Source organism: Amblyraja radiata, chromosome 37, assembly GCF_010909765.2.
Source record: "Amblyraja radiata isolate CabotCenter1 chromosome 37, sAmbRad1.1.pri, whole genome shotgun sequence".
NCBI classification, from domain to species: domain Eukaryota; kingdom Metazoa; phylum Chordata; class Chondrichthyes; order Rajiformes; family Rajidae; genus Amblyraja; species Amblyraja radiata.
The window spans coordinates 13794439-13924698 of record NC_045992.1 but is presented as its reverse complement, the minus strand read 5'-3'; the positions used below and the strand labels follow the sequence as shown (position 1 = coordinate 13924698).

Below are 130260 nucleotides of genomic sequence, written 5' to 3'. Positions count from 1 at the left end.
TATTTATGCCTACAATATTCTGTTGTGCTGCAGCAAGCAAGAATTTAATTGTCCTATCTGGGACACATGACAATAAAATCTCTCCCTCTCTCTCTCTCTCACTCACATTTACTACCCTCTGTGAGGTAATCTCTACACACCGTACTTCAGTTTTAAATGGCCGGCCCTTGCATTGTAGCTACGTCCGATTATTTATGACTCCCCCCATGAGTGAAACATCCCAACATCTACCCTGCCAAAGCCTGCTTAGCATCTTGTGAAGGAAGGAACTGCAGATGCTGGCTTAAGCCAAAGATAGACACAAAACGCTGGAGTAACTCAGCGGGACAGGCAGCATCTCTGGTGAGAAGGAATGGGTGATGTTTCGGGTCGAGACCCTTCTTCCAGTCTGAAGAAGGGTGTTGACCCGAAACGTCACCCGTCCCTTTTCTCCACAGATGCTGCCTGTCCCACTGATTACTCCAGCGTTTTGTGTCTATCTTCTGCTTAGCATGTTATCTGTTTGAATAAGGCCTCCCCTCCTTTCTTCTAAACTCCAGAAGTACACGTTCAAATCACGAAGGCTCTCTTGGTGGGATAACCTCCTCATCCCTGGACTTAACCTGGTGAATGTCCTTAGTATTGCCTCCAATATTACTACAGTATATCTATTTTTAGGTAAGGGGAGCAAAGTTGTAAGCAGTGTTCCAGGCGAGGCCTCAGCTACACTCTGCACAATGGCAACAACACCTCCCTATTTTTAATCTCCAATCCCATTGCAACAAAGGCCAGAATACTGTTTACCTTCTTAGTCACTTGTTGGAAGGACTGGAACCGCTTGGGAGATTGCTAGGTTGTGTTGGTGGTAGGGAAAGGGCTGCTGATCAGGGTGGCTGGAGAGTATGGGAATTGGTTTGTCCCATACGTGACCGCCCTTGTCCCGTATTTGACTGCTACTACTCGGGTTGAGGGGACTGTCGGGTCGGAGGGCCGCATCCGGCCCTGCTTCACCCTTCCCGACATAGTACAGCAGCAGAAGTGGTTTTTTTACACAGAGATGGTCAGTGCCTGGAATGTGTTGCTTCAAGCACTTAGTGGCATTTATTAGACTTTTGGATATGCACATGGATATGCAGAGAATGGAGGAATATGGGTTATGTGCAGGTAGATAAGTGATGGAATTGGCATCATGTTTGGGCCGAAGGGCCTGTTCTTGTGCTGCACTGTTGTATGTTCTGAGGTTCTCCCACCTGGCCTACAGGTGCTTCTGGCCGGTGCTTAGAAATTTGTTGATGGCTCTGAACAATTTCTAAGCCTTGGTCCTTTGGAATAAACTGAACAATCTCTGGAAGAAGAATGCCCCTGTCCCACTTAGGAAGCCTGAACAGAAACCGCTGGAGACTTTGCGCCCCTCCCAAGGTTTCCGTGCGGTTCCTGGAGGTTGCAGGTGGTTGCAGGTAGTGGAAGCAGGTAGGGAGACTGACAAAAACCTCCGGGAACCTCCGGGAACCGCACGGAAACCTTGGGTGGGGTGCAAAGTCTCCAGAGGTTTCCTTTCAGGTTTCCTAAGTGTGACAGGGCCAGAAGGACAGGGATGGGACCATTGGATCGGTATTTCCCGCAGCAGCCCCGGCACGGATGACTGAGTGGATTTCTCTCTTTCCCTGCGATTTCATGGAGGGAATTTTTCCCGTTTCATGCTTCTTTGCAGTCCTGCAATGTACAGAGTACAATGGTTAGTTGTTTACATTCCAGGCTCCCAAGCCTAAAGGCAAAACACTGTGATGAAAACAGCAGGTAGGAACCGCTGTTGGTGAAGTGCTCATGTGACCACCAAACAAGCTTCTTCCGCTCTTTAACGAGGACATTTTTAATGAGATACCCGCTAACATAAACTGGAGCGGCCTGAAAACAAGTTGCAGCAGGGTGGAATGTTGTCTCAATCCAGAGGTTAAACAAGCTAGGATTTTATTCCTTAGAGCGCAGGAGGATGAGGGGTGATCTTAGAGAGGTGTATAAGACTATTTCTATTAAGAGAGAGTTAGATAGAGCTCTATGGGCTAGTGGAGTCAAGGGATATGGGGAGAAGGCAGGCACGGGTTATTGATAGGGGACGATCAGCCATGATCGCAATGAATAGCGGTGCTGCTCGAAGGGCTGAATGGCCTCCTCCTGCACCTATTTTCTATGTTTCTATGTTTCTAAGACCATGTCAAGAATAGATAGCGTGAATGCACAGAGCCTCTTGTCTTGAGTAGGGGAATCAAGAACCAGAGGACATAGGTTTAAGGTGAGGGGGGAAAGAGGTAATAGGAACCTGAGGGGCAACCTTTTTTACAGAAAGGATGGTAGGTACATGTAATGAGCTGCCGGAGGAAGTAGTTGAGGCAGGAACTTACACAATGTTTAAGAAACAATTAGACAGGTACATGGATAGGACAGGTTGAGAGGGATATGGGCCACACGCAGGCAGGTGGGACTAGTGGAGATAGGTACTGTTATGGATGTTGGTTGGAGTGGGAAAGTTGGGCCGAAGGGTCTGTTTCCAAGCTGTATGACTAAATGACTCTATTACAGAGAACGGCAACATTACACTTGTTCCTGCATGTCTTAGAGCCAGTCAGGAAATTCTTATCGTGACTTTTCAAAGGGAATTTTTATTTATTATAGCACCTTTCACAGGCATATGGCCCCTCCGAATAATATCAATAGCAGTGCGTGAACCACAGTTCATCTCCAGCGCTCAGATTGAAACCTTTGCCCTCACTGAGATCTGTGATCTCTTGCAACCTCAAATGTATCCACACACTTTTATTTCGTTTCGTTTAAATTAGTGATACACCGTGAAAACAGTCCCTTCGGCCCACTGAGTCCGCGCCCACCAGCGATCAGCTGTGCACTAGTTTTATCCTACACACTGGGAACAATTTACAGAAGCCAATTAATCTACAAACCTGCCGTCTTAGGAATGTTGGAGGAAACCGGAGCTCCTGGAGAAAACCCACGGAGAATGTACAAATCCGTAGAGGCAGGATGGTGGGTGTACTCCGGATCGAAGCTGTGTCTCTGGCTCTGTAAGGTTGTATAATGCCCCTGTCCCACTTAGGAAACCTGAACGGAAACCTCTGGAGACTCTGGAGACCCAAAGTTTCCGTGCGGTTCCCGGAGGTTGCAGGTGGTTGCCGGAGGTTGCAGGTAGTGGAAGCAGGTAGGGAGACTGACAAAAAACCTCCGGGAACCGCACGGAAACCTTGGGTGGGGCGCAAAGTCTCCAGAGGTTTCCGTTCAGGCTTCCTAAGTGGGACAGGGGCATTAGTCTACCGCTGCGCCACCGTGCTGCCTCTTATCTATGGGCTTTGCTCGAGGCAAGATTTAGAATTCACTTTTTGATACTTTCTCCACTTATTTTTTAACCTTATTCCCACCTGTTAAGATACTTCTTAAATCATAATTCTTTGTCCAAGGTCTTGATCATCTCTCCAAATGATATCGTGCTGCCCTGAGGATTGCTTGCACCCAGAAGATGTTATTTCCCCCCCAAAACATATACATTATTCATCTACTTTGCAAATACTTACTACAGGACATTTCTAGTCAGCTGGTAGACAAAAAGCTGGAGAAACTCAGTGGGTGCAGCAGCATCTATGGAGTGAAGGAAATAGGCAACGTTTCGTCCCGAAACGTTGCCTATTTCCTTCGCTCCATAGATGCTGCTGCACCCGCTGAGTTTCTCCAGCTTTTTGTCTACCTTCGATTTTCCAGCATCTGCAGTTCCTTCTTAAACATTTCTAGTCACTGAAATTTCTAGTTTCTAGTTTGCCCTGGACGGTACAGTGGTGCAGCGGGTAGAGCTGCTGTCTCACAGCGCCAGAGACCCAGGTTACGATCCTGAGCTTGGGTACTGTCTGTGTGAAGTTTGCACGTTCTCCCTGCGACAGTGTGGGTTTCCTCCGGGTGCTTCGGTTTCCCCCTACATCCCAAAGACGTGCGGGTTTGTAGGTTAATTGGGCATTGTTAATTGTTAATGAAGAATTGTTAATTGTTAATTAAGAATTATACAACATTCTTAAGGGGTTGGACAGGCTAGATGCAGGAAGATTGTTCCCGATGTTGGGGAAGTCCAGGACAAGGGGTCACAGCTTAAGGATAGAGGGGAAATCCTTTAGGACCAAGATGAGAAAATCATTTTTTCACACAGAGAGTGGTGAGTCTCTGGAACTCTCTGCCACAGAAGGTAGTTGAGGCCAGTTCATTGGCTATATTTAAGAGGGAGTTAGATGTGGCCCTTGGGGCCAAAGGGATCAGAGGGTATGGAGAGAAGGCAGGTACGGGATACTGAGTTGGATGATCAGCCATGATCATATTGAATGGCGGTGCAGGCTCGAAGGGCCGAATGGCCTACTCCTGCACCTATTTTCTATGTTTCTATGTTTCTATGTCCCTAGTATGTAGGGAGTAGATGGGATAACATAGGAATAGTGTGACTGGGTGACTGGTGGTTTGCGCGGACTTGGTGGGCTGAGGGCCAGTTTCCAAGCTGTATTTTAAACTAAACTCTCAAAATTAAGACACACTGTTTCTTCTAACATGGTTCTGTGGCAGTGTGCCATGGGAAAGAAAGTCCCAGCGCAGTGGCTAATCTCAGGGCAATGCAGGGACTCCATCAGTGGGCAACTCTGGGGAGGGTAAAATCCTGTCCCCATCTCCATTGGCTCCATTTAAATTGCATGTCCAAGGCCTGTAAAAAATATCAATATTTTAATAAAATTATAAAAAATATGAGATGGCAAGATGTTAAATACACATATAAAAACAATTAAAAAGCCTTAATCTAATTTTATTAAATCAAAGAAAAATCTTCCCATGCATTTAGGTGGACCCATTGTACTGGCATCAATTGTAAGCGCCAATTGAACTGGAGGCTTTTCCAGCTGGAGAGTTGAAACCTGCAGATATCCCAGTGGATATCCAACATTTCAGCACTAACGCTGCATGAAGAAGATTCCCCACCCGAAACGTCACCTACCCATGTTCTCCAGAGATGCTCATGTTCTCTAGAGATGCTGGTCTTCTCGGGAGATCTTCTCCAGATCTTCTCGGGAGATATCAGATCAGCCATGATTGAATGGCGGAGCGGACCTGATGGGTCGAATGGCCTTATACCGCTCTTATCGCTTATGATCTTATGATGCTGCCTGATTGTCCGGCTGGTTGTGTCTAGCTGAGTGAAAGGATGTGGTCTGGCATTTGACTGGGAATGTCCAGCTACGGGCATGTGTCGAAATCTCGACCCGAAGTGAGACACATTAACCGTCAGCAACATGCTTTATTTTACTTGCCGCATTGGGTGGGCTCTTCAATCAAGGGCTGAGGTCCCAACTCAATGTTCATTGTACAGATATTTATACAGAAAAGTTCGCAAGTAAAGGGGCTGTCCCACTGCGGCGACCTAATTGGCGAGTTTAGAAGAGTTTAGGAGAGCTTGGAAAAGTGTCACATTGAAGACCTCCTTCGACCTCTTTCGACTGTTGAAGACTAGCTTCGACTAGTTTCGGGAAAATTGTACACCGAATAGTGGAGAGTGAAGACGACCTCCTTCGATCTCCTTCGACCTCCCTTCGACTATGTTGAAGACTATCTACGACTACCCTTGATTACCTACGACTAACATGCCGACCTACTACGACCTACTTCGACTAAACCTACGAGTTAAAAAAAATCGATTTTTTCCATGGCGACCTTTTTTTACTCGCGGGCATTTTTCAGCATGTTGAAAAATACGCCGTGACCTAGCTGAGGCCTCGAATACGCGGGGCCTACTCTCGAGCATGAAGGAGAGTTACAAAGACCTCCTAGGACCTCGTGTCGACCATGCTGCGAGTATGTCGAGAGCAAACTCTTCTAAACTCGCCAATTAGGTCACCACAGTGGGACAGCCCCTTAAGCAAGTTTATTAAGATTCAGAGTCAAATAGACAATATACAATAGGTGCAGGAGTAGGCCATTCGGCCCTTTGAGCCAGCACCGCCATTCAATATGATCTTGGCTGATCATCCCCAATCAGTACCCCGTTCCTGCCTTCTCCCCATATCCCCTGACTTCGTTATCTTAAAGAGCCCTATCTAGCTCTCTCTTGAAAGTATCCAGAGAACCGGCCTCCCCGCCCTCTGAGTCAAGGCATGTCCAGCAACAGATCTTTAATAGAAAATGGAGGTGGATGCTATTGATAACTTTCTACAATCATACAGCACCTTTAATATGACAAAATATTTTGAAAAGCCACTTCAGAGGAGCATTTCCAGGCAACATTTGACACTGAACGACATAAGGTGCAAATCTACTGTTGGGAGCTGCATGGAACCAAGGCTGATGGATGGAGCTATGCTGTCAGGTATGTTCCCAGTATTATAGTGGAGTGTGCCTGAAAGACTAAATGGATTACTTCTGTTCTTGAGGATGTATGGTCCATGTGTTCATAAGTTCATAAGTTATAGGAGCAGAATTAGGCCATTTAGCCCATCAAGTCTATTCCACCATTTAATCATGGCTGATCTATCTATCGTTCCATCTCCACCCCATTGCCCTGCCTTCTTCCCATAGCACCTGACACCCGTACTAATCAAGAATCTATCAATCTTTGCCTTAAAAATATCCATTGACTAGGTCTCCACGGCCTTCTGTGGAAATGAGTTCCACAAATTCACCACCGCACCACCACTGAATTACCTATAGTTGCTATATTTTGCAACATTTGGTCGACTCCTGATTTAGTCAAATTCCCTCTCCCCTGATTCTCAGTCTGAAGAAGGGTCTCGAACTGAAACGCCACCTATTCCTTTTCTCCGGAGATGCTGCCTGTCCCGCTGAGTTACTCCAGCTTTTTTGTGTCTGTCCCTGATCTAGTCAATGTCTCTTTGCTTGATTCTGAGTTGATTCTGACATGCCTTCTGACTTTGTAATCTTTTGCACAGAAAGTTGTGCAGGCTTGGAAGAATTTTCTTATCGAGGCATGTCAGCTAGTATTGATGCCAGCTTTTGCAGTAATTGTTGCACTTTGGACATGAACCAAAATCCCAAGCTAAACAACTGAGCAGCTCCAATCAGTGTGATCTCACTGATCGCGTTCTTTATGATGTTTTTATTTTATAGCACAATATGGATCCAAAGAATGGGAAAATATGTGCGCGAGAATAATGGATCATTGGCAAAAATAAATCGTCCTCAGCAGTTTTGCTGATAGGCATTTGCTGAGTCCGGCATTTAAACGCATACTCACCTGATGTGACATTGGTTTAGAGTAATACTCTGACACAGCTATCGTGCAATCTCAGTAAATTACAGCACCTGTTCACTTTAATCAGCATAAATTAGATATATTCAATGATCTAAATGCCTTGCACCTGGGAATCAGCACACAGATCTTCCATGGGGTTGTTTAGTCACATTCACTGTTCTCTGATAATAATGAGATTGGCATTATATGCCACGTAATAAGGTGTGGCACAGCAGGGGCTCAAATCTCACAGCGTCAGAGACCTGGGTTCGATCCTGACCTCTATGTGGAGTTCAAAGGTTCAAAGGTTATTTATTTGTCACATACACCAATTGTTTTTTTTATTTTTTATTTTATTTATTAGAAGTAAGTACAATACAGTATTACCTTTTATCAGGCGCCAAATATATATTGCCGTGTTACATTCCATGTACAGCTTTATTTTTAATTTATTTTTAAATGAGAGAGAGAAAAAGAAACTAGATAATAGAGAGTAGAAAAACGTGTAGTGTGTGAAAAGAAATAAATTGGTGTAGTGAAATGTGGATTGCCAATGCAGCACATTAAAAAGAATACAACATAATAATAATAATAAAGAAATTTAAACGTAAAAAACATCCCCACCACAATGGTTCCCATTATGAGGGAAGGCACAAAGTCCAGTCCCCATCCCCATGTCCACCCATAGTCAGGCCTATTGAGGCCTCCGCAGTCACCGCTACGGAGGCCCGATGTTCCAGGCCCTTCTCGCCGGGTGATGGTGCTCCGGCGTCGGGAGAATCCACACAGCGGCTTGGGACACCTGGAACGGCCGTTTCCTTACCTGAGACCGCGGCTTCCGAAGCCAACAAGGCCGCGCTGGATGGAGCTCCACCACTGGCGATCTCGGCGAGAGATCCCAGGCTCCCGATGTAAAGTTCAGCACCGCCGCCCGCAGCTGGCCGCTCCGCAGACCCGCAGCTCCACGATGTTTCATAGGCGGTCCCAGCATACTGGAGTTCCAGCGCGGTGACCCGGGCAAGGCATCGCCCGCTCCGCGATAGCGCTGTGCCGCCGCCGAAGCCGAGGTTCTGGCCGGTTCCCTCAGGAAACGTCGCTCCAGGCCCCGCTGGTAGGACACGAGGATGGGTCAAAGGTGCTGCTCGGAGGAAAGCTCGGAGGAATGTTTGCAGGTTCTCCCTGTGACCACGAAGGTTTCCTCTGAGTGCACCAGTTTCCGCTCCCCTCACAAAGACATGCGGGTTTGTAGATTAATTGGCCTCTTGTAAATCGCCCAGAGTGTGTAGGTTATGGATGCGAAAGTGGGAAAACAGAATGAGTGAGAGCAGGTGATGAATGGCTGGCATGGACTTGGGCCGCAGGGCCTGTTTCCATGCAGTATCTTTCAATCAATTCTATCATTATCTATCGTAGTAGCGTTCCTCAGAATGTCTGGAATGATATTTTTGATAATTATAGAATTGCAAATTATTGAACTTTTTCAAGGCCTTTCACTTAGTGAGGTAGTCGTTACCTAAAGTATGTCAGGAAAGAAGGCAACCTATTCCTCTGTGTGGAATCCTGGAAGAGTTTGGATAGGAAAGGTTTAGAGGGATATGGGCCAAACGAGGTCAGGTGGGACTAGTGTAGATGGGGCATCTTGCTTGGCATGGGCTAGTGGGGCCTGTTCACACGCTGTATGACTCTATGGCTCTTTGAGTAATTTAAAAGGAGTAAAAAAACATTGCAAAACACAGCAACGTGTAGCAGCATCAGTGTGTAGCAGCTCAGATGCTGATTGAACGCTGACAATCCATAGAGCACCAGTTGGACGTTCAGCTTGTCCTCCGGCTATGAAGCTGGCCTTGTTCACCGGCTGTAGACACAAGGAACTGCAGATGCTGGTTTACAGAAAGGGCACAAGGTGCTGGAGTAACTCAGCAGGTCAAGCAGCATCTCTGGAGAATATAGATTGGTGGTATTTGAAGTTGGGACTCTTCTGCAATCCATGTTGCATGGCTCCTTGATACTGAAGCCATCCCATCTCATTGCCATTGATTGGAATGACAATTAGGCACCTTCAGTAATATCTGAAAATCCAATGATATTTCAAACAGATTCTTGTTGATATGTGAGAGGGGGGAGAGTGGAGGGAGAGGGGGGAGAAGGAGACAACTTTTAAGAAGCCAGAGATACACGGCTGTGAAGCTCGGCGGACATTTAACATTACCGGTCGGTTATCCTTGGATCTGAAAACGACTGCTGACGTTTTTTTCCCCAATGAGCCAATGAAATTCACCGGTCAGCACCGGCTACAACCTACGAGAACCTTCGACCTCCTGGCGACCCACCTACGGCACGAGAAATCTCGCTACTCCCCATAGCGGCTTCATTCTCGTCGCCGCTAATTTTTCAACATGTCGAAAGATTCGTGGCGACCATAACGAGGCCGCGACTAGTTCTCAGAATGCGGGAACTCCTCACCACCATGAAGGCGACTCCCCGGCTACCACCCGCAAACATGTGGCGACTGCATAGACTCCTGCAGTCGCCTAAAAAGACGCCTAAGTGGGACTTAATCTAAGTGGGACCTAAGTCTCAATAAAGCTCACTTGAAATGACTGGAGCCGGCACAGTTGTTCTAGACTCTAGAAACATATGGAGATGGTTAGAGCTAGAATGTTTAACCATACAGTGAATAATGGCTACCCGGACGTGGCGTTGACGGACGAGAAGCCGAAGCAAAGAAGTGGAAGCCAAATAACCGAATGGAAACAAAGGCGAAACGCCAACTAACCGAAAGGGTGGGGTCGCCTAAATGCAAACTAACCAAAAGGGCGGAGCGCCTAAAAGCCAACTAGCCGAAAGGTTGTGTCGCCTAAAAGCAAACTCACCGAATGGCCGCTCTGCCGAAACGCCACCTACCCGTGCTAGATACAACGTTTGAGGCTTTTCACTGCCACCATTTCCAGATAGCTGTTGAAGTTACTTGTCCCAGTGTAGATTAGTCTTAAATATTTACCCATGCATCTCCAGTGAGGTCAGTATCTATATTTATTTTAAATTTCTCTTGAACTATCTTCTTGATCACACGTAATTATGGATGGGGATGGAACATAATAATCAATCTTCCTTAATGGAGGTAATTATACATTTTAAGTTATTCTTACCAAATAATATATGGCCATTTTTCAGGCCTGTTATCACTGCCCGCTCCCATGTACGCATTGGCATATCAGGCTGCAGCAGAAATTGTAAACTACATGGTGCTTCATTATATAATTATCTAAGCAGCTCTTTAGATATTTATATATATAATGCTGGTTCATTTTGTTAGTTCTTGAGATGTGGCCGGCACTTCCAGGGCAGCCTAGAAGGCAGTGATCATCTTTTTCTTTGAGACGATTCAGTGAGTTTGAGTTTCAGAGAATATTGTGATACGGGAAGCCGGAGTTTTGTCCCAGTTGTGTCTAAGAAACGGCCCAAATCAGGATATGCTGTGACTTGGTGATAAGGTTTTTTGATTCATTGTTGCTCGTATCAGATAGTGAGCAAGCTATGATTTTATTCTTTGGAGCGCAGGACGATGGGGGGGAGGGGGGGGGGGGGGGAGGGAGGGGGGTGATCTTATAGAGGTGTATAAGATCATGAGGGGAATACAATGGATGAAAGTACAGAGCCTTTTACCTTAGTAGGTACCAGGGTAGGGAAATCAAGAACCAGAGGACATAGGTTTAAGGTGAGAGACTTAATAGGAACATGAGGGACAACTTTTTCACACAGAAAGTGGAGGGGTGTATGGAATGAGCTGCCAGAGGACGTACTGTAGTTGATGCATGTACAATATTTAAAAGACATTTGGACAGTTACATTGACAGGACAGGTTTAGAGGTATATGGGACAAACACGGGCAGGTGTGTCTAGTGTAGATGGACCATCTTGGTCGGCATGGGCAAGTTGGGCTGAAGGGCCTGTTTCTGTGTTCTGTAACACTGTGAATATCAACATGCTGGTAAGAACAAACACTTTGCATTTTTTAAACCAAGATGTCACAGAGGAGAGTTTCAACAGACTTTCAAAGCAGAGGGCAGTGATGTACAGTTAGTGTTTCAGATTTCGAGAAGTATACAGTGAGGTCTCCGATAGTTCTTAGGAGGACCACTGCTCTCTTTGAAACGTGGCAGTGATCTGCATCTGGGTTTTCTTTTTGATGACACAAGGAAATACTAAGGTGTTGTATGCATTGTACTTGGTGGTAGCCTTCAGGAGCAGAGAAGCTACATGGTGAAATGGGCAAGTGCTGCTGTCATTGAACACAAAGTGTTGACGTTGGTCGGAAGCATGTGGAAAGCCAATCTAAACTAAACTGTACACGTAGGTATTTTAAAAGGTTTGATAAGATGAGAAATTTTTTGAGCTGTAAGGATTCATGTCATAGATAGAAACATAGAAACATAGAAAATAGATGCAGGAGTAGGCCATTCAGCCCTTCGAGCCAGCACCACCATTCAATATGATCATGGCTGATCATCCAACTCCGTATCCCATACCTGCCTTCTCTCCATACCTTCTGATCCCTTTAGCCACAAGGGCCACATCTAACTCCCTCTTAAATATAGTCAATGAACTGGCCTCAACTACCTTCTGTGGCAGAGAATTCCACAGATTCACCACTCTCTGTGTAAAAAATTATTTTCTCATCTTGGTCCTAAAAGACTTCCCTCTTATCTTTAAACTGTGACCCCTTGTTCTGGACTTCCCCAACATCGGGAATAATCGTCCTGCATCTAGCCTGTCCAACCCCTTAAGAATTTTGTAAGTTTCTATAAGATCCCCCCTCAATCTCCTAAATTCTAGCGAGTACAAGCCAAGTCTATCCAGTCTTTCTTCATATGAAAGTCCTGACATCCCAGGAATCAGTCTGGTGAACCTTCTCTGTACTTCCTCTATGGCAAGAATGTCTTTCCTCAGATTAGGAGACCAAAACTGTACGCAGTAATGTGGGCATGGGTGCTGAGCAATTCAAGAGACTTACCTGATCGGGGTATTAATCAGATGTCGCTTGAAAGGATGTTGGAAGCAAGTACAATAACAAGATTGAAAGTAGAAGTAAATGCACATGCAAGGAGGATTACATTTGTAAGACCACTGGGAAATGGTGGGGAATGGGATTCCTGGAATACTTCTTTCAAAGACTTCTCTGTGGATTGTCACCTTGTCGTGCTGGAGAAGCTTGTGTGGACCTGAGATCCTGAGAGCGATGCCGTCTGGAGCTACGCTACTGGTAGGGCCACCCATGATGGTAAGGTCGAGGGGGAGGTCCCTGACAAAGAGCAATCCAACCAAGACCTCAACGGTGGAACAGGCAGAGGACGATGGCTGACCTCAGTGGAGCGTCACAACGGCTGGGAAGGCGGATGAAGGCTGCAGCAGAAAAGGGTCTCCGGTCGTCTTGAACTCCATGCCACTGGATCCTGACCCAGATCTGTCAAGGACTGTGGGGTGGCTGCCTGTGCACCAGTCTCCCCACGTTAAACAAAGTCACACACAGGCGTCCTCCATATAGGGAATAGCATCCTGGAGACACCCATGGTCAGCCATGACCGAAGGGGGCCTAAGTAAAATAAAGTCTTTCAAAGACTCATCAAGTTCGAATGTGTTGATGGACCTCTCTCTTTGGCCTTATCTTTATGATTCTCTATCTGAATGCTTTGTTTTCACCGGAAAAGTAGTCAAAGTTGAGTTTGTTGTCGTATGCACAAATATGGGTTAGTTTAGTTTATAGATACACCATGAAAACAAGCTCTTCAGCCCAGTCTGAAGAAGAGTCTCTACCCAAAATGTCACCTATCCACGTTCGCCAGAAATGTTGCCTGACCTGCTAAGATACTCCAGGACTTTGTGCCTTTTGTGCATTAACCAGCACATGCAGTTCCTTGTTTCTACAATAGTGGTGTCGACCTGCTTCACCATGAATAGGGAACAGTATAATTTGTGGTGGTTTATACAGTCAAAGAGGATAGGGTATTAATTGATTTGTGTTTTGATGTTTTGGAGCATGGGTGTTCATGGCTTGGAAGTCATATTGAAGACTGTTAATGTGGGCATGGGGGCTGAGCAATTCAAGAGACTTACTTGATTGGGGTAGTAATCAGATGTTACCCTAGAGAGACTTGGTTGTCCCCCTGGGAGACTTGGAAATGACTTCATCTCATGACCCAGATGCAGTAATCCTCAGGGTGATGGAATACGAGCCACACCAGCTGAACCTCTGGAGTAATGAAAAATGACGTGTAAATGGTGTGTTTCACTCTGGGGGTGGGGTACGGTCGGGGGAATGTTTTCAACAACACTTTTTCGGGAAAGAAAGCACCTGAATTTCTAAATAAAATTACAGTATTGCGATCAGTTTTGGCCACCCTGCTTATAGGAAAGATGTTATTTCGCTGGGAAGAGTGTGGAGAAGATTTACAAGAATGTTGCCATGAGGGCCTGAGCTATAAGGAGAGGTTGGGCAAGCGCGGACTTTATTCCTTTGAGTGCAGGTGGATGAGCATTGATCTGACTGAAATGTATAAGACCACGAGGGGAATAAGTAAGGTAGATGCACAGAGTCTTTTACCCAGAGTAGACATGCAAGGAGGATTACATTTGAAATCAAGAACCAGAGAATATAGGTTTGAGGTGAGAGAAGAAAAATTTAATAGGAACCTGAGGGGCAACTCTTTCACACAGAGGGTGTGGGTAGATGGAACCAGCTGCCAGAGGAGGTAGAGGCAGGTACTATAACAACATTTGGATAGGACTTTCATATGAAGAAAGACTGGATAGACTCGGCTTGTACTCGCTAGAATTTAGAAGATTGAGGAGGGATCTTATAAAAACTTACAAAATTCTTAAGCGGTTGGACAGGCTAGATGCAGAAAGATTATTCCCGATGTTGGGGAAGTCCAGAACAAGGCGTCCCAGTTTAAGGATAAGAGGGAAGTCTTTTAGGACCGAGATGAGGAAAACATTGTTCACACAGAGAGTGGTGAATCTGTGGAATTCTCTGCCACAGAAGGTAGTTGAGGCCAGTTCATTGGCTATATTTAAGAGGGAGTTAGATGTGGCCCTTGTGGCTAAAGGGATCGGGGTTATGGAGAGAAGGCAGGTATGGGATACTGAGTTGGATGATCAGCCATGATCATATTGAATGGCGGTGCAGGCTCGAATGGCCTACTCCTGCACCTATTTTCTATGTTTCTATGAAAGGTTTAGAGGGATATGGGACAAACACAGGCATGTTGGACTAGGGTGGATGGGATGTCCTGGTCAGCATGGGCAAAATGGGCTGAAGGGCCTCGTTCCATGACTCTATGACTGAGTAATGTGAAAACATCTTTTTGCAGGAAATGATGGAAAAAAATCTCGCTTTGAAAGTAACAGATCAGATGGTTATTTTGGACTGATGTCAAACAGAAGAATAGTAACTTCTTATCTGACCTTTCACACAGTGAAGTCGTACACTGGCTGGCTTCCTGGTGAACACAACTGTTGAAGGTCCTTTAAGAGCGAGGCTATTGGCCCAAATAACAATTACTTTGTCACCAACAAGTTGTCCTTGAAAATTTGGATTCACAAAAAAATAAGCAATTATGGAGATTACTCCGTGTGCCTTTATCAGACAACATTAAAAAGAAAGTAATATTGGAGCAAAAAGAACAGAAAATAGCAGTAGGTGTCTGTGATGGTGCAGGACATGCCTCAGGCACAAAGGTGATACTGAAATATTACTTTAGATTTTTGCTCCAATGTAAAAAATGGGTTGGATTTCACTGGTTCTGCAGCTGGATTTCCATGTTTCAATAGAGGCCACGAGTTCAACAGTATCTAATTATCAAATGCACTGACAATGAAGCAATTAAACTGTCCCTTGTGAAGATAGACGGTGTGACTTGGCGGGACAGGCAGCATCTCTGGAGAGAAGGAATGGGTGACGTTTTGGGTCGAGACCCTTCTTCAGGCCAGCATCTGCAGTTCCTTCCTACACAAAATTCGTCCTTGCAGCAGCTTAACAGGCCTCTAAACCACAATACCCGCTGATAGTATATAATAATATTTTTTAAAATTTCACAAACGAATACAAATGCAATAACCAAAGCAATGAGTGCAGCCATCATTGGAAGTTCATGGTTGCTAATGCCCCTGTCCCACTTAGGAAACCTGAACGGAAACCTATGGAGACTTTGCGCCCCACCCAAGGTTTCCGTGCAGTTCCCGGAGGTTTTTGTCAGTCTTCCCTACCTGCTTCCACTACCTGCAACCTCCGGCAACCACCTGCAACCTCCGGGAACCGCACGGAAACCTTGGGTGGGGCGCAAAGTATCCAGAGGTTTCCGTTCAGGTTTCCTAAGTGGGACAGGGGCATAAGTGGGACAGGGGCATAAGGGTAGTGTGGTGGAGTGTTCAGTGCTTGAGATTGTTGGGAAGAAGCTATGGCCAGGGCGGTGTGGGACTCTGATGATATTGGCTGCCTTTTTTCAGGCAGCGCCTCCTACTGTTCACTTCGATTGTTAGGGAGGTCAGTACCTGTGATGGACTGGGCAATGTCCACCACTCCCTGTCATCCCCATCACTCATAGCTGTTCCAGATGCCAAACCAGGCCGTGATGCAAGCAGTCAAGATGTTCTCTACCGTATACCTGTAGAAGTTCACTAAAGCATTCATCGACATACCAATTCTCCTCAATCATCTCAGGGAGTCGATGTGCTGATGGGCTTTCTTTGTGAGTACATCAATGTACTGGGCCCAGGACAGATCTTTGGTCATATGCTGACCCAGGAACTTGAAGCTGTTGACTTCACCACTGTCTCTTCAATGAAGACATTGGCTTTCCCCCTCCTGAAGTCAACAATCAGATCCTTGGCCTTGCTGATGTTGAGAGTAAGATTGTAGTTCTGGCACTATGCAATCAGATGATCAACCTCCCTCCTATGCTCTGATTTATCATTACCCATTATTCGTCCAACAACAGAGGTATCCTCAACATATTTATAGGTGGCATTGGTGTTGTGTCTAGCAACACAGTCATGGATACAGAGAGTCTGGAGTAGGGAACTGAGCACACAGCCTTGACGTACTCTTATGCTGATGGCTTTCGAGAAGGAAGTGGTGTGTTGAGTCATATCAATTGTGGTCTGCTGATAAGGAAGTCGCGGATCCAGTTCCATGTGGGTGAGCAGAGACTTAGCATTCTGTGTTTGATTCTAAGTTTGGAGGGGATGATGGTGTTGAATGCCAAGCTGTAGTCGATGAAGAACAGCCTAATGGCTGGCCCTGATTGGTCCTGGTCTTTTCTCGTCCCCCCCCATCTTCAACTCCCCCCCCCCCCCCAACTTCTTTCCATCCGAGGAAGGTTCCTGACCCGAAATATCAGCCATCCCTTTTCTCCAGAGATGCTGTCTGGCCCGTTGAGTTACTCCAGCACTTTGCGTCTATCTTTGGTTTAAACCAGCACCTGCAGTTCTTTGTTTCTACATAGTGTTCTTATTGTTCTCTGGAGTATTTCCAACATTTTCTGGTGGTTTCAGATTTCCAGCATATGCTTTAAAATAAAACATTTTTTGTTATAACTGGTTGGGACAATGGGCATTAGATCCGATCCCTCAGTTGTACAAAGGTCATGGCTGATGCAACTGGAGCGGTTCCATTCATTTGAATTAGTCACTGACGTTTAAACATGTAAGCAGATGTTTGTGTCTTAACTTACACAAGTAAAGGGCCTGTCCCACTTTCACCACCTAATTCACGACCTTTTTTACTCGTGGACATTTTTCATCAGGCTAGAAAAACGCCCTGACCTACTTGATGCCACGAGTACCTACGACTAGCATCACGACCTACCTACGACCTACCTACGACCTCGTGATGACCATGCTGCGAGTAGGAGTCAAGGGCAAACTCGGTAGAGGTCGTGAATTAGGTTGTGAAAGTGGGACAGGCCCTTTAATCAAAACCAGTCAAATTTATTTTGAAGGTGAATATCATTTTCAAAAGCGGTTGAAAATTTGTAAATATTTCATGCTTTAGCATGTGTGTCATGTGAGATTTTTGCAGAATTACTTGGTATTTGAAGCATAGAAAGAGACCATTCACCCTAACTGATTCATCGGTATTTCTGCTGCATACGTGCATTCTTTATCCCTTATTGTATCTAACTTTGACAGCTTACTACTCTGTTAAAGAAGGAACTGCAGATGCTGGAAAATCAAAGGTAGACAAAAATGCTGGAGAAACTCAGCGGGTGAGGCAGCATCTATGGAGCGAAGAAAAAGGCAACGTTTCGGGCCAAAACCCTTCTTCAGACTTACTATGTTTATTTCTCTCTTCTGTGTTTATCCAGCTACTATTTTAATACATTTATGCTACAATATTTGCATAATTACTCCTTACAATAACAAGGTCCACATTTTAATCATTCTCTGGAAATTCTTCCTAATTGTTGAATGTACTTAATCCATAGCTGTGTTCTCTCCTTCACTTGAAACCCTATCTTCATTTAACTTTTTAAATTTTAGTTATCACTCTCAGATTACCTCTTTTATGTAGAAAAAGGAACCCCAAGCCGGTTCAATTTTCTTAATAGATATAATCTCTTTGTTCTAATATGTTATTCTAATAAATCTTTCATCTTCTGTCTTCAAGATTACTATTTCTTTCTAACAAGGGATTAGAAATGTTTGCAATGCCCAAGGCATAATATAGCCGAGGTTTTATTTATTATGAATGTTATTTTTCGGCATGAAATAATATAATCTCAACCTGATTATATTTTGAGATAATATCTCAATTTATGTATTTGAATGAGTAATCTGTTTTGCATTGTGTTTTGTGGTACAATATTAAAGACACACCATCACACACAATGCACTATCTTCTCCACATCCATCCAGACAAATGACTTGCCAAGGAGGACTACAGTCGTAATTACTATCCCTTGAATGTTGGTGCAGTCTAGGGTTTTAGATTAGTTTAGAGATATAGCGTGGAAACAGGTCCTTCGGCCCACCGAGTCCGCACCGACCAGCAATCCCCGCCCATTAACACTACCTTACACACACTAGGAACAATTTACATTTATATCGAGCTACAATTAACCTACAAACCTGTACGTCTTTAGAGTGTGGGAGGAAACCGAAGATCTTGGAGCAAACCCACGCGGTCTCGGGGAGAACTTACAAACTCCGTACAGACAGCGCCCGTAGACCGGATCGAACCCGGGTCTCCGGCGCTGCAAGCGCTGTAAGGCAGCAACTCTACCGCTGCGCCACCGTGCCGGACAAAAAGTAATTAATTAATAAATCTAATATTAATCTTCAGAACCAGAATCCTGATAACCAATTAAACTAAAAGTTTAAATTTCATCACAAAACTTGAATGGATTAGCTGATTAATTACTTTCAATAATTGGTTTGTAAAAATGGAGATTTGTTCCATTAGATGCAAAAATGCAGTACTCATCTAATTTAATGATTGGATTTGCAGAAAACAAAGCAATTTGAGATTATTTCTGAAATGTCAATGCTTTTAAGTACTTATTTGATGAGGAGACTCTGTGGTTAGGGTTTTTTCGATATTGGGCAAAGGTGTGATCATTAATCTTTGACTAATACTGATACTAGTCAACTTCCTCAATATCACCCCACTTTTCTGACCTTCACCAAACAGTGAGCTGACGAAAGCCCCAACATCACATGGCCACACACCCGGTTTCCATTCACCAGTGGATGCAGTGTATCTGGACTTTCAGAAAGCCTTTGATATGGTCCCACACAGGAGATTAATGGACAGAATTAGAGCACATGCTATTGTGGGTAGGACATTGACATGGATAGAGAATTGGTTGGCAGACAGGAAACCAAGAGTAGGAATAAACGGGTCCCTGTCAGAATGGCAGGCAGTGGCGAGTGGAGTGCCGCAAGGCTCGGTGCTGGGACCGCAACTATTTACAATATATATTAATGATTTAGATGATGGAATTAAATGTAACACTAGCAAATTTGCAGATGACACAAAGCTGGGTGGCAGTGTGAACTGCAAAAAGGATGCTAGGAGTTTGCAGGGTGACTTAGGCAGGTTGAGTGAGTGGGCAGATGCATGGCAGATGCAGTATAATGTAGATAAATGTGAGGTTATCCACTTTGGCAGCAAGAACAAGGCAGATTATTTTCTCAATGTTGTCAGATTAGGAAAAAGGGAAGTGCAACGAGAACTGTGTGTTCTTGTACACCAGTCACTGAAAGTAAACATGCAGATACAGCAGGCAGTGAAGAAAGCTACTGGCATGTTGGCCTTCATGACGAGAGGATTTGAGTAACGAGGTCCATCTGCAGTTGTACAGTGCCCTGGTGAGACCACATCTCAAAGGTCAAAGGTATCAAAGGTATTTTATTAGTCACATTCACATACACCCAGGTGTAGTGAAGTGAAATGCTTTTGCCATTTTGCAGCACACAAAAAAGAATACAGACATAACACCAATAAGAGTCTTAAACACAAAGAACATCCCCCCACAATGACTCCCACCATGAGGGAAGGCACAAAGTCCAGTCCCCAACCCCAGTTCACCCATAGTCGGGTCCATTGAGGCCTCCACAGTTGCCTCTACGGAGGCCCGATGTTCCAGGCCGTTCTCGCCGGGTGATGTTGCTCCGGCATCGGGAGAGTCCTCCCAGCAGCCTGGGAACTCAGGAACGCGGCTTCCAAAGCCAACAAGGCTGCGCCGGTTGGAGCTCCACAACTGGCGATCTCATCTAGAGATCCCAGGCTCCCGGTGTAAAGTTCAGCGCCGCCGCCCGCAGCTGGTCGCTCCACAGTCCCGCAGCTCCGCGATGTTTTCCCCAGCGATCCTCAGCTCACCGGAGCTCCAGCGCGGCGACCCGGGCAAGGCATCGCCCGCTCCGCGATAGCGCTCCATCTGGAGTATTGTGTGCAGTTTTGGTCTCCTAATTTGAGGAAGGACATCCTTGCTATTGAGGCAGTGCAGCGTAGGTTCACGAGGTTAATTCCTGGGATGGCGGGTCTGTCACATGAGGAAAGATTGGAAAGACTGGGATTGTATTCACTGAAATTCAGAAGGATGAAACTTACAGAAACATATAAAATTATAAAAGGACTGGACCAGCTAGATGCAGGATAAAAAATTCCCAATGTTGGGGGAGACCAGAACTAGGGGCCACAGTCTAAGAATAAAGGGGAGGCCATTTAAAACTGAGATGAGAATAAGCTTTTTCACCCAGAGAGTTGTAAATTTGTGGAAGGCTGTGGAGGCCAATTCACTGAATGAATTTAAAAGAGAGTTAGATAGAGCTCCAGGGGCTAGTGGAATCAAGGGGCATGGGATGAAGGCAGGCACGGGTTACTGATTGTGGATGATCAGCCATGATCATAATGAATGGCGGTTCTGGCTCAAATGGCCTCCTCCTGCACCTATGTTCTATGTTTCTTTGATTCTTTGACATTAGGGTTTGTTTGATGTCACGAGTTTGTAGTTGTCAACCATTTCGGTCACAGACCGGAAAAAGATGAAGCAGATATAGCAACTTCACATTTCTAGATTAGGAACAGTCCCTAACCTAGCAATACAGCAGTGCTATGATGTGTATACAGTGTGGTCAATGCATGATGCGCCTATGACTATTTGTCTGTGGTCTTCTGTTGGAAACTTTAAAATTGCCCAAAGGCCCAAGTCCTGGGGATAGGTAGGTGATGTTGTCGAGGGAGGAGTGTTATTGGAGGAGTGGGGGTTATGGGGATCCTTAGAGGATAGTAGTATGATTAAATGATTGCTACATTAAGCAGGAGATATAAGTGGTTGGTGAGGTAATGTTTGTGGCTTGAATCGATGGGAGGTTAGTGGATAGGCCAGCGGTTAGGTCGAGATAGTGAGATAGGTGGTGGATTATACACATGGGTAGGATAGGGTTCGATACTATTGCCGTTACTGAAGGATAAAAGATAATTATGAGATTTAGGGAAGTCTGAATCCAAGAAGCTCTGTTTGTCATAAGATCATAAGATCATGTGACAGGGGCAGAATTAGGCCATTTGGCCCATCATGTCTACTCTGCCATCCAATACTGGCTGATCTATCTCTCCATCCTAACCCCATTCTCCTGCCTTCTCCCCATAACCCCTGACACCTGACTAATCAACAAAGGGCCATTGGTCCCACGGAGGCCAATGACAACTGCTCCCAGGATGTGATTGTAGGAACAACGTCATTGTGCTTCCTATTTAAGTTTTCATTCAGCGCAGAAACAGGCCCTTCGGTACACTGAGTTTGAACCGACTGCCGATCGCCGCAAAGTAACACTGTCCTACACACACTGGGGACAATTTACAATTTTACTGAAGCCAATTAACCTTACAGACCTGTATGCCTTTGGGTTGTGGGAGGAAACCGGAGCACCCAGAGAAAACCCACGCAGGTTACAGGGAGAACATACAAACTCTGTACAGAGAGCACCCATGGTCAGGATCGAACCTGGATCTCTGGTGCTGTAAGGCAGCAACTCTACCGTGGCACCACCGTGAGGCCCATTTGATTTGGAAATTGGATCATATGCGCAAGCACTCAGTCGAAAAAGTAAAAACCTGTAGTAACCATATAACCATATAACAATTACAGCACGGAAACAGGCCATCTCGGCCCTACAAGTCCGTGCCGAACAATTATTTTCCCTTAGTCCCACCTGCCTGCACTCATACCATAACCCTCCATTCCCTTCTCATCCATATGCCTATCCAATTTATTTTTAAATGATACCAACGAACCTGCCTCCACCACTTCCACTGGAAGCTCATTCCACACCGCTACCACTCTCTGAGTAAAGAAGCTGCCCCTCATGTTACCCCTAAACTTCTGTCCCTTTATTCTGAAGTCATGTCCTCTTGTTTGAATCTTCCCTATTCTCAAAGGGAAAAGCTTGTCCACATCAACTCTGTCTATCCCTCTCATCATTTTAAAGACCTCTATCAAGTCCCCCCTTAACCTTCTGCGCTCCAGAGAATAAAGACCTAACTTATTCAACCTTTCTCTGTAACTTAATTGTTGAAACCCAGGCAACATTCTAGTAAATCACCTCTGTACTCTCTCTATTTTGTTGACATCCTTCCTTTAATTGGGCGACCAAAATTGTACACCATACTCCAGATTTGGTCTCACCAATGCCTTGTACAATTTTAACATTACATCCCAGCTTCTATACTCAATGCTCTGATTTATAAAGGCTAGCATACCAAAAGCTTTCTTTACCACCCTATCTATATGATCCACCTTCAAGGAACTATGCACGGTTATTCCCGGATCCCTCTGTTCAACTGCATTCTTCAATTCCCTACCATTTACCATGTACGTCCTATTTTGATTTGTCCTGCCAAGGTGTAGCACCTCACATTTATCAGCATTAAACTCCATCTGCCATCTTTCAGCCCATTCTTCCAAATGGCCCAAATCACTCTGTAGACTTTGGAAATCCTCTTCATTATCCACAACACCCCCTATCTTGGTATCATCTGCATACTTACTAATCCAATTTACCACACCTTCATCCAGATCATTGATGTACATGACAAACAACAAAGGACCCAACACAGATCCCTGAGGCACCCCACTAGTCACCTACCTCCAACCCGACAAACAGCCATCCACCATTACCCTCTGGCGTCTCCCATTCAGCCATTGTTGAATCCATCTTGCTACTCCTGCATTTATACCCAACAGTTGAACCTTCTTAACCAACCTTCCATGAGAAACCTTGTCAAAGGCCTTACTAAAGTCCATATAGACAACATCCACTGCTTTACCCTCGTCAATTTCCCTAGTAACCTCTTCAAAAAATTCCAGAAGATTAGTCAAACATGACCTTCCAGGCACAAATCCATGTTGACTGTTCCTAATCAGACCCTGTTTATCCAGATGCTTATATATATTATCTCTAAGTATCTTTTCCATTAATTTGCCCACCACTGAAGTCAAACTAACAGGTCTATAATAGTAAGATTAAACGAGAACTTACCAGTTTGAAGTTTGATCTGTATTTTATGAGGAGTTACGATGAGGGATTACGTGAAGAACCCCGCCACGACGCATGCGTGTCATTCTTCAAAGCAGCGGTGTGAAATCACAGATAACTGTAATGACTAATCATAGTAGGATTAGAGAAGAGATACCAGTTAAGTATATGATCAAGGGTGGGAGCGGAGGGCACGTAATCCCTCATCGTAACTCCTCATAAAATACAGATCAAACTTCAAACTGGTAAGTTCTCGTTTAATCTTACTATTTTACTTCGGAGTCACGTGAGTGACTACGTGAAGATTTTAAAGCTCTGTGATTTCATGCCGTGGAAACGAGTCCATGCATCACGTCTGCCTTGATGACTGTAGGAGTAATTGTGTTAACATAATTTGGACATGAATTCGACATTGAAATCATAAAATTTATTAACACAAATTTATAACCCCTTTTTATGGGTTTAAATTAATTTACAGAACTTAAATTTGTTTCTGCAAACGTTCCAGGTTTCATTACTGGTTTATTGTAAAATAATTGGAAATTCTTTTTCCCCCAGACCATCCTGCTGCCTTGAGGATTTGGTCCATTGGTACATCCAACTGTATCGCTGCCAATGTAGCTGCAGCCCTGGTGGAATGAGATTTAAAAATATTAGTATCCACCCCAGCCTGTGTTAGCACCTGTTTCAGCCATCTTGAGATGGTCTGGACCGTCACTCTTTTGTGTGGTTGCTAGTGGCTGACCAAAAAGTGCCTTCTCATTGCCTCTTAGGATTTTCGTTTTCTCCATGTATAACGACAGATGTCTTATTATGCACAGACGGTCATCTGTTTGGGTATGACCTAAATTGTATATTGAGGCCTGCTGATCCCTGTCTGTTCTGCTTATTAACTCATAGATATGAAACGTAATATTTTCTGTTGAGGAAGTCATGTTGTCCAGTCTTAGTTTATGCAGTGACTGTACCCTCTGTGCCGTGACCAATGCCATTAGCATGACTGTTTTTAATGTCAGTCTGTGTAGGGACAGAGCTGTTGCTGGAGACCAATTCCTGAGCATCTTCAGGATAACACTTACATCCCATATTTGGGAGTACCTGGTTCTTGGAGGATTAGTATTAAAAATTCCCCTCATAAGTTTTGTTACCAGTGGGTGAGTCCCAACAGAGTAACGCTCTGTCCCCTGCCATAGGTAAGTCGATAGGGCACTTCTGGCGCAGTTGATGGCACTGTAACTGAGCCCCTCATCATAGTGGAGGCCTGCCAGATATTCCAGAACAGACGGGAAGTTCATGTCTCTGTAGGTGATGTTGTTTTTATGGCAGTGCATCGACCACTTCCTGATATAGACCAGATACTGTTTTTTGGTTGACTGTCTTTGGACCGCCGAGATCATGTTCACTGTTCGGTCCATCAGTCCCAGTTGTAGTAGAGGTGTTTTAAAAACTCTACAAATTAATAAGTTCAAATGTTTATGGCATGGGTGGCTATCCCTTGTTACGGGATGTAGCAATAAATCTGGTCTATGTGGGATGGTGATACATGGTTCTAATACCATGTTTAATACCACTGGGAGCCATGGTTGAGTAGGCCAATCGGGTACTACCAATACCAGACGCAGAGTCTTGTTGTATTTTCCTTAATACCCGACTGATGAGGCAGGAAGGAGGGAATGCGTAAATAGACAATTTCCCCCCCAATGCAGCGAAAATGCATCTGTCGCCGCTGCCCCAGGGTCTGGTTCCCATGAAACATAATTTGATAACTGGTGGTTAAGTCTGGATGCGAATAGATCGATATCTGGTGTTCCATATTTTGCTGTAATATCAGCAAATACTTTTTTATTCAACATCCATTCGGTGATTTCATTAAATTTGCGTGACCTGGTGTCTGCCACTAAATTTAGTCTTCCTGGTAGGTAAGTGGCTGATATCCAAATATCTCTCTGGATACACCATTGCCAAATTGTATTAGCCAGATTGTCACATAATGTCGATTTGTTTCCACCCATGTGGTTAATGTATGCTACCACGGTGGTATTGTCTATCTGTAGTCTAACATGCTGGTGATATGATCCAGTACAATATGACTTTAGGCCATGGAATGCACCCAACATTTCCAGGTAGTTTATGCCCAGTGTGAGTAATAATGATGCCTCCTGAGCAGTCCATCTACCTCCACAGCTGGTGATGGTATTGGTGGCTCCCCACCCAAGTGCACTGGCATCAGTTTGTAGTACCATGGAAAGGTTACTGACAATGATTGGATTGGAACAAAGCCAGATGTTATCTATCCACCATTTTATTCCATTTTAGCTTGATTGGTAGTTTCATAGGTCTGTCAAAGTGACCTGCATTAATTTAGAGTGCTTGTATTTTTGCTCTCTGTAAGTTTTGGTAATGTAGATGTCTAAATTGTGTGGCTGGAAAGGCAGCCACCATTTGCCAATTACTTTTGCTACCAATCTGATGGATGGTTTGCTGATGTCAATGAGGTTATGCAAGCCTCTATTAAATCTCTAGCCTTTCCCTTAGGCAGAGTCACCGACATGTGAACTGAGTCAATGGTGAAACCCCCAAATAGTCCATAGTAGTGGAAGGCGTTAGTTTAGATTTAACTGGATGGATAATAAATCCCAGTTTTTCAAATAACTGTTTTGTGGCTGTTACAGTTTGTTTGGCCAATTCCAAAGTTTTGCCCACAATGAGTATGCCATCTAAATATGCCATGACCATGTGTTTACGTTTCCGTAGAAACGCTAGGGCTGGTTTCAAAATTTTTGTGAACAGCCTGGGGCTGATGACCCATTTGGCAGTGCTTTATACTGCCAGAGTTGCCCATCCAGTTGAATTTTAAGTAACATCTGTGGTCACCTCGTATAGGCACTGAATAGTAAGCATCTTTTAAATCGATGCTGGCCATGAAGTAACATAGAAACATAGAAACATAGAAATTAGGTGCAGGAGTAGGCCATTCGGCCCTTCGAGCCTGCACCGCCATTCAATATGATCATGGCTGATCATCCAACTCAGTATCCCGTACCTGCCTTCTCTCCATACCCTCTGATCCCCTTAGCCACAAGGGCCACATCTAACTCCCTCTTAAATATAGCCAATGAACTGGCCTCGACTACCCTCTGTGGCAGGGAGTTCCAGAGATTCACCACTCTCTGTGTGAAAAAAGTTCTTCTCATCTCGGTTTTAAAGGATTTCCCCCTTATCCTTAAGCTGTGACCCCTTGTCCTGGACTTCCCCAACATCGGGAGCAATCTTCCTGCATCTAGCCTGTCCAACCCCTTAAGAATTTTGTAAGTTTCTATAAGATCCCCTCTCAATCTCCTAAATTCTAGAGAGTATAAACCAAGTCTATCCAGTCTTTCTTCATAAGACAGTCCTGACATCCCAGGAATCAGTCTGGTGAACCTTCTCTGCACTCCCTCTATGGCAATAATGTCCTTCCTCAGATTTGGAGACCAAAACTGTACGCAATACTCCAGGTGTGGTCTCACCAAGACCCTGTACAACTGCAGTAGAACCTCCCTGCTCCTATACTCAAATCCTTTTGCTACGAAAGCTAACATACCATTCGCTTTCTTCACTGCCTGCTGCACCTGCATGCCCACTTTCAATGACTGGTGTACCATGACACCCAGGTCTCGCTGCATCTCCCCTTTTCCTAGTCGGCCACCATTTAGATAATAGTCTGCTTTCCTGTTTTTGCCACCAAAATGGATAACCTCACATTTATCCACATTATACTGCATCTGCCAAACATTTGCCCACTCACCCAGCCTATCCAAGTCACCTTGCAGTCTGCTAGCATCCTCCTCACAGCTAACACTGCCCCCCAGCTTAGTGTCATCCGCAAACTTGGAGATATTGCCTTCAATTCCCTCATCCAGATCATTAATATATATTGTAAATAGCTGGGGTCCCAGCACTGAGCCTTGCGGTACCCCACTAGTCACTGCCTGCCATTGTGAAAAGGACCCATTTACTCCTACTCTTTGCTTCCTGTTTGCCAGCCAGTTCTCTATCCACATCAATACTGAACCCCCAATGCCGTGTGCTTTAAGTTTGTAAACTAATCTCTTATGTGGGACCTTGTCGAAAGCCTTCTGGAAGTCCAGATACACCACATCCACTGGTTCTCCCCTATCCACGCTACTAGTTACATCCTCGAAAAATTCTATAAGATTCGTCAGACATGATTTACCTTTTGTAAATCCATGCTGACTTTGTCCAATGATTTCACCACTTTCCAAATGTGCTGCTATCCCATCTTTAATAACTGACTCTAGCAGTTTCCCCACTACCGATGTTAGACTAACCTTTGGAAATTAATTGTTTAGCAGTAACAAAGGTATCCATTTTGTCAGATCTATGGTGATGCGACAACCACCATCTTTTTTGTTTTTGTTAAACATATTGGACACGAATTCTAATGGTTCGTGTTGAGTTTTCTCAATTACACCTTTTATGTAAAGCCGCTCCAGTTCAGCTTGCGCTTTTGATTTTTCTTTATCAGAAGGCACGAACATTCGGTTCGGTATATGTTGAACTGGAGGGCTGTACTTGTGTATAAACTCTATTGTATATCCCTGGATACTGCTTAAGATGTAAGTATCGGTTGTTAACATGCTCCATGCATCCAGAAAAGAGTGTAGTCTCCCCCCCAACCTCCATGCTCCCTGTATTTTGTAGGGAACCAGGCCCACCTACCTCCATAGCTACCAGTGGCAGGTTTACTTCTTTTTGTAGGTTCTTCGCTGCTGTTGTTGCGCTGGTGTCTGGATTTTCGGTTTGGTTGGCGTTGGAGGTCCCCGCATCTTCCAAGAAGGCCGGCCTGAGCCATGGCCTAAAAAGTTTTGAATACCGGGCCTTCGAGCTTTCACCAGTTCTGCTGGTGGGTGCATAGGGGTGCTGTCTTTGGCTGTAGTGTTTGTTGGAGTCCATTTTATTAGTCCAGTAGGTTCTCTTGTTCCTGCACCCCTTGCACACTTGTCTTTCCTTCTGCGGACCCCTCTTCCAGGTCAGCCCAGAACTGACCCGCAATGCTCCCCTCTGATGAGGTAGAAGCACTGTGCAGCCCTTCAAGAGGTACTGCTGTGGGTTTATCATAGGGCCCACAGTGACCCGACTCCATCTCCCGGAGTCTGTCACATTGGAGCAAATGCTCCACACACCGCTCCATCCGGCTCCGGTGCTCTCGGTCGCTGGCCGCCCGCGGTTGTTCAAAGTCGGACTCCTCTGAGTCCACGACCTTGTTTGTTTTTGTGTCTAGCCTTTCCGCCCGGCTGCGTGGATCTGGCCGGTGCGGAGGCGACATCGTGCACAGCTGATCCCACTATCGGTGATCCAAGTGCCGCTGGCTGCTGCTGGCTGCCCGCTGCTCCGCGGTCCTCCCTCACCAGCTTTGTCCTTACTGCCCTGCCGTGGAGTGGATCTGGCCGGTGCGGAGCCGACATCGTGCACAGCTGATCCCACTATCGGTGATCCAAGTGCCGCTGGCTGCTGCTGGCTGCCCGCTGCTCCGCGGTCCTCCCTCACCAGCTTTGTCCTTACTGCCGTGGAGTGGATCTGGCCGGTGCGGAGGCGACATCGGGCACAGCTGATCCCATCTAGCCCACCAGCTTTGTCGCAGCCCGTTGGTTTCTCCACCTGTAATTAGCATGGTAAAAACACAAAAAGACTGCAGCTCTTACCTGCAGGTCCAAGTTAAAATTGTCGCTACGGGGGAACGTCGTTCCACATCGTCTCCTGCCGTTTTTGACTTGTCCAAAAGTCGACGGCTCCATTTGAATAGTCTCCCGCCCGGCCGTGGTGTTCTGGTCGGCGCGGGACCAAAAGTCGGCACAGCTGATCCCTTGTGCCTTCAGCTGCTGCTGGCTCCCGCAACTTCGCGGTCCTCCCCAGCCAGCTTTACTCGCAGCACTTGTGGACACTATTTTGTCCAGCTTCCCCCCCTGTGTAAAAACAGCGCGGGGACATAAACTACCGCAGAGTAAATCACTTACCTGCAGGTCGCGGTTTCAAACTTACCGCTGCGGGGGACACTCCACCCCGCCTGTCGTTTCGCAAGCGTGAAGCGATATGACACGCATGCGTCATGGCGGGGTTCTTCACGTAGTCACTCACGTGACTCCGAAGTAAAATTGTTAGGTTTACTCTTAGAACCCTTTTTAAACAATGGAACAACATGCGCAGTACGCCAATCCTCGGGGACTATTCCCGTTTCTAATGACATTTGAAATATTTCTGTCATAGCCCCGGCTATTTCTACACTAACTTCCCTCAATGTCCTAGGGAATATCCTGTCAGGACCTGGAGACTTATCCACTTTTATATTTTTCAAAAGTGTCAGTACTTCTTTTACTTTGAAACTCATAGTATCCATAGCTACTCTACTAGTTTCCCTTACCTCACATAATTTAATATCCTTCTCCTTGGTGAATACCGAAGAAAATAAATTATTCAATATCTCCCCCATCTCTTTTGGCTCTGCAGATAGCTGTCCACTCTGTCTCTCCAATGGACCAATTTTATCCCTCGTTATCCTTTTGCTATTAATATAGCTGTAGAAACTCTTTGGATTTACTTTCACCTTGCCAAAGCAACCTCATGTCTTCTTTTAGCTTTTCTAATTTCTTTCTTAAGATTCTTTTTACATTCCTTATACTCCTCAAGCACCTAATTTACTTCATGCTGCCTATAATTATTGTAGATCTCCCTCTTTTTCCGAACAAGATGTCCAATTTCCCTTGAAAACCAGGGTTCTTTCCAATTTTTACTGTTTCCTTTCAACCGAACAGGAACATAAAGATTCTGTACTCTTAAAATTTCCCCTTTAAATGTCCTCCATTTCTCTTCTACATCCTTCCCATAAAACAAAATGTCCCAGTTCACTCCTTTTAAATCATTTTGCATCTTATCAAAGTTAGCCTTTCTCCAATCAAAAATCTCAACCCTAGGTCCAGTTCTGACCCTCTCCATAATTACATTGAAACTAATGGTATTGTGATCACTGGACCCGAAGTGCTCCCCAACGCATACCTCCGCCACCTGTCCCATCTCATTTCCTAACAGGAGGTCCAGCACTGCCCCTCCTCTAGTAGGTACCTCTGCATGTATTGCTGCAAAAAACTATCCTGCACACATTTTACAAACTCCAAACCATCCAGCCCATTTACAGAATGTGTTTCCCAGTCTATGTGTGGAAAGTTGAAATCTCCCACAATCACTACCTTGTGTTTACTACTAATATCTGCTATATTTGCTCTTCCAATTCTCGATCCCCATTTGGCGGTCTATAATACACCCCTATAAGTGTTGCTACACCTTTCCCACTTCTCAGTTCCACCCAAATAGCCTCCCTAGATGAGCCCTCCAATCTATCCTGCCAAAGCACTGCTGTAATATCTTCCCTGACTAGCAATGCAACACCTCCACCTCTTGCCCCTCCAATTCTATCACACCTGAAGCTACGAAATCCTGGAATATTTAGTTTCCAATCGCACCCCTCCTGCAACCATGTTTCACTGATCGCCGCAACATCATACTTCCAGGTGTCTATCCAAACTCTAAGCTCATCCACCTTTCTTACAATGCTCCTAGCATTAAAATATGCACATTTAAGAAACCCCCCGCATCTTATTCTCTGTTTATTTCCTTTTTCTTCTTTCTCCTCTTGTGTCCGAGTGCTTCCCTTTTCTGCTTCCTGCCTCCCATTCTGTCTACTAGCTTTCTCTATTTGAGTCCCTCGCCCCAACCATTCTAGTTTAAAGTCTCCCCAGTAGCCTTTGCAAATTTCCCCGCCAGGATATTGGTCCCCCTCGGGTTCAAGTGCAACCCATCCTTTCTGTACAGGTCCCACCTTCCCCAAAAGAAGTCCCAATGATCCAGAAACTTGAATCCTTGCCCTCTGCACCAGTCTTTCAGCCACGCATTTATCCTCCACCTCGCTCCATTCCTACTCTCACTGTCGCGTGGCACAGGCAGTAATCCTGAGATTGTTACCTTTTTGGTCCTTTTCCTTAAGTCTCCTCCCAACTCCCTAAATCCTCCCTTCAGGACCTCTTCCCTTTTTTTACCTATGTCATTTGTACCTATATGTACCACGACCTCAGGCTCCTCTCCCTCTGATTTCAGGATATCTTGGACGCGTTGAGACATGTCCGAGACCTTGGCACCAGGGAGGCAGACCACCATCCTGGTCTCCCGACTGCGTCCACAGAATCGCCTATCCGACCCCCTAACAATAGAGTCCCCAATTACTATTGCCCTCTTCTTTTCGTCCCTACCTTTCGGAGCAACAGGACCGGTCTCTGTGCTGGAGGCCCGTCCGCTGTCGCTACCCCCGGGCAGGCTGTCACCCCCATCCGTACTCAAACAGGAGTACTTATTTGCAAGGTGTACCGACATTGGAGTACTCACTCGTCCCTGCCTCTGCCCCTTGCCCTTCCTTAGCGTGACCCACATGTCTCTCTCCCGTGGTTTTGGAGTGACCACCTCCCTATAACTCCTCTCTATGACCTCCTCACTCTCCCTGACCAGACAGGATAGATGGCAGGATAGTAACAGGATAGATGGCAAATTGGGATAAGCAAGATAAGTTGTAGTATTTTAAGTGAACTTTCCCCTTCACTTTTCTTGCCTTAAGAGCTGTCTATAAATTTCCACTGTGGAAAAAAAACCTTTAACCGACATTGACCCTGAGCACTTCATCTCCGATTTTAACCACATATCACCTAAGAATCAGACAGCATAGAAATAGGCCCTTTAGCCCAGCAAGTCCGCCCTCATTAACATTAGTCCCATTTATTATCCGCATATTTCCAACAACTCCCCCCCCCGAGACGATTTATATCATCCTGTAGTGGGCTCCCACAGCAGACAAAAATATTACCTACTCCCCAGTCTCTCAAATCTTTTAATTGGCTTAAATACTTCTATTAGATTTCCTTTTAATCTTTTATTGCAAAGAAGATTTGAGGTAATCCAGTTGAGGTGTTAAAGATGATTAAGGAGTTGATACTTCAAAGGAAAGAAAGTGAGAAAGCAACGCTCATCAGGAAATTGGTAAAGGTCACAGTTTGCAAATACTTGAGTTGCAACCAAAAGAATCCTATTCACCACCCATTGGGTAAATTAGATTGTGTTCCATCACTTATCGGAAGTGGGAAGATATCTATTGTTGTTGCTTCTTAGTATTGCTTGGATTTTAAGTTATAAAATCATAGGGTTTTACAGTGTGGAAAAATGTCCTTCGGCCCAACTTGTTCACACGGGCCAACATGTCCCATCTACACTAGTCCCACCTGCCTGCATTTGGCCCATAAATCTCTAACTCTGTCCCATCCATCTAAAACCTCTGTCTAAATGTATCTTAAACATTGTGATAGTGAAAGTTAATTTCATTTAGATTTAAGGAAATATAAATAGAATAGTTCCCCTCTCCCTTGACTGTGAGTTTGAAGAGGAGGCTCGACCTGAAACGTCACCCATTCCTTCTCTCCTGAGACGCTGCCAGTCCTGCTGAGTCAAGAGCCTGTCCCATTTGGTGATTTTTTCAGCGACTGCAGGCGCCATATCAGAGTCGCCAAAAGATTTTCAACATTTCAAAGTCCAGCAGCGACAAAAAAAAATCGCGACACTTGAAAAAGCACGCATGACGTCATACGTTATCCTGCCGTGTCACGCCGCATCACGCCGCATTATGGTGCAAATTTTTCAGTGACCTGCTACGCCAGTCAATTATGCCGGCAATCGCCGAAAAAATCGGCAAGTGAGACAGGCTCTTTACTCCAACATCTTGTGTCTATCTTCAGTCACAGAGGGCTCCTCCACGACTTGTTTTCCCCTCCAGGCAGCAGTGACCCATCCACCGGAAGAAAGTTGAGGCTTTGGAAATGGTGCAGAGGAGGTTTACCAGAATGTTGCTTGGATTAGGAGGTATTAGCTCTAGGGAGAGGTTGGGCAGACTATATTGTTTTTCTCTGGAATGCTGGAGGTTGCTGGGAGACCAGATTGAAGTATGTAAAATTACATAGAGTGGACAGTCAGAATCTTTTACCCAGGATGGAAAAAAACAAATATTAGAGGGCATAGATTTGAGGTGAGAGAGGCAATGTTTAGAGTGGATGTACTAAGGCGCTACACAGGGTAGTGGTTGAAGTATATATGTTAGCGGCATTTAAAATACTTTTGCATTGGCACATGGATACTCAGGGAATGAAAGGATTTGGGTTATGTGCAGGTAGATAAGTGATGGTATTAGCATCATGTTTGGCACAGACTTTGTGGGCTAAAGGGTCTTGTGCTGTATTGTACAATGTTCAATGTTTTATGTTCTAACCCTTGGTGTATCAATGTCTATTTCTGCCTCCTGTTTGCTTCTCAGTGTCCAGCTGATGGCGCATTTGATCCATGCGGCTGAGAGGAGTTGCAAGCGAGCCCGAGCCCGAGCTGCAGTGCATGGGTGTGCAGGTCTAGCACCCTCTGCAGTCAGCTAGTGGTTCTTTCCCTTTAAAGTGAAGTGGAAAAGATTTAATACTCCATTCAAGGTCCCAAGCAGTCGTTCCAGGTGCGACAAAGGTTCACCTGTATCTCCTCCAACCTCATCTACTGCATCCGCTGCTCTAGATGTCAGCTAATTTACATCGGTGAGACCAAGCGTAGGTTGGGCGACCGTTTCGCCGAACACCTCCGCTCAGTCCGCAATAACCTACCTGACCTCCCGGTGGCTCAGCACTTCAACTCCCCCTCCCATTCCCAATCCGACCTCTCTGTCCTGGGTCTCCTCCATTGCCAGAGTGAGCAACAGCGGAAATTGGAGGAACAGCACCTCATATTCCGTCTGGGGTCCTTGCGCCCTTATGGCATCAACATTGAATTCCCCCAATTTGGCTAGCCTGTGCTGTCTCCTCCCCTTCCTTCACCCTCTAGCTGTCTCCTCCCACCCTCCCATCCGCCCGCCCTCGGGCTCCTCCTCCTCCTCCCTTTCTCCTTCTTTCTTTCCCCACCCCCATCAGTCTGAAGAAGGGTTTCGGCCCGAAACGTCGCCTATTTCCTTCGCTCCATAGATGCTGCTGCACCCGCTGAGTTCCTCCAGCAATTTTGTGTACCTAAGATTTAATAGGAATCTGAGGGGTAAAGGGCCTGACCCACGAGCATGCGGCTCCATGCAGCAAGCGCGACCTAAAGGGCCTGTCCCACGAGCATGCGACCCCATGCGGCAAGCGCGACCAAACCAGAAGCGGGAGCCGCACGGAGGTCGAGTGAGTGACATGAAGTTCGAGCGAAGTCCGCGGGAAGTTCGCGCGTGACGTACAGCCTCGAGACGGTGCGTACGGCGTCGAGGTGGCTGTGGGCCGGCAGGCCGTTGCCGCGCGGAATTTTTTAACACGGTCAGTTTTTCGGAGCCCCGCGCGATGTCGGTACCAGCTCCGCACAACTCCATACGGCTCCGGCGATAGAAGTGGGACCGGCCCCGCGAGGCTGTACGGCTCAAGCGACCACGTTAGGTCGCGCTTGCCGCATGGAGTCGCATGCTCGTGGGACAGGCCCTTAACTTTTTCACACAAAGGGTGGTGGGTGTATGGAACAAGCTGCCAGAGGAGGTAGTTAAGGCTGGGACTATCCCAACATTTAAGAAACAGTTGGACGGGTACATGGATAGGACAGGTTTGGATGGATATGGACCAAATGCGAGCGGGTGGGACGAGTGTAAGTGGGACATGTTGGCCGGTGTGGGCAAGTTGGGCCGAAGGACCTGTTTCCAAACTGCATCACTACATGACTGTATGACTCTAGATCTGCCAGTGAGCTGTCGGTATGTTTTAGTCCTTTGTTTACCGTCAATCACCTTTCATCCTAGCTCATGAAATGTTATCAACCTGAAACATTCGATGTAGATACAAGGAACTGCAGATGCTGGTTTGCAACAAAAAAAAAGACTCAAAGTGCTGGAGTAACTCAGAGGGTCAGGCAGCATCTCTGGAGAATGTGAATAGGTGACGGCTAAATGAAGAATAACACAAAACTATCGGGCAGAAGTTATGTGGCACAGCGGTAGAGTTGCTGCCTTACAGCGCCAGAGTCCCAGGTTCGATCCTGACTACAGGTGCTGTCTGTACGGAGTTTGCATGTTCTCGCTGTGACCGCACAGGCTTTCTCTGGGTGTTCCGTTTTCCTCTCACACTCCAAAGATGTGCAGGTTTGTAGGTTAATTGGCGACTGTCAATTGTCTCCTTTGCGTAAAATATAACGAGTTTGCGGGTTGTCGCTGGTGGACTCGGTGGGCCGAAGGGCCTGTTCCCACGCTGTATCTCTAAACTAAACTAGAGTATTCCTAAACTAAGGTGACGTTTTAGGTCGAGACCCTTCTTCAGACTCAAACATCAACCTGAAACATCATGCCAGCTTTTATCCCTTCAGATGCTGCCTGGCAATAGACAATAGACAATAGGTGCAGGACCAGGCCATTTGGCCCTTCGAGCCAGCACCGCCGTTCAATGTGATCATGGCTGATCATCCCCAATAAGTACCCCATTCCTGCCTTCTCCCCATATCCCCTGACTCCGCTATTTTTAAGAGCCCTATCTAGCTCTTTCTTGAAAGCATCCAGAGAACCTGTCTCCACCGCCCTCTGAGGCAGAGAATTCCACAGACTCACCACTCTCTGTGAGAAAAAGTGTTTCCTCGTCACCGTTCTAAATGGCTTACTCCTTATTCTTAAATTGTGGCCCCTGGTTCTGGTCTCCCCCAACTTCGGGAATATGTTTCCTGCCTCTAGCGTGTCCAAACCCTTAACAATCTTATATGTTTCAAATATTCAAATTCAAATATTTCAAACACTGGCCTGCTGAGTGTTTCCAGCGTTTTCTGTTTTAGCAACGATCTAGTACTTGCAATGCTCCAATCAAAGCTTGGGGAGCAGGCTGCTGGCCCAAACACACCACATGTGAAAACCTGTGTAAGAAGGAACTGCAGATGCTGGTTTAAACCGAAGAGAGACACAAAAAGATGGAGTAACGCAGTAGGACAGGCAACATATCTGGAGAGAAGGAATGGGTGCCGTTTTGGATCGAGACCAGTGTGAAGAAGGGTCTCGACCCGAAACATCACCCATTCCTTCTTTCCAGAGATGCTGCCTGTCCCGTTACACGTGGAAACCTGCTGGGAATTTGGTGCCATTTTTATAGTGAATAATTTGGTTAGTGCGCCCTCTTGTGGGCGCTTGTCAGCAACAGCCGACGTAGGAAACCGTGAGTCTGAAGAAGGGAGGTACACAAAATTGCTGGAGAAACTCAGCGGGTGCAGCAGCATCTATGGAGCGAAGGAAATAGGCGACGTTTCGGGCCGAAACCCTTCTTCAGACTGATGGGGGGTGGGGGGGAGAAGGAAGGAAAAAGAGGAGGAGGAGGAGCCCGAGGGCGGGCGGGTGGGAGGGTGGGAGGAGACAGCTAGAGGGTTAAGGAAGGGGAGGAGACAGCAAGGACTAGCAAAATTGGGAGAATTCAATGTTAATGCCATCCGGACGCAGGGTCCCCAGGCGGAATATGAGGTGCTGTTCCTCCAATTTCCGCTGGTGCTCACTCTGGCAATGGAGGAGACCCAGGACAGAGAGGTCGGATTGGGAATGGGAGGGGGAGTTGAAGTGCTGAGCCACCGGGAGGTCAGGTTGGTTATTGCGGACTGAGCGGAGGTGTTCGGCGAAACGATCACCCAACCTCCGGTTAGTCTCCCCGATGTAAATCAACTGACATCTAGAGCAGCGGATGCAGTAGATGAGGTTGGAGGAGATACAGGTGAACCTTTGTCGCACCTGGAACGACTGCTTGGGTCCTTGAATGGAGTCGAGGGGGGAGGTGAAGGGACAGGTGTTGCATTTCTTGCGGTTGCAACGGAAAGTGCCCGGGGAGGGGTGGTACGGGAGGGAAGGGAAGAATTGACGAGGGAGTTGCGGAGGGAGCGGTCTTTGCGGAAGGCAGACATGGGGGGAGATGGGAAGATGTGGCGAGTGGTGGGGTCACGTTGGAGGTGGCGGAAATGGCAGAGGATTATGTGTTGTATTTGCCGGCTGGTGGGGTGAAAGGTGAGGACCAGAGGGACTCTGCCCTTGTTGCGAGTGCGGGGATGGGGAGAGAGAGCAGTGTTACGGGGTATGGATGAGACCCTGGTGTGAGCTTCATCTATGGTGGCGGAGGGGAATCCCCGTTCCCTGAAGAACGAGGACATTTCCGATGCCCTGGTATGGAATGTCTCATCCTGGGAACAGATGCGGCGTAGGCGGAGGAATTGGGAGTAGGGGATGGAGTCTTTACAGGGGGCAGGGTGGGAAGACGTGTAGTCCAGATAGCCATGTGAGTCAGTGGGTTTGTAATGTATGTCGGTCAGGAGTCTGTCCCCTGCGATGGAGATGGTGAGGTCAAGGAATGGTAGGGAAGTGTCGGAAATGGTCCAGGTGTATTGGAGTGCCGGATGGAAGTTGGTGGTGAAGTGGATGAAGTCAGTCAGTTCAGTCTGAAGAAGGGTCTCGACCCGAAACGTCACCCATTCCTTCTCTCCAGAGATACTGCCTGTCCCACTGAGTTACTCCAGTATTTTGTGTCTATCTTCATGCAGGTGACACTCTGGCTTTTAAAAACGAATTACTTACATTTAAATTGATCGTCTGCTATTCGAGGATTCACATCTGTGTCTCTATATCAACGGTTCATGCTTCTGCAAATGTTTCCATTAATGTTAGCAGAGGCACAAGGAACTTTACAGTTCAGTTTAGAGAAACAGAGACGCATAGAAATTAGGTGAAGGAGTAGGCCATTCGGCCCCTCGAGCCATTCAATAAGATCATGGCTGATCATCCTAAATCAGTACCCCGTTCCTGCTTTCTCACCATATCCCTTGATTCTGTTAGCTCGAAGAGCTATTTCTAACTCTCTCTATAGTTTAGAGATACAGCGCGGAAACAGGCCCTTTGGCCCACAGAGTCCGTGCCGACCAGCGATCCCTGCACACTAACTCTATCCTACACCCACTAGGGACAATTTACAATGTTACCGAAGTAATTAGCCTGCAAACCTGTACGTCTATGGAGTGTGGGAGGAAACCGGAACACCTGGAGAAAACCCACGCAGGTCAGGGGGAGAACGTACAAACTCCATACAGATAGCACCTGTAATCAGGATCGAACCCGGGTATCGAATGCAGATGTTGGAATCACGAGCAAATCACAAAGTGCTGGAGTAACTCAGCGGGTCAAGCAGCATCTGTGGAGGGAATGAACAGTAACGTCAGTATGTTACCATCCTCGTAATGTTACAATGGATACAAAGTGTTGAGGAAGGAACTGCAGATGCTGGTTTAAACCGATGCTAGACACAAAAAGCTGGAGTAACTCAGCGGGTCAGACAGCATCTCTGGAGAAAGTCTGAAGAAGGGTCTCGTCTTGAAACGTCACCTATCCCTTTTCTCCAGAGATGCTGTCTGCCCACTGAGTCACTCCAGTTCTTTGTGTCTATCTTGGGTTCAAAGTATTAGTCCTCTGATCGGAGAATGACAAATCAGAGTATTTCCTCAGAGGTGTGAAATTGCAGAGGAGCAAGGAGATATTGGCGTACATGAATCTCAGAAATAACGAACAGATAGAAAAATGGTTAACAAAATATGTTTTCTTTTCCTTTGTGGTTTTGCGGGGCGGCTGGAGTGTGGAAAACAAAAGCCTGGAAGTTGAATTCCAGTTGTACAGAATGTGTTGGCAAATGCTCCTTGAAGAAATGGATTAAATTTGGGGTTCAGAAAAGATATATTGCAACTCTGGAAGGTAGACAAAAATGCTGGAGAAACTCAGCGGGTGAGGCAGCATCTATGGAGCGAAGGAATAGGTGACGTTTTCAGGTCAAGACCCTTCTTCAGACTGATGTGGGGGTGGGGGGGCGGGAAGAAGAAAGGAAAAGGCGGAGACAGTGGGCTGTGGGAGAGCTGGGAAGGGGAGGGGAAGGAGGGAGAAAGGGAGAAAACTATCTGAAATTAGAGAAGTCAATGTTCATACCTCTGGGGTGTAAACTGCCCAAGCAAAATATGAGGTGCTGCTCCTCCAATTTGCGGTGGGACTCACTCTGGCCATGGAGGAGGCCCAGGACAGAAAGGTCAGATTCGGAATGGGAGGGGGAGTTGAAGTGCTGAGCCACCGGGAGATCGGGTTCGTTAATGCCAACTGTGCGGTGGTGTTGGGCGAAGCGATCGCCAAGCCTGCGCTTGGTCTCACCGATGTAGAACAGCTGACACCTAGAGCAGTGGACGCAATAGATGAGGTTGGAGGAGGTGCAGCTGAACCTCTGCATCACCTGGAAAGACTTGCAACTCTGGAAGATATGTTGCCTTTGGACAAGCTAAAATGCTAATTTCCATTAAATTGTACCAGAGATTGTAAGGTTATATTTTGAGGACAGGTTTATTGACATCATTTTTATGATTAGTGATATGCAGCCTGTCAATTTTCATTGCACTTCCCCATTCTATACAGACAATAAATGTAATGCAGCATAATATCCCACTAGACTTCAAACAAGACAACACGAAAAGATGTGACATTGAGTCACACAAAACAGATTTTGGAACCACAGTCAAAGTTTAACAAGTTAACAAAGTTTAAGGTAGACAGACACAGAAAGCTGGAGTAACTCAGCGGGTCAGGCAGCATCTCTGGAGCATTGCAAGTTCCACATTTCCTTGATTATCATTGCTTTCTGCATATCTGACATACATTTATCCTAAGTACCATCTATATCTCTTGTCCCCCTGACACCCAGTCTGAAGAAGGTAGGCGAAAATGCTGGCGAAACTCAGCGGGTGAGGCAGCATCTATGGAGCGACCCGAAATGTCACCTATTCCCTCGCGCCATAAATGCTGCCTCACCCGCTGAGTTTCTCCAGAATTTTTTTGTCTACCTTCGATTTTTCCAGCATCTGCAGTTCTTTCTTAAACAACCCAGTCTGAAGAAGATTCTCGACCTGAAACGTCACCAATTCCTTTTCTCAGGAGATGCTGCCTGACCCTCTGAGTTACTCCAGCTTTTTTTTTGTCTGTCTTTGGTTTAAACCAGCATCTACATGTACTACATACTGAATTTCACTGTAGCCCGTTACATTGGATGCATAAAGTCCCATTGAACCATTGCCCCTACAACCTCTGTGCTTCGGTGTAAACCAGCATCTGCAGTTCCTCCCTACAACGTTTAACAAAGTTAACAGTGTGTCTTACAGGAAGAGTGAAAGATGGATGGGGAGTAGTAGAGACCCTTCTACTGGTAGAGAGTAATGGAGAAGGCTTTCCCTCGTACTTCAGTAGTTTAGTAGCTTAGTATCTTAGAATAAAGGGGAGGTCATTCTTAGAATAAAGGGGAGGTCATTTAAGACTGAGGTGAGAAAAAACTTTTTCACCCAGAGAGTTGTGAATTTATGGAATTCCCTGCCACAGATGGTAGTGGAGGCCAAGTCACTGGATGGATTTAAGAGAGAGTTAGATAGAGCTCTAGGGGCTAGTGGAGTCAAGGGATATGGGGAGAAGGCAGGCACTGGTTATTGATTGGAGACGATCAGCCATGATCACAATGAACGGCGGTGCTGGCTCCAAGGGCCGAATGGCCTCCTCCTGCACCTATTTTCAGATCTGATTCAGATTCAGATTCAACTTTAATTGTCATTGTCAGTGTACAGTACAGAGACAACGAAATGCAGTTAGCATCTCCCTGGAAAAGCGACATAGAATATGAGCAATAAATACATCTATTTACATGTATACAGACATAGTGTTTTCCTGGTGGGAGGAGTGTCCGGGGGGGGGGGGGGTGATTGGCAGTCACCGAGGTACATTGTTGAGTAGTGTGACAGCCGCCGGGAAGAAGCTGTTCCTGGACCTGCTGGTCCGGCAACGGAGAGACCTGTAGCGCCTCCCGGATGGTAGGAGGGTAAACAGTCTATGGTTGGGGTGAGAGCAGTCCTTGGCGATGCTGAGCGCCCTTCGCAGACAACGCTTGCTTTGGACAGACTCAATGGAGGGGAGTGAGGAACCGGTGATGCGTTGGGCAATTTTCACCACCCTCTGCAGTGCTTTCCGGTCGGAGACAGAGCAGTTGCCATACCATACTGTGATACAGCTGGTAAGGATGCTCTCGATGGTGCAGCGGTAGAAGTTCACCAGGATCTGAGGAGACAGATGGACCTTCTTCAGTCCTCAGGAAGAAGAGATGCTGGTGAGCCTTCTTGACCAGAGTTGAGGTATTGTGGGTCCAAGAGAGGTCATCGGAGATGTTGACCCCCAGGAACCTGAAGGTGGAAACACGTTCCACCTCCATCCTGTTAATGTGGGTGGGGGTGTGCGTGCCGCCCCTAGACTTCCTGAAGTCTACAATGAGCTCCTTGGTCTTCTTGGAGTTAAGGGCCAGGTTGTTGTCAGCGCACCATGCTGCTAGGAGCTGGACCTCCTCCCTGTAGGCTGACTCATCGTTGTTGCTGATGAGGCCAATCACCGTTGTATCATCTGCATACTTGATGATGGTGTTAGTACCATGTACAGGTGTGCAGTCGTAGGTGACGAGGGAGTAGAGGAAGGGGCTCAGCACACAGCCCTGTGGAACGCCGGTGTTCAGGGTGAGGGTTGAAGAGGTGTGCTTGTCTAACCTAACACACTGGGGTCTGTTGGTTAGAAAGTCCAGTATCCAGTTGCAGAGGGAGGGGTCGAAGCCCAGGTTACTGAGTTTGGTGATCAGTTTAGAGAGTATAATGGTGTTGAATGCTGAGCTGTAATCGATGAACAGCATTCTTACGTAAGTGTCTCTGTTGTCGAGGTGGGAGAGGGCGGAGTGAAGTGCCGTTGAGATGGCATCCTCCGTACTCCTGTTCTTGCGGTAGGCAAACTGATAGGGATCCAGTGTGGGGGGTAGGCAGCCTTTGAGGTGTGCCAGGACCAGCCTCTCGAAGCACTTGGTGATGATGGGAGTAAGTGCAACTGGGCGGAAGTCGTTGAGGCTTGCCGCAGTGGAGTGTTTTGGCACCGGATAAACTTTGCTCTGATATTCCAAGTATTGTTTTTTTTAAATAATATTTTTATTAGAAGTAGACATATTATAAAGTATAGTTGCATATTATAGTAAAAAAAATTTTCATATACATCAGTCATACATTATAAAAAATTTCAATTGTCGATTACTTCTACATCTAGTGGGGTTTTTTAATATAGAAAGAGAGAGAAAGAGAGAGAAAGGTTACAAATATCAAAAAAACCCCAAAAAGGTGGAATGGATTACTTATAATACGTCATTGGAGATAGGTTCGTAGATTATAAAGTATGACTTTTCATCTAATCCTGAGTTCAGGTTTCAGTTGGGTTTTCGTGCCGGGCCAATCTATCCCGTCAGATAATTAATGAATGGAGCCCATATTTTATCAAAAAGTTCTTGTTTGTCCATTAAGACAAGTCTAATTCTTTCTAGATATAGGGTCTCCGACATTTCCACAATCCACATTTTAATTGTGGGGGTCGTAGGGCCTTTCCAAAATTTTAATATTAATTTTTTTCCAGTTATTATACTGTAGTCGAGGAAATTTCTTTGGCTTGTTGTGAGTGTTAAACTTTGCTCTGATATTCCAAGTATTATTAATTTTGAGTTTGGATCCAGTTTTGTATTAATAACTTCTGAAATTATTTCAAAAATATCAGTCCAGAAATGTTTAATTTTTATACAATTTGCAAACGTATGTGTTAAATTAGCATCTAGATGTAGACATTTATCACAAATAGGAGAGATTTGTGGGAAGATTCTATTTAGTTTTATTTTAGAGTAGTGTAATCTATGTAAGACTTTAAATTGTATTAAAGCATGTCTGGCATTTAACGAACATTGATGTATATGTTGTAAACTTTCGTCCCACAAATCTTTCGTTATAGGATGACCTAATTCATTTTCCCATGTATGTCTATATGGTTCCGTCGGTGGTACCTCGTTGTTTAGGAGGTTGTCGATGGAGGTGGTTTTAAGGCACGTGGGCACAACTGCTTGGGCAAGTGACAGGTTGAAGATGTCAGTCCAGACGTCTGTCAGCTGCGCAGCACAGGCCATGAGTACGCGCCCGGGGATGCCGTCAGGGGCCAGCAGCCTTACGTGCATTAGTCCTACTCAGTGCCACGTACACGTCATAGGGGGTGTGTGTGAGGGGCTGATGATCGGCAGGGAGCACAGCCTTGATGGCCATCTCTAGATTGTCCCTGTCGAAGCAGCCATAGAAGTGGTTAAGCTCCTCAAGGAAGGAGGCGTTGCTGGATGTGGGGGTGGTATTGGTGGGTCTATAGTCCGTGATGGCCTGGATGCCTTGCCACATGCGTTGGGAGTCGGAGTTGTTGTTGAAGTGCTCCTCAATCCTGAGCTTATGGCAGTGCTTGGCCTTCTTGATGCCCCTCTTCAGGTTAGCCCTGGATGAACTGTAGGCTCGGGCATCGCCTGACCTGAAAGCGGTGTCCCGTGCTTTCATCAGTAGCCTGACCTCGCTGTTCATCCATGGCTTCTGATTCGGGAATATGGTCACCCGTTTGAGGGAGGTGACACTGTTGATGGCGGAGTTTATAAAGTCCAGAACAGAGGATGTGTAGGAATCAATGTCCGTGTGTGAGTCAAGGGTGGCCTGGGCTGCAAACGCCTTCCAGTCAGTGTTTCCAAAACACTGCTGAAGTATGGAGTCTGCCTCCTCTGACCAGACTTTAACTGTCCTCACAGTGGGTTTAACCCGTCTGATGAGTGGGGAGTACTTTGGGAGCAGGAACAATGAGAGGTGATCAGACTGACCAAGGTGGGGGAGAGGGACGGCTTTGTAAGCTTCAGCCATGTTAGTGTAGACTTTGTCCAGTGTCTAGTGGCGAAGGAGACATGTTGGTGGAATTTGGGGAGTACAGTCATCAGGTTGGAGTGATTGAAGTCACCCGCAACAATGAAGGCTGCCTCGGGGTTGTGCGTCTGTTGTTTGCTAATGGCAGTATGCAGCTCTTTCATTGCAAGCTTGGCATTAGCATCAGGAGGGATATAGGCTTCAGTCACAACAGTGGAGGTGAACTATCTGTGCAGATAGAATGGTCTGCATCTAACCAAGAGGAACTCTAGGTTAGCTGAACAGTGACACTCGATGATGGAGGAGTCCGTGCACCATGCTTTATTTACATAAATGCACAGACCCCCACCTCTGGTCTTACCGGAGTCTGATGTCCTGTCCGCTCAGAGTAAATAACGCCCCGTTAGCTGGATGGCGCTATCAGGAACGTCGATGTTGAGCCAAGTTTCAGTGAAGCTCAGGATGCTGCCGTCTTTGATCATGTTGTGGGAGGTGATCCTTAGCTGGAGTTCGTCCATTTTGTTTGCCAGTGAGCGCACGTTGGCGAGGAAAAGGCTAGGAATCGCTAGCCTGTGTGGGGTTAGCTCTAACCTGGCCTTTAACCCACCTCTGCGTCCCCGGCGGTGCTTTCGTACGCGTCGCCGTCTGTTGGTGCTTCCGGTCGGCTGAGTTGGCTTAGTGCGCACTGGTGTTCTGCCGCTCCGTTGCTCCACTGGCGGTCTCCAGCCCCGCGGCTCCGGTGCTCCGCTGCTCTGACTAGCTCAGGAGCGAGAGGGAGATCGCCCAGAAAGTTGTTGCTGCCGAAGGAACCGAAGTCCAGAAGTGCCTGTCGGCTGTACGAAAGGGATACAAGACTGCTCCATGTGAGCAGCCTTGAGACAGGTAGGGGAATTGTCGCTATTGCCCAAATTCTTGGGAGACACGGGGCGTCGCGATGCCGCCATTTTGTAAGCAAGATGTTCTATGTTTCTGTGTTTCTAGTACTTCAGAGTTTAGTTTTGCAGAATCGGTTATGGTGCTTTCATCACTGCCAACTCGGCCTGGATAGGTTTGCAGTGTTTGAGTTTGCAGCAAGAGTTTGGCTTCTCGTCCTTGTGGAAATACATTTTGCCAAACTCGAAGCAAGCTGTGCACCATCAGCTGTCAGAACGTCAGGGCCAAGGAGATCTGGACCTTGAATTTATTGAAGTCATTTTTCCAAATGAGCTCAGCATAAGATTTGGCGTTTGTTTGGCAGATGGTAGCCAACTTTCTCAAGTCTTCTTTCTCCAATAAGAGATTCTATACTTGACAAAAACCAAAGAATGTTCATGTTTCAGGCTCATTTCGTTCAGTGCCATTTCCTCCATGTTGTTAGTGGCCATCTTACTGTTAAACATCTCATTACAGATGTAATTCATATTTTCTTTCTTCTAGTTGATCTTATCAATTTGTTCCTTTTATTAATCAGATTTTCCAGATTCTTACTTCTTCGATTTCCTCAGAAATATTTTCTATTTGTTTTTCAAAACTCTGGCATGTTTGAATCTGTGGTTATTCTCACCATTTCCACTGGTTTCAGTGCAAACAGTGTTCATTTGAAGCTGTGTAGCCCTGACATTGGTCTATAAATGCCATAATATAAAATATTATAAAATTATACTTCAACCTGGCCAACTTAGATGTGCACACACACTTTTGAAAACATACTTACGTCCTTCTCTTGGATTAGTTTAGTTTAGTTTGGAGATATAGCATGGAAACAGGCCCTTCGGCCCACCAAGTCCGCGCCGCCCAGCGATCCCCGCACACTAACACTATTTTACACACAATTTACAATTTTACCAAGCCAGTTAGCCTACAAACCTATACATCTTTGGAGTTTGGGAGGAAACCGGAGCACCCAGAGAAAACCCACACAGGTCACGGGGAGAACGTACAAACTCCATACAGACAACAACCATAGTCAGGATCGAACCCAGTTCGCTGGGGCTGTAAGGCAGCAACTCTACCACTGAGCCACCGCTGAGCTTGATATTGATAAATAATTTAGAACGACAATTATTAATTCCTGCAAAATGTACAATTGGCGTTTGCTTCTCTAAGAGGAGGTAAAATAGAGCATGGTCCAATTGAATGAGTAAGAAATCCTCTTGGTGTCCATATTATGCCTCCTTCATTCAACGTAAATGAAGATAAAACAACAGTAGATATTTGAACAGTAGATCATTTCCTTCATTTTTTGTCTGTGGGATCTTCCAGCAGGCAATTTGGCAAATGACCCTGTCTTATAGGAAGTACCTCAAAATAATAAAAGGCAGATCGTGCTGGAGTAACTCAGCGACTTAGGCAACATCTTGGATGGACCTGCTAAATTGGTGGTATTGCATGAGCTACCTGTTACATGCCTGCTTCCATTTTCAGTTGGCCAGATGCACAATACTGCGCATTTACTACATTAAGGCATGGATTCAGGTTGGTTTGTTCCATTAGTCAAAATGAACGTATTTTATATTACAATTTCCCATTGTCTTCACTTATCCACATTAGAACTTTCTCCAAACCTGTCTATTCGATAGAATAACATGGAGATATATCACTTGACCCAACTTGGCACAGTGTAAGGTCTCTTCCTGAACGCTCTCAACTATTACTTAACGTGGCTCTGGTGAAAGGTTTCTGACTCAAAACATTAACTTTGCCCAGTTTTGATGACAGTTCAGGGGACACAGGAGGCTGCAGATGGGGTAGCTTGGAGCAAAAAAAACCCAAACTGCTGGAGGAACTCTGCAGGTCAGGCAACATCTGTGGAGGCAGAGGCATGCTTGGCGTTCCAGACCCTGCATCAGATCTGAGTGCAGGGGGAGAGGATGGCTGGTATGAGGAGGGAGGAGCCATCTTGGGGAACGGCTGCTAACCAGCAGCCGTCCGTTTAATCCATTTTTTTCCCAGTTTTTAGTAAGTCTTGTTTTTCGTTTGTAAGAGAAATGGACTTCTTAATGTGGGGGGAAGGAGGTAATCTTACTTCTAGGTCCCTACCTGGTCGGTGAGGCAGCTTTTTCTCCGGGCTGCCCGTCGACCCGTCCTCGTGGCCTACCAGCGGGCTTGGAGCGCCGTTTCCTGGCGGGGACCGGCCAGCACCTCGGCTTCGGTGGCGGCACAGCGCTGGGGCGCTATCGTGGGGCGGAGCGGGCGATGCCTTGCCTGGGTCGCCGCGCTGGATCGACGCGCTGGAGCTCCGGTGAGCTCTGACCGTGGTCGACCGTGGTCGACACCTCCGGGCTGCGGGTCTGCGGAGCGGAGCGGGCGGCGCCGACTTTAACATCGGGAGCCTGGGAGCTCCAACCCGGTGCGTCCCTGTCGGCTTCGGAAGCCGACAATCCCCAGCTAGGAAGCGGCCCGTTCCAGGTGGCCCAGCCACTGTGAGGACTCTCCCGACGCCGGGGCAACACCACCCGGCCAGAACGGCCAGGAACATCGGGCCTCCGTAGAGGCAATAGCGGTGGCCTCACTAGGCCTGACTTTTGGGAGAACTGGGGTGGGGACTGGACTTTGTGCCTTCCCCCACAGTGGTAATCATTGTGGGGGTATTATTTTTCTGTGTGTAGTTACTATGTTAGTCTGTGTCCAAGATGGCTGTCGGAAGGGAGAGTGGACGCTGGCACGCTTTAGCTGCCGCTGCTCTCTCTTCACATTGTGTTTTTTGATTTTTTTGATTTTGTGTCTTTGGAGCGATTTCTATCTTTAATTTGTATATTGAAGATGTCCTTATTATTTATTTTTTTCCGACTATATGTTTTTTTCTCTTCTGTTAATCTTTGTAAGGTGTCCTTGAGATTTGAAAGGCGCCCGAAAATAAAATGTATTATTATTATTATTATGAGGAGGTGAGTGGGAGAGGTGCAGCAGATGAGAAGGGGGAAGGTGAGCAGATGGAGCCAGCTGGGGGATATGAAGGGTGGAGTTAGGTGATAGATGATCTTGGCCTTCTTCACTGCCAGGGTGAGATCAAATCAAAATAGAAGAACACCTCATCTTCGCCTCAGTAGTCATAGTCATAGAGGCTAGAAATGGCCGTTCAGCCTAACTCGTCCATGCTGATCAAGATAGTCCGTCTAAGCTAGCCCCATTTGACTGCATTGGGCCCATATCCCTCTAAACCCCTCTTTGTCATGTACCTGTCCAAGTGTCTTTTACCTGCCTCAACTACCTCTTCTGGTTGCTCATTCCATATACCACAGTGGTATCCATTGTGGGGGGATGATTTTTTTGTCTAATGTAATCCTGTAAGTCTGTGTCCAAGATGGCTGCCGTGAAGAGAGAGTGGACGCTGGCGCGCTTTGGCTGCCGCTGCTCTCTCTTCACAGTGTTTTTGATTTTCTGTTTTTGGACTGAATTCTGTTTTTAATTTGTGTCTCTGTGATGTCTTTATTACTTATTTTATTCTGATTATATGTTTTTATTTCTATGAATCTATGTAAGGTGTCCTTGAGATGTCTGAAAGGCGCCCATTAAATAAAATTTATTATTATTATTATTATTACTATATACCCACCGCCCTCTGAGTAAAAAAGTTGTCCCTCAGATTTGTATAAATATTGCCTTGTTCACATTAAACCTATGTCCTCTGGTTTGAGATTCCCCTACCCTGGGTAAAGGACTGTGCATTCACGCTATCTGTTCCCCTCATGCAAACAAATGGTATGAAAAAAGAATGTTCCAATTTCAGTTTGTCCAATCCCTCCACCAATGCTGTCTGACCCACTGAGTTCCTCCAGGACTCAGTTCCTCTAGCACTTTGATTTTTGCTCAAGATTCCCAAATCTGCAGTTTCTTGTGTCTCCACCTCTCTCCTCACCTGGTTCCAACTATCGCCTGCTTCGCCCTGCTGTACACAGGCTAACCTGACATTGTTGGTGGCACGGTGGCGCAGAGGTAGAGTTGCTGCCTTACAGCGCTTGCAGCGTCGGAGACACGGGTTCAATCCTGACTACGGGTGCTGTCTGTGCGGAGCTTGTACGTTCTCCCTGTGACCACGTGGGTTTTCTCCGAGATCTTCTATTTTCTCCCACACTCCAAAAGATGTACAGGTTTGTAGGTTAATTGGCTTGGCATAATGTAAATTGTCCCTAGTGTGTGTCGGAGAGTGTTTAATGTGCGAGGATCGCTGGTTGGCATGAACTCGGTGGGCCGAAGGACATGTACCTCTAAAGTAAACTAAACTAAACTAAGCCCCTCTACACTCAGACCTGATGAAGGTCTCAGCCGATAATGCCAGCCAACCCTCTGCCTTCTCAGATGCTGCCTGATCCACTGAGTTCTTCCAGCAGATTATTTTTTTGTACTTTGACAAGGGGGCTCTGATTTGATATGTTAACTCCATTTCTCTTTCCACAGCCCCGACATGCCGAATGTTTTCAGCATTTTCCAGTACTATGACAGATTTCCAGCATTTGCGATTTTTAGATTTTCAGATTGTGTTTTAATAATAATTGAGACTCTTGAAGAGAAAACAAAACAACATCGAAACATATGAGACGTCTTCATACCGTGTAATTTTTTTGGTAACACAATACTGGCATTGTACTCCTTAAAAATATAAAATTATAACATTAATTTAACATTAACTAGCCTGGAGGACATTTAGCGTAAATTTCTGATGAAGTCATGCCACATGGAGAAATATTGTTTACTTTGAAACTTGGATAACAAACCAGCCTGAAATAGCCGGACAATCCTTTCCAATAATGGGTCAACGTTATCCAGTTGAAGTGACTTGCAAACTAACTTATTTTAATGTTGTACCCAGGTAAAGATGCCACAAGTTTAATATTACACCAACCATTGTGTGAGAAAGCTACAATTTCAGTAATGTTGGATCGCCTGTACGCTAGTTCTATGTTATCCCTGTTTTGTGTCCTAAACATTAGGGATAATTTACTGAAGCCGATTAACCTACAAACCCGCACGTCTTTGGGGGAAACCAGAGCACCTGGAGAAAACCATGCGGTCATAGGGAGAATGTACAAACTCTGCACAGAGAGCAGTTGTTGTCAGGATCAAACCCGGGTCTCTGGCACTGTAAGGCAACAACTCTTCTGCTGCACCACCATGCCGCCCCATTCTTAAAGCATTGCTGAAACATAAGTCTGCACCCGAAACGTCACCTATTCCTTTTCTCCAGAGATGCTGCCTGCCCCGCTGAGTTACTCCAGCTTTTTGTGTCTCTCTTCGGTTTAAACCAGCATCTGAAGTTCCTCTCCACACACCATTGTTGTGTGGTTGGTGTTTCAGTTATTTTTTTGCAAATTTCCACATGAAATTAGCTGGAAATGTTTGCTCTTTAATAAATAAACATTTGAGGGAATGTAAAACATGCATGAACTGCAGAATAGAATGAGCCTTGGGTTATTTGGCTATACTCCCGCCTGGTTCAGGAAGCAAAAGATTTGAAACCCACTCTGGTAACAGTATGTGAAGACCAGTGGCTCCAACTCTGAATCCTGCTCTGATATCCCACAGGATTCTGGGGATATTTGATGGAGAGGGAGAGGGAAAGGAAGCTGGGGGGAGCAGTTCTCACCTCATCACGTTGATAGTGGGAACAAGTAACACCCTCACATTGAACAACATTTACCTCGTAATGGCTTGTGTGAAGATGGTTATACCCATCAAAGTGGTGTCTGCATTAGGTTGCAATCCTTGCACCATTCCCAATGCCGAATCCAATTTACTGCCAAGATATCTTCATCTTAGTTGGCATGGGCAAGTTGGGCCAAAGGGCCCGTTTCCATGCTTTATATCTTCAATTCTGGGCATGTAATCAACTAAACATTCCTAAACAAACTCGTTGTCTCAAAGTATTTCTAAAGCCCAAAATGACAGATAAATGTTGCCAATCCAGAGAAGCCCAGTGTCCTTTTCTATCTGATAGCTGAGGTCAGGATTTCTGGACTCCTTACTGTTAACGATTGAGTTGTAAAGGAAACGATCAATAGATTGCATGTGGCGCTGTTGGTAATAGCATTAGTTCTGTTCTTTTATAATGCATTATATCTGGTCATTTCTTCAAATGTCCATTCCTATCTCAATGGACTTTTGGAAGACTGACCTAATTCCCCCCCCCCCCCCCCCCCCCCCCCCCCCACATTAGCAACCTGCTGCCCTGGCAATCCACTGTCATAATATTCCATCCCTGATTGTGTTCCTAGCATTCACTCCTTGTTGGGGAGTGTGGATGGGGGAGCAGAGTTGCTGGAGTGGTGAGTGGTGGGATAGTGTCAAGGATGTTGTGGGCTTCAGGCGATGAAGACTCGATGCCAGCAGTTACGTCATCTACACAATATAACATTTTAATTCCCATTGTTCTTGCCTCTTTTCCATAGCTTCAAGTATTGGTGGTTGTGGCCTTTTGTGGCACAACATTTCGGAGTCAGGTTCAGTTCAAAGCCCTCATTTTTGTAAAACCTCAGTTGACATTACAGCGCTGCACTCTCACACTGCCACATTACTGGAGGTGCCTTTCAGCCACATGTTTAAGCAACATTTTGTGTTGCATCTCAGGTGAATGGAAGGAAATATCTCATTGCACAATATGGAGAAGAGCAGAGAAGTTGCCCACTAGTTGGCCTGCATTCATCCCACAACCAACACCCAAACTAATGGCTACAATTGAATGGAGACACAATGAACTGCAGATGCTGAGATTGTGAGCAAAACACAAAGGCTGGAGAAACTCAACCGGTCAGGCAGCATCTGAGAAGAGAATGGACAGGTGACGTTTCAGGTCAGACTAAATAATTAATTGTTGTACGTGTGATTTTGTTGCATACATCAGATTTGATGATAACATCTTACTTTGATAAATGCTTTCAGGGAGAAACCCAGCACTAAGGAATGGCTACAGACACAAAATGCTGGAGTAACTCAGCGGGACAAGCAGTATCTCTGGAGAGAAGGAATGGGTGATGTTTCTTGTCAAGACTCTTCGTCAGGTCTAATTACATTAGCCAACTCTTTTGCTTGTTATCTATCAAGCTGTAATATGTTGTGCAAAGTTTACTTTTATGCAAGATACACAAAAAAGCTGGAGAAACTCAGCGGGTGCAGCAGCATCTATGGAGCGAAGGAAATAGGCAACGTTTCGGGCCGAAACCCTTCTTCATTATTTCCTTCGCTCCATAGATGCTGCTGCACCCGCTGAGTTTCTCCAGCTTTTTTGTGTACCTTCGATTTTCCAGCATCTGCAGTTCCTTCTTAAACAATTAATTTACTTTTATGCAAACTGATGTAAAAACACTGTGTCTGTGCTGTGCATTGCCTCATGTTAACTAGGGTCTCCCATTCCTTCTCTCCGGAGATGCCGCCTGTCCCGCTGAATTACTCCAGCTGTTAGTGTCCATCTTCAGTTTAAATTAGCATCTGCAGTTCCTTCCTACACTCGGGAACGGCTATGGCTATTGTCCATTGAGGTCCCCATTCACCCCATCATTCCCCAACTTATTGCTTTCCGCTATGGTCCAGGTAACCTGATTAACATCAATTTACTGTTTAATGTTACTCCTGGTTAATCAAATTACAAAAGATAGACACAAATTGCTGGACAGGCAGCATCTCTGGAAAGAAGGAATGGGTGACGTTTCGGGTCGAGACCCTTCTTCAGACTTACGAAATCTATTTACACAATACAACTAGACCATATTCTTAAAGTAGCAGCATTGTCACAAGAACCTAGAATGTATTTATTCATTGGAAATACTGTATTAATTGGTCTAATTGTATTAACCAACTCTTCTGCTTGTTATCTATCAATCAAGAATATGTTGTGCAATGTTTATTTTATGCAAACTCTGTACTTTTTATGCAAAAAAGTGTCTGAGTTGTTACTACATGTTGTGTATTGCCTCATGTTAACAATGTTGTAAAGTCATAGAATCATACAGTGTGGAAACAGGCCCTTCGACCCTACTTGCCCACACCGACCAACATGTCCCACCTACACTAGTCCCACTTGCCTGCATTTGGCCCATATCCCTCTAACCCTATCCTATCCAGGTACCTGTCTAATTGATTCTTAAACATTGCGATAGTCCCTGCCTCAGTTATCTCCTCCGGCAGCTCGTTCCATTCACCCACCACCCTTTGTGTGAAACTTCTGTATTTTTTTTAACATGCATTCCTCCAATTCTGGCTTGAACTATATCCTCAACTTCCTTCACTCTTCACGGTGGTGAGGGCGGCACGTTGGTGCAGCAGTAGAGTAACTGCCTTACAGTGCCAGAGACCCGGGTTCGATCCTGACTACGGGTGCTTGTCTGTACTTAGTTTGTACGTTCTCCCCGTGACCTGCGTGGGTTTTCTCCAAGATCTTCGGTTTCCTCCCACACTCCAAAGACTCCATAGACGTATAGGTTTGTAGGTTCATTGGCTTAATGTAAATTGTCCCTAGTGTGTGTAGGATAGTGTTAATGTGCGGGGATCGTTGATCGGTGTGGACTCAGTGGGCCGAAGGGCCTGTTTCCACGCTGTATCTCTAAACTAAACTAATCTAAACTCCAGCTCCGGACCTAACTCTAGAATTTCTTCCTTAAGTTGTTTAATCTCTCCTCCTTAATCTCACTCTTTATTTCAGTGACAATATTTTCTCTTCTCGTATGGTCTCCTTCCATCGCTCAGTGTTGATTAGACTTTAGAGAGTTACAGCGTGGAGACAGCCTCTTCAGCCCACCAAGTCCGCGCCGACCAGCGGTATTATCCGACATACTAAGGGGACAATGTACAATTTACTGAAGCCAATTAACCTTTAACCCTGTACATCTATGGAGTGGTGTTTGATAACACTACTTTGAGGCATATTGAGATTTTCGTGTAAATTGCTCTTGGATTAGGCATCATAGAATGGCAAATCCCAACAATGGCCAACCACGCCTCTGACCGTCTTTCAATGTCCCTCTGTTTCTTCCCATGTTAAACTGTCAAGGTTGGTCTTATGTCCAGGGGAAGGTGGTCCTGAGTGGGTGGGGGAAAGGTGGTGTGGGGAAGCAAAGTGGATTATGGTCAAAATTGGATCTGTATATGACAGCGTGAAAAACAAGGTGAGGTCTCAACTGGGGAGCAAATGCCAACATCTATCAACACGTCCTTGTCTTATGTCTTTTACGTTTAGCTGCATTATCCGATAAATACCAGTGCATCTTTTCAAAGATGAGTCACTTCACTCAAATGTATCTATCAAGTAGAACTCTTTAATACCCCAAATCAGACAGTGTGGTAAATATAGGCTCACTTTTGGGCGAAATTGTTGGTATACAGGGCATTTGCCGACTTTTAGTCTCGAAAAGAAGCTTCCAACAGGTGATGTTATTTGTACACCGTAATTAAGATTGATTTCTAGGTGTAACAATGAGAGTTGGACAAGGGAATACATGTATAAGCTAGCCAAATGTAACATGAGGATTTATACTGGGAGGTTCTTACAGCGAGTGGGTGGAGGAAAAACATGGGCAAGAAAGCCATCTAAACAAATGGCCCCAACAATAAGTGAAGTACAGTCTCTTTCAATGGCCTAATGAAGGTAGACCTGCCTTGCCTGCAAGTAAAAGGAAGAAGGGTCTCGACCCGAAACGTCACCCATTCCTTCTCTCCAGAGATGCTGACTGTCCCGTTGAGTTACTCCAGCATTTTGGGTCTACCTTCGATTTAAACCAACATCTGCAGTTCTTTCCTACACAGTAAAAGGAAGAGTTGTTTTTGTATTAAAAAGTAAAAATCTGCAGATTTCAGTAACCTGAAATAAAAACAGAAAATGCTTGGAGTCATCGGCAGTCGGGGAGCATCTGTGGAGACAGTCGCAAGAACCATTTTAAGCTGATAAACTTTTAAAATGAATTGGCCACTTTGATTCAATGCGAGAAAGGCTGCTCATCTGGAGTTGTTCCATACAATTCATGAGGTCTGTAAATGTGGCGAGTCAGAAGATCTATTTATTTATTTAATTCTTTATTTTGAACAGAATAAAAGAATAAAAAGCAAGTGTGAAACAGTATACAAAAACAAAACAAGAATATTTATAAAGTGTCATAAACAATATCTATAAATAAAGCTTATTAATTCCCACCCCTTATTCAACTGCATATAATTATCTTATACAAATTTAGCAGCAATATGTACACCATATGTACAACAGCAGCTATATGTACACCAAATTATTTACATTTATACACTAATCAAATATGTACAAAGCCATACAAGAAAGAGAGAAACAAATAAAAAAGAAAAGAAAAAAGCCTCATATACTATACAGTATCTTAGTCATATATACAAGATGAGATCAGTTGAGGGAAGAGTGTAAAAGAGAAGATAGACACAAAAAGCTGGAGTAACTCAGTGAGTCAGACAGCATCTCTAGAGAAAAGGAATAGGTGACGTTTCGGGTCGAGACTCTTCTTCAAAAGTGAAATTGGGCTTAGATTTCATAGAATACTAGTCCAGCCTCTGTGAATCACGTATTCATTTCTGATCACTGAATTGCAGAAAGGATGTGAAGACGTTAGAGAGGGCACAGAAAAAGGTTATAAAAATGGTTCCTGAGACTGCAGCTAAGGATAGGTTAGAGAGGTTGGGACTGTTTTCTTTAGAGAAGAACATGTTGAGGGGAGAATTGATAAAAGTATGTAAGTTGATGAGGGGAATGAAAAGAATGAATAGTGGAAGTCTGTTTACTTTCATGGAAGATTAGAAGACTAGAGGTCACAGAAGTAAAATTCAGAGGAAGCAAGTTAAGAATGACATAAAGAATAAGATTTGTATCCAGTGTGTGGATGTAATCTGCAATTAATTGTCTGTAGATGCGGTGGAGGCAGATTCCAGTCTGGCCTTCATACAGGAATCGAATGGATATATGATTTGGGAAAATTTGCAAAGCTACGAAGGTTGTGTTGGGGGAGAACCCAGTGAGATGCTCTGGTAGAGAGCTGGCATGGCCATGATGGTCCAAATGGCTTCCTTCTCTATGACCACCATTCCAACGCTATATGATCATCCTTCGTATGGTCATTCAGTGCTGAATGACTTTCTTGGGGTCAACTCTGTTAGTACTTTCTTAGCACGTTGGCGTAGCTGTAGAGCTACTGCCTTACAGCGCCAGAGACCCGGGTTCGATCCTGACTACGGCTGCTTGTCTATACGGAGCTTATACGTTTTTTCTCCGAAATCTTCAGTTTCCTCCCACACTCCAAAGATGTACAGGTTTATAGGCTTGGTATAAATGTATAAATGTAAAATTGGCCCAAGTGTGTGCGGGGTAGTGTTCACGCACGGGGATCGCTGGTCGGTGTGGACTTGGTGGCTGAGGGACCTGTTTCCGCGCTGTATCACTAAACTAAACTTCATCCTCCAACTGTGATGCAGGTACCTAACTTCATCCCTCTTCTCCTTCGGTGTCCACTGATGTGAGCACGTGCGCAATCTGAAGAAGGGTCACGACCCGAAACGTCACCCATTCCTTCTCTCCAGAGATGCTGCCTGTCCTGCTGAGTTACTCCAGCATTTTGTGTCTGTCTTCAGTTACATGATTACTTCCTGACTGCTTATTTAAGCCATGATCTCCTAACTGACCAGGCATCTGTATCTTTCCCTTTGCTTCTATTAGTCCTGTTGCTCTAGGCTGATAGCTTCTGTTACAAATGTTGCCTTAGGTGAGACATCCATTTATCAGTCAACCATTTTTCCACGTGAATTGCAAGCTATCCTTCATGTTCTCTATTTACCCATCTGGTGTCAGAAGAACAAATCTTCATATCTGTAACGTTGCACCTCTGACCATGCAGCACTCCTTCAGTTTACAGAGAAATCAAATATCTGGTCTTGATTGTATGGTCAAGGTTTTTAGGTGAGATCTTGAACCCCAACATTTTCCAACTCAAAGATGAACGCTAAAACTGAGCCAATGTTAGCCGCCATTAAGTAATCCAATCAGAGTTGCCCATCCACGATTCTATGAATCAGTTCAAAAGGCATTTAAAATATTTCAGTTCTGCTGAAAGAACATCTCCACTATTTTCTTATTTGATTTCAGATCTCCGTAGCCCCAAGATGTGTTTGTCTATATTTTTATTCCTCGGGGTCAATCTCTCACTTTTGACGTTCATCAGTATATTTATGTTGTATTGTATCTCGCAGGTCCCTAGTGGGAGACCACTTTTCGGCGCTCCCGCAACGGCAACTTCTCCCGCTGGAATCGTGGGGTTTGAAGGACTCGGAGCGGGGCCTAACATCGCCCCGCATGGCTTAAATGGCCACAGGACTTACCATCGCCCGCCGGGGGCTTTAACATCGGAGCCCCAGTTCACCTCGACGCTGCAGTTGGGCTGCTGGACCGCGGGGGAAGAACAAAAGGAAGAGATAAGACTTTGCCTTCCATCACAGTGAGGAGTGATGGAGATTGACTGTGATGGATGTTTATGTAAACTGTGTTAAGTGTGGGTCTTGGATTTTTTTGTAATGTAAGGCTGTAGAAAATGCAATTTCGTTCAAACCAAGCTGTTTGAATGACATTAAATGGCATTCTATTCTATTCTATCTCTCTGTCTCCTTTTAAATCACTCCACTGAAAGCTGCTCTTTCCCTCTTTTGGTCCTAGTTTTAAGAATGCCTTAAGATAGACACAAAATGCTGGAGTAACTCAGCGGTATCTCTAAGCTAATAACAAGGTTTGCAAAATACGAAGCAGAGATGTATTGGAGGCCAAAGGAGACATGTCCTGAATTATAGCAGAGGAACAAACAAGATGAGCTAATATCACAATTAGATGACCGATCATGATAAAGAAACCATAAATGTGTGGGAAGGAACTGCAGATGCTGATTTAAACCAAAGGTAGACACAACATTTTGGAGTAACTCAGCGGGACAGGCAGCATCTCCGGAGAGAAACATAGAAAATAGGTGCAGGAGTAGGCCATTCGCCCCCTCGAGCCAGCACCACCAAATATGATCATGGCTGATCATCCAAAATCAGTTCCTGCTTTTTCCCCATATCCCTTGATTCCGTTAGCCCTAAGAGATAAATCTAACTCTCTTGAAAGCATACGGTGAATTGGCCCCACTGCCTTGCTTCTGTGGCAGAGAATTCCACAGATTCACAACACTCATTTTTTCCTTCATCTCAGTCCTAAATGACCTTATTCTTAATTAGGAATGGGTGGCGTTTCGGGTCGAGGGTGTCTCTCATGTGGAGTTGAAGGATACTCTATAAAGTATCTCTCAGTCCAGCTGCTCCGGTCTCAGAGGCGCCCTCTATAGGGTTGGATCTCGCCACGATGTTCCTGTTGGCTTGTGGATTCAGTGGAGCGAGGAGTTGCTGGAGTACCAGGCGGTCTGGTGCTGAACAGGCGGGCGGAGGAGCGAGGGGGCAAAGAGAGGGATCAGTAAGTGGAGACGTGGGAGCGGTGGGGTGGGCAGGGGGAGGGAGGGGGGGGGGGGGTATATCTGTGACTCCGGACCACGAAAGAGACCTCCTACCAGCGATAAGCAGCGTTGAGCCCATTCCAGCTCCAGAATTTTAGGCATCCGTGTGGAATATTTCAGCGTGGAAGGAAAAGAAAGTAAACGCGCAGTGATGTGGGACTGTGGAGAGCTGTGTGCACAATCTTGCTGCTCCTGGATTTGCCAGCACCGGCGAATACTCACTGATCCTTGCTCCGGCTTGTGTTACAGTGATTGGCGGAGCTCGTCCACATGCATAGAGTCGCAGACGCCGTCTGCCCTGGAATGACAGCCTGGGTCATCCTTCCCGTTAGCCTTTCCGTGTCCACCATCACAGCGCTGTGGGTCGTGTAAGTATCGCCACTAATGCACCGCCTCCGCGTTAGCACCGACTCCTGCATTAAGTTGTACCAGTGTGGCATCTCCACCAAGCCCAAAGCTTTTAACGCTCTTGTATAAGTGCCTCTTCTGCCTCTTTACTGCAACTATCGGCGGCTTCTGAATCTTGTTGGTAAACTTTGTCCCATTGCAGATTCGGGGTTGTCTGTAATGCCACTTTCCGTCGCTGTAACCACACAGCTACCTATTCTGATGTTAAGTCTCATTGTCTGTAACTCGTTTTCACCTAGTCCCTGGTAGATAAAAGTGCTGGAGAAACTCAGCGGGTGCAGCAGCATCTATGGAGCGAAGGAAATAGGCAACGTTTCGGGCCGAAACGTTGCCTATTTCCTTCGCTCCATAGATGCTGCTGCACCCGCTGGGTTTCTCCAGCACTTTTGTGTACCTTCGATTTTCTAGCAACTGCAGTCCCCTTCTTAATCACCTGGTCCCTAGCTAACTAAGGCCTGTTACCTTTATCATCTTTACTTTTTTTGCATATCTATCATTCAATTGTTCTATATCTCTCTATAGTCACCATCTATATCTCTCGTTCCCTCTCCCCTGACTCTCAGTCTGAAGAAGGGTCTCGACCCGAAATGTCACCCATTCCTTCTCTCCAAAGATCCTGCCTGTCCTGCTGAGTTACTCCATATTTTTATGTCCATCTTCGGTTTAAACAAGCATCTGCAGTTCCTTCCTAGCTATTCTCAGTATTCTACGGGCTAGTGGAGTAAAGGGATATGGGGAGAAGGCAGGCACGGGTTATTGATAACCATATAACAATTACAGCACGGAAACAGGCCATCTCGGCCCTTCTAGTCCGTGCCGAACACTTACTCTCACCTAGTCCCATCTACCTGCACTCAGACCATAACCCTCCATTCCTTTCCCGTCCATATACCTATCCAATTTATTTTTAAATGATAAAAACGAACCTGCCTCCACCACTTCCACTGGAGGCTCATTCCACACAGCTACCACTCTCTGAGTAAAGATGTTCCCCCTCATGTTGCCCCTGAACTTTTGTCCCTTAGGGGACGATCAGCCATGATCGCAATGAATGGTGGTGCTGGCTCGAAGGGCCGAATGACCTCCTCCTGCACCTATTTTCTATGTTTCTATGTTTCTATATGCTGTCACCCACACTCAGCCAAGTCTGCATCCCATTCATTCCCTCTACATTTACAATCAGCATGGTTTGAACTGTCATCTGCTGTTGATACTGTCTGTCTCATAATCTGCCCCAAACTCTGTAGAAATATTGGTAATCCTTGATAATGCCTGCACTCTCTGTCACGTATGCACGGAAAGATCTGCACCCAGATAGCCACAAAATGCTGGAGTAACTCAGCGGGTCAGGCAGCATCTCTGGAGAGAAGGAATGGGTGACGTTTCGGGTCGAGACCTTTCTTCAGACTGTGTTGCTCCAGCATTTTGTGGAGTCTGAGGAAGGGTCTCGACCCGAAACGTCACCAAATCCTTCTCTCCAAAGATGCTGCCCATCCTGCTCGGTATGGTATGGTTGACAGGATCTACACTGCCATCCTTCTCAATCCGGTCCTCCATCTCAATCCTGTCAGTATCTGTCACTTGTTCTCAGTGCAGTCTTTCCTGACCGCTACTCATGATACTGTTGGGCCTTTCACCCACAAGTGACTCGAACCGCCAACTATCCATGATAAGCTTTGCATCTTAGATTTGCTCTTAGAACCTGCTGTTAGATTTAGTCTGCGATGTTGCTTACTCTTTATACCGTGGGTTGTGTCGGAGTAATCTTCAAGTATTCTCGTCATTCTTTGTGCTGTCACCCATCACTGTTTGTACTGGCATCCCCTCCAGATACTGTCAGTTCGGTCACGGACTCTGAAAGTCTGGACTGACATTGGTAATGTCACCTACACTTGAGGCTGTTGGTGCTGTTATCTACATCAGCATTGGAATTCACTGTCACCCAGTGTCAATGCTGTCTGTACTGCTGCCTACTGCCATTGGATCCTTAATTTCACCATTGCCCTGTGCCTCCGCTGTGCATTCCTGGCACCGTCAACAACACTCAGGCACAGTCTACTCTCATCTGTTCTAAAAAGCCCTACACTGTCGTATGTCTCCACTTGATCCAGCATGGATGGTAGTACAATCTATTCTCAATGTTGTTCGCAATGTCACTCAACATAGTTTACACCAACACCCATTCCTGAAGGACACAAAGTCCTGGAATAATTCAACAGGTCTGACAGCATCTATGGAGAACATGGTGTTTCGGGTCGGGATCCTTCTCAGACCCGTGTTCTCCAGAGATGCTGCCTGACCTGCTGAGTTGTTCCAACACTTTGTGTCTTTTTTGTTCTTTGTATCGCCACTCTCGAAGGTTTTGTACTGTCGTTTCCCTTTATTGATTTACCGCAAGCTACTCCTGACAAAGTTCACACCATCACCTGCCTTTAACTTGGCCATTTACTCCTGACACTGTTGTCAATGTAACCAACACTCAACCCAGACTTATTCTGGATAACTTTTAGCCTGACAGCCACTCCTGATACCTTTCGTACTGTTACTGCAATGTCATATGTGATCGACACTTGTTACTTTCTGTGCTGCTGGTACACTTACCCTGGTGTGCATGGCCATCTCATGATATTGTCGATCCCACTCAGCACGGTTTACTATCACCCGCTTTCTGCATGGATCATACTGTCTCCTTCTCTTGATGCTGTGAACTGCCAGCTACTATTGAAAATGTTGGTACTGTCAGCACCGACATCACACTGAGCATAAACTGTTCTGCCGTCGACCCTCAATATGTTCAGTATCTGCTCTCAGCATTGTCTGTGGAGGCAAGGGAGGAGATTCCTGGAGCCTTTGTAAGACATATCTAGATCTTCTTGGCCATTGGTGAGGTGAAAAACAGCAAACATGAATATCTGGGACTTTTTTTTAACCTGTAGTTAAGGAGGTTGAGGAATATAAAATCCATGCAGATAAGGTGGTTGGTCACAGTCTTTTCCCCAGTATAGGGCAGTCTAAAACCAGAGGGCATAGGTTTAAAGTGAGAGGTGAAAGATTTAAAAGGGGCCTGAGGGACCTAAGGAGTATCTATCTCACACAGAGGGTAGTGTGTGCATGGATCGAGCTGTCAGAGGAAGCTGTAGAGGAAGTAGAATTACCACCTTTAACAGATATTTAAGACAAGGTTCAGACTAGGTTCAGAGAAATGTGGGCCGAATGCAGGCAAATGGGATTAGCTCAAAGATAGATATCTTGGCTGGCGTGGATGAGTTGGGCCAAAAGGCCTGTTTCCATGCTGCATAACTCAGCGACTTCATTCGAGACAATTTTTACATTTTACAAAGCCAATTAACCTACAAACCTGTACGTCTTTGGAGTGTGGGAGGAAACCGAAGATCTCGGAGAAAACCCAGGGGGAGGACGTACAAATTCCATAGAGACAGGACCCGTAGTCGGGATCGAACCCGGGTCTATGGGTTCTGTTTACCCGGGTCTATTGCTCTCCTGTCACCTATTATCCTAATGTTTAGTCTGCCCAGTCAAAATGATCTGTACTGTTTTGAATTCTCTATGGTTGCATAGTCACATACTATTGATTTGATCTGTATTATCACCCACTCTTGACAGGGTCATTAATGTCACCTAGTTCTTTGCGAATGTTTGTGCTTTACCACAATCCATATTATCATCTCATCTTATGATGGTCAGAACAGCACCAATTTTTGATACTTGCTGTTACCTCTACTGGATAATATATCTCGTGTCAGTTATTCTCATAATGATTTGTAATGTCACAAACTTGCTATCTTCAGTAAATCCTGCCCTCAATGTGCATTATGACGGACTATGAATCATCATCATTGTCAACTACTATTGTACCAAATTATACATTCAAAAGCTTGTGCTATAGTTCTATTGTCATCTGCGTTAGTCACTAAGTTTGATAAGTTCTATACTACATTCTAACTTAGTACCAGGACAACTAATATTGCAAAGATCTGTACTGTTATTAATGCCACAATGACCTGTCATCAATGTTCTCCACTATATACTGTATATTGTCAGTACAATTGCTCAAGTCTACACTGCCTTTATTCTCCATATGGTTACAAACTCTCACTGTTACTTTTTCTATCATCCACTCTTCACAGTCCCCTCTACTTCCTATTGTCACTTTGTCAATTTAATCTGTGCCGCAACATACTCCAAATGGAAGCAATTCTCAATACAATCTATTTGGTAGTTTAATAATAATAATAATGGATGGGATTTATATAGCGCCTTTCTAATACTCAAGGCGCTTTACATCGCATTATTCATTCACTCCTCAGTCACACTCGGTGGTGGTAAGCTACTTCTGTAGCCACAGCTGCCCTGAGGCAGACTGACGGAAGGTGGCTGCCAATCTGCGCCTACGGCCCCTCCGACCACCACCAATCACTCACACACATTCACACACAGGCAAAGGTGGGTGAAGTGTCTTGCCCAAGGACACAACGACAGTATGCATTCCAAGCGGGATTCGAACCGGCTACCTTCCGGTTGCCAGCCGAACACTTAGCCCATTGTGCCATCTGTCGTCCATTCTGTAGGTTAACCTAGTACATACTGATGCCACAGTAAATGACTGCAACTTGTATCCGACATGTCCTTTAGAGGCACTTATTTGAATTGTTGTCGCTGCCACTGTTTATATGACAATACTATTACCAAAGTTATTACTATTTCTACCGACAACACTTGTGAAATGACCTGAGCTGCACATGCAGTCGACATGGGCACCCACTCTTTATGCCATTTATATGTCTAATGTTAGTTTACATTTACCGCATGGAAACAGGCCATTCAGTCCATCTAGTCCATGCCAGCCATTGGTCACCCGTTCACAATAGTTCCATGTTATCCCACTGTTCCACTCCCTACACACTAGGGGTGATTTACAGAGGCCAATTAACCTATAAACCCGTGCGTCTTTGGGATGTGGGAGGAAACCGGAGTACCCGGAGGAAACCCACGGGGTCACAGGGAGATCGTGCAAACTCCCCATAGAGAGTACCCAAGGTCCGGATCGAATCTGTGTCTCTGGCACCCGGGTCTCTGGCGCTGCACGACAGCAGCTCTACCAGCTGCGCCCCTGTGTTGCTCATTTACTCCCATGACTTCGAGACTGTGACCCACTTTTGAGACCTACACCCTTTTATGCCCCTGTCCCACTTAGGAAACCTGAACGGAAACCTCTGGAGACTTTGCGCCCCACCCAAGGTTTCCGTGCGGTTCCCGGAGGGTTTTGTCAGTCTCCCTACCTGCTTCCCCTACCTGCAACCTCCGGCAACCACCTGCAACCTCCGGGAACCGCACGGAAACCTTGGTTGGGGCGCAAAGTCTTCAGAGGTTTCGGTTCAGGTTTCCTAAGTGGGACAGGGGCATTTAATATATCCCTGATTTGATGCAGAGTTGCATTCACTCTTGATATGATTTGGAAGTTCATCTACTCATGACGGGATTTGTTGTGTACCTAGCGATGGGCTACAAATCTCACCTGGTAATATGAGCTGCACTCAATAGCTGAAAATGCACTTCACAGAAAATCATTGTCAGCCTTGCTGAGTGAAGCCTGGCTGGGCTGAAGTGTACAGATCACCTTTTGCATGGAATGGTACAGTATTTATCTCAAGCTAATCACATAATAGATAACATTCAGACTTATCATTTAAATTAATTTTAGACTTGGATTGAAGTAAACATTAGTGATATCTGATACCCTTCCTCCAGACCTGACTTTTAGCTGTGCCCAAACACATGAAAAAAAATTTCATGACTAAAATCAGCAGGTTTCCAAATCCTTTAATAGATGTTTGCACAGCTAGTAACTTCTGTTGGCTTTTAAATATGTTTACGACATTGCTATAAATGTTAATATTTGTGAATGTTCATAGACATTTGGACAGGTACATGCATAGAAACATAGAAACATAGAAAATAGGTGCAGGAGTAGGCCATTCGGCCCTTCGAGCCTGCACCGCCATTCGATATGATCATGTCTGATCATCCAACTCAGTATCCTGTACCTGCCTTCTCTCCATACCCCGTGATCCCTTTAGCCACAAGGGCCACATCTAACTCCCTCTTAAATATAGCCAATGAACTGGCCTCAACTACCTTCTGTGGCAGAGAATTCCACAGATTCACCACTCTCTATGTGAAAAATGTTTTTCTCATCTCGGTCCTAAAAGATTTCCCCCTTATCCTTAAACTGTGACCCCTTGTTCTGGATTTCCCCAACATCGGGAACAATCTTCCTGCATCTAGCCTGTCCAACCCCTTAAGAATTTTGTAAGTATAGGATAGGTTTAGAAGGATATGGGCCAAATGCAGGCAGGTGGGACTTTTGTTGATGGGGTATGTTGGTCAGTATGGGCCAGTTGGGCCGAATGGCCTGTTTCGGGCTAACTTCAATTAAATTCAAAGAGTACCTGCAGTGTTATTGGGGCTTTGTTGATTAAATATGTTCATGTTGCAACAGGTTAGTGAATTCCAAGTTCAGATGAAATCTAATAGTAAGTTGTTTGGGTAGATTTGCCATCATTCCAATATTTTATGATTGTATCACTGGGGTATAATATGACAGCAGGATATTTCACAAACATTCCCCAGATTAGAGACCATGGATCAACCATCTCCAGTTTCTTCATCAGTGGCATTCCTTCCCAACATAACATCACAAATAGGGATGTGCGCTGATAATTGCACAATTAAATTTGTGCCACACCAGAGCCAGATAATGCCCTTCATTAACAAGGGAGAGACCATCAGTATAAGTAGCTTCACCAAATCCCCCAATATCAAACTCTTGGGGGATTGAGGGTTGGCGTGAGTGTGGTGTTGGAGCAACACATGGCCATTGTGCATAGCCTGTGTGTGAATGTGTGTGAGTGATTGGTGGTGGTCGGAGGGGCCGTAGGCGCAGATTGGCAGCCACGCTTCCGTCGGTCTGCCCCAGGGCAGCTGTGGCTACAGAAGTAGCTTACCACCACCGAGTGTGACTGAGGAGTGAATGAATAATGCGATGTAAAGCGCCTTGAGTATTAGAAAGGCGCTATATAAATCCCATCCATTATTATTATTATTATAGCTACAACAGAAGTTCATGTATATTCTGTGGTGAATGATGTTGAGGGAGTCCAGAACCAGGTGACACAGTTTAAGAATAAGAGGTAAGCCATTTAGAACGGAGACGAGGAAACACTTCTTCACACAGAGAGTTGTGAGTCTGTGGAATTCTCTGCCTCAGTGGGCGGTGGAGGCCGGTTCTCTGGATGCGTTCAAGAGAGAGCTAGATAGGGCTCTTAAAGATAGCGGAGTCAGGGGATATGGGGAGAAGGCAGGAATGGGGTACTGATTAGGGATGATCAGTCATGGTCACATTGAATGGCAGTGCTGGCTCGAAGGGCCGAATGGCCTACTCCTGCACCTATTGTCTATTGTCTCTTGTCTCTCTTAATATGCAGAGGTTTCCCATGGGTCCTCTGTTTTCCTCCCATATCAATAAAGATCTGCGGGGCGGTGGATTACTTAGCCACTGTAATTTGTTCCTAATATGTGGTTGAGAGGTAGAATCTGGTGGGGAGTTGAAGAGACTGTAGAGAGAAAGAAAAACAAAATTGGGCTGATGCCGGATTAGTGCAAATGAATGGTTGACGGTCGGCGTGGACATGGTGGGCCTAAGGCCTATTTATGCATTGTTGCCCTCTATGACTCCAAATCCCACGTACCAGCTACAGGGCACAAGTCAAGACTGTGTTGGAATAGTCTCTACTTGCCTAGATTTGTGTAGCTCTCACAACACTTAAGTAGATCACCGACTTTCAAGTCAAAGAAACCAACTCAATTGGCAACTCAATTGGTGGTGCTTGCTTGAAGGGACGTCTGGCCCATTCCTGCACCTATTGTCTATTGTTTAAGAAGGAACTGCAGATGTTGCAAAATCGAAGGTAGACAAAAGTGCTGGAGAAACTCAGCGGGTGCAGCAGCATCTATGGAGCGAAGGAAATAGGCAACGTTTCCAGCCAAAACCCTTCTGCAGACCCTTCTTCAGACCCGGAGGGTCCAGAGGTTTGGGCCCGAAACGTTGCCTATTTCCTTCGCTCCATAGATGCTGCTGCACCCGCTGAGTTTCACCAGCACCTTTGTCTACCTATTGTCGAACTCATCAACTATCCTATGCATTGGCTCCCTCCAATATCAATACACCATGGCTGCCGTATGTCCCATCCGCAACATACACCACCCATAGATGTCTCAGGTACACTGACCTCCCAAACCTTTCATTCCTATGATCAAGAGCATTATCATCTATAGGCTTCACCAATTCAGAGACCATTCTTATGGGAATAGATCTCAATTTCCCAATGGGTCTCTGTCCTGGAACTCCCGATCTACCAACGGTGTCAACATTTCTGAAGACCTGTTTGGATTTACCAATAAATGCCAAATGAGTGAGACCCATATCCCCGAAATCAGACTTTGAATGACTATCTTATCCTATGGGGACAACTGACCTCTGCAGACATCCTCTGCCTTGTGGGATTCTTGACTCGTGGCTGCATTTCCGACTTGCAAATTGTTCTTGGGAGCTGAACCCTGCCTGGGGGGATCTGTAATGTTGTTTTAAGAGCAGGTTATCAGCTCAGTAACCTACAGCGAGTGACTCAGTCCATGACACCCCAAGGCATTTCCACCATCTACCATCTAGAAACAAATCAGTACGATGGAATAATCTCCACATACCTGGATGAACGCAGTCCCAATTACTTTCAAGAACTTAACACTGTTCAGACTAACGCAGCCCATTTAATTTTCACCCCATCAACCACTGTAAATATTTATCCCCTCTGATACGGCTCACAGTGCGACAGAGTGTACCATCTATAAAATGGGCTGCAGTTACAGGACCAGACCACTCCGACAGCACCTGAACTCAACCATCAAGAAGGATAGGGGCTGCAGGCATATGGGAAGATCACTGCCTGCAGGTTTCCCTCCAAGTCACAAACTAATTCTGACATGGAAGTTCATTCATTGCGCAGGATGTAATTTCAAGGCACAACAGCACTGCCGCGCTTCCACACGCCTGCCCACCATCGCGGGCATGTGGAGGTGGACAATAAATGTTGGTCCTGCCAGTGATGCCTAGAACATGAAGATGAATATATAGTCACATTGAAACACAACATTTGGCCCACCATGTTTCTGCCAACCATCATGCAGGGGGGATTATTTATAATAATCCCACTTGACCACGTCAATTCCATATCCCACTATAACTTGCTCATTCGGTCATGTTTTAAATGTGATCATTCCTGCCTCCACCACCCCGTCTGTCAGCTCGTTGCTGATACCAACTAGTGTGACAAACCTCTCTCTCAGATTTCCTTTGTATCTCCACCCATTTATTTTTTATTTTATTTTTATTTAATTCTTTATTTCGAAACAGAATAAAAGAAAAAAAAGCAAGTGTGAAACAGCATACAAAAACAAAACAAGAATATTTATGATATGATATTGTCATAAACAATATCTATAAATAAATGAAATCGTATGTGTCCGAAAAGGAGCAGGAAGAAGCCAAAGCTTATTCATTCCCACCCCTTATTCAACTGCTTGTAATTATCTTATACAAATTTAGCAGCTATATGTACACCATATGTACACCAGCAGTTATGTACACCAAATTATTTACATTTATACACTAATCAAATATTTACAAAGCCATACAAAAAAGAGAAAAAAAAATAAAAAGAAAAGAAAAAACCCTCATATACTATACAGTATCTTAGTCATATATACAACCCATCACCCTATAATCACCCTTCGCAATACAATCAGTATAACAAATATCCCATTCACGATCACATTCATTTAAACGCAAGCCCTCCAGTTTTTAGACGTCTCTACCAGGGGAAACAGACTCTGGCTATCTACCCTATTTATGCCTCTCGTCATCTTATACCTCGATCATGCCACCTCTCAGCCTCTTCTGCTCCAGGGAAAACAGACCCTGACTACTGAAGGGCCTCTCCCACTGTACGAGGTAATTCAAGAGTTCTCCCGAGTTTCCCGTGATTCAAACTCGGAGAATTACGGTAATAGCCGCTCGTAGGTACTCGGGGCTCTCGTGGACATTTTTCAACATGTTGGAAAAAACGTCACAAGCTTACCACGTTTCCCGAGTACCTGGCGTTAGTGTTGTGAGTCGCTAAGAGACGTCCCGAGCTCCGAAGTACCCGCTACGTACATTCTATGTACTTATCACTCGGGAGAGCTCTTGGGTAAACTCGTATAGTAGGACAGGCCCTCCAGGCAACATCTGCGTGAATCCTTTCTTCACCCGGTCTAGCTCAATCACATCTTTCCTGTCACATGGTAACCACAGTTGTACACAATACTCCATGTGTGGTCTAACTAATGCTGTGTAAACTGTAACATACCGTCCCAACTCGTACTTAATATGTAGGAAAGAACTGCAGATGCTGGTTTAAATCGAAGATAGACACAAAATGCTGGAATAACTCAGCGGGACAGGCAGCATCTCTGGAGAGAAGGAATGAGTGACGTTTCGGGTCGAGACCCTTCTTCAGACTGATCTTCAGTCTGACGAAGGTTTAATTAATGTTTGTTGAAATTATTATCATGCATTGCTGATGATTAGTTTAGTAAAATGTGCATCAAAGGTGAATGCCTTGGCAAGATGGAACTTTATATAATATCATTTTGTGAGCCATCTTCTCCTTTTAAGCGTAGCACTGGCTATACTGTGGAGGTGAGCTGATTAGTATATTGTGGGAAATTTAAGCTACTCCAAGTAATTTTCCATCCACTGTTTTGTGGAACTTACTGGAAGTGAGAGGAACCTTTGGCACAAACGTGCCTTCGTTAAGCCCAGGCATGCAAAGTTGAAAGTGGAAAGAATTCACTTTGTTATTGGCAGTTCTTCCTCTGTTTTACTGTTCAAAGAACCAACTGGTTACTCCCTTCTTGAAGTTGTTTATGTTGCAGGCTTTTTCCACAATACATGTGCACTCCATGAAGATACAAGGAACTGCAGATGCTGGTTTACACAAAAGGACACCAAGTGCTGGAGTAACTCAGCGGGCCAGGCAGAATCTCTGGAAAACGTGGACAGGCGACGTTTTGGGTCGGGAACCTGCTTCAGACTCCACAGAGATTGGGTCTGAAGAAGGGTCCCGACCCTGTCCATGTTCTCCAGAGATGGTGCCTGACCCGCTGAGTTACTCCAGCACTCAGTGTCCTTTTTTGCACTCTGTGAAGCATAGTTGAGTTGTATTTCTTGCTGGCATAGAAGACGGCCATTCAGCCACTATGCCGATGCTTACTCTCAGATCAACCCCTTTAATTCCATTCGCCCTTTCTCACAAATGCCAATTAACTCTCTAGCTTCTCCTACCATCCATATACAGTGGGGATAATTTACCAAACAACAAACATGTCTTTGGGATGTGAGAACAAACTGAAACACCCCATTAAAAACTATTTGGTGAGAGGGAGCACGTGCAAACTCTACACCAACAGCCCAGATTAGAATTGTATGTAGGTAGCTGGAGCTGTGATACGGCTGCATTATCTGCACTATAGTCAGTGTATGTTAAGGAGGAATATTATCAAACATATCCCAGGGCATTGAGATCCCTGGTGATCAGTGCTTGAGAGACAATGCTCATTGAACAGTCACAGTCACAACACAGAGGAGGCTTTTTGATACATTGCATTTATGTTGGTCATAAAAAGGGGTTGGCTGGACCAATGCCATCACCCAGTGCAGACTCCAATGCTGAAGAAACATTGTGGATTACATCAGACAGTTAAGGTAATCCCCACATTACGGCTATTTAGGCAACGGAAATTTACCCTCATAAAATTCGCAATTACTGTCATAAAATTCTGAAGACTTCACGAGTATTTGCTGCACTACAATGATACAACACTGATTTAATTGATGCAGCAGTTCCGAGTCTGTTGTCACTGACCTGAAATGCTCCCTTTAGCTTGGTTTAGTTTAGTTTAGAGATACAGTGCGGAAACAGGCCATTCGGCCCACCGAGTCCGCGGCGACCACCGATCCCCGCATGTTAACACTACCCTACACACGAGGGACAATTTTTACATTTACCAAGCCAATTTACCTACATACCTGTACGTGTTTTGAGTGTGGGAGGAAACTGAAGATCTCGGAGAAAACCCATGCGGTCACGGGGAGACGTACAAACTACGTGCAGACAGCACCCGTTGTTGGGATGGAACCCGGGTCTCCGGCGCTGCAAGCGCTCTATGGCAGCAACTCTACTGCTGCGCCACTGTGCCAACTTGCATAAAGGGCCTGTCCCACTTGCGTGACCTAATCCGCGAGTTCTGGCGTGTTTGCCCTCGACTCATACTCGCAGCATAGTCGACACGAGGTCGTAGGAGGTCTTCGTAACTCTCCTTCATGCTCGAGAGTGGTCTCCGCGTACTCGAGGCCTCAGCTAGGTCACGGGATTTTTTTCAATATGTTTCAAAAATGCCCGCGAGTAAAAAAAGGTCGCCATGGAAAAAAATCGCAACTTCTTTTACTCATAGGTTTAGTCGTAGTAGGTCAACATGTTAGTCGTAGGTAATCGAGGGTAGTCGAAGGTAGTCGTAGATAGTCTTCATCATAATCGAAGGGAGGTCGAAGGGAGGTCGAAGGAGATCGAAGGAGGTCGTCTTCACTCTCCACTATTCGGTGTCCAATTTTCTCGAAGTTTGACGTAGCTAGTCGTAGCTAGTCGAAGCTGGTCTTCAACATAGTCGAAGGAGGTCAAAGGAGGTTGAAGGAGGATTTCAACATGTCATTTTTTCAAATACTTCCAATTATGTCGCCCAAGTGGGACAGCCCTTTAGGTATTAATCAGCAGTGAGAGAACTCAGTGCTTGAATCTTGGTCCTTTACCAGATGCTCAAAATATTAAGGTTTTTCTGATATGTAAGGGGGATTCATGAGGTCAAGTATTTGGCTAAAATGAATTTCATAGCATGTGGAAGGATGCCTTTGTGAGAATAAGTCTATTGACTTTCATCCCCTCAGACCTCTTGTTATTGTATTGTTGCTTAATTGAATTTTTATCAAGGTAAGAAAATAATGAACATCATTGCATTTTTATTCATCTGAATCTACCTCCTTTTCTGGTACTTGATTTTCTCCCAAAGTCAGGTTCATACAATTGCTTGTAATATCAACCCTACATGCTTAGTTTAGTTTTGAGATATAGCATGGAAACAGGCCGTTCGGCCCACCGAGTCCACGCTGCCCACTGATCACATGTTCACACTAGTTTCATGTTATTCCACTTTCTTACCCACTCCCTACATGCCAGGAGTAATTTTACAGAGGCAAGTTATCGTACAAACCTGCAATTCTTTGGGAAGTGTGAGGAAAGCCACACGGTTACAGGGGAGAACATGCATACTCCAACTGAAGTCGGGATCAAACCTGGGCCTCTGGCACTGTGAGGCAACAGCTCTACCAGCTGCAACAGTGTGCAGCCCACTTAGACTGTTTGAAATAAGTAAAACACTCGAGTGATACTGTTGGCAATAACCTCTCTCATCAAAGGTTTACAACCAAATACACATTCCCAACAAATTCACCATAATTAATTACACAAATCAAAGAGGCCCAGAATAGGTTATTGCAAGGCTGTGCAGAGTTCATGGCAAATGTGTGAAACATAGCCAGGGAAACACAGAGTGCTGAAGTAACTCAGTGAGTCAGGCAGCATCTCAGGAGAACATGGATAGGTGACGTTTCGGGTCAGGGCCCTTCTTCAGGCTGTAAAGGGCCTGTCCCGTGACTGCATGCGGCAAACGCGACCTAACGTGGTCGCTTGAGCCATACGGCCTCGCGGGGCTGGTCCCACCGATCGCCGGAGCTGTATGGAGTTGTGCAGAGCTGGTCCCGACATCGCGCGGGGCTCCGAAAAACTGACACTGTCCAAAAATTCCACGCGGCAACGGCCTGCTGGCCCGCAGCCGCCTCGACGGGCGTGCGCAGCGTCTCAACGCCATATGCAGCGTCTTGACGCCGTACGTCACGGACGAACCTCCCGCAGACTTCGCTCGAACTTCACTTCAACTCGTACGGGATCACTCAACCTCCGCGCAGCCCCCGCTTCCGGTTTGGTCGCGTTCGCCGCATGCAGTCACATGCTCGTGGGACAGGCCCTTAACATAGCCACTCCAATTTTGGAAATGCCAAATGTAACAGTTTGCAGCAAGTAGAACACTTCCTGACATGGCTGACACCAACCTCTCCCACCAACCAAGGGTCCACAACCAAACAAACGATACAACCAGGCAAATCCTCTGTCATGGCTTGAAACTCAATTGCCGTGAAGATACCCTCTGTGAAACTGTGCATCCACATCATGATATCCTGGCCGTCGAATCTCCGAGAGGAGTATGTCAAGAGTAGCCAAAAATGCTGGAGAAACTCAGCGGGTGAGGCAGCATCTATGGAGAGGAATAGACGACGTTTCGGGTCGAGACCCTTCTTCAGCCATCATTTGCCATAATTATTGACCCCAGCGTGTAGTATACTGCGGGATGATCGCTGGTCGGTGCGGACTCAGTTGGCCTGTTTCCGCACTATATCTCTAAAGACTAAATCTAAAGTCTGACACGACTCCTCACAACGTGACTGAAGTAAGCTTCCCAGTGTTATCACGTGCCCTCGTATTTCTCCTCTATTTTATCCTCTTTGCGGAAAAAAAAGGATGAAAACCAAATGAGGCCGTGAAATATCCAGGGCATAGTCATCTTTCTTGGGGGTTGCTCAGAATGGAGCAGACACTGGAATTTAATGTTGAGAATTCAGACAGTGACTTCTACTTGGCTCTTCATGGCCCCATGCTTATCATGTCACATGTCAAGTCAAGTCACATTTATTTATATAGCACATTTAAAAAACAACTCTCGTTGGAGCACCCGGAGGAAACCCACACAGTCACAGGGAGAACGTGCAAACTCCGCACAGACAGCACCTGAGGTCAGGATCGAACTCGGGTCTCTGGCGCTGTAAGGCAGCAACTCTACCGCTGCACCACTGTGGCACTTTTTAATGTAAATCGAAAACTTACACATTTGGTGCTTTACATTTGTTATAAGAATAGTGTCAACAAACAAACTACATACATATATACATATAACCCTCGCTCAGAGGACATCATCATTCTGGAACGCAGCTAACTAATTGCAGCATGGAGAGGGATGAGGAACAGCGATAGACCTTGCTCACCGCCCCATACTCCTTGCGATGAAGGTGGTTGAAATATGGCAGGCAAAGTGAACATCCCGAGACCAACTGAACCTCGTGCCATTCGGGAAACGTGGAGTTGTCGGATAATCAGGTGGTATCCGTTTAAAGTAATTGATGGGCTGACTAGGGGAGGAGAGGAGGAAACATTTTTTCAACAAGAGCACGGCATTGATGTGGAACTTCCTGCTTCAAAGAGTGGTGGGAGAGAAGTTCTCACATTTAGAACATAGTTGAACATGAAGTGTAGTTGAGCATCTGTGCCCTACATAGTCATGGAGTCTGCACTGGGGGTGGAATCGGGCAATCCCACCCTTTTAATGACCAACATATATGCAATGTATCAAAAAGCCTCCTTCTGTGTTGTCATTTTTCAATGACTCTATGTCCTGTTATTTTTCTGTAAATGGGATTATGTGCCCATCACCAAAGACATTTCTGGTTTCAAACTATTTCAGCAGATTTCAATATCCGGTCCTTGCTTCTCTTTTGAAATTTAGAAATACAGTGCGAAAACAGGCCCTTCGGCCCACCGAGCCCATGCCGACCAATGATCACCCCTACACTAGTTCTATCCGACACACTAGGTACAGTTTAAAGGTGCCAATTAACCTGCCGTCTTTGGAATGTGGGAGGAAACCGGAGCACCCGGAGGAAACCCACACAGTCACAGGGAGAACGTGCAAACTCCGTACAGACAGCACCTGAGGTCAGGATCGAACTCGGGTCTCTGGCGCTGTAAGGCAGCAACTCTACCGCTGCGCCACTGTGGCATTTTTTAGTGTAAATCTAAAACTTACACATTTGGTGTAAAAGTGTTTATCTTGCATTCTTTATTCATTTCATAGTAAAAAAGAAAGACATTTTTACTGACACAACGTTCGTTGTGCCGTCAGGGTCAAAGAATACATCAGAAGCCATTCAAACCACAAGCCCTACGCCAACCTTTTGAAAGAATGACCCAATTTACGCCATTAGCCTGTTCTTGTTCTCAAGGGCTGACAATATTTTGTCCTTTTAAATATAGATACAATCCGTTTTATGATTGTTCAGGGAACATAACAGAGAGGATGGAGATTATTATAGAGAAAATGTAGAAACAAGGAACTGCAGACGCTGGTTTATGGAAAAAAAAAGACACAAAGTGCTGGAGTAACTCAGCGGGTCAGGCAGCATCTCTGGAGAAAATGTATGGGTGACGTTTCGATGGTGACCCTTCTTCAGACGCGGTAGGCAGCTGGTTGGACAAAGATGTAAAAACCCCACAGAAAGTGTAGGACAAAAGGATTGAAAAGTTACAACTAATGAAGCCAGAGGAAGGAATGTAGGGGGAGGGGGGGGAGGGAAGAAATAGGGGCTTATTATGCCTTTTGAATGTTATCTTTGTCCTGCACCAATGGAACACATATCGTCAAGGCCAGATAAAGCTTCCTTCCTTTTAGCTGTTTGCGGTGGTCTGCCTTTATAACATTTCATTATAACTTTGGTGATCCCAATTCTCATGGAAAGTGGACAGTGCGAGTAACTCTGTGCACAGCTCTCCTGGCATTCTCGTTAAGGCCGGCAGTGTCTGGTGTCAATCCTCTTCAAATTCTCCGTGAAATTTTGCTTATTCTGAATGGAAAAAAATTTGTGAAGTGAAGTCAAATATGCACACTCGTTAGAAGTAGCTCTGAAAGTGATTATTACCCTCTGGGTTAAATAAGCAGTCGTCTCTCGATCATTCTTAAGTCACGGATAATCGGTAGAGGTGGGTCAGGTCTTTAGATTTGATGATGTAATTCCTGCCTAAAAGCCCTGCCCCACGGTACGAGTTCATTCCAAGAGCTCTCCCGAGTTTGCCCTGATTCGAACTCGGAGATTTACGGTAATGGCCACTCGTCGGTACTCGGGGCTCTCGTGGATATTTTTCAACATGTTGAAAAATCTTCACGAGTCTTCCCGTGCTTACCTGCCTTTAGCGAGTCTTCCCAAGTACCTGCCGTTAGCGTTACGAGCCGCTAAGAGACGTCCCCGAGCTCCGACGTACCCGCTACGTTCATTCTCTGTGCTTACCACGAGTTTGATTTTTTTTAAACTCGGGAGAGCTCTTGGAATGAACTCGTACCATGGGACAGGGCTATTAATATGAATACCTTTAGACCTATTACATGAAAGATAGGTTTTCCTGAGAACAGCTTTACTTTAGATCAGACTTTAGAGATAAAACGCGGAAACAGGCCCATCGGCACACCGAGTCCGCGCCGACCAGCAGTATGCTAACACTGTCCTACACTATCCTACTAGGGACAATTTACAATTTTACCGAAGCCAATTAACCTACAAACCTGCACGTCTTTGGGACGTGGTGGAAACCGGAGCACGTGATCACACGGAGGACGTACAAACTTCGTAAAGACATCCCCCGTGGTCAGGATCGAACCCGGGTCATTGGCGCTGTAGGGGAGCAACTCTACTGCTGCACCACTGTGCCTCACTGTAGAAGGCTGCCAGATGAAGGATATTGAGAAGGCCCTCTTTCAGAAGTTTAGCACTTTCCCAACATTGTTTGTGGGCCACAGTGGAGAGAAATGCTACTAATTTGATCCTCAGCAAACTTTCTTTCTTTCTCTCCTTCCTGGGATTGGTCTTTCTTTTATTAAACTCTCCACCCGGTGATTTCCACATGGGTCACTCTGCCTGCCACTGGACCAGGAATATTCTCATTTTCTGGTCACACTTTTCACCAACCTTCCTGTAAATATTGGGGTGAAAATGTCCCCCAAATAATGAGATTGGCAATAAAGGACAGGAGTATGAAATATGCTTTGGGCATCATCCTCGAATTATGACCTGATGCATATTTCAATGGAGACCTTCCGGTGTAAATCTGTTTATCTTACATTCTTTATTAATAGTAATAAACTTTATTACGGACTCAAGGTCCAGACAAGGGGCAACATTACATTAAAAATGCATTGCATATTAAATATCATAAAATACATATAAAATCTTGGTATATCACATAAAAACATCATAATTTATATTAAAAAAACCAAAACACAATATATGTTAAAAATCCAGATTAAAAGAATGATCAATGTCCTACAACGAGACAACGATACCAGTGTCTCCACAGCTGGGATTCGTAGCGTGTAGTGCTAGCCCTTATGTTTGACAAGGCCACAATAAGCACATTTTTAGAGTCATTTATCCTGCAAATGAATTTATACATGTGATGTCTTAGGATAGCTTCTAAAGTACTGACTCCTGCAGCCACAAACATATTACTGGCACTACACCATCTAGGTTGCCTTAGCAGTGTTCTCATGGCATCGTTATATACCACCTTTAGTCTCTGCATACTTGTCTTTCCATAGTTCGACCACAGGTGCGCAGTGTAGAGTGGTGTGCAGTATGCTCTAAATAGCGACATCTTCACCACATCTGCACACGCACCAAATTTACACAAGAGAATATTCGCCTGTACATACAGCATGCGTCGTTGCCTATAAACATCCTCATCATCTGTCATTTGTTCTGTAATAATATGCCCTAGATATTTTATCTTATTACAGACACTAAGATTATTGTCAGACAATTTAAAATCAGGATATTTTAGACATTTATCCTCTTTGGTTCTACAGACCATAACAGCACTCTTACTAGCATTATATTTAATGTCATGTTCCACACCATACACAGAACATATAGTAAGGAGCTGCTGGAGACCAGCGCTAGATGGACTAAAGACCACAAGATCATCTGCATACATAATATGGTTCACTAAAATATTACCAATCATGCACCCAGTGTTACAGGCTTTCAATTGTTAAAACATCCTCTCCGAACAATCCCATCAACCCCATTCCCCACACTTTCCCCTGTCACCTCTCTCTCTTTCACTCAGCCATCAACTCCATCCTGATTCACCTACCACCCAACCAGTAACTCCAAGGGCAATGTATACAACTTGCCAACTAACATGTTATAGAGTTACACAGCGCAGAAAAAGGCCCTTCGGCCCAACTTGCCCATGTCGGTCAATATGCCCCATCTACGCTAGTCCCACCTGCCCCCATTTGGCTCTTACCCTCAAAACCTCTCCTGTCCATGTGGTTGAGATGTGGGAAGAAACTAAAGGACCCATATGGTTACAGGGCAAATAGTATAAACTTGGCCCTAGTATAATGATCTTCCTTCATGTTTTGTTTAGTTTATTATTATCACGTGTACCGAGATGCAGTGAAAAGCTTTTTTTTCGTGCTATCCCGTCAAACAACAGACTATACAAGATTGTATTCCTGACTCTAACATTAAACTGCAACTATGAAAATTTTAGACAATGGTTGAATTATTTTCACAGCAACTGGCTAGAACTATACCGCTCCTGGTCATAAAGGAAATAGGAATGTAAACTTTAATTGCTTTGCTTTCATCGATTCTATGGTAACCATAAATAAATAAAACATGGCAACATTATAATTTCCAGCTAACTTTGTTTTACTTGCAATAAAACTAGAAACTGATGATAACACTGAGCAGGTCAACAGCACAGGTGTACTCTGACCTGTTGATATACCTGGCAGTGTCTGCTTTTATTTCAGATTTTCAGCTTCAGAAGGATTTCCCATTTTATTTTCTTTGGCTTTGTTCCAGCTTTCTAAAAAAAAATGTCTCCATTGGAAAAACCGTAATGAAGTTAAAGATGTTGACAGACTTCTGAACTCAAGACTAATCAGCTGGAACTGAAATATAACTTACATTAACTTAGATAGAGACAAAATGCTGGGGTAACTCATCGGGACAGGCAGCATCTCTGGAGAGAAGGAATGGGTGCCATCTTGGATTCAGATCCTGAGGACATCTGAAGAAGGGTCTCGACCGGACACGCCACCCATTCTTTCTCTCCAGAGATTCCACCTGTCCCGCTGAGTTACTCCAGTATTTTGTGTCTATCCTCAGTTTAAACCAGCATCTGCAGTTCCTTCCTTACATTAACTTGGCATGTTTCACATCAAAGAACTCCTTAATATGCTAACTATTGAAGTACCTTACAATGGTAACTTCAATTTCAAATATACATACTCATTGGTTGCAGAATACTTTGGCACATCTTGAGTCACTTCACAATAACCATTGTTGTAATGTGAGCAAACATGGCAACTAATTTGCCCTTGTTCCTACAAATGACAACCAGCCTTAAGTGATACTTCAGCCCTTTTTAACCACTGCGCTAAGGGATCAGTCATTACATTTGAACATACAGCACTCTGACATTGAGTCAAATGATACTGAGTTGCTATTGTGATATCTGTAGGACATGATACTCTTTCTAGAACAGAATGTTTTGTGCAGTAAAGATGCTGAGACAACTACAGAACTGAATTCATGCAATGCGAATAATTCAATATTTTCTGCCTCACAGAATCACAGCCATAGTTGGTCAGTAGCTCAGTTTACAGAAATGTACCATTAATGCTTTGATTAAAACCCTCCAAGCTGTATGGGTGTTCTGATTTGTTTAATGAGTAAACAATTGAAAGGTTGAACTTGTACACAGTGGTGGGCTCCTCAATAAGAGGATATAACCTTCAAATTAGATTAGACCGTGGTTCTTAAGCAGTGTCAGGATGCAGTTCCTCACACGATATCTAAAATTTTCCTTTCTCCCATCTACTCACCACTCAACACCTCAAGTGGAGTTAAGGAACAGCACCTCATATTTCACATGGGCTGCTTATGCCCCTGTCCCACTTGGGAAACCTGAACGGAAACCTCTGGAGACTTTGCGCCCCACCCAAGGTTTCCGTGCGGTTCCCGGAGGTTCCCGGAGGTTTTTGTCAGTCTCCCTATCTGCTTCCACTACCTGCAACCTCTGGCCACCACCTGCAACCTCCGGGAACCGCACGGAAACCTTGCTTTCCCTCTCTCTCCGTTCCTCCCCCACCCTAGTTCTCCAAATAGTTTCACTGTCCTCCTGATCAATGTTACTGTTTGTATGCCTCGTTGTCAACTTCCCCTCAATCTGCAATGAACCATTCTACTTTTCCTTGATTGTCTGCTTTGATCTGTCGTTTTCACACCTTAGCCTTCCATATCTCTAGTTTCCCTCCACCCTGAAGAAGGATCTCGACCCGAAGCTTCACACCTGCTCCGCTGAGTTACTCCAGCATCTTGTGTCTTTCTTCAGTGTAAACCAGCATCTGCAGTTCCATCCTACATGTCTGTTTACCTCAAGTTCTACATCTCCATCCAATAAAACAAGCTATTCATAAGTTGATGAGTTATAGGATTTAGGCCATTCAGTCCATCAAGTCTACTCAACCATTCAATCATGGCTGATCTATCGTTGCCTCTCAACCCCATTCTCCTGCCTTCTCCCCATAACCCCTGACACCCTGGCATTCTGACATAGCTTGTCGGTCTAAGGTGGGTAGATGAAGTTTGAATACATGCCAAGTAAATAACTGAGTGATGGAATAGGTTTCTTGGGCTGAATGGGGTTTTTTCTTGTTCATTTGTGTATTGGCAAGCTAGAATGTTCTAAATGTCATCAGAAGCAGTCCTCATCAGGTATTTTTGAACTATGATTAACACAGCTTTGATTAATTTTTCAGTTCACTAACTGATCTCTGATTTGTCTTTTGCACAGGTATGTGGTGGCAGTGCAGAATCATCATGTTTGCCCCGTGGATAACTGGTACAGTACTCTTGCATTTGGTACTTTGCAATAGAATGAGAGGGAGTTTTCCAATAGTCAAGCTATCCTCAATCTTCCAACTAACCTGAGCATCAACCTCTACTCAATTGTCATAGTTTTGCTAACATATTATATTAAGGGATTTGTCTTTTGCCACTCATGATCCCTCATTAAACCCTTGTGCACAAGTCTATGTAGTTCAGATATTTTAGAATAGAAAAATTAATTGTTCGTCATGGGACAGGTTGTAAAATGTTTTAGAAATATACCGTGTGCTCATGCATGCACACACCATGCAGGTTGACACAAAATGCTGGAGTAAGTCAGCGGGACAGGCAGCATCTCTGGAGAGAAGGAATGTTAAGGGTTTGGACACGCTGGAGGCAGGAAACATGTTCCCAATGTTGGGGGAGTCCAGAACCAGGGGCCACAGTTTAAGCCATTTAGAACGGAGACGAGGAAACTCTTTTTCTCACAGAGAGTTGTGAGTGTGCGGAGTTCTCTGCCTCAGAGGGCGGTGGAGGCAGGTTCTCTGGATGCTTTTCAGAGAGAGCTGGATAGGGCTCTTAAAGATAATGGAGTCAGGGGATATGGGGAAAAGGCAGGAACGGGGTACTGATTGGGGATGATCAGCCATGATCACATTGAATGGCGGTGCTGGCTCGAAGAGCGAATGGCCTACTCCTGCACCTATTGTCTATTGTCTATTGAATGGGTGACGTTTCGGGTCCAGATCCTTCTTCAGACCCAAACCCGACCTGAAACGTCACTGACGGAGCACCGTCAATGACAGGTAAAGCAGCTGTGACTACAACTTTGCTTGAAAACTTTTTAGGTCGCCGTCTAATAAAATATATCACTGCATTACACACCGAGAGTCACTGTGCGGGGAAAACTTTAAATTTGCACCATGTCATGTTATCGGTTGTGAAATGCGGGAATAAAATTAGAGCAAGAGGATTAAACAGAAGAGAATTCAGGGAATATTGTGAAATGTTAGATTTGGAATATGGTGATCTTGTCCTCATAGTGAAGTGAGCTGGCTTTCTAAAGGACTGGTTCTCAGTAGATTTTGGAAACTAAAAGATACTGTTCACAATTTTCTGGAAGAGAAGAATGAGGTGCCTGAGGAAAGAGCCCTTTTATGTGATAACAAATGGCTATTTGATTTAGCATTATCAGTTGATGTTACCAGCCATCTCAATTATCTAAATTTGAAACTACAGGGCAAGAACAAATTGTTTCCTAGCTCAGTAGATGATATCAGTGCATTCAAGACTGTAAGTTAAAACTGTTTACCTCTCAGTTAGAACATAGGGAGTTTCCACACTTGGAAGAGCAGAGTGAGTGTGCTGAAGCTTTACAGAACAGATTGAAAAAATCAGGCTATTGCAAGAGTCATTTGAAAGGTATTTTCGTGATTTTGCTAAAGAAGAAGACTGCATACTCGCATTTATAAACCCATTTTCATTTGGTGAACAAAAAATCTTGAAGATGCGAAGTAACATACAAATGGTACTTATTGAGTTGAATACAACGTCATTATTGAAACTGAAATTTGATGCGCTTTCCTCAGTCCCAAATGCTTCTGTCATGATTAACTATAGGCGATCAATACCCTGTGAACATTTTCCAGAACTAACAAAATTTGCCCAAAGTTATATCTGTCATTTTGGAACAGATGTGAACAAGCATTTTCATCCATGAAATTGATTAAAAACAAAACGAGGTCGCGATCGATTGATTCAAATTTGAAGAATTCTCTGCTGCTTGAATTCCCTGTAACAAATTTAACTCCCAACATCAAAAGCTTGACGAGATCAAAACCGACTCAAAAGTCTCATTAAAGTAAGTAATGTTTATTTTGTTTTATTATAGTAAAAATCATTACATCATGTAAAAATGCTATGTACATATTAACATTTTTACAAGAATTGAATGGGGGTACTAGTGTTGTGTGTCGGATCTGAACTAGTGCGTGAAAAAATCGGCGCATGGAATGTAAAATGTTGGCCACCCCTGAGTTAGACGCTGCCTGACTTGCTGAGTGTTTGCAGCATTTTTCTATTTTTCTATATTTTTGATAGCACGGATGGGCTCAGCTCCAGCCTTCAGAAAACAAAACAGCAACCGCAGTGTTGCTGAAATGTCACCAGCTGCCGGCAGCAGTGTGTATCATCTCCAGAGTGGTATTGGCTCCTCCCGACTTCCAGCAAGACAGGATGTTTAGACTTGTCCATGTCATCTCGTACTTTCAGTTTGACAAAACCAGAGCACCCCCACTTGCAATCTCCCGAGCATTCTCTCTCGAAAACCTTCATTGGAATCCCTTGGGGTATTTTGTATAATGTGGACCCACTTAACAGTCAGCCTAAATATTATAGGTACACAAAAATGCTGGAGAAACTCAGCGGGTGCAGCAGCATCTATGGAGCGAAGGAGATAGGCAATGTTTTGGGCGAATCGTTGCCTATCTCCTTCACTCCATAGATGCTGCTGCACCCGCTGAGTTTCTCCAGCATTTTTGTCTACCTTCGATTTTCCAGCATCTGCAGTTCCTTCTTAAGCCTAAATATTATGTTTCCTTCACCTCCCACCTCACTGAAGACACTGATACCAGAGGTCTTCCTTTGATAATCAGGCTTAGCAGCTTAGTTTAGTTTAGTTTAGTTTAGAGATACAGCACGGAAACAGGCCCTTCGGCCCACCGAGTCCGCACCGACCTGCGATCCCCGCACATTAACACTATCCTGCACACGCTGGGGACAATTTACACTTGTACATGGCCACTAAACCTACAAACCCGTATGTCTTTGGAGTGTGGGAGGAAACCGAAGATCTCGGAGAAAACCCACGCGGTCACAGGGAGAAGGTACAAACTCCGCAGTCGGGATCGAACCCGGGTCTCTGGCGCTGCAAGCGCTGTAAGACAGCAACCCTACTGCTGTACCACCGTGCAGCCCCTTCCTTCAGTTCTCCCCTCACTGAGCCCATTACCATTTCTGATGTGCAAAGATTGGAAACAATGAAGTAAATTGTCCTTCTCGCAACATATCCACCACAGACTCTTTATCCTCTGAGTAATCCCACTGTTCCATTTGCCAATAATTTACTGAATTGTATGCGGAAAAAAAAAATTCACTGTATGTAAGTACATGTGATCATAAAGAACCATTGAACCAGAGTTCCCATAGACACGGTTATATGAGGACAATGAGGACTCTCTCCCTGATAAGCCTGGAATGAAAAGGACAAAGGCAATAGCACAGCAATAATATGTGCATGATCTTTTACTGCACAGCCAATACTGGTGGAATTCATCTTTAAAAGTTGAAAGATCCATACAAAGGCCATTAGCAGGATCCTTCTTCCAGAACATTCTCTCGAGACCTTCACTGGTGCATTTACCCATGGGGCATTTTATACAGTGTGGACTCACTGACCAGTCAGCCAAAATATTACATTTCCTTCATAGAAATATAGAAAATAGGTGCAGGAGGAGGTCATTTGGCCCTTTGAGCCAGCACCACCATTCACTGTGATCATGGCTGATCATCCACAATCAGTACCTTGTGCCTGCCTTCTCCCCATATCCCTTGATTCCGCTAGTCCCTGGAGCTCTATCTAACTCTCATTTTAAATTCATCCAGTGAATTGGCTTCTATTGCCTTCTGTGGCAGAAAATACCACAAATTCACAACTCTCTGGGTGAAAAAGTTTCTTCTCATCTCAGTTTAAAATGGCCTTCCCTTCACCTCCCACCTCACTGAAGCAACTCATACCAGAGGTCTTCCTTTGATAATCAGGCATTTTTAACCTTGGTTTAGTTTAGTGTAGAGTTGCAGTGCAGAACCAGGTCCTTGTCTTTCAAGAGAGAGCTAGATAGGGCTCTTAAAAATAGTGGAGTCAGGGGATATGGGGAGAAGGCAGGAACGGGGTACTGATTGGGGATGATCAGCCATGATCACATTGAATGGCGGTGCTGCTCCTATGGCCTACTCCTGCACCTATTGTCTATTGTCTTCCTTCCTCCAGAGCAGTCAGTATCACTGAGAGGGACCCCACCATGTTTGCGGTGACAGGCAGTGGTAATGAGTGACCTTGGCTTGTAGGACAATGAAAAGTACTCTCATATGGACGTGCGGGTGTGTATGTGTCTGTGTCTCTGTCTGTGTCTGTGTGTATTACTGTCTGATTGTCTATGAGTGTTGCCAGTTAATACAGTGTAGTTATGGTTCACTGAGTGGCTATTAATGAGTGTGGTGAAGTGGGAGTAAAGGGCCTGTCCCACATACACAACTTTTTCGGCGACTGCCGGCACCCGTCATAGGTCGTTACAAGTCACCGAAAATGTTCAACATGTTGAAAATCCAGCGGCGACCAGAACAAGGTACGACTCTTTGGGCGACTACTCACGACCATACAGGCTTCATGTCGCCAGGGTGTCGCCTGTATGGTAGAGAGTAGTCTCCTAGTCACCCAAAGAGTCGTAGCGTCTTTCTGGTCGCTGCTGAATTTTCAACATGTTGAACATTTTCGGCGACTTATGACGGGTGCCGGCAGTTGCCGTAAAAGTTGCGTAAGTGGGACAGGCCCTTTAAGGGAAGTTAAGGTTAAGTTAAAGTTAAGGGAAGTTACTAGTGCAAGTTAAGGCAACATCTGCCAATATCAAATATGGAATGCAAGGGTTTCACCTTCATGTATCTTGTTAGATGAAATATATTTTTCCATATCGTTCCATCTCAGGATATGATATTCTTGGAGATGAAAGAAAAGCTAGGCTTTTGTCAGTGTGTTTGGCAAAAATTGTAGGAATTAATCTAGGGCGTGTTCAGGGTGAATTGAAGGGAAAGAATAGGGAAATGGAATGGACTCGATGGGCCGAATGATCTAATTCTGCTGAAGATCGACACAAAAAGCTGGAGTAGCTCAGCGGGACAGGCAGCATCTCTGGAGAGAAGGAATGTGCGACGTTTTGGGTCGAGACCCTTCTTCAGACTAATTCTGCTCCTGTGTCTTATAACTTGGAAGTAGTTGATGGAATGTGTACTCAGTGAATTGGAGGTATTAGACTAAGTGCGTGCATTGAGAAAATGAAAAGACAGAATTGGAAAATATACCTTATAAATTAGAAGGGTTAGTCTGGATGGTACAGTGAATAATATGGAGGGTTTTGTCTAGAGTGGTCTCCAGTGAGTTGGCGGGATTCCTCTGTGTTATGTAAAAAATGAGTTGCGGGATTAGTCTGGTTTATATAGTGTATCCCCTTATCAGGAAAGTACACATAAAATATTGATGGGGAAACAGGAGACTGGAATCTTAAGGAAAAACAAACTGCTGAAGGAACTCGGTGTGTCAGGCAGCATCTGTGGAGGGAAATGGATAGACAACATTTCGGAATGGGACCCTTATTCATCTTAATAAAATATTGATGAGTTCTTTGATAAAATTGGATCGTACTGCAAACCCGGCTCAACATTTGTTAATAAAAACATAAAATGCTGGAAATACTCGCCAGGTTGGGAATCATCTGCAGAAAGAGAAGTTGTAAATGCTTCACTTTTTTCCTAAATAGATGGTGGGGAAATGGGTAGTGCTCTTCTTCCATTCTAGTGTAGCATTCGATGCTCACAGTGTGGTCTTGTCAACGCTGGAGAAACCGTGATCACTTTATTGAAGATTTGGGCTCAGTCTGCAGCTTCTGGGTGCCTGTCACTTTAATTTCCCATCCCACTTCCCCTTTACCTGTGTGTATGTGGCCTCCCACACTGACACAAGGCCCAACACAAGCCTGAGGAACAGCACCTCATCCTCCATCTGGGCAAATAGCACCCTTCTAAACTCTAAAGTATATTATAAATTAATGATAAATTATTTAACTTTAGTTTAGATTAGATTAGTTTAGAGATACAGGAAGCAAGCCCTTTGGCTAACAAGTCCGTGCCGACCAGGGATCACCCCATTCACTAGTTCTATCCTACACTCCAGGGACAATTTACAGAATCCAATTAACCTACAAAGCCACATGTCGTTGGAATGTGGGAGGAAACCCGGGCACCCGGAGGAAACCCACGTGGTCACAGGGAGAATGTACAAACTCCGTACAGATAGCACCTGATTGAACTCGGGTCTCCGATGCTGTAAGACAGCAGGTCCACCACCCTTGGGGACATCTTTGCTTTAGGTAACTCATTATTTTTTTTCTGTATCAGAACAGAGCATTCTTTGCCTATTTTCACAATGGCTCCGTTTTGTGTACACACTCTGATCTGCTGGGCATGTCCCACAGCCTTGCTATAAAAAGACACACAATGTCTTGTGCTTTATTGATTCATTTGGACTCACTGTATTAAAGATGTTCCCTGAGTTCTCTCCATCCCTCCCTAGCTTCTCTGCTACTGAAAAGTTATTTGTTTTCTGTCTCTTTCCTAGTTCTGATAACGGTTCCCAGACCTAAATTGTGGACTTCCCTTTCGCACAGATGCTGCCTGACCCACTGAGTGTATCCAGCATTTTCTGTTTTTATTGATTTTCATTCATCATTCATTAATGGCATGGCACAGTGGCGCAGCGGTAGAGTTGCTGCCTTACAGCGCCACAGACCCGGGTTTGATCCTCACTTTGGGCGCATGTCTGTACGGAGTTTGTACGTTCTCCCCCGCGGCCTGTGGGATCTCCGATTCCCTCCCACACCCCAAAGACGTGCAGGTTTGTAGGTTAATTGGCTTGGTAGAATTATAAATTGTCCCTAGTGTGTGTAGGATAGTGTAAGTGTGCGGGGGTTGCTGGTGGGCAAGGACACGGTGGGCTGAAAGGCCTGTTTCCGAGCTGTATCTCAACACTAAACTAAACAAAACTTGTGCAGAAGTAGTGTCCTGATTTCACCACAAACATTGGTGAAATTGTAACTTCCTCCTGCCACAGAGGCCTAAGGCTTTCTTTATCTTGGAGGTATATTAAAATGAATTTCTTTGTAGCTCACTCCAGAAAGTTTAACTTGGGATCTTTGATGCATTAACTCTTTCATAAAGGATTATTCAGCTGCTTTCAGTCTGGTTCGTTAACATGTGACATGACCACATCAAAAGATCACTCAGAATGTCCTCCGGACTAGTTAATGTTAAATGAATGTTATGAATGTATTTTCTAAGGAACACAACGCCAGTGCTCTGTATCCGGAGAACAGGTATGGAGCAAAGACTTGCCGAATGTTTTGATGGCATTTTTAGAATCTAAATTTGACAATTTATCTAACTCCCTTATTTTGGGTTTCAATTAAAATGGTATGTTGTGAAAAACGGGAGGAGTTGCGGACAGTGAGGAATGTTGTCAACTGATACAAGGGGATGTAGAACGGCCGCAGAAATGGCCGGAGAGTTCGCAGATGGAGTTTATCCTGAGCAAGTGTGAGGCGTTGCATTGTGTGATTGAATGGAAGGAGACAGTGTACAGTTAATGGCAAGCCCATTAACAGCATTGGTGGGCAGAGGGATCTGGGAATCCAAGTTTCACACGGAACAACAACCGACTCCTCTCCCTGCGCTGTAGAACGGAGCAGTTCAGGAGATCCTCCACCCCTGCAGCCATTAGATTTTATAATACTGACCGCTAGGCTGTATGGGGATGCTTTGCATTTTTAATGGTTAATTATTGGGTCTTTTTAAGTATTTATTGCTTTCAGGTATTGTCCATATTGTATTTTATGTATTTTTTGTTCTGAATGTGTGGGTTTGTTGGTTGTTGGCTTTTGGACATCTGAATTTTCCTGTGGATCAATAAAGTATTTATTATTATTATTATTATTATTATTATTATTATTATTATTATTATTATTATTATTATTATTATTATTACTATTACTACTACTACTATTACTATTACTACTATTACTACTACTACTATTACTATTACTACTATTACTATTTTTATTATTATTATTGTTATTATTATTATTATTATTATTACTATTACTACTATTACTATTACTACTATTACTATTATTATTATTATTACTATTATTATTATTATTACTATTCCTATTACTATTATTATTTATAGGTCACTAATGATGGCTGCACAAGTAGATTGGGTGGTTAAGAAGGCGTATGGTATACTTGGGGCATTGAATATCAGAGTCTGGAGTTTACGATGCAGCTCTATAGGACTTTGGTTAGGCTGCATTTGGAGTGTTGCATGCAGTTCTGGTTGCCCCATTGCAGGAAAGATCTGGAGACTTTGGAGAGGGCACAGAAGAGGTTTATCAGAATGCCGCCTGGATTAGAGGGTTTCAGGCTACAAGGGGAGGCTGGATAGCCTTGGATTGTTTTCTCTAGAATGCCAGAGGTTGATGTAGACTTGGTGGAACTATGAGTGGCGTAAATAAGGTAGACAGCCAGAACATTTATTTCCCGGGGTGGAAATGTCTAACACTAGAGGTCACACCTATAAGGTGAGAGGGGGAAATGTAATGAAGATTTATGGGGCAAGTATTTTTAGTGGTAGGGACCTGAAATGCTCTGCCAGGGATGGTGATGGAGGCAGATATAACAGTAGCATTTAAGAGGCTTTTGGATAGGCACATGGAAGTGCAGGGAATTGAGGGACATGGATCATGTACAGGCAGATGGGATCAGTTTAACGTGACATCATGTTCAGGACTATAATTGTGGGCCAAAGGTCCAATTCCTATCCTGTACTGTTCTACGTTCCATGATCTAGAATCCATATACCCATGATTGTGTCGCCAGACATCCTATCATCACCATCTTTAAATTTGCCAATGACACCACCGTAGTTGGAAGGATAATGATGAGATGGTAATCATATGTTTTAGAGCATAGGAAGAAGATTGAAAATCTGATTAGAAGATCTTGCTCCCAATGTCACTGAGACCAAGCAACTGACTAAATGTGTAGGAAGGAACTGCAGATGCTAGGTTTAAACCGAAGATAGACACAAAAAGCTGGAGTAACTCAGCGGGAAAGGCAGCATCTCTGGAGAGAAGGAATGGGTGATATTTCGGGTCAAGACCCTTCTTCAGACTGAGTTACTCCAGCGTTTTGTGGAGTCTGAAGAAGGGTCGCGACCCGGAACGTCATCCATTCCAGGAGGCTGCCTGTCCCAATGAATTACTCCAGCATTTTGTGTCTATCCAAGGAGTTGGCTAGTGACTTTAAAAGAGGAAAGTCATGGATTTCATTGACGGATAATTGGTGGAAAGAGTCAACAACTTCCACTTCCAAATGCATCTCTGAAGATCTATCCTGGTCCCAGCACATAGATGTCATAAAGGAAGCCCATCAAAGCTTTTGCCTCCTCATAATATTGAAGGAATTCGGTATGTCGATGAATGCTGTCTTGAACTCCGACAGCTCCTGAGGTAAAGAGTATATTGACCAGTTGCATCACAGTCTAGTTTGACAACTCAAACGCCCAGGAACTTCAAAAAGTGGAGAACACTACCCAGTCCATCAGTTCTGACCTCCCCACCAGCGAAGGGATCCACAGGAGTCGCTGCCTCAAAAAGGCAGCCAGCATCATCAAAGACCCACACCACCCTGGCCACACTCTCATTTCACCTCTATCATCGGGAAGAAGGTATAAGGTGGCTGAAAAGTGTGACCACTAGTTTCTTGCAAACAACCATCAGGCTCTTGTACGCGACACAACACTAACCTCAACTACGAACTATGGACTGTTTTTGTTTGCATTAAGGTCTTTGTATTTTATTTGTACTAATACTCAGGTTGTTATTATTTTTTTGTTTATCATATATAATATCTATGGGTAAGAAGGAACTGCAGATGCTGGAAAATCGAAGGTAGACAAAAATGCTGGAGAAACTCAGCGGGTGAGGCAGCATCTTGAGTTTCTCCAGCATTTTTGTCTACCTAATATTTATGGCAACTGTGTTCACAGGCCTGGTATGCTGCTTCAAGTAAGAATTTCATTATCCCGTTGTTAGTGAATGTAATAATTACAAACTTTTGAAATACCACCCTGTAGCATATACTTTTTAAGCAGCATGTAAGTGAATGTTAGTTAACACATTTACTTTGCACAAACTCATGATTAATAGGAAATCATTGGTGGCATTCCATGTACTCGACAAGCCAGCACATGCAGCAGACATTAAGTGATGAAAAATTCCTGGCAATATTTATATTGCCGTTGCACACTGAAATTCAGTCATATGTTTCTGATTAAGATCTCGAGATTGAGATGATCTCACTCCAGGTCTAAGTTTTCTATGATGGCTGATAAGGCCAATGAGGGATGCAAGGAATGTCGTGAGGCTCGATGGGGTGGACAGTGGTAATCCATTATTTATGCTGCGATTCTATCTCATCCCAAAGCATGGACTCGAGGGTCTCAGTGTGGAACCTCTGGCCCTGTCCCACTTAGGTGACTCTTTAGGCGACTGCCAAGGACTAGTTTGAATGAAATTCACCTACGACACCTGGCGACAACCTACGACAGCAAAAAATGATTAAGTCGAAAAAAACTGTTGCCGAACAACTTTCTACATGTTGAAAATTTTGCAGCAGTCGCTGAAAGAATCGCCTAAGTAGGACTGGCCCATTAATCTTTCTTCTGCGTTATGAGTGGATGTGCCAGGATTTCCAGGCGTAGGTGGGGATATTGCACTTTATTAAGGAGGTTCAAAACATCCTTGAAGGGAATCAAAGGACATGGGGTTAGTGCAGAAAAGTGATCGTGAAGTGGAAAATCAGCCATGATCCTGGCGAATGAAAGAGCAATTTCAAAGGGCCAAGCACCTGCACCTATTACGTATGTTCATATGAATACTCTGTAAACCTGTGCTAATGCAAGTCAGAACCAGAATCAGAATCAGATTTTATTCGCCAAGTATGTTTTGCAACATACGAGGAATTTCATTGGCCAGGTCAGTCATACAATTAAAAGCAACAGATCACTCAAAAACACATTTTAACATGAACATCCACCACAGTGACTCCTACACATTCCTCACTGTGATGGAAGGCGAAATAAAGTTCAAGTCCTTCCCTTGTGTTCTTCCTCGGTCGGGGGCCTCGAGCCTCCGTTGACGGGATGATCTTGACATCCGTAGCCGGCGGCGTTGTGGCCCTCCACGTCGAGGCGTTCAGCTCCCGCATCGGGGGGGTTGTCAGCTCCCCGCACCGGGCGATCAAACCTCGCGTCGGGGCTGGTCGAACCTTCTGCGGCGTTGGAGCTCCCGACTAGCCTCTCCCGAGACTGCGAGCCCTTGATGGTAAGTCCGCAGGCCACGGTGGGAGTGATCCCAGGCAAGGGATCCGCTCCGATGTTACCTCCGCGCCACGCGGTGGGGCTCACGAGAGTCCGAGGCGGCATTGAGATGGGATCTGTCGTGAACTCACTGATTAGGATCGTAGTTTCTGTGCCATCATGAAGCAAATGTAAGAAGGATATTAATTTCTCCAGGCAGCTATATTTGAGGCCAATTCTCTACTCTCCCTGATTGTCAGAGTCAGTAGTTGTAGTGACGTTGAAAGGCCATGCTGCTCCCTGCATTACTCTTGGAGCTGTTACTTAATAAAGATCATGTCCACTTTGCCTCCAAATAGATGGAATCAGTGCGATTCAGGCAATGCGGAGAGTGATGACCCGAAACGTCACCCATCCTTTTCCTTCAGAGATGCTGCCTGACCCGCTGATACACTCCAACACTTTGTGCTTATCTTCAGCTCATAGCCAGTGGTCGACAGAGGTTGAGGGGATGCTTGGTTGTATCTTTTGTTGTGGCAAACTCCATAGGACATCCTTTGATAGTCAGAATAGACTGAATTTTCTCCTTTCTTGAAGATGGTCATGATTACAGCATCAGTGAGGTTGCCAGAATTTTTCCTCTCCCCTGATATAGGAGATAAGTTTACAGGAATTTGTGATTGAAATTCTTCGCTGTCAAGGGCGGCGCGGTGACGCAGCAGTAGAGCTACTGCCTCACAGCGGCAGAGACCCGGGTTCGACCCTGACTACGGTTGCTGTCTGTGCGGAGTTTGTACGTTATCCCCAAGACCTGCGTGTGTTTTCTCAGAGATTTCCGGTTTCCTCCCACACTACAAAGACGTACAGATTTGTAGGTTAATTGGCTTGCTATAAAATGTAAAATTGTTTAAAGTGTGTGTAGGATAGTGTTAATGTGCGGGGATCGCTGTTCGGTGCAGGCTCTGTGGGCTGAAGGGCCTGTTTTCACGCTGTATCTCTAAACTAAACTAAAAGTGATACTTAGCGATACCATCTGCTCCCAAAGCCTAATTGCGGTTTGGTTCTCAAATGGCTCCCTCTTGCCCAGAGTTGTCGGCAAGGTGAGACTGTATTTGCTGTGTTTGAGGAGATCTTCGATGTATTTCTCCCAGTTGCACTGCCCGTCTTTCACTCCTTGTGCTGCACTTTAACTTCCGTTGTGGATTGTAAGTATCGGCTGCAGATTGGCTCAAGAATCCTTGCAAATCATGGCTATACCAATGAATTGCCCGATATCCTACGCTGTTTACTTCTACTGTCCCTTAGGTTTCACTTTTGATTCCCTCTGTAGGACCTACAATGACTCATGTGATGAAAACATTGGCCAAGACGAACACAAAAGATGTTGCACTTTAGATGAGATCCCATTGGTCAGGTAAGATAACACCCAGTGCTATTGTGAAGTCAATATCAGTAAAACAGTTCATCCCACCTAGATGTAGACAATCCAGGCCAAATTGCCAGTGCTGGTTCTAATTCAAGGACACAAGTGTAGTGTATTTTGGGTGTGTGGAACTGACTCAAAAGAACTCTCAGATACAGGAGAAAACTAACAAGCTGCTTTATTGCAGGACGCCACCTTGAGTCTCCCCTAGTGCATGCGTCCCCTCGCACAAGACATAACATATGCTAATTATATTACATACATCACACTGCTCCCCCTTTAACTTGAAGGCAGGTAACACCATTTACATTATATACATTACACTGCTCCCCCTTTGGGTATTTGCTAATTATATGCTAATTATATTACATACATCACAACAAGCATACTCTTTCTGTTCCTATTCCCCCAAAACCCAGCATAGATTTTCTTTGCGTTTATTCTATCAGGAACAAAAAGCGTTGCTTTTTTCACAATAGTACATAGGTTAAACATAGACAATAGAAATGCTAGAATAACATCCATTGTCCTCCTTCTGGTGAGGAATCAGAGTTTCTCCTAGTTGAGCAAAATGTGGAAGTTCTCTGCATTATTGACCTGAAAAGTGGCTTGGCAGTGTCAATACTGACTGGTCAGGCCAAGTTATGAAGGTCAGATGTTCAAGATTTAACTGCAGATGCTGGAAAATCGAAGGTAGACGAAAATGCTGGAGAAACTCAGCGGGTGCAGCAGCATCTATGGAGCGAAAGAAATAGGCAACGTTTCGGCCCGAAACCCTTCTTCAGACTGAAGAAGGGTTTCGGCCCAAAACGTTGCCTATTTCCTTCGCTCCATAGATGCTGCCACACCCGCTGAGTTTATGAAGGTCATTGGCACCAGAACACATTTGAGGCTGATGGTGAACTAATCAACACTAGATATAAATAATAAACAAGGAACAGCAAGTCAGGCAGCATCTCTGGAGAACATGAATAGGCGACGTGTAGGAAGAAATGCCAGATGTTGATTTACACTGAAGATAGACACAAAATGCTGGAGTAACTCAGCGGGACAGGCAGCATCTCTGGAGAGAAGGAATGGGTGACGTTTACGGGTCGAGACCCTTCTTCAGACTGTGTGATTATCAGTGTGGATAGGGCATGTTGGTCGGTGTGGGCAAATTGGGCCAAAGTGCCTTTTTCCACATTGTATAACTCTCTCTTTATGACTCTAGGAAGACATGGACTTTCAAAATCCTACACCAGTTTCTTACCCACTGCTGCCATGTACGCTAGCTCTTAGCTCTACCTCATTCAGTTACTCTATCATTGTACTTGAATACATTTGCACTACTCCAGACTGCACTACAATCCTGCACCATTGTGCTCTTTTGTCACTGTATTATTGTTGTGTTTATTGTTACTGCATTTACACAGTTTATTCTGTGAGCTTCATGTGTGCAAGGAATTGTAATGCCTCCTGCGTGGATGGCAATAAACAAAGCAGAATCTGAATCTAGCCAAAATAGCACGATTTGTGGACAGTGAGACTCGCAAAGTCGATTGATGAGTCTTTATTCCTTGGAGCGCAGGAGGATGAGGGGTGGTCTTACAGAGGTGTACAAGATCATGTGGGGCATAGATCAGGTTAATGCACAGAGACTTTTGCCCAGAGTAGGGGAACTGAGAAACAGAAGACATAGATTTAATGTAAGCAGAGAAATATTCAATAAGAACTTGAGGGGTAACTTTATAAATCAGAGCATTGAGTATAGAAGTTGGGATGTAATGTTAAAATTGTACAAGGCATTGGTGAGGCCGATTCTGAAGTATGGTGTACAATTTTGGTCGTCAAATTATAGGAAAGATGTCAACAGAATAGAGAGAGTACAGAGGAGATTTACTAGAATGTTGCCTGGGTTTCAGCACCTACGTTATAGAGAAAGGTTGAACAAGATAGGTCTTTATTCTTTGGAGCGCAGAAGGTTAAGAGGGGACTTGATAGAGGTCTTTAAAATTATGAGAGGGATAGACAGAGTTGACGTGGATAAGCTTTTTCCATTGAGAGTAGGGAAGATTCAAACAAGAGGACATGATTTTGGACGGGAAAGGAATGGAGGGTTATGGACGGGAAAGGAATGGAGGGTTATGGTCTGAGTGCAGGTGGATGGGACTAGGTGAGAGTAAGAGTTTGGCAGGGACTAGAAGGACCGAGATGGCCTGTTTCCGTGCTGTCATTGTTATATGGTTATACATAAAAGGTGGTGGGTATACGGAAAGAGCTGCCAGAGGAGGTGATTGGGGCAGGTACTATCAAAACATTTAGGAGATATTTGGACAGGTACATAGACAGGAAAGGTTTAGAGGGATATGGGCCAAGTTTGGGCAGGTGGGACTAATGTGGATGGAGCAGGTTGGTCGGCGTGGGCAAGTTGGGCCGATGGGCCTGTTTCCATGCTGTATGACTCTATGACTCTATTTCACGATTGAGTGGCTTACCGTAGTATGTATAGGCACTGTATAAGCTAGCGATTGGAAGGTCAGACATTCTGTAATACCAGATATCCCAACTGTAGTTTAAAAGACTTAACTTTCAAAATAAGTCGCATCTCCAGTCTTGCTGTCATTCTGGCCTCTTGCCAATAATGCATTAAATTCCTCATGTATATTTGCCTTGACGAGTTCAGTTGAAAGTTCATGCTTTTGTTTGCGTGAAGTTTGCTTTTGTTCAGACCGTTTCTCTCTCTGTCTCCCTTCCCTCCCCCCCTCTCTCCCTGCAGTAAATGTGGCACCCTCCCTCCCGAGAGCTGTCTCTTCAGCTTGATCTGCAATATTGGTTCTTTCATGGGTAAGTCGTGCATTAAAGTACGATGGAATGAAGGGTGAGTCACTGTATCATTTGCTCAACCTATTTTCCATGTGAAAACAATGTTCCTTCGTTTATTGTGTACAATATGGAACTAACAATCCAAAGTTGGTGATATCTAAAGTGGCGCTGCAGTAAGTGTATCTGTCTCACAGCTCCAGACCCACTTTAATTGAGACCTTCAGTGCTGTCTGCATGAAGTTTGCATATTCTCCAGTTTCCTGCACTTTCCTCCCATACCCCAGAAAACAAATTGGAAAATTGTGGTGCAAGGTTTAATCAAATAGCCCTGGGATTTTTCCTCTTCATTTTATTTCCTAAAATCCAGGGGTGAAGATTGGACTGGGATTACTCCCCTTGGAGAAAAAGTTGAGAGGAGATTTGAAAGAGGCGTACAAGTCCAAAACTTGTTCAAACAGGGAAGCTGTTCCACTTGCAGGCAGTTTACAGCAGGAGGCACAGCTTTAACTTTTGAGTTAAAGATATATGGGGCTGTGAGGAGGTTTCTTTTAAACATAGAGACATTATTATCTGAAATTTACTGCCATTGGTAATAGGAAAACAAATCAATCAGCACTTTTCAAAGGCAATTTTCAGGCACTGGTTACAGGGCAATGCGGAGTACTGGTTAGGGGTTAGAATAGTGATTAGTACGGGTGTCAAGATATGGGGAGAATGGGGTTGAGAGGGAAAGAAAGATCAGCCATGATTAAATGGCTGTGTAGACTCGATGGGCCAAATGGTCTAATTCTGCTCCTATAACTTATGAATTTATGAGAGACGAAATGGTTTATGATTCTCTAACAGGATCCTCCACAGACTATGATGTTTTGTGCTGGCACAAAGCTAGAACCGTGTGATTTTACGAAATCCATGAGTTAAGGAAAACTTCTATGTACCATCCTCTGACCTCTCCCTCTCGTTGAAGTGACAGTTTGTACCACCAGTAGGTTAATAAGGAGTCTCAAGCCTCTATAAAAAAATCTCTCTGTCACAGATAGGAATTGCTAAACAGAAGCTAATGAAAATCCTACCCCTCGAATGTGATTTGTGGGGAGTGAGCCTAGTTGCATATACATAGGACATGTAACATGTAAGCTATGTAAGAGAGACTTTATCATCCTGTTTCCCACTCTTTCCCTGATCACCCACACGACAGATGTTTAAATCCTTTATCCTTTTTCACATCGATAAAGAAGCTTAATGAGCTGGCACCTATCCTCATTAAAAGTCAACTGGACTGTCCCTGTTAGAGGTAGTCTCTTGGTTCCCCATTTTCATCCCTATTGAAAACTAACTTGTGCCATGGACAGTGAAGGAGGTTGTTTGAGGTTACAACTGGATGTAGACCAACTGGGAAAGGGGTTAAGGGAATGGGTTTAACCAGGGCAGAACATACACAGTGTATGGCAGGGCCCTGGGGAGAGTGCTGCTGAACAGAATTGCTGAATAGTCTAACGGGCACATAGTTCCTGGATAATGGCTAGGCGGGCTGATGAAGAGGTTTTATGAATCCGATGCCTTGATCAGCTGAGGCATTAATGAAGGGTTTGGATGTTGTGTTTCAGTTGTACAGAATATTGGTTAGGCTACACTTGGAATATTGTGTGTAGTTCTGCTTGCCACACCGCTGGAAAGATTAAAATAGAGAGGGTGGCAAAAAAGATTCACAAAGATGTTGCCTGGGATGGTGGATTTGAGTTATGAGGAGGGACTGTATGTTCTTTAGGGATTGGACAGGCTAGATGCAGGAAAAATGGTCTCGATGTTGGGGGAGTCCAGAACCAGGGGTCACAGTTTAAGATTAAGGGGTAGGCCATTTAGGACTGAGATGAGGGAAAACTTTTTCACCCAGAGAGTTGTGAATCTGTGGAATTCTCTGCCACAGAAGGCAGTGGAGGCCAATTCACTGGATGTTTTCAGGAGAGAGTTAAGGGTCTGTCCCACTTTCACGACCTAATTCATGACCTCTGTTGAGTTTACCCTTGACTCATATCGCAGCATGGTCGTCACGAGGTCGTAGGAGGTTGTAGGAGGGCGTAGGTAGGTCGTAGCAGGCCGTGATGCTAGTCGTAGGTACTCGTGATATCAAGTAGGTCGGGGCGTTTTTCTAGCATGATGAAAAATGTCCACGAGTAAAAAAGGTCGTGAATTGTCGTAAAAGTGGGACAGGCCCTTTAGATATAGCTCTTAGGGCTATCGGAATCAAGGGATATGGGGAGAAAGAAGGAATGGGGTACTGATTTTGGATGATCAGCCATGATCACATTGAATGGCGGTGCTGGATCGAAGGGCCAAGTCTTGCACCTATTTTCTATGCGTCTATGTTTCTATGTTCAACTAAGTTTTTTGTTTAAGGCTTCCTAATATGACTCAATTTTTTAAAATAATTTCAACACCCATTTTATTCAATACAAGCAAAGAATGTCACTGTGCCTTGTCACATGTGACAATAAAGTATTCTATTCCTTTCCATTCCATTCTATTTTTTTTAACCTTGCCAATTCATATGTTCGCCATAGCCACTTATGGAGCAAGTACATTTGGATTCAGGACCAGAAAATATGCCATTATATTTTTCCCAATGAAAAGATTCTTATCAAGCAGAGCATAAAGAAATCCCCAGAAGAATATTTAGTTTGGGGGGTAATGAATGACAATGGGCCTTTGAGAATGTAACTGTGTATATAAAGAGGTATATTTGAAAAAGGTTTCAAGGTGTATGGATTGAAAACAAAGCATGTCATAGCTGGATTTATCCAATCTTGCCAAGCGATCAAGGCTTTCTGAGATTTGGGCTTTTGAGAAGTACTTGGAAATGAACATTTTTTCAAGTACTGTACTTCTCAAAAGCCCAAATCTCAGAATTTGGACCCATATTGTGAACTGCTGGAAAGTGTCTGCGTGGTCCAAGCCTGGAGGATGGAGAGAACTGCAACAGTTCCTTGGTGGATAGCAAGAAGGTTCCTCTTTAATCTTGTCATTTGCCATTTGAAATACTGCAAACTAATGCGCCAATGTGGCCCAATGTCCTTTTGTTTCAGTGATGTTGCTCGGTTTACTGCGCTATGCACAGGTGATGGAGAGACACCAGAAGTCCTTGCTGAACACTGCAGCGCTGGTCACGTGCTGGAGTTGTGCCGCGGGCCTCATCATTGTGGGAAACTTTCAGGTAAAATATAAAAGTAAACCTCGATTGATAAGTGATTCGTGGGCTGAGAAGAATAGCAGGAAAGTATTTTCATGTTTGCAGTTAGACAAAAAGGCTGCAGAAACTCAGCGGGAGAGGCAGCACCTATGGAGCGAAGGAATAGGTGACGTTTCAGGTCGAGACCCTTCTTCAGACTGATGTGGAGGTGGGGGGCGGGGGGTGGGAAGAAGAAAGGAATTTGCCACAGAAGGCTGTGGAGTCCAAGTCAGTGGATATTTTTAAGGCAGATATAGATAAATTCTTGATTAGTACAGGTGTTAGATGTTATGGGGAGAAGGCAGGAGAATGGGGTTAGGAGGAAGAGATAGATCAGCCATGATTGAGTGGCAGAGTAGACTTGATGGGCCGAATGGCTTAATTCTACTCCTATCACTTATGACCTTATGTATGATTATGATCAAGTGTCTGGAATGTAACCACAACCTCCTAACTCCGAGATATGACTGAAGAGCCTGTCCCACTTGGGCGCCATTTGCGCGTCATTTACGCATCATTTACGCCGCACGACGCGCATGGCGTGCATTATGCGCACATAGCACGTGGTGACGTAGGTAGCGATGCACGGTCGCGCGCGGCGCCCCAGGATTATGGGATTCACGCCACCTGTGTGACACGCAAATGACACCCAACTGGGGCCTTTAAAACTCTTAAAAACCGTGGGTTATCCATTCAGTTCCTGACAAACCATTCCTGCACATTACTATGGGGCGAAGTTGACAGGAATGGGCTCATATCATCTGGAGTTTCAGAGAATAAGAGATAATCTCAGAAAGGCACAAAAAATCTTAAAAGACCAGACAAGGGTGCTGCTGAGAGCAGGGCCGGTGCTAGGAATTGCGGGGCCCAATTAGAAAATTGATGGCGGGGCCCCTACTCTAGAAATGTAAAAATTTATGTATGTTTATATTTCGTGTAGTATGCTCGTCTTTAAGCAAAAAAAACCATTAAATGCTTGATATACTAAAATTTTGAAAAACTATATGAAAGTGTCACACATCTAATAAAATGAGCGGCACTTTGAAAGATTGAATGTGTGTGTGTGTGTGTGTGTGTGTGTTTATGAGTGTATGCGATTGTGTCTCTGTGTCTGTGTGACTGAGTGTGTGTGTTTGTGTGTATGCGTCTGTGTGTGTGCGTGCATGGCCGGCCTTAGGGGGTTTAAACGGTTTAGAGATGTTTAGAGGGCTTCAGATGGGTTCAGGTGTTTTTACAATTGTTTAGAGGGGAATAGAGGGAAATAGGGGGGGTTAAGGGGATTTAGAGGTGTTCAGAGGGTCCCAGAGGGGTTTAGAGACGTTATAAGCCCCCCGTGAGAAATTGTATTTCTCTGAAATTGAAGATAGACATAAAGCTGGAGTAACTCAGCAGACAGGCAGCGCAGCGACTCTGGAGAGAAGACCCTTCTTCAGACCGAACTGAACTCGCGTCGGTGAGAGTACTTGTGATTGTCTGAAGAAGGGTCTCGACCAGAAACACAACCCTCTCCCCAGAGCCGCTGCCCGTCCCGCTGAGCCACCTTCAACTTCAGAGCCAAACAAAAAACACAGAGTGCTGGAGGAACTCAGCGGGCCAGGCGAATGCCTCACCAGCTGAGTTTCTCCAGCATTTTTGTCTACCGCTAAACATCAATGATTCCGGGAATGCTGAGGGGACAGGGTGATAGAGAGGGAGTAGGAGAGCTAGAGAGAGACGAGACGGGGAGCGGGAGAGAGAGCGCGAGAGAAAGAGGGAGGGAGGGAGTGAGCAAAAGACAGAGAGACACAACGTGGGTCGGTAGGTGAATGACTAACCTGCACACCAGGAAGAAGCCCCTTCTCGCGGTCCGGGGCCCTCACTCATGATGGTGAGTTAAATGAAATTCTCAACGTGTCATCGATCTACATTCCTCTGTAAATGTAATTGTGTTTTAAACAAGTATTAATGACGCCGCGTGAATTTTATTCAAAGGAACACGGCGTCATTAAATGAGTCTGAAGAAGGGTTTCGGCCAGAAACGTCGCCTATTTCCTTCGCTCCATAGATGCTGCTGCACCCGCTGAGTTTCCCCAGCAATTTTGTGTACCTTCGATATTCCAGCATCTGCAGTTCCCTTTTGAACACGGCGTCATTAATACTTGTTCAAAACACTATAACATTTACTGAGGAATGTGGATAGATGCAGAGTCATGACCTCGCATAACAAGGTGTTAACTACTTACCGTTAAGAAGTGATAACAGCACTAGTTAACAAATCGTTTGTGTATGATGGCCGTGCAGCGGTTGTTATGCATGTTCGTTTAAAAAAAATCCGGATGGCGAATTTAAAAACATCTTTATTTAACAAAGAGAATTCGTATTTCCGTACGAAATACTGAACATTAGTGCGGGGCCCCCATTAGGCGCGGGGCCCAATTGGGAGCAATCGGTCAAATCGGCTTATCGCCGGCCCTGGCTGAGAGGCTATATCCCCAGAGCAAGCAGACACATAATGCTGGAGTAACTGAGCTGGCAAGGCAGCATCTCTGGAGAAAAGGAACTGGCGACGTTTCAGGTCAAAACACTTCTTCAGTCTCGACCCGAAACGTTGATCATTCCTTTTCTCCAGAGATGCTGCCTCACCCGCTGAGTCATTCCAGCATTTTATGTCTACCTTCGATTTAAACCAGCATCTGCAGTTCTTTCTTACACACATCCCCAGAGCAAATAGTCTAAAAGTAAGAAATCATAGTGTACAAATTTCAGTCAATAGTGAATCTTTAACATTTTCTCTCCTTGTGGCTGAGTTAGCTCAATCATAGTCAAGACTGACGGTGATAAGTTCTTGGGCACCAAGGGACATGGAATAGTGTGGGTTAGCAGAATTGATGCAAGTCATGTGATGAAATAGCCCACCTGGATTAAAGGGCCAGTTGATCCTTATTATTGTTAGAAATATTTCAAAACCGGATTATTATTAATGAAGCATGCAGATCATTTACTTGCATAACTAGTAAAAGAATGGCAACATATTTAAGACCTATATTTATCTCTAACCAATATCATCAAGAAAAGACCATACTTGTTCATTTATTTCCATTGTGGTTTTGGTATTTCACTGTGTTGTAATAAATTGTCGTGCTTTCCTAGTTAATAGAATTAACTGTGTTTCTGAATAAATAGCTATGTAACGACATCTTGATCCATGGAGCGGTCAAGAAATGCATCCATTCCTTTAATGGCACAAAGTAAATCATTAACGGCATGCATTCCTTTAAGCTGTGAAAGAAAACATAGGGAGACATGGACCAGGGATGGGGTCACAGGGAAGAGAGCAATACAGTATAAATATAAATTCCCTTTTCCAAATCAATGTAAAAACTGCAGGATTTAAATAAGTAATCCCTTCGTTAGGAAACAGACCCTTTGGCTACATTGTGACCACGCCGACCAGCGATCAGCCCCGACACTAGCACTATCCTGTACACGAGGGACAATTTACAATTTACAGAAGCCAATTAACCAACTGACCTGTACGTCCTTGGAGTGTGTGAGGAAAGCGGAGCGCCCGGAGAAAACCCACACTGTCACAGGGAGAACATAGAAGCTTCATACAGGCAGCACCTGTAGTTAGGATCGAACCCAGGTCTCTGGTGCTGTAATGCCCCTGTCCCACTTAGGAAACCTGAACGGAAACCTCTGGAGACTTTGCGCCCCACCCAAGGTTTCCGTGCTGTTCCCGGAGGTTGCAGGTGGTTGCTGGAGGTTGTAGGTAGTGGAAGCAGGTAGGGAGCCTGACAAAAACCTCCGGGAACTGCACGGAAACCTTAGGTGGGGCACAAAGTCTCCAGATGTTTCCGTTCAGGTTTCCTAAGTGGGACAGGGGCTTAAGGCAGCAACTCTACCGCTGTGCCATTGTGCCACCACATTTCTGTGTGTGTGTGTGTGTTACTCTCCTATTGAATTTAGTGTACTTTATTGCAATTCCTTTCCCAGCAATAGCAATGTCAGCTGATAGTATTTGCTCCGAGTCAGAAGTGGCTGGAGCACTAAAATATCGCAGCTAGCTGTTCTACAGCAGTCGCAAGTCTGTAGCCAAGCATCTGTTCCTCATAATTCTCTGTGATTTGAACACAGGGGATCTTTTCACAAGCCAAGAAGGTAAGCACATGCCTTAAAGGTACCAAGGGCAACAGTCAATACTGAACGGGCAGCTTGTGAACATAGTACAAATAGAGAATGAGAGAGACTTTCTGTTAGTCTCATGTATGTTCAAACTCTTTGTGGCAAGTGGGCCTACAGTATTTCCTTTCCCACCGAATACTGCTACTCCAAATAGGTGCAAGTAAAACCCCGACTCTGGTTGTTTGATTTGGATGAGCTAATGCTTTTTTGTTTGTGGTAAGGTTGGATCCATGAGTTCCACGTTCAGCTCAGTCTGTTTAAATAGAACACCAATGTAACAATTGAATACAAACATTGCCACTGAAAGAAAGTGATTTATAATGAATCTGGTCCAAGTTGTAGCCTTGTCAAACTCAGGTCAGTGAATAGTTCCTACATCGAATGATCCAGGCTAGTGAACAATGGTGTCATTGTGTACTTCACCATTAACCCGTTACAAAAAATAACTTCATCCTGTGCTACATTGTACTTTTGTAATGACTTGTTCAACGTATCCAAATTACTTTGCGATATTGAGAAAGCAATCGGCTTTGAGTACCATGGCTGCTCAAATATGCAGTGAATGCACCTCACAGATCCAGCAGTTTTACCTCTCCTTTGTCCCATTTCATCCTCATCAAGCGACAACTCATCTGGACAGCTCAATACAGAACCAGGGGTCACAGTTTAAGAATAAAGGGGAGACCATTTAGCACTGAGAGGAGGAAAAACGTTTTCACCCAGGGAGTTGTGATTCTGTGGAATTCTCTGCCACAGAATGCAGTGGAGGCCAATTCACTGGATGTTTTCAAGAGAGAGTTAGATTTAGCTCTTAGGGCTAAAGGAATCAAGGGTTACGGGTAAAAAGCAGGAATGGGGTATTGATTTTAGGTGATCAACCATGATCATATTGAATGGTGATGCTGGCTCGAAGGGCACTTCACTCCCACACACGTGCATGCTGCTCACTATCAGGTTATTTTCAGGCAATAAACTGAAATCGATAGAGCTGAGAAAGATGAGTTCATACTTGTCAGTGCAGATGAATCACAACTGATATCAGGTTCAGTCTTGTATTGCAGTTCTGATTCTGCCAAAAGATCAGTGAATTGAAATGTGTGGGAAGGAACTGATGCTGGTTTAAACCGAAGATAGATACAAAAAGCTGGAGTAACTCAGCAGGACAGGCAGCATCTCTGGAGAGAAGGAATGGGTGGCGTTTCAGGTTAAGACCCTTCTTAGGTTAAGATCAGTGGGCGGCGCGACTCTTGTCAGCAGCGGCCTCTGCAGTCTGTCTGTCTTTTTATTGTTTTCTGTCTTGTTCTATGTAGTTTTTATTGTTTTTTTTTGTCGGGGTATGTGTGTGGGGGTGGGGTGGGGTGGGGGAACTTTAAGGTCTTTCCCCTGCACGGGAGACCCGACCTTTTCTTTGTCGGGTCTCCGTTGTCGTTGGGGCTGCAACGTGGAGCGGCCTCCAACAGGAATGACCTGGGGCTCCAGTCGCGGAGCTGCGGATTTACTCACCATCACGGAGCTGGCCGAGTCCGGAGCGGGTGTAGCTGTGGTGGAGCGCTGCTGTGACCCGACACCCGGAGATTCGGAAGCTCCTACCGCAGGCCTGTGGACAGTAATACCGGGAGCCCGCGGGTCCCTGGTGGGAGACCGCTTTTCGGGGCTTCCGCAGCGGCGACTTCTCCTGCCCGAGTTGCAGGGTTGAAGATTACCTGGAGCGGGGCCTTACAGCATCGCCCCGCGCGGCTTGGAATGGTCGCGGGACTTTGTGAGCGCCCACCGGGGCTCCAACACCAAGACCCGGTGCGTGGCCTTGCATCACCCGGCATGGCTTTAATGGCTGCGGGACATTTAACATCGCCCGCCGGGGGCTTTGACTCTGTCTTTGACTCTGACATGGGGGGGAGAGGGGAGAGCAGGGGAGAGATATGTTTAAGTTTTGCCTTCCATCACAGTGAGGAGGTCTCACTGTGATGGATGTTTATGTGAATTGAATTGTGTTGGTGTGTGTCTTGGTTCTTTTTTTGTATGGCTGCAGAAACCAAATTTCGTTTGAACCTCGTGTGAGGTTCAAATGACAAATAAAAGGTATTGTATTGTATTGTATATTGTATTGTATTCTTGAGACTCAATGGGTGACGTTTCGGGTTGAGACCCTTCTTCAGACTGATGAAGGGTCTGAAGAAGGGTCTCGACCCGAAACATCACCCATTTCTTCTCTCCAGAGATGCTGCCTGTCCCGCTGAGTTACTCCAGCATTTTGTGTCTATCTTCAGTGACTTGAAATGTTTCACTGTCCGCAAGTCCTGCCTGACTAAATGCATTTCCACCATTTGGTGTTTTACTTTCAGACTTTCAGCATCTGCACCATTTTGTGGGTGTAGATTTGATAGCCGATGACCTCTCCAAGCAGTTTGCGTCCTTTCTCAAAACAGGACTCTGTAACTTTGAGCGCTGGGAAGTGAAAATTATTCCCCGTCTTGCTGTTGAAACTGAAAGATAAAATCTTGTAGGCAGAACAAAGGGTTGGCTGTTTGGACAGATTGGTATCTGCTGGCCGGACATAAGAGAACGGGGCTGTGTCTCTAACTTGTGTCACTTTATAGAAGATCAAAGGATTCATCCAAAAGATTATATGGAGTTTTTATTTGGTCTTGGTCAAATGATTGTGAAATTTACTCTTCCTGGTAAAGAGCATGAAGCTAGTCGTGCATAGTTAATTGTGGTATTTGAAAGTGTGCTTTGGAAAGGAAGCCATATAATATTGATTTCTCTAACATTAAGTAACCCTTGATTTCCCTCTCTCTCTGACCCTTCCCCATCCTTGTTCTCTGGCGAGTTTCACTGTCCTGCTGATTTTACTGATTGTATGCCTCGTTATCAACTTCCCCTCAGCTAATGACGAACCATTCTCCATTTTCCTTGACCATCCTCCCCTTTGATCTGTGTTTTCACACCTTACCATCCCATATCTCTATGTCTCCCTCTCTGTATGTACACCAGAGTGCTTGAAGCTCCTACAATGAACAGTGCACATACGGTAATGATACATACAACAATAATCTTACTTGATAGACACAAAATGCTGGAGTAGCTCAGCATCTCTGGAGAGAAGGAATGGGTGACGTTTTGGGTCAAGACCCTTCTTCAGTCTGAAGAAGCATCACCCATTCCTTCTCTCTAGAGATGCTGCCTGCCCTGATGAGTTACTCCAGCATTTTGTGTCTACTGACAGTTTGATGTCCCTTTCACACCTAACATGCTCTTTGTACCCTTCCATATCTCTAATTTCCCTCTCCCCTGACTCTCAGCCTGAAGAAGGGCCTCGACCCGAAATGTCACCCGTTCCTTCTCTCCAGAGATGCTGCCTGTCCCTCTGAGTTACTCCAGCATTTTGTGTCTATCTTCCATATAATAAAGATGGGTTTTGGATGTCAGTATTTCACACAAACTCATTGAAATCTAATACAGCTCCATGATTCAATAACTCATGGATTCATTGGAGTGCTGGATTGAACATGCAACTATTGCACAGGTTTTAAATGCAATTCCTTTCCCCATGTTTGGGATATTGCGGACAACAATTAGTATATTGTTAGATTATATTATTTGAGCTTGATCTATTTTTTCCAAATTCTTAACGATTCTAGCCTAAGCTTAGTTTAATTTAGTTTAGAGATACAGTGTGGAAGGAGGCCCTTCAGCCCATCGGGTCCGCGCCGACCAGCGATCCACGTACACTAGCACTATCCTACACGTTAGGGACAATTTACAGAAGCAAATTAACTTGCACACCTGCACGCCTTCAGATGGTGGGAGAAAACCAGAGCACCCGGAGAAAACCCACGCGGTCACGGCGAGAAAGTACAAACTCCGTTCAGATAGCACCCGTAGTCAGGATCAAAACTGGGTCTCTGGCACTGGAAGGCAGCAACTCTCTGCTGAACTGCTTTCTACCTCATTGGTGATGCTCCGACTATCATTGCTGGCTTAACCTTGCACCAAACGTTATTCCTTTATCATGTATCTGTACACTGTAATGACCAGATGGTAATCATGTATTGTCTTTCCGCTGACTGGATAGCACACAACAAAAGCTTTTATCTACCTACCTCTGCACACGTGACAATAAATTAAACTGAAATGAACAGGCACATGATCAGAACTGATATTTCACTTCAGAATCCTCAGTCACATATATGTGGACACTTGGAAACATGCAGGCACTGATTTCTTTTCCACAGACACCCAAAGGATACCAGGTCAATCTCAACTGGACCGATCCATGCTTATAAAAGCCCTGTCCCACGGTACGAGTTCATTCGGTTCGAATCCCGCTTGGAGTGCATACTGTCGTTGTGTCCTTGGACAAGACACTTCACCCACCTTTGCCTGTGTGTGAATGTGTGTGAGTGATTATTGGTGGTGGTCGGAGGGGCCGTAGGCGCAGATTGGCAGCCACGCTTCCGTCAGTCTGCCCCAGGGCAGTTGTGGCTACAGAAGTAGCTTACCACCACCGAGTGTGACTGAGGAGTGAATGAATAATGCGATGTAAAGCGCCTTGAGTATTAGAAAGGCGCTATATAAATCCCATCCATTATTATTATTATTATTCCAAGAACTCTCCCGAGTTTAAAAATAATCAAACCCGTGGTAAGCGCGGAGAATGAACGTAGCGGGTACGTCGGAGCTCGGGGACGTCTCTTAGCGGCTCGTAACGCTAACGGCAGGTACTCGGGAAGACTCGCTAACGGCAGGTAAGCACGGGAAGACTCGTGAAGATTTTTCAACATGTTGAAAAATATCCACGGGAGCCCCGAGTGCCGACGAGTGGCCATTGCCGTAAATCTCCGAGTTCGAATCAGGGCAAACTCGGGAGAACTCTTGGAATGAACTCGTACCGTGGGACAGGGCTCTCAATCTGGTCAGATTTCTTGCTGTTGGTGTGAAATGTACTTGGAGTGTTTGTTTATTTGTGTGCTCAGCATTTTTGCTACTTTGAAGTTTGTGGAGCTGGACTTCTCATGCATTCCTTCTGTAGATTATAAATGTTACTTGTTTCACCTTCTAGCTACATATGGGATACATTTCATGTCGATACTATAGTAATAATCATTGACCTTGCTGTGCTTTTCACTTTTGTATCAGTTTGAACCACATAGGTTTAGCTGGTTAACATTGCCCTCTGCTGTTAAAAGATTGCTGTGTAATGCTTCTCATCAGTGAGTTTCTATCACTCCCACAATCGGGTAACAGGTTCAGAGCAAATCAGGTGATTATTTTTCCTCCTATGTTGTGATCTGGAATGCTCCGCCTGCCTGAGTGGGTGGTGGAGCAAGAACTCTTACATCACTTAAGAAAGTATTCGGGTGAGCACCTGAATTGTCACCATGGGGTGGCACAGTGGCGCAGCGGTAGAGTTGCTGCCTTACAGCACCTGAGACCCACGTTCGATGCGGACTATGGGTGCTGTCTGTGTGGAGTTTGCACGTTCTCCCCGTGACCGCGTGGGTGTTCTCTGGGTGCTCTGGTTTCCTCCCACATTTCAAAGACGTGCAGGTTTTTGCAGGTTAATTGGCTCCTGTAAATTGTCCCCAGTGTGTAAGATGGAACTAAGGACAATTTGCTGAAGCCAATTAACCTACAAACCTGTACATCTTTGGAGTGTGGGGGGGAAACCAGAGCATCTGGAGGAAAGCCACATGGTCACGGGGAGAACGTGCAAACTCCGTACAGAGAGCATCAGTACTCAGGATTGAACCCGGGTCTCTTGCACTGTAAGGTAGCAACTATACCGCTACGCCATTGTGCCGCCCTATAATCTGTGATCGCTGATCGCCGTGGGTTCGATGGGCCGAAGGGCCTGTTTCCACACTGTCTCTCTCAACTAAACTAAACATAGGATATATGGACCACATGCTTGTAACTGGGATTAGTATGAATGGGTTGTTGATGGAAGGCATTACCATGCTAGGCCCAGAAGCCTGTTTCTACACGGCATGACTGTGAATCCATCTTGGTAACCTGAAATAGAAACAGAGATGCTGGAAACACTCAGCATTTGAGGCCGTATCTGTCGATGGAGAAATAGAGTTAACATGAACTCTTGTGGACTTTTTTACCTGGAATATGTTTCTCTTTCCATAGATGCTGCATGACCACTGAACATGAATCATCCCTCAATCTGGAACGTGTAGGAAGGAACGGCAGATGCTGGTTTAAACTGAAGATCGACGCAAAATGCTGGAGTAACTCAGCGGGACAGGCAGCATGTGTGGAGAGAAGGAATGGGTGACGTTTTGGGTTGACCCTGAAGAAGGATCTTAACCTGAACCGTCACCCATTCCTTCTCTCCAGAGATGCTGCCTGTCCCGCTGAGTTACTCCAGCACTTTGTGCCTATCTACAATGCTCTCCTTATGTGTAACTACCTCTCTCCCCTCCATACTTCATCTAAACATGGTCACATGTCCTAATTGCCTCTTCATTCTGCATACTATTTGAAATTCCTTTACAATAGAAGATTTTATTGAAGTGGTATAAAAGACTAAAATAGGTAACCCAAATGCTTTGGCAGAAGGGACATTTATGATGAGAGGGGATAGATTTAAAATACAAACACACTCAGACAATTTTGGATGCTCAGAGCTTCTGTGGTGACAGTCCAGCAAATGTCCTGAACTATTCAATGTCATCTCTATTATTATCCCAGCATATTTGTAATTAACTTTTTTTTCAGATGGGTACACAGTATCTAATGAACCAGGTAAGTTTAAAGAAGCACAGAAACCAGGAACCCCTCTGAGTGGGAAGGGTGTGTGGGAACAGAGGTCGCAGTGAGTGGGAAAGGAGCATTGGGAACCAGGGCCCTTGTGTGGTGTGTGAGCACTAGGGCACTAGTGAGTGGCGATGTTGTGTGGGAACTAAGCCACTAGTGAGTAGCAATGGTGTGCAGGATCCAGGACTCTTGTGAGCAGCAATGGTCTCCGGGAACTGTCACTAGTGAGTGAATGGTGTGTGGGAACTAGGGCCCCAGTGATTGGCGATGTTTTGTGCGAAGGATGGGCCAGATAATTGGGAAAGGAGCCCAGGAACCGCAGCTGTGGTAAGTAAGAAAGGAACTCAGAGAGTGGAGAGCCGGTGACTGGGAAAAGCGTGTGGAAACTCGGCCCTGGTGAATGGGAAATGTGGGGCTCCAGAGTGGGAAGGGTGCATGAAAACCAGGGCCCCAGTGAGCAGAAAGTTGTGCAGGAACTGTAGTGGGAGGTGGGCAGGAACCAGGGGCCGGTGAGCAGAGGGGAGCTCGGCAAAACTATCTGAGATGCCAAACCACTGGGATGTTCATTTGTTGGAGAGTGGATTAGTGGGGCTTATTACGATTGGTAGATGTACTAGAGGGGTATTGCCGACAAGGAATAAAGTTTTGAATTTCATTCCCTGAAAGGAAAGTGGAGTCAGGACTCCCAGACATTGAAGGAACGTTTTCTGATATTTATTTTAGATGAGTGTGTAGGAAGGAACTGCAGATGCTGGTTTAATCCGAAGATGGACACAAAATGTCGGAGTAACTCAGCGGGACAGGCAGCATCTCTGGATCGAAGGAATGGGTGACGTTTTGGGTCGAGACCTGTCTTCAGACTGAAGAAGGGTCACGACCTGAAACGTCACCCATTCCTTCCAACCACTACTCTATGGGTGATGTTTTGGGTCGAGACCCATGTTTGGTCTGAAGAACGGTCTCAACCTGAAACATCACACATTCCTTCTATCCAGAGATGCTGCCTGTCCCGCTGAGTTACTCCAGCATTTTGTGTCTAGATGATATTGGTACCAGTCAGCAACTTAGTCAGTCCCATAGGTGGCCGCTATTTGCATACCTTGGGTATGCAAGCAAAGAATCTCACTCTGCTCTGTCACATGTGACAATAAAGTATTCCATTCCATAATATTGTACTACGCTGAAGGGCAGAATGGCCTACTCCTGCACCTATTGTCTTTGGGATATCTTCATTATTTTTCTCTTCCTGTCTCTTCAATTTTAATTGCTTAATTGTTGACAAAAACATATTTTGCTAACGAGAGCATAAAACCAGGACTTTTCATTTCCCTCCCCCTTTATTCCTTATTCCAAACCATGTCTACCTTTCTTCCTATCTCTTCTTTCAATTAGTTCTTAACTTAATACCCAATATTTTACCTTAACTTTTGATCATCAGTCTTAACGTGTTTCTAAACTGTGCTGTAATATTACTCCTGTGTCAATGTTCCATGTTCAAAGTGTTATTTAAATGTGAGTTCCACACCATCAATTGCCAAGGTCCTCCTGAAAGATGCTTCCTTGCTTCTTGATAATCTGGCATGGCATCTTTAGGCACTGCATAAATGCAAGTTGTTTCTATTGTCCATCTCTACCTCCCAGAGGTGTTGACTAGGTGTGTATACGTGTAATATAAAGTGCAAAATATTTAGTTTAGTTTGGAGATAAGGTGCAGAAACGGGCCCGTCGGCCCACCGAGTCCGCACCGACCAGCGATCCCCGCACACTAAAGGGCCTGTCCCACTTGGGCATCAATTGCGAGTCACGCAGGTGGCGTGCGAAGATTTTGTGAATTCCAAAATCCTGGGGCGCCGCGCACGACTGCGCGATGCTGCCTACGTCACCACGCACAATGCGCGTAATGCACACCATGCGCACATCATGTGCGCACCACGACACGCGCGTTGTGTGTCTTGACGCATAAATGATGTTGCGTAAATGACGCACAAATGACGCCCAAGTGTGACAGGCCCTTAACACAATCCCACACATACGAGGGACAATTTACACATACACCAAGCCATTTAACCTACATACCTGTACGCCTTTGGAGTTTGGGAGATCGAGGAGAAAACCCACGCGGTCACGGGGAGAACGTACAAACTCCCTACAGTCAGCACCCATGGTCGGGATCGAACCCGGGTCTCCGGCGCTGCAAGCGATGTAAAGCAGCAACTCTACCGCTGCTCCACTGTGGCCGCCCATATGGTTTGCTAATAATCCATTTGCTTCCGCTACTGGTAAAGTACCACTTGGTTGAATCTTCATTCTGCACCAAATGCATTTTACATTGTTTGACTCTTTCAAAAATGTTTATTTATGGCAGAATATAAAGTCATGAGTTAATCTTCAATTAGTGAAACAGATAATGTGAGTTTAAAAAAGGATGCTTCTGTGTAGTTTGGTAACAAAGTAGGAGTTGCTGCTTTAATCAGAGATAACATTGCTCTAATCAGGGAAAAACGATTGAAAGAAGATGGCATCTATTTGACCGCTGCCTTTTCTTGTGTCTGTAGGTTGACAATGCTAGAGTCCTGCACTATGTTGGTGCAGGAGTGGGATTTCCCAGTAGTATGCTGTTCATCTGCTTCCAGTCTGTCATCACCTACAAGATTGCAAAGAATTCGCTGGACTATCGGATAGGACACTGTCGTGCTGTCCTGACCATCGTGGCCTTCGTCAACCTTGTCCTTAGTATCCTTTCCGCAGAGCTCTTCTTTAAAACACGTGCTCCGAGTAACAGTACGACTTCTGCCAACCATAGACACATTCCTCTAAGCCACTGCCAAATCTGAGCCTATACTACACCAATTACTCCATACTACACCTCAGGGGGCGGTGGAGGCAGGTTCTCTGGATGCTTTCAAGAGAGGGCTAGATAGGGCTCTTAAAAATAGCGGAGTCAGGGGATATGGGGAGAAGGCAGGAATGGGGTGGGTATTGATTGGGGATGATCAGCCATGATCACATTGAATGGCGGTGCTGGTTCGAAGGGCCGAATGGCCTACTCCTGCACCTATTGTCTATTGTCTATAATTCACTGAGTTTATTACTACACAATGTTATATCTTCTATTGTCCTTTAATCAACATTGCCTCGTTCATTTCTAGACTGTCCTGACTCAATTTATTGACATTTTGTTCTATTTGCTCTTTAACAAAATTATTATTTTTTTAACTTCACAAAGACTTTTGTTCTCATAGCTTTACACCTAACATATATCTGCAGGCATTTATTTGAACATCCTCGAAGCTTTAATTTCAGTTCTCAGCAGACCTTCAGGCTTGATTTCAATGTAGCTAGTGAGCCATCAGGTTAGGAGGATAAAGAAGTCATTAAAACATTTTTAAATGTAATTTAAGTCAATGTAAAAAGTATTTTATTTAAGTTTAACTTTTTAGTTTTTTTAATCATTTATTTCAATTGTAATGGTTTGTGTTTAAAATTTAAATTCCTTTGTACAGTTTTGACAGGAGGCAGAGCTTCTGACCTAGCTTTACATTCTGTCAAAGCCTGTCAAGGTTATTCTAGGGGTGGAGCACCAGCTGGAGATCTGGTTACCATTTTTGCAAATCAGTTTAAGAGTCCAAGCCATAGTTCAATATCTACAAAAAAATAGTCTGCTGTGTGATTTTAAGTAATATAAAACATTCAACTTAGAAATTCAGAAATTCAAAAAAAAAAAAAAAAAAATTCAGTGTGAAGGCAATACCATTATCCAATCTTTTCTATAACATATATACATATTTGTAGAGACAAAGTGTTCAGTGGGTTAGGCGGCATCTCTGCAGAAAAAGGATAGTTGACATTTCGGGCCAGTATCCTTCTTTGCTTTGTGTCTCTCCAGAGATGTTGCCTGACCCACTGTGTTACTCCAGCACTTTGTGTCACCCGTCCTTTTTCTCCAGTGTTGTTGCCTGACCGGGTGAGTTATGCCCCTGTCCCACTTAGGAAACCTGACCGGAAACCTCTGTAGACTTTGCGCCCCACCCAAGGTTTCTGTGCGGTTCCCGGAGGTTTTTGTCAGTCTCCCTACCTGCTTCCACTACCTGCAACCACCTGCAACCTCCGGGAACCGCACGGAAACCTTGGGTGGGGCGCAAAGTCTCCAGAGGTTTCCGTTCAGGTTCCCTAAGTGGGACAGGGGCATAACTCCAGAATTTGTGTCTGTCTTTGGCACAGAGTGAAGAAGGATCCTGCCCAAAACGTCATCTATCCATTTACCTCGGAGATGCCGACTGACCTGCTGAGTTTCTCCAGCACTTTGTATGCCAGCATTTGCAATTCTTTGTTTCTATATCCCATCAATAGCTCCTTAACAAGCTCCTAAGGTGGGGTCTTCTTCGTTCAGGAGAGCTCAAATCTCCAGCATGCTGCGGCCATTTGTGAATGGGTCTTCACTATTGTTATCCTCATTTTCTACGGGACATTCGCAGTGGAGTTTGGCTCTATTACTCAGAACACCCTTCTTGAAATGCTGACAAAGGAAGCCCAGAAGAGCCACTGTAAAGCAGACAGCAACAGAATCCCAGGCACACACATCAACTGCACCCAAGAGGCTGTGGCAATGATCTAGACTTCAAACCGTGAACAGGCAGGTCCATCTATTTTGCCATCTCGAAAACTTTGCCTTTAAAACAGCATTAAAAAAAAAATCCAAGTGTTCAGGACATCTATGGAGCATTACTGTTTGATGTAAAATGACAACTGAAATGTCTCAGATTCTTGAAGCAATCAAAACACTACTGCAGAAACCAACCTGAGAGGACCAAGCTTGTCATTTCCATTGGCATTTTTTGAAACATTTATCTGGAAGTTAATTTTTGTAATAAAGATTTGATTTTTATAACAAAATGAATTATATATTTTTGGCAACAGTCGACAACCATTTTGAATATGTGTCGGAATTTTGAACTTTGAGATGTTTTTAGCACTGGCTGATGTAATTGGATGGTTAAACATCCACATTTTAACTGTGATGATAACTTTAAAAAAAAAATCATTACATTTGATATTGATTCTGTATCCGCTGCTTTGATAAAAAGCTTCACTAACCTATCACCTCTTCATAGCACTATAACCTCTTCTGACTCCATAATCTCTACTGAATCTCCAATTTCATCTGTCCTATTTTTGGCTGTCATTCCTTCAACTATCTAGACTCCAACTCTGGAATTTCTTTAATAAACTTCTCTGCTGCCATACCTCTCTCCTGTTTGTTAAGGCTAGCAGCCTTTGAACTACATCTGTACAGTATTGTATAAGCATATAATGACACTGTATTGGATCACGTGTGCTTTGTGGTGTACACGTGCAGTCTGAGAAGAACCTTGAATAAAACAGACAAACCTTTTGGAACTCGCGGTGGTTCCGGCCTATTACTCTGCATCATCCTCACTTTATTCCCCAGGAGACTTGGGACCTAATGCAACGAGCGATTTGACATGCGTGGTAGGGTGAGGCTTGAGTAATTTTAAAGTACAGACTTGAAATGACTGGTCTCAAGTTCAGGCTTGAACACTGAAGAAATAAAAGGTTCACAAAAATGCTGGAGAAACTCAGCGGGTGCAGCAGCATCTATGGAGCGAAGGAAATAGGCAACGTTTCGGGCCGAAATCCTTCTTCAGACAACAAATAAGTAACACATGTTGATTGACGAGGTTAACTTTGTAAATAGAGTAATGCAATGTGAAAATAGGCCCTTCACCCCAACTTGCCGATATCAACTAATATGTCCCATCTAAACTCATCCCACCTGCCTGCGTTTGACCCATATCGCCTCTAAAACTATCCTACTTATGTACCTGTCTAATAATTTCTTACACATTGCAATAGTACCTGCCTCAACCACTACCATGTCCTCCCTGTTCTTATATTCAGGCCTCCTGCTAATAAAGTCAAGTATGCCATTCTTTATACCCTATAAAGTGGAAAAGTGGATGAAGACAGCCTAGACCCAATGCACTCCAAAGATGTACAGGCACGAAGGTAAATTGGCTTGGTGTAAGTGTAAATTGTCCACAGTGTGTGGCGGATTGTGTTAATGTGCGGGGATCGCTGGTCAGTGCGGACTCGGTGGGCCGAAGTCCCTGTTTCTGCGCTGTATGTCTAAACTAAACTAAAATTAGATCAAGGATCTCAGTGTTATGATAATACAGTGAAACCCTCAGTTTTATGTGGAAATGATGGCGATGTTCTTCAGGCCAAGCAATTTAGATGTTCTTCAGGCCAAGCAACGTAATGGAGGTTATAGATGAGGGTTAAGGATTAGAACTTCATAATGAGGCCATTCAAGGACATAGGAAAACAGACTTGCTTAGAGGCAAAGAGGCTCAGATACCAGTGCTGTTATTAGCAGAAGCAGACTTTTGACATCATGCAAAATAAACGATATTTCATTTCATGAGGTTATTGAGAGATTGCAGTATAATTTTAACAAGGACCTTCAGAGATGATAGGTAGTTATACATTTGGGACCTAAAACCAAACCAAGGTCAGCAGAGAATCTTAGTGATTATAAGATAGTGATTCTATCTTTAACCCAAACAACAATTTTAGTGGCTTCTGAATGAACTACAATAGGATAAGATTGTGTGTCATTTAACAGGCAAGGAAATTCAATCTAAATTGTTGAATACACAGGATTTAACATTTGAATGGCCACATGGATTGAAATTTAAAAAATATTAAATGTATTTGGCAGTTGCATAATGTTAACATTGTGTGTAGGCAAATATCTGTAGCAAAGGAGAAGCTCTAATACTAAACCTGAGTGAATTTGGGTGAAAGGTGAGGAAGAGCTTCACTGGTGTAATGGAGAATACCCATTACAAGTATGCCAGTTCTGAATAGCAAAATGTTTCAAAATGCAAAAAGAAGAGGCATGTGCCTCAACTTGTAAGATTCAGGACTCACAAGCCTGAAAAATATCAGTTAAGCCGCTCCTCGATGCATGGCCAAAACTACAAAGCCACAAAAGAGGAAGTGGCAAAACATCGAATGTGTGAAGGTTTAAGATGAAATCATAGCAGTGGCTTTCCCTGTGTCATCCTTGCATGTAACCAACTTTGTGTAAAATAAAATCTTGGCTTTAAATTGTTGCTTATCTTAGATAATGGACCAGGGCACCCTAGTAAACTTGACGATATTAAGAAGATGTTTAGGTTGAGTTACTCCAGCTTTTTGTGTCTATATCTTCGGATTAAACCAGCATCTGCAATTCCTTCCTACACTATTTATCCTGCCACACAGCTTCATTGCTACTGACTATAGAAACATAGAACATAGAAAATAGGTGCAGGAGTAGGCCATTCGGCCCTTCAAGCCTGCAACACCATTCAATATTATCATGGCTGATCATCCAACTCAGTATATGGGCCTAGTGTTAGGGCCTTGAGCCTGGGCCCTGGACAGGAGCCTCAGGCCTACTATTGGGGGCTTGGGCCTAGCGTGGGGGCCCATGGATCGGGGTGGTAGAATCTTCATCTCTATTGATTAGTTCTCTCATCGACGGTGTCGGTAAGCCAACAATCAGGGAATTTTGGCATACCTGTACTGAACTTTGCTGATTAATATAATGAAGCAATGTTGGTACTTAAGAATGGTGTGTGATCAGCAGTGTGGCTGGAATGTGACAATGACTTCTAAGGAATTTGCAATATTGACACCAACAGGGAAGAAAAGTCAACCTGATCAAGAAAGTTGATGTGGGAAGAGCTGCAGGAGTTGATGTGATGAAATTATCTGAATCCTGCAAAGGAGAATTGTCAAATAAAGACTTAATACAATTAAGAATACAACAACATGAAGGAGAGAGACAAACTTTATTAACCCTCAAATATTAACAACAGAATGATTGCTGAAAATTCTTTACGTTATTGAAAACGCACCAGAAATATTCAAGGATGACCAGTTTTAAACCCTTGCAAGGATGCATTCTCTGCGCCCTACTATATTCCCTACACGATCGTGCAGCCAAAACCTTCTCGAACTTCATCTGCAAGTTTGCAGGTGACACCACTGTGGTGGGCTGGACCACAAATGCTGATGAGAATGAGTACAGGAAAGAGGTAGCGAACTTAGTAACATGGGTCAGGAGGACAACAACATCATTCTCATGATGAAGGCAAGATGAAGGAGCTAGTTATTGACTTCAGGAAGTGTGATGCAGTGCATGCCCCAGTCAGCATCAATGATGCCGGAGTAGAAATGGTTGAGAGCTTCAAGATCCTAGACAGAAATATAATCAACAATGTCCTGGACCAATTGAAGCTACTGCCAAAAAGGCACACCAATGCGTCTACTGAGGAAATTTGGCATGTCTCCTGCAACTCCTACTAACTTCTACCGATGCACTGGAGAAAACATACTGCCAGGTTGGATCACAGCTGGGTTTGGGAACAGCTCTCCCCAAGAAAGCAAGAGAGCTGTGGATGTACCCAGTCCACCACACAGACCAGACTCCCCACCATTGACTCCATCTATATTTTATGCTCTCTTGGGAATGCAGCCAACACAATCAAGGACCTATCCCACCCCATCCATTCCTTCTTTTCCCCCGTCCCATTGGGCCGAAGATACAAAAGGTTGAAAGCGCGTACCACCAGACTCTGAAAAAGCTTTTTTTCCCCTTGTTGTCAGATTTCTGAACTATCCTTCCATAAGCCAGGTGCAGACCCGATTTTCTAACCTACCTCATTGTGGACATTGGAGTTTTTCCCGGGAACTGTTAGGCTAAAATGTGAAGAACTATATTCTGCACTCGGGTATATTTATTTTTGCTTTACTAATTGTAATTGTGTTTGGCTTGATTGTATTCATGAATAGAGTTATTTTATTTGACTAGATACAGCGCGCAAACAAAAACTGGCACTGTCTCTTGGAACGTGTGATGGCAACAAACCGAAATAGTGTGGGTTGAGGCCAAGATCACATTAGCCATGATCTCAATGAATTGTAGATCAGGATTTATTCCTGTTATACGTTTTTCCAGAGATGGTACTGTTGTGCGAGAAGTTCCAGAAAAGGGAGAACTGCAGTAGTTCATGGCACTAAAATCCCCACCCACTCACAGCTACAAATAATATTCACCTTGATAGTGGTGAAGCTTAACTTAATTTTATATTTAGAAACATATTTACATGGAAAGCCGACACAAAATCAACAATCTATACCAATAGGGTGTGAAGTCTTCACAAGAAATATCGTTATGGGCATCATGGGCAAGGTAATGGCCAATGGGCAAACAGCAGCTTATACCCCAGCGGAATGATTATTGAAACATAGAAACATAGTAAGAAACATAGAAATTAGGTGCAGGAGTAGGCCATTCGGCCCTTCGAGCCTGCACCGCCATTCAATATGATCATGGCTGATCATCCAACTCAGTATCCCGTACCTGCCTTCTCTCCATACCCTCTGATCCCCTTAGCCACAAGGGCCACATCTAACTCCCTCTTAAATATAGCCAATGAACTGGCCTCGACTACCCTCTGTGGCAGAGAGTTCCAGAGATTCACCACTCTCTGTGTGAAAAAAGTTCTTCTCATCTCGGTTTTAAAAGATTTCCCCCTTATCCTTAAGCTGTGACCCCTTGTCCTGGACTTCCCCAACATCGGGAGCAATCTTCCTGCATCTAGCCTGTCCAACCCCTTAAGAATTTTGTAAGTTTCTATAAGATCCCCTCTCAATCTCCTAAATTCTAGAGAGTATAAACCAAGTCTATCCAGTCTTTCTTCATAAGACAGTCCTGACATCCCAGGAATCAGTCTGGTGAACCTTCTCTGCACTCCCTCTATGGCAATAATGTCCTTCCTCAGATTTGGAGACCAAAACTGTACGCAATACTCCAGGTGTGGTCTCACCAAGACCCTGTACAACTGCAGTAGAACCTCCCTGCTTCTATACTCAAATCCTTTTGCTATGAAAGCTAACATACCATTCGCTTTCTTCACTGCCTGCTGCACCTGCATGCCCACTTTCAATGACTGGTGTACCATGACACCCAGGTCTCGCTGCATCTCCCCTTTTCCTAGTCGGCCACCATTTAGATTTGACTTCTCTAACTTCAAGTAATAGCCCTGTCCCACGGTACGAGCTCATTCCAAGAACTCTCCCGAGTTTAAAAAAACCAAACTCATGGTAAGCACGGAGAATGAACGTAGCGGGTACATCGGAGCTCGGGGACGTCTCTTAGCGGCTCGTAACGCTAATGGCAGGTACTCGGGAAGACTCGCTAACAGCAGGTAAGCACGGGAAGACTCGTGAAGATTTTTCAACATGTTGAAAAATGTCCATGAGAGCCCCGAGTACCGACGAGTGGCCATTACCGTAAATCTCCGAGTTCGAATCAGGGCAAACTCGGGAGAACACTTGGAATGAACTCGTACCATGGGGCAGGGCTTTAAGTGTTTAAGAAGGAACTGCAGATGCAGGAAAATCGAAGGTACACAAAAACGCTGGAGAAACTCAATGGGTGCAGCAGCATCTATGGAGCGAAGGAAATAGTCAACGTTTCGGGCCGAAACCTTTCTTCAGACAAGGCTTTAACCCTTGTTTTCCCTCTCTTTCCATCCCTCCCCCTTCCCTGTTCTCCGACCAGTCTGACTGCCCCACTGATTACAATGTATCTATGTTTGCTTTGTTGTCACCGTCCCCCCCCCCCCGCTAAAAATGATCTATTCCACATTTCCCTTTGACTTCATCTCTTTTGATCCCTTACACTTCCTTATCTCTGTAGCTCCCCCTCCTTAACTTCTCCTAAACTTCTACAGGTGCACGGTAGAGAGCATTCTGACTGGTTGCATCGTGGCCTGGTTCAGCAATTCGAACGTCCAGGAGCGAAAAAGACTACAAAAAGTTGTGACCACTGCCCAGTCCATCACCGGCTTTGACCTCCCCACCGTCGAAGGGATCTATCGTAGTCGCTGCCTCTATAAGGCAGCCAAAATCATCAAGGACCCACACCATCCAGGCCACACACTCATCTCACCATTGCCATCAGGAAGAAGGTACAGGAGTCTGAAAACTGTAACATCCAGTTTCAGGAACAGCTTCTTCCCTACAGCCATCAGCCTATTAAACACAACAACAAATAAGCTCTGAGCTCTGAACTGCAAAAGACTATTATTATTGCACTATATTTGTTATTTATTGAACTTTTTCTATTTTTCCTCTTCTCCCGTTATATACTATGTTTACATATTCACATATTCTGTTGTGCTGCAGCAAGTAAGAATTTCATTGTCGCACCCGGGACATATGACAATAAAACACTCTTGACTCTTGACGCAAACATTCAGTCTGAAGAAGGGTTTCGACCCGAAAGGTCACCCACTCTTTCTTTCCATAGAATGCTGCCTGTCCCGCTGAGTTACTCCAGCGTTTAGTGGCGATCTTAACAGAAAAGGGTGCTTTGGACACTCACAAGGTTGGAGGGACTGTGCTAGGATAGAATATGGAGGTACAGGCAATCATATTTGGGATCACAATTTTCCACCAGCTCTTTTAGTAAGTCTCTTCAACTTGGCACCCGACTTCAAGTCCTTTTTGACTATTCTTGGATCCAAGCCTGCAATACCCATGATAATAGCCAGCAATGGACCGTCCTCCTAACCCAATATGACCCTGGTATTATATACTCAGCATCTAAACAATGCCACAGTGAATGTGTTATCAAGATTATTTTATAAAAACACTGGTAAAAATATGCAGTACATGTACATCTCTGGAGTGAAGGAACGGGTGAGGTTTTGAGTCAAGACCCGAAGTCTGAAGAAGGGTTTCGACCCGAAACGTTGCCCATTCCTTCTCTCCAGAGATGCTGCCTGTCCCGCTGAGTTACTCCAGCTTTTTGTGCCTCTCTTCAGTTTAAACGAGCATCTGCAGTTCCTTCCTAAACATTCAGTACATGTGCGACGAGTATAATTTCCTTGCAACAGAAATGGGGGGAGTAAAATGATGCAATTTGAGTGGGTGGACTAATTCAACAGATTTTAAATAAAAATCTTTCACACATCCACAAAATATCCACTCATTCAAGATGCATCAAAGATAGACACAAAATGTTGGAGCAACTCAGCGGGACAGGCAGCATCTCTGGAGAGAAAGAATGGGTGACGTTTTGGGTCAAGACCCTTCTTCAGACTAGTTAAGGATAAGGGAAACAAGAGATATAGATGATGATGTAAAGAGATAAAGAACAATGAATGAAAGCTATGCAAAAAAGTTACGATAATTAAGGAAACAGGCCATTGTAAGCTGTTTGTTGGGTGAGAATGAGAAACTGGTGCGACTTGGGTGGGGTGGGATAAAGAGAGAGAGAATGCCAGGGCTACCTGAATTTAGAGAAATCAATACATACTACTGCCCAAGCGAAATATGAGATGCTGTTCCTCCAATTTGATCTTAGCCTCGGAGAGAAAGGTATGTGTGGGAATGGGAAGGAGAATGAAAGTGTTTAGCAACCGGGAGATCAGGTAGGTTCAGGCGGACTGAGCGAAGGTGTTCAGCGAAACGATCGCCCAGTCTGCGTATGGTCTCACCGACGTATATGAGTCCACATCTTGAACAACGGATACAGTCGATGAAGTTGGAGGAGGTGCAAGTGAACCCAATGGGTCACATAGTAAATATGAAATAAGAAATATGTAGGAAGGAACTGCAGATACTGGCTTTAACCAACCCACTGAGTCACTCCAGCTTTTTGTGTCTGTCTTTGAAATAATAAATAGTTTGGTTTATTATTGACACGTGTACTGAAAAAAGCTCTCGTGACTGAAAAAAAACGACTGTGAAAAACTTTTCTTTGCATGTCATTGTGTCAGAGTAAAGACTATGCATGAATACAATCAAGCCATCCACATCCCACTGAAGGGTACAGCATTTAGTACAAGATATAACATTGAGGTCTGATGAAGTCTGATTAAAGATAGTTCAAAGATCTCCAGTGAGGTAGATGGGAGGTCAGGACCATACTCTAGTTGATAGTTGCCTGATAACAGCTGAGAAGAAACTATCCCTGAATCTGGAGGTGTGTGTTTTCAAACTTCTGTCCCTCTTGCCTGATGGGAGAGGGGGAAGAGGGAGTGAACAGTGTGAGACTGGTCCTTGATTATGCTAAGGCAGCATGAAGTGTAGATGGAGTCAATGAAAGGGAGGCTACCTTGCGTGATGCTCTGGGCTTTGTCCACAACACTGCAATCCGTCTTGGATGGAGCAATCCTAGCTAATGTTGATCTATTCTACATTTTCCTTGATCTCTATCCCCTTTGATGTCTAATTTTCACACCTTACACTACCCTATCTCTGTGTCTCTGTCTCTTGACTCTCACTGAAGAAGGGGCTCGACCCGAAACGTCATCCATTTCGCCTATCCAGAGATGCCTCCTGTCCTGCTGTGTTACTCCTGCATTTTGTGTCCATCTTCGGTGTAAACCAGCATCTGCAGTTCTTTCCTACACATTTCCTCTGGGTGCCCTGGATTCTTCACACTGCTGCCCCTGCCATTCGCCATCATGCAGTGCTTTGAGTACTCCAGCCTCCCAGACTGCCTTGATCCACCGCAATCTGCCAGTGCCACAACAGGTCCATGGCAGATGCCATTTCCTCGGTTCTGCACTCAAACCCTGGAACATCTGGATAACAAGCACACCTAGGCCAAACTCCTATTTATTGACTACTAGATCAAGTGGGACCCGTTTTGAGCCCCGTTCTCCCAATGCAATATTCCACCACTCACCCATAGCCTCGGTGGGAGGCCTTGTTCCCCAACGCAACCCATTCCCCAACATAAGATTCCACCACTCCCGTGCCTCCCACAGCACTGGTCTTAAAAAAAAAATTCCAATTGCACTTCCCCTGCCTCCCCTGGCACTTCTAATTCTAATTCCACTTCCCCTGGCCCCTCCCCCTCCTGTTCAATCATTTGCTGCCAGGACCACGACTAGGTGTTCTACGATGGCAACATTGTTGCAAATGTTGGGTGGAGGACTGTGAGATCCCAATGTGACGTCATAGCTGCAACTGCCAGCACTGAAGTGTTGAAGTGCTTATCAAAGTGGATTTAGTAAACTTAAAATTGTGATAACGTGTGAAATATGACATCGATCTGAATGAAACTTGAAACAAACAATCACAGGTCAATGGTGAGTAAGGTGGTGCAAACATATTCGAGCTACTGTGTACCGTTTTGGCATAGTTTCTTGAGATCGCACGCACGCAGACAGACAGACGTCCAAACAAGCCGAGAGTTTTAGTAATATATAGATGGCTTCACCTTCACCATCATTCTAATCAAACTCATCTGCAAATTCCTAGATCTAGTACTCAGCAGACTGATCCGCAATTGGATCCTTGACTTCCTGATCCATAGACCCACAGACCCATCCTTAGATCCATATCCTGAATCAGTCAAGATAATTCTCAACACCAGTGCCTGCGTTATCAGGCCCTTCCTTTGTCTCAAGATGATATTAAACATTACACTGCCATCTAACTGGAATTGCATCACTCTTCCATTACCAACCGAGAATGTCCATTATAGAAAAGATCTGTGTTGGATACTTGGCTTCCTCAATTATGTTTAACTATTCCATTTCAGTTCTTTCTGGGTCCAATATCACGTCAATGTCACTCATCATATTTATCTCATAATCAGATGTTTCTTAAGAATTATAGTCAAGTTGTGCATCATTGTGAACTGACCTTGCCCCATCACACAAATTCTTAAACTAGTTGGGAGGTTAAAACTAGTGCAGCATAATGGTTGGAGTCCAATAGATACTTTAATAGTGGTTGTAGAAATAAAGAAATGTTTAGATCAATTATAGACCCTCCTCAGAGATGTCCCGACCCAAGGCATCACCTATCCATGTTCTCCAGAGATGCTGCCCGACCTGCTGAGTTACTCCAGTACTTTGTGTCTATCTATAATATAGGTTGTTTTGGTGGTAAGTAGGGTGTTGTGGTGTTGGTGATGTCTTGAGGAGTCAATGGGAAAGTTCCAGCCCTCACACTTCCAGTGGGTTGAACATAGAGTTACAATGAAATATCCATGTAGACACTGTGACTTTGCCTGAAAATATCCTGCAACACATGGGCAGCCACGGTGGCGCAGCGGTAGAGTTGCTGCCTTATAGCGCTTGCAGCGCCAGAGACCTGAGTTCGATCCCGACTACGGGTGCCATCTGTACGGAATTTGTACGTTCTCCCCGTGATCTCCGAGACCTTCGGTTTCCTCCCAATCTCCAAAGACATACAGGTAATTGGCTTGGTGTATGTGTAAATTGTCCCTAGTGTGTGTAGGATAGTGTTAATGTGCGGGGATTACTGGTTGGCGTGTGTAATGTTTGTGACCACGTAAGGCCCTGTTGTGACTAGCACAAGCAGAAGGAAAACACGTCCGGCATCTTGTAAGTATGATTTATTCTGCCCCACCCACGGACACTTCTCCAAGGTCACCTGCTCTCGATCACGAGGTACAGCCCTTTAAAGTAAAGGGGCACTGGCATTTACACATACATCACATCTCCCCCTTTACTTTAATTACAATTCTCCCCCTTCCCTTAAATTACCTTACATCCCCCCCTTCAACGTTGGTCAAAATTAATAGCTTGAACCTTAATGAATTTAATGTGGATAAAGTACCACAAATAACACAGTGCTCGTCATACTACAAAACTATTAAAAAAATTGCCCAACAATTTTACATAACAAGTCGAGTTGGGAGTTTTGACAATCGCCCACTTCTCGTGCAAGTCGTCTTTCCAACTCGTTCTGTGTCGTATTTCTGTTGTGTGCGAGTGTGGCTTGGCTCGCTTTGAGCCGATTCCCCCACCACAGAACCTTGTGATGCGGCCTGTGATAGTTCGCTTGAGTTTGGGAGACTAGCTCCTTCTGGGTGAGGGGTTCCTCCTTGTGGGAGAGTGTTGGTGTTCCAGGCGCGGCAGCGGCAGCGGCTCGACGCTTGCCTTCACATTGAAGTATGCTGCTGACACGAGATGGGCTTGGTGACACGCCTGCTTGCGAGATGACGTGTCCCACATATTCAATCTCATTTGAGCGCATTACCGACTTTCGGGGATTGAGCTTTAGGCCGGATTCTTTCACCCGTTTGAGTAGGGCTTTCACCCTTGCGTCATGTTGTGCTGCGTTCACACCCCAAACGAGAATGTCGTCGACAACTATCTCCACCCCTTGTAAATCGCCAAATTCTTCCTGCATCGCCCGCTGCCAAATCTCACTTGCGGATGAGATTCCAAATGGAAGCACGAGGTATCGGTATCTCCCAAAGGGAGTATTAAATGTGGTCAGACGCGAGCTGTCATCGCTCAGTGGGAACTGCCAGTACCCACTTGTAGCGTCAAATTTTGAGAACCATTCTGCCTTCGGCATGCGGGCTGCAATGTTCTCGAACGTCGGCATTGGGAAATGCTCCCTACGAATGGCCGCATTGAGGTCACGTGGGTCAAGGCATATGCGAACTTCACCATTAGGTTTGCTGACCACAGTCATTGAATTCACCCAATCTGTCGGTTCACTCACGGGCTTTATGACTCCCAAGCTTTCCATGCGCTCTAATTCGGCTTTGACCTTATCCCTGATCTTATAGGGGATAGTGCGTGGCGGGTTTTGCTTAGGTTTTGCAGCGCTATGTTGTACTCGTGTCTTTTAGCCTTCCCAGCCCTTGGAAAATCTCACGGTTTTCCTCAATGATCCTTGCAGTCTATGATAGGCTCGCACTCACGCTATCAACCGCCTCCTTTCGCACAAGAAGCCCTAACTTTTCACACGTTAGTTTCCCAAATATGGGTTTCACATTCCCCCTCACTATTTGAAAGACAACCCTGTGTTCTTTCTTACCTACTTTGACATTCCCCATTGCCTGCCCCACGGGCTTCATTGTATGTCCAGAATAGGACCTCAGTGTCACGTTCGTCTTCAGTAAGTCAAGACCAGTCTTTCTGAACAAGTGCTCTGGCAGGATGTCCACTTGAGCTCCAGAGTCAAGTTTGAACTCAATGTTCACATTGTTGATGCTGCACATCTGTCCCCATTCACACGTCGACCCAATCACAGCATCAGTCACGGGGTCAATGTAGAAGACATCAACCTCGTCGTCCACTGGCTCAGGCAGCGGTGAGGCGTTCATCTGGAACTCGACGTTGCGGACGTCACGGCTCCAGTCCCCAGCCTTTTGGCTGATTCGCCGGTCATATTGTCGGGGACGTGGGCGGCTGTTGGGCGCTCTATTTACTGGGCAGTCGGGGGATCTGGAAAGATGTCCAATCTCTCCGCAGGTATAACATCCCATGTACTGAGCAGGGCAGTAGTTGCCTATATGCCCGCGGGTGCATGACCGGCAGACGGTATCCTTACCAGAATCACGGATTTCTGTCTGTGGTTGTCTGGGTCGCGAATCCCTGCCTCGGCCCCAAGGTCGACTGGCGCTATCCCGTTTCACATAATCAACTGTCTCTTCGGTGTCGATGGCAGTAGGGGCAATCCCACTTCTGACACCATGTAATGTTTGTGACCACGTAAGGCCCCGTTGTGACTAGCACAAGCAGAAGGAAAACACGTCCGACATCTTGTAAGTATGATTTATTCTGCCCCACCCACGGACACTTCTCCAAGGTCACCTGCTCTCGATCACGAGGCACAGCCCTTTAAAGTAAAGGGGCACTGGCATTTACATATACACCACAGCGTGGACTCGGTGGGACGAAGGGCCTGTTTCCGCGCTGTATCTCTAAACGAAACTAAACATTTGCATGCAATACCTCTCGATAACTGCCAGGTGGCGTCATAACCACTGAAGAGTCTGAAGAGTGTTTAATAAATCCCCTACTTCCTGATTTCTTTTAAAAATAAATTATGCCTGGGATGCGGTCATTATTATTAAGGCTAACTCTTAATTTCCATCTCGAGTAATCCTTCAGAAGTTGTGGAAATTCTTCTACTTAAACTGCTGCAGTCAGCGTAATGAAGATGCACCTACTGTTTTGATAGGTGAAGATTTTTGTGGTTTTGGCCAAGCCTTAATGAAAGAATGATCAAATATGTACACTTTGGGAAGGTGTGTGTGGCGTGGGAAGTAACTCAGAAGTTAATATGTCCTGTGCACCTCTTTCTTCTAGCCTTATGGATAAGGATATTGGCATAGACACAAAATGCTGGAGTAACTCAGTGGGACAAGCAGCATCTCTGGAGGGAAGGAAATGGTGAAGACCCTTCTTCACACTCCAGAAATGCTGCCTGTCCTGAGTTACTCCAGCATTTTGTGTCTATCTTCAGTTTAAACCAGCATCTGCAGTTCCTTCCTACACACGGATATTGGCAGTGGCGGACTGGCCAGGGTGTCAGCTTGCCCGATGGCAAGTGGGCCCCTGATGAAGTGGGCCCCCTATATCAAGTGGGCCTCTGATGAAGTGGGCCCCCTTTGTCCCCTGGCAACCAATATTATTTGACCCAGTCCGCCAGTGGATATTGGCATGTTTGAACAATAATATTGTGGTGTCTTACAGCACAGTAACAGGCCCTTCATCCCAATTCGCCCATGCCAACCAAGGTGCCCCATCTTTTTGCCCACGTTTCGCCCATATCCCATTAAACCTTTCCTATCCATGTACCTGTCCTAATGTCTTTACAATGTTGTTATAGGACTTGCCTCAACTACCTCCTCTTGTGGTAGCGTGTGCCATATACCCACCAACTAATGTTGAATAGGTTTCTGTGGTATTTTCTGTACTGGCTGGGAGATTATGGTTTCACACCCCACCCTGCCCTCCCCCCACCTCCGCATCCTCCCCCAAGCAGAGGAAGTGAAAATAACCTCTACAATCTACAAATTCTTACAAAGTCCAACGTTGATGTTGCTTTAACATCCCCTTGCCCTGGTCAAAGCATTGTAACCTCCTTATTCTTATTTCTTTCACGCCAGAGCTTTAAACTTTCATGCCCAATTCTCTGACATGCACTGCCCAGAGCCTTCCTCTTACTTGTCACCATTAACCATGTTCTTGAATGTTCGGTTCATGCTTTGTTTAACTTCACTATTAATATCATGTCTATTTATTTACGCTCTGGAACATTTTAGGGTGTTTGCTGTGTGAACACCACTTTATTAATTCAAACTGTGTTGTGTTCGCAGTTAGGAACTGTTTGATTGAATCAGTACTGAGTTACAGGAGAAACGGATGCTGACCAAAGATAGAAAGGATAAAGAAAGGGACTAATGACAAAGTATGTCTTTATTTGCCTATGTATCGAGGTAACTCAGTGCATGGGCTCAATAGTGTGTGTCTGGTTTCTGTGTGCGGTGGTTAAAATTGACGATTTCTAACAATAACATTTTTCAGGAGAGATTATTGAACTTGGCGTGCATCGTACTGTTTACATTGTTGCAGCGGTCAAATGGGTGTTACCAGATAAATTGCAGCCGATCTAAGTTCCACCCTTTGGGTAGCGATTGTTGATTAAAGTCATTAGGTTGTACTGGACTTTGTTTAGCGTTCCGTGAGTAGGGCTCTCCACAATGCAAATTCCCATTCATAGAAGCA

General features: G+C 44.9%; 1 protein-coding gene across 1 annotated transcript; it reads left to right on the top strand.

Moving 5' to 3' along the window:
• Window positions 1-58456: 58456 nt before the first annotated feature.
• LOC116966392 (transmembrane protein 150A-like) lies at window positions 58457-116082 on the top strand. Its single transcript, XM_033012596.1, has 8 exons — window positions 58457-58574; window positions 58864-58982; window positions 81000-81047; window positions 93607-93690; window positions 96458-96525; window positions 99588-99715; window positions 113218-113395; window positions 115033-116082. Exons 2-8 carry the CDS (start codon window positions 58885-58887, stop codon window positions 115275-115277), a joined length of 849 nt encoding a protein of 282 aa, XP_032868487.1. The 5' UTR covers window positions 58457-58574; window positions 58864-58884; the 3' UTR covers window positions 115278-116082.
• Window positions 116083-130260: the final 14178 nt, after the last annotated feature.

Coding starts and splice junctions, on each gene's coding strand:
- LOC116966392 (XM_033012596.1), top strand. CDS start 58,885: ATGCATAGAGTCGCAGACGCCGTCTGCCCTGGAATGACAGCCTGGGTC. Junction 58,983..80,999: donor ATCACAGCGCTGTGGGTCGT/GTAAGTATCGCC, acceptor TCTTTTGCACAG/GTATGTGGTGGCAGTGCAGA. Junction 93,691..96,457: donor GATGAGATCCCATTGGTCAG/GTAAGATAACAC, acceptor CTCTCCCTGCAG/TAAATGTGGCACCCTCCCTC.